At 38.0% G+C, this 119,734-nt stretch overlaps 6 protein-coding genes across 6 annotated transcripts in view; 3 read left to right on the forward strand and 3 right to left on the reverse strand.

Annotated features, from left to right (window-relative positions):
- The window catches only part of LOC139708861 (actin-5-like), a 6,975-nt gene extending 5,291 nt beyond the window's left edge, over nucleotides 1-1,684 (forward strand). Inside the window, exons 4-5 of the mRNA XM_071620819.1 lie at nucleotides 1-35; nucleotides 1,155-1,684. The exon at nucleotides 1-35 is cut by the window's left edge and continues 212 nt beyond it. Coding sequence (XP_071476920.1) covers nucleotides 1-35; nucleotides 1,155-1,684 — 565 coding nt within the window. The remainder of the gene's footprint in view (nucleotides 36-1,154) is intronic.
- A 1,619-nt stretch (nucleotides 1,685-3,303) lies between these two features.
- LOC139708867 (uncharacterized) lies at nucleotides 3,304-17,783 on the reverse strand. The gene is made up of 12 exons (XM_071620829.1): nucleotides 17,704-17,783; nucleotides 15,795-15,960; nucleotides 14,377-14,527; nucleotides 13,754-14,026; nucleotides 11,935-12,030; nucleotides 11,586-11,716; nucleotides 11,269-11,354; nucleotides 7,427-7,583; nucleotides 6,637-6,738; nucleotides 5,874-6,032; nucleotides 4,738-4,833; nucleotides 3,304-3,474 (listed from the first exon to the last, which is right to left on the reverse strand). Exons 1-12 carry the CDS (start codon nucleotides 17,781-17,783, stop codon nucleotides 3,304-3,306), a joined length of 1,668 nt encoding a protein of 555 aa, XP_071476930.1.
- Nucleotides 17,784-25,810: 8,027 nt separating this feature from the next.
- Nucleotides 25,811-36,860, forward strand: LOC139708874 (carbonyl reductase [NADPH] 1-like). The gene is made up of 6 exons (XM_071620837.1): nucleotides 25,811-25,872; nucleotides 31,388-31,654; nucleotides 33,020-33,126; nucleotides 33,811-33,936; nucleotides 35,869-36,013; nucleotides 36,654-36,860. Exons 1-6 carry the CDS (start codon nucleotides 25,852-25,854, stop codon nucleotides 36,858-36,860), a joined length of 873 nt encoding a protein of 290 aa, XP_071476938.1. The 5' UTR covers nucleotides 25,811-25,851.
- An 8,558-nt stretch (nucleotides 36,861-45,418) lies between these two features.
- Nucleotides 45,419-68,678, reverse strand: LOC139708868 (uncharacterized). Its single transcript, XM_071620830.1, has 12 exons — nucleotides 68,532-68,678; nucleotides 64,836-64,932; nucleotides 64,696-64,722; nucleotides 64,219-64,533; nucleotides 62,710-62,805; nucleotides 58,384-58,514; nucleotides 57,599-57,684; nucleotides 52,153-52,309; nucleotides 51,484-51,585; nucleotides 48,036-48,194; nucleotides 46,829-46,924; nucleotides 45,419-45,589 (listed from the first exon to the last, which is right to left on the reverse strand). Exons 1-12 carry the CDS (start codon nucleotides 68,676-68,678, stop codon nucleotides 45,419-45,421), a joined length of 1,584 nt encoding a protein of 527 aa, XP_071476931.1.
- An 814-nt stretch (nucleotides 68,679-69,492) lies between these two features.
- Nucleotides 69,493-99,314, reverse strand: LOC139708869 (uncharacterized). Its single transcript, XM_071620831.1, has 13 exons — nucleotides 99,220-99,314; nucleotides 96,349-96,517; nucleotides 95,321-95,471; nucleotides 94,782-95,054; nucleotides 94,180-94,275; nucleotides 93,405-93,535; nucleotides 92,556-92,641; nucleotides 90,193-90,349; nucleotides 89,386-89,487; nucleotides 88,543-88,701; nucleotides 87,749-87,844; nucleotides 86,250-86,337; nucleotides 69,493-69,692 (listed from the first exon to the last, which is right to left on the reverse strand). Exons 1-13 carry the CDS (start codon nucleotides 99,312-99,314, stop codon nucleotides 69,493-69,495), a joined length of 1,803 nt encoding a protein of 600 aa, XP_071476932.1.
- Nucleotides 99,315-102,285: 2,971 nt separating this feature from the next.
- Nucleotides 102,286-108,130, forward strand: LOC139708870 (carbonyl reductase [NADPH] 1-like). Its single transcript, XM_071620833.1, has 6 exons — nucleotides 102,286-102,306; nucleotides 102,836-103,102; nucleotides 103,831-103,937; nucleotides 105,709-105,834; nucleotides 107,322-107,466; nucleotides 107,918-108,130. Exons 1-6 carry the CDS (start codon nucleotides 102,286-102,288, stop codon nucleotides 108,128-108,130), a joined length of 879 nt encoding a protein of 292 aa, XP_071476934.1.
- Nucleotides 108,131-119,734: the final 11,604 nt, after the last annotated feature.

The following is a 119,734-nucleotide window of genomic DNA, read 5'->3' on the forward strand; positions in this document are numbered from 1 at the left end:
CCTGAACGAGAGGAGATATTCCTTTGCAACAACTGGTAAGCAAATACCATACGTCAATACATTTTACACCATATTGTGTAATACAAAGTCTTTTCTTAGTAAAACATTATGTATCATAAATGGTATAGAATTGACGCATATAAAATTACACCACATTGTTAGATATTATTCTGCAGTGTCGCAATGAAACGAAGAAATAAAACTTAACTGAACTGAAAATGAACCTCATTTAATAAAGTGTTAGTTTAATGAATTTGTGAACAATTTTGAAAGAGCATGTTCAAATGACTTCCGTCAAGTTAGTTCCCGTGCGATTATAATTGGTTATTCTGAAAATTTGCCATTCTGAAGGTCTCATTTTCAAAGGTTCATTTACCGAAGGTTTGTTATTCCGAACGTTCGTTATTCTAAAGGTTCGTTATTCCAAAGGTACGTGATTCAGAGAATGAAAGATGGGTTGTTATTCGGAAGAATGGTTGTTATGAATATGAAATAAGGTTCGTTATTCCCAAGGTTCATATAATCAGAAATAAAGTATAAAAAAGGTTAGTGATTCCGAAAAAATTCGTTAATTCGAAAACGAAATAAGGTGCATAATTCCAAAGGTTCTTTAGTAAAAAGCATTTTTTCTCTCTCTTTTTTTTTTCATTTTCGGACTATCGAACCATCGGAATCTATAGCACCACAAAATTGTTCGGAAGTATGAAGTCTTTTTCAATGTGGGATTATAGTGAATGTCTACACTGTAGTTATAAGGAATGTAAATATTTCGGAATAAAGAACCTTCGGAATAACGAACGTCATCCACCCGGATTAGTGCTCTTCCAGTACTTGCTTGGAATGGGTAGATGGTGGAAGGCTGACCTCGACGTAATTCCAGTAGCTAGTGTTGGAATCCATGTCGTTTGCTGAACCGAGGTCCACTTGTGTGTCGGCAGTTTTGTCCACGTTAGCTAACACCGACCGAAGGGATTGTCAAATTATTTCATTTCAGACATATACAGTATTTCCAGTAGATGCCTTTGTATCTGGGTTGATAAGTTCCACTTGTTGCCAATTCATTTGGTTTATATGTGCTGACATAAAGACAACGGTGGAAAAAATGGCTATTGATTAAAAAAAAAAACATTAACATCGTATTGTTTCCATGATAGGGGAACGAGAAATTGTGAGAGAAATCAAAGAGCGCCTTTGCTACGTCGCTCCCGACTTTGAGGCCGAGTCGTCGTCGAGTGCCAGCGCAGCCTCAGAGACCAGCTTCGAGCTTCCCGACGGACAACGGTTGACAATGGGGAAGGAATCGTTCACGTGTCTGGAAGCCATGTTCCGGCCGTCGCTGCTCCACAGCGATCACGAACTCGGCATCGCGGATATCGTTCACCGTGGTATCCAGACCTGCAACCACGATATACGGGCCCGCCTGTACCAGGAAGTCGTGTTGACTGGTGGTAATACGATGCATCGAGGATTCGGCGAGCGAATGACGAGAGAGCTCAAGGAGAGGATACCCGGAACCGATGTGAAGGTCATCGCGCCGCCGGAACGCAGAAGCTCGGTATGGATTGGCGGGTCCATCCTCGGATCCCTGTCGAACTACAAGGGCATGTGGATATCCAAATCGACTTACGAAGAGTATGGTCCCACTGCGGTACGACGGTTCGCTGTGTTTGATCCTGAGAGTTGAAGTGACTTCAACAGGGACTAAATAAGTGCGTTCAGATTGACTTACCGTACGTAAGCTGCGCTCATGTTTGACCCCAAGAGAAAATAGACAACGTGAATGAAAACATCTCGCGGAACTCGGTATGTGGATATCATCCAAAAAAAAAAAAAAATGAAACTTTTATTTACAAAGTCTTTCTTCTGACAATCATTGAAGAGAAATGAAGTTAACAAAACAGTAAAACACAGTTACGAGCTATGACGTTAGAAAGAGGTAGGTTTTGATGATCATGGTTACGTCCTGAGAAAATACTGCATTTATATATGCCAATGAAAAGTGTTCGTCACATTTTGAAATAAAACGAAAACTAAATTCCCAGAGAATTTCACATGCATGTTTTATTTTCATAAATTGTCTATATTTTTTTTCTTCATTACAATCATAAATCACATGTATGTATATAAATATTCAAGTGTAAACTTTTCCCGTTGAGGACGGACTGATTTTGCTACAACACGCATTTCCCATAGAGCCTTGCCCGAGTAAACTCGGGACTCAATATAAGCAAAAATTTACATATATTTTTTCATGATATGGATACTACATTGTATTATGACATTGTATCAACATAATGGATAGTAAAGGAATGTGCCTGACGTCACAACAAAAGCCAGATATAGAAGACTATACCCACTACTTGACCCTCCAACATCTGAACTATGTACAGAACGTACGTTATTAACCTCTCTATCACTCTGACAAGGCACGTTTTCACATTTCAGTCTAGTGCACTGAAAACAAGATATTTTACTTGCAAAGATTGATTCCGTAGCAATTCACCTATTTAAAGTTACCATTTTTTTTCAGAATGAATATACGCACGACTGTGTAACACTCATACACACACACACACACACACACTGTATTTATGTATGATCATAATTATAACAATACATATATATACATATATTACCAATAAAATTGTATACTCATGTATATGTCCATATGGCACGGTTACCATGTGCAGGGGCATAAGTTACATAGATGTACGTTGGATTTTCATTTTGAAATCCGTTTTGTTTCTTAAGAATGCACTTTTCAGCAGGATGGAGCGTTTTCACCCTATACTCTAGTTTATTATTATTATTATTATTATCATCATCATTATTGTTATTATTGTTATTGTTATTGTTATTATTATTATTATTATTATTATTACTATTATTGTTATTATTATATATATATATATATATATATATATGTGTGTGTGTGTGTGTGTGTAAATATTTTCAGTAACTTGTTGTCCACATGTTGGTCAAACTATCATCAATAATAGAACAGAACTCTGAAGGACATACTGCACTCTGCCCTTTGTCAAGTGATTTTGCCAAATCCCTTGACAAAGGGCAGGGAGCCCGATAATTTGTGTGTTTTTTAGACAAACTGTTGGTGTTGAAATCTAAGTATGATACATTTCTGGAGTTCTGTTCTATTATTGATGATATAGTATACGTATACAGTATATATGATAAGTATATATATATATATATATATATATATATATATATATATATATAAGATGATAACCAGCGCTTGCATCTATGTTTGTGCCAGTTTACATAAGTATACATTAAAACATATTAAACATGGCTGTTCATTTCACTGCTGGATTCAGCAATGACGGATATTTCACTCGCGCAGACTTCCCCGGCTCGGCGCTCACCCTTTTCTCTTCCCACACCCTTTCGAGGAGTGAGGCGTCCCTTCTCTTTCTGGTACGTCAGGAAAGCTCGCATGCCACGTCGTCCTTGCTGTGGTATTGATTATGAAAGACATTTCAGACACAAGAGTCATATCAACCACCATCTTTCCTTCATATATATTTCTATCTCTTCCTTGTACTTTATAGTATTGGTTGTAAGGTTTCAGCTTTTAACTTTTTTTTTTCTGCGAGATACCTAGAAATCACTACATGAAATGTTAAAGAGCATACAATACAGAGGAATTCAAAGTTTATTTTATGGAAATCAATTTGAAAATGGCTGAGATATCCAAAAACAAAGTAATACAAAGCGATCCTTATAAAGGGTGGGTCCCATTTTTTTATTAGGATCTCTTTGTTTTGGATATATCGGCCATTTCAAAAGCAATTTTCATCAAGTAAACTTTGAATTGTTCTAAGAATCGTATGCTCTTTCATATTTTACAGAAGATTTCTCATCATCTCTTAATAATCTTCATAAAAAGAATGTTGGAAACCTAATGCCCCGTCTCAACTAAATTTGTACCATATCTTTTATGTACAACATCATATACTTCTCTCTAATGTCCCTCTGCGTCTTAGAATAGGTTACTAGGTCGATTACAAGTGATGTTTTAATCTTCGCGATATATATATATATATATATATATATATATATATAAACCTGTGAAGTATTACAAGAAAGTAATAATTGTGTATTTTTGGCGGTATACAGTGTATAAAGTGCAATGTACTTCTCTAAGAAGAAGTAGCAATACCTTTGAAGTAAAATTGCATCGAATGAGGGTAGCCCTATATTATGCATTTAAAAGCGGCAAATGTCATCTCTTGGCAGGAAGCTTATTTTACAAACTTTTTTTTTTTTACCTGATCTAGCTTCTATTGTCTTTTTTCTCGACGTTTATGCTAGGATAAACCAACTTCGGAAAAAGATGGAAGACGAAACATATATACAATTTTGAAATACAATACAAATATTTTGACAAACGTGATATTTTGTTACGTGCATTTTCTTTCCATGATGCAAACAAACACACACGCACACAGATGCATACTCACACACAAAAACAAGTGAAAATACATAAGATATCAATGATTAGCCTTGTCTATACAATACAGTAAGCATAAAGTTTATATTATGCGCATGTAATTCTAATTTTGTCAGAATACCTGAACAGTCCTCTCCACTGTATCAAGTATAATATAGTATAAGAACAATAGCTTACTGTATCCTACATTATGTAATCATACGTGAAGTGCCTAATGAATAGAAATAAACGAAAAAAAAAACAAGGAAAATGTCAGAAATTACCTCAATTATGTAGTCCATATCTTCTTGTTCATTCCTAAAGTCAAGCGACTTGACGTACACCGTGTTGATGAGAACTGTTCGATCAGTGTCGTTGCCCTGTGGAAAGTAATCATCACTTACTCTGTATTTCACGGTGACAATCATGAACATCGAATGCAAGCAAAACGTAGACAAAGCTTTCCAATCAACCTCTATTATGTGACATACACTGATTTTTTTCTCTTCTTTTCATGAATGCGGCACGTACGTAAATCTCATCATAGTCATTTCCAACAAGTTGAAATGAAATATAATACGGAGTATACAGAGAATGACAGATACAGATAGAATACTGCATGGACGTGCATGGGACTTATGCCCAAGCATACCATAGTTTTTGATAACAAGAGAATAGTGTGATGTCACTAGTGAGCGAAATATTGTGTCGGCCAAAGTTTTTTTTTTAATATATATCGTATTATTGCTACATTTTTAATCATCAAGAAGCAAAGTCACACCTCAGAGAAAACAGTGCTGCTGGTTAACGTACAAAATGGTGTTATGATATAGCAACAGTGTTTTCTCTCTTGGCTGGTAAACCAAAATTGAGTGAAAAATCCCATATACTTATTTTTCTCTTCTTTTCTTTTCTTTTCTTTTCTTTTCTTTTCTTTTCTTTTCTTTTCTTTTCCAAACGGGTTTTCATCCCGAATTCTGGACTGAGCAATGTCGTGAAATATACCATACTTATTCATAAAGTAATTAACCATATTTTGTAGCATCACACATTAGTTTGTTTGTTTGTTTGTTTTAGTGTTATTCTGCATGGAGTTAATGGGTGCGTACATCTACAGAGTCATTCAAATCCAAACTTAAAACTTATCTGTTCCTGTCACACTGAGGACTGTATATAATTGCTGTATGTCATTAATGTTCGGAACGATATTGTATTTTTAATTGGTATATGTTTTTTTTTTTCTTTATTTGGTATGTATATTTCTTTTTTGTTTGCTATTTTCTTCTTTGTTGACATGTTTGAACATGTATATGCTTGTATATTTATATCTTTTCATTTTTGAAGCGCCATGAGCACTGAAAAGTGGGTCTGTGCGCTATACAAGTAGCCATTATTATTATTATACAGTTAGGAGCCCTACCGCAAGGAATGACCGCCTGACACTCGTGAGTAACGTCTGGAAGATCCCGCCAACAAACTGACTAGTTGACCTGATGTCGTTTCGCCCCGACCCGATGTACTGACTCTGTATTCCAATGCCTGCCTCTTGGGCAAAGGACATCAACTCTTCAAAGTGGATCTGAAGTAAAAGATCACGGGGGTGATTCAGATTAGTTTCTATAGGTCTATGATATGACATCGAAATTTTGTTTCCATTAACATTTTTACAATAACAATACAAAAACAAATCACATCACATCTACTCATTTAATTGACTGTCACAACAGACGTTTTAATTATATGAATCAGGAATACTATGGGAAGGACAGTTACGAGAAAAAAAAATATATGACCGTACACGAAATGTATCACAATGAATGAAACAATTATAGAGCTAAAGAAACAACATCAGGCGAATATGAAATAAGTGCAGTTACGTGTACCTTTTGAAAACATTAACTTCCAAATCCTTCCAGATTGTCAACTAGCATGATCTTTTATGTTAATATAGATTGTTATCATTATTGTTAAATGATAATGACCTCAGGAATAAAACCATTCTCCTTGTATGATATACTAACAATAACCGCCAGGTTGGAAAGAACGCTTGCAGCCAGAGGACGGACGTCGGACCGTCCCCGCAATCCGCTTGTTAGTTGCCGAACTTCTATTTTGTACGAACATGTATTTACGCTGCATCATTCCCAAAGACTCACTAATATTCTGGTAGATACTATACTCACACTGCCGTCATCATTGATGTCAAGACGTTTAAAGATCTCATCGATGGTGGCGCCCTCGCCGAATAAGACTTTCGCGTCCTCTGTGGAAAACTTGTCCCCGCTCTGATGGCAAATTGAGAAGTGGCGTATTTCTTTTTTTAACGCAAATTCTGTTCCAAACTATCCCCCTTAACCCTTTTCTAACACTCTGTCTGTATCTTATGTAGCTATATCGACTTAAAACACTCTTAAAGAAGAAATCCACTCCAAAATTGTACAATTTCATAAGAAAACAAATAAGAATCACTGCAGAGTAGTGCAAAAATGATCAAAAATCGGATCATGTATTGCTCTATATAGACAAAATGTGAATTGTTCCATTCTGATTTAATTCCAATCAAATCACCCCTACTTCTACTTTTCTTCTTTTTCTTTTGTGTCAAATGTTATGAATTGTTACTAAATCAAAGCTAAAGACACATTTTTTTTTGCCTCGTGATTGTACCATTTTAAAAGCATCAGGAGCCTTTGCTGCGCACTATATGCAGAATTTTATCGTATCTAGCATATCCATTTCATAGATTTATAATTGTATTATGACCGAATATTGAAAAACCCTCATTTTGCAAAAAGAATTTGAATTTATATGATTTCAAAATCATTCTTATGAAAATAAAGATAGACCTTTATTTTTTGTATTTGGGATAGAAATGTGAGCTATTTAAAATGTTTTGACCGTTTAAGCACAGTGAATATCGCTCCCATATTGATCATTTCTGTGTGTGGTTTGAGCTTCGTTATTTTTGTTTACCTTCTCAATAGCATTTTGCAATTCGTCGAGGCTGATCGTTTGATTCTCGTCGACGTCGTTTTCGCTGAGGACTTGCAGGAAACGATTCATAGCCGTCGTCATCCTGTGGTGATTACGCAGAGTCTGCTTCCGACTGGCCTCGAGTTCGACATGGGCCCTGCAATGGAGGCCGAGGCAAGTGAACCAGACATTAAAGGGGAAATCGAGTTCAAATCAGTTAGTCTGATAAAAAAAGTAAAATCTGACGAATTCAACGGAAAAAATTGACTGAAATCGGATGAAAAACAAGGAAGTTATGAAAATTTGAACTTTTGCTAATTTCTACAAAACAGTTCTTGTACAGTGCATATGAATAGGCCTATGAAAATGAGTGAGCTGACCATGTCATACCCTCACAATTTTTCATTGCTCGTGTACACACACACAAAAAAAAAAATTGACGAAAATTCAATTTTTCTGTCATTGAAGTCTAAAACATGATGTTATTCCTGCGATGGTTGAATAACTTCAGAATAGTGACCAGTTAGATATATCAGGATTTGAGCCTCGGGTATAATTGCATTTGAATGAAAAAGTGGAAATTCCAAAATTGTATGTACAAACTATATGGCAAGTTGTGTTGTAAGGGTATGACATGCTCACTTTGCCATTTGCATATATCCAAGAACTGTTTCGTGAAAAATTACCAACATTTCAAAATGATATAACTTCCTTATTTTTCACCCGATTTTGATCAAAAATTTACCATTGAACTCGTAATATTTAACTTTTTCTCATCAGACTAACTTATATTTGGACTGGATATTCCCTATAAGAGATATCTCTTCTGTAGCTTAGTTACTGCAATTACCCCCGGTTTAATACTGGTGGTTCATAGTCTGTTAGTGATAAGGTTTTAGAGTAAAGATTGGAGTTTTGGCTATAGGGTTAGGATTAGGTTCAGGCTTAGGATTGGGTTTAGGGTAAAGGGGAAGAGTCATGGGGTAATTGTCCAGGGGGTAATTACCCTATCAGAACCAAAATACCTTGTACGAACACAAACCCATCTAGCGAGCTTTCTAGACGAAGATGATCACACCAGCTTTTGAATGAATGTTATCCATTTGCATCATTGATCATTGTAATCACCTAATACATCGTCCTGTGTTCTAGGGAGGGGAGGAAGAGCTTTAATATCAACGAATGGAGTTACAGAGTAGCTCCATGGTATAGCCAAAGTTGATATCCCTGTTTCACTTCGTCCGGGTTCCGCCGCCCATGCCGTCCACCAGTCCTTATAGACATGAAAGAGATTGACTGTACATAATGTGACATTGTATGTCACTTCACGTTTTTTTCAGCCCCCCCCCCCCCCCCCCCTTCTCAGCGTTTAGGAGTAAGTTACATTTACACGACGTTCTTAAACTTAAAGATTGCCTCGAAGTCTTAATCTTCGGTGATTATTAGCTCGTAGTTTCGTCAAATTCAAAGTTTATTTGATGAAAATTGATTTTGAAATGGCTTAAAGGGATCGTACAGTTTTGGTTGAGACCTAATGTCAGATTTCCATTATTTTGGGGTGAGATATTGAGAAACCTCTTATGAATTATGAAAGAGCATGTAATTCTATGAGGGATTCAACGTTTATTTGATAAAAATTGGTTTTGAAATGGCTGAGATATCCAAAAAAGAGACATTCTAATAAAGTGTGGGACCCACACTTTATTACGATCGCTTTGTTTTACTTTGTTTTTGGATGTGTCAGTCATTCCAAAAACGATTTTCATCAAATAGACTTTGAATTACTCTTAAAATGGTATGCTCTGTGCTATATATCATAAGTGTTTTCTTGGTATCTCGCAAAAAGTTAAAAGCCCAATTTTCATCTCCACCAATACTGTACCATCCCTTTAAACATCCACAACAAAGCAGTCCTAATAAAAGGTGGGACCCATCTTTTATTAGGATCGCTTTGTTTTACTGTGTTTTTTAATACATCAGCCATTTAGAATACAATCTTTCATCAAATAAAGGTTGAATTCTCTTAGAATTGCATGCTCTTTAACATTTCATAAAGTAATTTCTAAGTATCTCGCAAAGATGTTAAAATTTGAATCCAATTTTGAAACCAATACTATACCATCCCTTATGCCGTGCCGATTGAGTATTAGTGTTGTATCATCCCAATATATCTAACGCTATGGCCTAATTTTGGCTGAGATCTATAGGCTTGTGAAGGATTCTCGTTCAGAAAATTGAATACTCAGTACAGTGGTCCTGTATAGGTCACGCACAAGTGAACGCAGTATTGACCCAGAGCTCACCTCGGACTCATAATTATTGTGCTGTAGGTATTCAACCCCGTGGGAGAATCACACAAAATATCGGAGGTCACAAGTTCTATAAGCAGAAACGTTGATAACCGTAAAAATAAGATACCAGTATACAAAATATCTCTATGCTGACAACATTTATGATATCAAAAATCAAGTTAGGCTATATACATTCATTCTTGGGTATAAGTTAGCTCGGAATTAAGATATTTTACCCTGGAATCGTATTCTTATCAGTGGCTTTCTCTTTGTTCTTTTTTTTTTTTGGGGGGGGGGGGACGTGGTGTAAATATCGCCTGTGAATATACACTTCCAGACTTTTTATTCGTATGAAAACACTGAATTTGAGAAAAAGGCACCAATCACATACAAAAACAAATTCACAAACCAAACAACATACGCACACAATAAACATTAATTGCATAAAAGTACGATTACACTGTAATGTATAGTGTTTGACAACTTTTTGATGAGTGTCTTTTTTCTTTCATTAAGGAAAAAAAAACATATCAGAAAGAGATAACTGAGAAGGTCTTAGAACATATGAGCTTTGCCAAAACAATTTCATTTGTGTATTTCATAAATTCATAACCCGTAACAGAAACATAGTTAAAATCAAGAATACGAAATTTTACGAAATTATGCACAACATGTCAAGACGCAATTTGTAACATTCGGGTTGGAACAAAATCAAACATGGACATGGATTGGATGACCGTTAAACAATCACTAGTATAGTATACATTAAAAGTGTGTAACATATGATATCGCGGTTAATGTGGAAGCTGTTGTATTAGAAGACCGACAGAGGATTAGCTGTGGTCCTGTGGATAAGACCAAAGACTCTGAATCATGAGGTCCTGGTTCGAGCCCCAGCTAGCAACAGCGGTTGTGCGAGGCAATTCTGAAGGCACTTTATCCCCATTGCCTCGTCCATTTTGATCGGAGGGGATTCAGAGTCATTGGTCCTGCCGTGACTTGCTCATTAGCGTTTAAAGGGGAATTCCAGATTAGTCGAAAGTTCTTCTGATAAGAGAGGAAAAAATCTTTTAAGTGAAATTAAACATTGAAAATGTGATCAAAATCGGATTAAAGTCAAGGAAGTTGTGACATTGTGGAGTTTTGCTAGTTTTCATATTACAGTTCTTGAACAGGCAATATGTAAATGCAAGTGATTAAGTTAATGATGTCATCGCCTCACAACTTTCTCTACAGTTAATACACAATATATTAAAGTTTCCAGGGCACACAATTTCATAACTTCCCTATTCAAGTTTTTATCCGATTTTGATCAAATTTTCACTGTAGTGCCCCTAGCGTTGTGCTTATAATTTTTTTTTTTGCTTCATTCTCAGACTCACTTCAGACTAGTCATGAATCCCCTTTTACTGTAAGTGACTTCGTAGTCACGTTAATAAATGCAGACAGACGGACAGGCAGGTCACACACACACACACACATACACACACACACACACACACACACACACACACACCTACACTCAAGTGTATGGCGTTATTACTGTTGTACCTCGCGAGTTTTGTATTGGGTAGAGGAGCCGGCGTTGAGATCAGCTCGGGCTTGTTTGGAAGTGTGTGGGATTCATGTTCGCTGAACTGAGATAAGTACAGAAAAAAATGTGGCAAAGAGGAAAAGCAAATATCAAAAATTGATAACTTTCATCTAGTCTACAGCTTTGTTTTTGCTTCTTACACAAATACTCTGCTAACATTGTGACCACAATAATGATTGTAACAATAATGATAATGATGATGATAATGATAACAAGAAGAAGAGTAATAACAGTAATACATCACATACTTACTGTTAACTTACTGTTTACTTACTGTAATCATCCCAAACGTCTTCTCATTGAATGTTCCAAAGCGCTCCTCCTTCATTAGCAGCCTGGCAATCTTTTCAAGATCCTGCATTCTCCGGAAAAACGAGTCCTCTGGTTTCATGGATAGCCACCATCCTGGAATATCGAGACGTAAAGTGTAGGAATACAGAGTGAGTCAGAAAAAAGTCCCATCATTTTGAAGATGTCTTGTGTAGGTCCATGTTTCAACAAACAACTACAATAACATGAAAAAGTTCCCATCCCCGCGCCCGCACATACACACCCACACACAATTGTTTGTTTGGTTTTTTTTGTTGTTTTTTTTTTTTTGTTATTTATAGTTGTCGTCTTACCATCGAAGCAGTGGACTGGGTAGTTACAGATGACTCCGCCATCAACGTATAAGTCTGCTTGTCCGGTAAAAATCCTCTTGTACGGCTGAAACACACCTGTGGTCCCGATAAAACGCACAACTCATTCAGACCAATTTCTATTAGGCACAATAGTACAGATTTTTCCTGCATATATTCCGTTTTATACAACGTCCAAGTAGATCCTTGTAATTTGATTGGAGGATTGTTGGTGACGTGATATTCAATAAGTACTCCATTCAACGCGCCGTGCACTTTTGGTTCTATTTTTGCGTGCAACTTGGTTCGATTTTTTCGTTCTATTCCACGGTTCGAGAAATTGTACGGTACTGCGTCTACTGTGTGTTGCATATTGAAGATCGCATGCAGCTAGCGCAGTGTACGTGTGCGGTACATGCATGCGCTTACGTAGGCCTACGTAGTGCTAGTGTACGTGTGTATGAGCGCTAGTACTGGTATAGCTGTGACCTGTATCTACACTGATTGCACAAGCCAGACAGAGAATCGCAGTGGATCCACATGTAAGTATGGCTATATTTTTCATACATATAAGACTTCTAGGCCTACTTAGACCAAGAAGATCTACTTGGACGTTGTATAAATCAAATAGTGTATGGTCTTTACTCGTACCATTGCACTCGTGACCATTCACTATTTGTATAATATTCTCTATATCATTTTACCTGCTGGCGTGACAAGATTATGATAATAAATGATTTACAGTAAATTAAGTACAAAACAATGACAAAATACGCTCTCATTGCACACTCACATTATCGTCTATGTGATGGTTTCCATAACTGTGATTTTTTTTTTGTAGGAGCGTCGCTCTCTAAACTTCTTTAAAGTCTTAAACTTTGTATAATGCTCCCAAATCTGTTTTCATCGAGTTTCTTATACTTTTCTTTGTTTGCATATGCGTCTCGTCATGTCGGAGAATGTCTATCAACATTACAGAAATGAGAAAACATACCAATATTCTATCTGTTTAGAAAAAGAAATGCGTCCTTTTTTAACCTTGCGTATTAACTCATTATACTGTGGAGAGTTTACTTGAAAGGGATGGTACAGTTTTTGTTGAGATGGGGATTCAGAGTTTAACTTTTTGCGGGATAATTAGGAACCACATACATGAAATATTACATAGCATACAACTCTAAGAGGAATTAAAGGTTTATTTGATGAGAATCGGGTTTGAATTGGCTGAGATATTAAAAAACAAAGTGTTCCTAATAAAAGGTGGGACCCACCTTTTACTAGGAACACTTTGTTTTGCTTTGCTTTTCGATATCCTAGCCATTTCATAGCCAATTGTCATCGAACAAACTTTGAATTCCTCTTAAAATTGTCTGCTCAATATTTCATAAGTGACTTCTAAAATTATCTCGCAAAAATTTATAACCTGAACCCCCATCTCAACCAAAAATTATACCATCCCTTTAACCGTGACAAGAAGCTATTGTGCTATCAAATACCATCAGCTGGTCACTACGAGGGGCTGTATTTGTTCGAGTCTTTCGACAGCAGGTGACAAACGCTCAGTCAAGGTCTTTTATATTATAGGCCTATCCTCATGACCTTGTCCATCGGGATGACACGATTTTATTATCGTAACAATAGATCAGGTGTATCATGGCTTGTGTACAGTAGTTATTCAATGACCACGCGTAAAATAAATGCAGACTCATCATCTGAATTATCAGAATATGTATACAGGAGCTGTCTTTGTTTATGACGTCAGCGGAGGGAAGGGGGGGGGGGTGGTTGGAGGAGACAGAAAGAGGAACTTTTATCACGTTACCTGGGATTGCGGTCGACATTCGCACCGCCACGGCGATGGGCATGTTGGGCGTGGTTTTAACATGACAGTACTCCTCCATCATACTACTGATGTTGGTGACGACCACGCAGAGTTCTCGCCCCGTCTTATCGTAGAGATCCTTGAAGGTGGCCTTCCTATCGCCCAGCTTTTCTTCCACCATCCGGCACACCGTCTCGTACAACCGTCTTCCGGGATGCCAGCCGTAGGACCGGTAGACATTGGGGATCGCGCTCAGCACGCCGCACGAAGCATCTGATAGAACATACAGTGACATAAAAAAAGCACAAAAGTGCGGCCCGACTCTATACTGACATCCAGTTGACTTTAATAAGGAGATTTAGAAGCAAATAAGATAGTGACAGTTCATAATTGTTTGAGATTTGCTGCAATTCAACAGCAGATAAAACTGTTGCAGTTCATACTTGTTTCAAGATTGTTTAAGAAGTTCAAAGTATTTCTCCGGAACAGTAGTTTCATTCGAATATACATGCAGAATACATTTTCGTCACTATTTAAACTTAGTAAGATATGAACAAACTATTCTGTGATGTGTGTTTGTCCCTTCTAGTTCAGTTCCTGTGGAAGTGGTATTGAAATCTCACCCATGTAATCGAGAGCCTTAGAACCAGTCGCCGTCTCTTCGGCAATTCTCTTACAGTTGTGACCTACAGCAAGGAACGTTGCCATCATGGACCCCACGCTTGTCCCGGCAAAGCGATGGATCTTGTCCGCATAGCCCAGACGTTCCAGCTCCTGCAACGGCCGACGCAAAGTTTTTCATCAAGCCAAAAATGTTACTTATTTATACTGGATAAGTAATAGTCATGACGAAATAACCGAATAAACTAGATCATAGAATAGAATAGAATAGAATAGAATAGAATAGAATGGAATGGACTGGAATGGAATAGAATGGAATAGAATAGTCGAACAGAATAGAATGGAACAGGATAGAATAGAATAGTATAGAATAGAATAGAATGGAACAGCTTAGAAGAGAATAGAATAGAATAGAATAGAATAGAATAGAATAGAATAGAATAGAATAGAATATTATGATGTAGAAAAGAAAAAAGAATATAATCGAGTACAGTAATGATGAAGATGGTATTCATTACTTATATTTGTGATAAAGATAATGGGCCTAATCATTATGGACATTGCTCCATAAAACAACTTCTAAACCGTTCCTGAGATTTTGTCATAGATACGGAGCATCCTTTTCAGAATGGCTAACGTGTTAATAAAAGCGTATCATGCAGCTTGAGAACTGAAATGATTTCCAAGTCGGTGAGAGTATTTGAATAACGTTTCTCCAAAACATGTCCCCACCCCTCCCCCGAACCGCACCCCCAAAAATGCAACAATATAACAACAACAGCAACAATATGTAAATGCAATAATTACATTTGGCAATAGTAGTCTGAAGATTGCTTACAAATAAATAGATAAATAACACATAAATAAGTAAATAGATAAAAAGTTCTTTCAAAGTGTGCAACTATCAGGTATCGTACACTGTCACATGAGTGCATTGTGAGCCTGTTGCAAGACCGTAGGTTACACGCAATATGAAGAGAGTTAATCTCAGGAAAAAATACAACGTTTCACAATTTAAATTGAATATCTTAATTATTCTATGCAAGATATAAAGAGCGCAAAAAGAATCGGCAATCAATTAATCGGAAACCTTACACAAGACTACCAACATAATTATGGCTACGACCAATGACTGACTAAAAAAATAATACTGACGGTCATCTCGTGGGAACATACTTGTATTCATCAAGTTTCTGGTTAGTATATTTATCAAGTTTCTGGTTAGTATATAGGGCCCCATTTTTCTCCCTCTTCTTTCTTTCTTTCTTTAAAACAACAGCATTCAATTCAATTCATGATTTAAAAAATTGCATTCATGCATAAACACAAACTATATTGTAGCGCTACTTTCTGAATTGTAAACAAACAAAACTTAATTTCCATAATTTATCATACACAATACGAACAAAAGTGCACGCACCATGAAAGCCCCGACGTAAGCTGGCCCTTGGGTTCCACCTCCCTCCATCACTATATTCTCGTAGGGAAACTCCAGGTTCGCCAGGTCGTCATCCAAATCGGCAGTCGAAGGCGTGGTCGATGACGAGGGGGTTTGTTGTGGTTGGATTGGCATGTCATCAGGATTCCTGTAAAGTATAATCAACGGGGTGCACTCGTAAATAGAATGATGTGCGTAAATTTGGTAAAAGAAAAAGGTAACACAACTATTTATTATCAAATTTACCCCAATGTATTATGTATATACCTATGTATGTTTGAGTAGAAGATACTGCCTACGAAATGACGACATTTTAATCACAGCTCGTGCTTGGCGGGAATCTGCTCTCTCGGAGTTCTCTTGTTGGTATTAATGACGATTGCAATTGTAATTATCATTGTGTCATTACTGGAATTATACATTTCTGTAATCCTGCATTTCTTTTTTTTTTTGTACCATTTTGTTTATTTGATCATCACTTATATCACGTTTTATATAAGATCAACTCGAACATGCATAATAATATAAATATATGCATTGACTGTGATTGCTTAAAAATAAAACAATACCACCGTATAACCAGTCCCGGTGGTAATCCTGCATTTCTTTCCTTGCAAATCTTTATACAATATAAAATATTAAACTATCAAACAGAGAGAGAGAGATTAAAAAAAAATCTCCTGGTCTTTTTTTATCTCTGTGTAGTATTAAAAGGTTTCATTTGGTCAAACTCTGGTACTTTACCAACCCTCAGATATCATTCAAATCATTCTTGTCAATCAGTCGTAACAGCGTTTTGAATCTTCCTTTCTATCTACAGAAATAAAAATGGAGGTGGAGGAATCAAGTCAGCTAAAACAAACAAGCAAGTAAATAAACAAACAGGAAACCCTAAATGTGCGTTTGGGTCACCAAGCGTTTTCATAATCTGTGTCAGCTTGTTGTATTTTGCTGCTTTATCTAATCGGAAGAAAGTTCTGTAATTATAGTAATAACAATTGAATAATAATTTTATTTAAATTAAATTAATAATCAAATAATAATAATAATAATGCGTGTGTATATGCTACAATAATAATGATAATAATAAATAACATAATAACAATAATGATGATGATGATGATGATTGTTATTATTATTATTATTATTATCATTATCATCATCATCATCATCATTATAAGGTATTCTTTATCCAGAGTAGCCTCTTCAGTGTTACCACTGCTCTACCAGAGAGCCCTGCTATTATTACTGCATGGTGTATACCCTAGGTTTGGCAGGTATCCAGTATACAAATGGGACAAGGGGGTAAAAGCATCTTGTCCAACTTACGAAGATGTAAGCGTATCAGATGTACCTCTGATTGCAAATTGACAAGAATATCACCTAACAAATAAAAATGTTCCATAAGCAGAGCAGCAAGATAAGGGGAGAATGGTGTTTGCGTCCCGGTTTGCGTGTGTATATGCTATATATATATATATATATATATATATATATATATATATATATGTGTGTGTGTGTGTGTGTGTGTGTGCGCGCGCGTGTGTGTGTGTGTGTATTTCTCCTTTTAGGTACGTTTTTTCTCAGGAAATCTGAATAGTTTCGTGAGTTCTGCATTTAGTTATTTTCATGAGGGGACTGCAAAATACAAGTATTGCTTTCAAGCAGTTTCCTCCATTTCCAACAATTTTGAGTGGTATAGGGGACCTAATATTGTCATAACAGTTACAACTTTACGTCTCTCAGTTCACAGTATTCTTTTTAATTACATTGTGGTGCTGATTTTGTGCCATTACGTATATTCAAATGTTTCATTGTAGGGCTAGTAGCGTTTTTGTTTGAATTAGAATAAATGAAATGAATCGAATCGAAACGAAAAGAAAAGACCTACCTTGCCCTGTATGGTCCACGGCCCACTAGATGGCTTATTGTCTTCCGTGACGATTTTTCAGACGACCCGCTCGCACCCATGCCTGCCCTTATTCCACTGTTTAGGTGGCAATGTTGGCAAGTCAAAATCCTCCAAGATTCGTCAAGTGTCGTGATGAATCAGTATAAAGAGTTTCGCATTAGTTTAAACGTTTGATTTTTGGTAGAAAAGATATAAAAGAGAGACTTGCGGGAGATCAAGAAACGATGATGTTTGCTTTCATCCCCCAAAGAGTCGCCAAATGAACCATCAATGGACCAATATTCAAGCACGCGCGCACTTCGACAACGGACGCACACTTTATAATAGTGGCTTCTTGTATAGGGCACAGGTCCACCTTTCAGTGCTCATGGCGCTGAAAATAGGCCTATAGACATCTACACATCCATCACTTCTCTGAGATTATGTATTGATGCCAGTGATACAATGCGTTGCGTTCTCTTTTCCAAATAGGCAAAGAAATCTTCAATATAACCACTGTATTGTACCTCTTTCATAATGGACATTCTTTTGCGTATACTTTACTTTTGTTGTACTTAAACACTATTCCGTGCTAGAAATAAACTGAATAAATAAAAGAACATATTATCTACATGATGTGATGTTATACTTTAATTACAAAAGAATGCCCAAATGGCCGTCTTCAACAGAGATTATATAGAGTTTTATGTGACACGCGCAAAGCTGTTATTTTAAAATATGTGAGTCGAAGAGACATTGCATGCATCATGGCAGGCTGTTATGAGATGAGGTTAGTGCAATCAAGGAGGTTCAAGTTCAAGTTGACTTATTTCATTTCCAACAAACAAAATAATTATAAATACAATGAAACACTCGTATACACAGATGTCAGGAATTTTACCACAATGTGATGAACAGAATAACATTGTAAAAGAGATACAGGTAAATTATCAACAGAGATACAAATGAGTGTAACGTTACTGTGGTGAATGCATAAACAATATTGCTGGAAATGGAGGGGGCTGCTAAAAAGCAGGGCTTGTAGAATGCAGTCCCCTCATACAGAAAAAATATAATTGCAAAAAAACAAACAACAACAACAAGAACAATTTCACTAAGCGGTAGTAAAAAAAAAAGACAAACAGAGTAATATATACACATACATACCCACATACGAACGCACATTAACAAACACAAGGCGGCTCTCTTGTTAGGAAAGATTGATGAGAGGATAGGAAGATAGTGAGGAAGGTAGGAAGTCCGAGATGGACGGGGGGGGGGGGGGGTGGGAGAGGAGAGAAAAATGGTGGGTCATAACCAGGGCGCTGCAGGCACAGAAGCATGGGCTCGCTGATAAACAAAGAGTAGTGAGGTTACCGACGCAACAAAGATATATAAAAAAAGAATGAATTATTTTGCTTTAAGAGCTGGAGTTCCAACTGGCTGTAATTATTCAAACAGTGTTGTCAGATTTCTATTGATGCACACACACACACACACACACACACACACACACACACACACACACACACACACACAAATCCTCAGGTGCATTTGTGCCTTTGATGATTGATGTTCGATACCGCCGTCTTGCTGAGCAATCTGAAGATTCATTTTGAATGTTAACATAATATTGGCTATATTCTGCTTGTTTGTTTATTAAATGCAATGAAATCCCAAATAATGATGAAGCATACAAAACAAATTTAAAACTGTTCCACCCTGGTAATTTTATAACCATTCCACTTAATTCCCACAAATAAAACTGATATGGAATAATCTTCAAGTGTAATTTCTTATTGATAGATATATCAGATTAGTGCTCGGCCATCCCCAGTCGAGTAATTTTCATTTTTATTTCATCATTTTTGTCCAATTTTTATTCGCGCATCCCCGTGTCTTTGCCATTATAAATCATCTATCTTTTATAAGAAGGGATAGCGAAAAGTAAATATCATTACAAAGACATTATCGTCCCTGGAAAGTGGCTGGTGATAATGTAATGAGACAAGAGTCGATCGTCTTTACGTCTGCACGGCAGATCCAGTTTGGCACATGTTTTAAATATTTTCGAGTGGCGACATCGAACGTCTAGCAAAGGATATAATTGACGGCTGTGACTCCTTTCTCTTGAACCTCCTTGGTCCAATTATTGGTGTAATCATTTCCAATGGCCATCCCCTATATACAAGGCATTCGTACCAATCAGGTGTAGGACTATATTATGGTACAGTGCTCTATTCAACTAACTTCTCTCATGGGCAACGGCGTAAATCCGTACTGAGGAGTGGGGGGGATGGTCACCATCACCACGATTACAAGCCCATAACCGGACCGGCTTGGGGGGGGGGGGGGGGGGAGAGAAGCTTGGTGCCCCCCCCCCCCCACACACACACACACGGACACACTTTACAGGGATCGGATGTCCAACTCTTTTGCATGAAATATAAAGTGGGAGGAAAGTGGCAGCAAAAATATGAAGACTTTTTGTTCCTGTTGCTTTTTTTTTGCTTGTCAGATGACTTTCGGCGGAAAATCAGACCTTAAAAGTATGAAAACATTTTTTTTTTTTAAATACCTGTGAGAGGGAGCGGAACAACCGAACGGGGGGAGGGTATGTGGGGGGGGGGGGTATCCCTTTCCCACACGTGGAAGATTTTGCATTTTCAGACCTGAAATTCAGCGATCTGGTGCACACTTTTAGTGAAAATTTTGTTTTCTTTTCTTTAAAAAAATATTCACAATATATTATTGAATGACTAAATCGTGGTATTTCAGCTCTTGCTCCGCCTGTGCGACATCACTGTGAAAGCCTACTAAATAATGGGGCCTATCACCGGCGTAGACAGGATTTGATCTTAGGGGGAGCGGTTATGTGAGGGAGCGAAGCAAGCGAGGGGGGGGGGAGGGTACTCTCTAAAAAAATCGAGTGAAAATTTTCACTCTTGAAGGAGTGAATACAAAAAAGAGTGAATTTAGAGTGAAATTGGAGTGAATTTCGAGTGAAAATGTTCATTTTCACTCATTTTGGAGTGACGTCAGGGATCACTCGAAAATTTCGGAGTGATCCTGACGTCACTCTAAAACGAGTGAAAATGAACATTTTCACTCGAAATTCACTCCAATTTCACTCTAAATTCACTCTTTTTTGTTTTCACTCCTTCAAGAGTGAAAATTTTCAATCGATTTTTTTTCTAGAGAGATGGTAGGGGGATTTCCCCCTCCCACGGTGAAATCTTTTTGCATTGAAAATTTTGACATTTTACAGTCCAAAAACTGCCGTTTGTAACAATATTCTTCGCTTTGGAAATTAAGGGGGCGGGGGCGCACCGGGCGAAAACTGCTGGCAATTACTGGCAGCAACATCAGGAGAATGGCATAGCGATTAAATGCGAGCGAGCAAAGCGAGCGAGCTTGAAAATTTTGATATTTTACAGTTCCAAAACTGCCGTTCGTAGCTATATTTTTCGCTTTGGAAATTAAGGGGGGCGCACCGGGCGAAAACTGCTGGCAATTACTGGCAGCAACATCAGAAGAATGGAATAATGATTAAATGCGAGCGAGCGAAGCGAGCGAGCTTGAAAATGTTGACATTCTACAGTCCCAAAACTGCCGATTGAAGCTATATTTTTCGCTTTGGAAACTAAGGGGGCGCACCGGGCGAAAACTGCTGGCAATTACTGGCAGCAACATCAGGAGAATGGAATAATGATTAAATGCGAGCGAGCTGGAAAATTTTGACATTTTACAGTCCAAAAACTGCCGTTTGTAGCTATATTTTTCGCTTTGGAAATTAAGGGGGGCGCACCGGGCGAAAACTGCTGGCAATTACTGGCAGCAACATCAGGAGAATGGAATAATGATTAAATGCGAGCGAGCGAAGCGAGCGAGCTTGAAAATGTTGACATTCTACAGTCCCAAAGCTGCCGATTGAAGCTATATTTTTCGCTTTGGAAACTAAGGGGGGCGCACCGGGCGAAAACTGCTGGCAATTACTGGCAGCAACATCAGGAGAATGGAAGAATGATTAAATGCGAGCGAGCGAAGCGAGCGAGCTGGAAAATTTTGACATTTTACAGTCCCCAAACTGCCGTTTGTAGCTATATTTTTCGCTTTGGAAATTAAGGGGGGCGCACCGGGCGAAAACTGATGGCAATTACACTGGCAGCAACATCAGGAGAATGGAATAATGATTAAATGCGAGCGAGCGAAGCGAGCGAGCTTGAAAATGTTGACATTCTACAGTCCCCAAACTGCCGATTGAAGCTATATTTTTCGCTTTGGAAACTAAGGGGGCGCACCGGGCGAAAACTGCTGGCAATTACTGGCAGCAACATCAGGAGAATGGAATAATGATTAAATGTGAGCGAGCAAAGCGAGCGAGCTGGAAAATTTTGACATTTTACAATCCCCAAACTGCCGTTTGTAGCTATATTTTTCGCTTTGGAAATTAAGGGGGCGCATCGTGCGAAAACTGCTGGCAATTACTGGCAGCAACCTCAGGAGAATGGAATAATGATTAAATGCGAGCGAGCGAAGAGAGCGAGCTTGAAAATTTTGACATTTTACAGTCCCAAAACTGCCGTTTGTAGATAAATTTTTCGCTTTGGAAATTAAGGGGGGCGCACTGGGCGCAACTGCTGTCAGTCACTATCAGCAACATCAGGAGAATGGCATAGCCGTTAAATGCGAGCGAGCGGAGCGAGCGAGCTTGGAAATTTTGACATTAATTTTTACACTCCAAAAACTGCCGTTTGTAGATATATTTTTCGCTTTTGTCCGTCCCACTTTATCGGGGAACCATCCCCCCCCCCATCGACGCCTCTGCATATGAGGATGCTTTTGTTAAGTGAAAGATCTGCTGCACACTCTTTGATAAATTAGGGAAATATACGTCAATGTCAAAATATTGTACAAAGTTTATCGAAAGGGATCCTGTATAGCGGAGCTTTTGCATGTTTATGATTGCAATACAACGATCTGGTGCAGAGTTCTGGCGATTTTTCGACAATTTTCCATTAAGAAAGTTCGAGATTTGTCCTCATCTCGGGAATTGCTTGGGGGATTATTTGTCTGCCCAAACACTTCCGCAGGGGCGGGGCAATTGCCCCTTGCCCCCCCCCCCCCAATAGATTCGACGCCCCTGATCTTCCCTGGGTATGCCCATAGATGTATCCTGACTGAGTCATTAGTCACTGTCGTTTCTCAGGAATGATTCAGGAAATGGAGGGGGTTCAATTATTATGGCGATATAGTTTTTGTTATTGTTTGTTTGTTTGTTTGTTTTCGTACATATTTTGCAGATGGTCCCAGTTACTCGCGCATGTTTAGGCCTACATGTAGGCCTATATTGACGTTGTCAACGTCTGAGCCATACCTTACAGTGTATGTCAATGTTACTTTCTTCGCGAGCGAGCGAAGCGAGCGAGCGCTTGAGAAAATTATGTACAATTTGTATACATTTTCCTACAAGATAGAATACTGTTCAGCTCTGTTACCTGTCTGAAGGCCGGCGTACAAACGTCATGCAATATGCCAAAATTGCTACAGTCACATTTCTGCTTCCTCCATTTTTTCCCCTCAAAATTCAGGGGGGGATGATTGTACAGGCCATCCCCCCCTCCTCCTTTTCAGGGGGGGATATATCCCCCCCATCCCCCCCGGGATTTACGCCCATGCTCATGGGTGTATATTGTTCTCATCACAATAGTCCGTTGATCTTTCAACATGCTCAATATCAGCTTTCACGCGCTACTTTAATTCAATAAATTCGATTCGGGTCAGTAATTTCGCAAGAACCTGTTTTTTTTTCCTCTTTTTCGTTTTCAGCAATAACGATTTCATATTGAGCGACAAGTAAAGAAAGAGATAGCACGTTATGATGCTTTAATTTCCTAAGCATATCTATGCATTGGTGGAGCCAGAATGTGGGCATCGGGCGCGAGCCATCGCTTTATTTTTTGTTCAAACAAAAGAAAGAAAAAGAAAAAGAAATGGGGGGAGGCTTGCGCCTTCCTTTAATTTTGTAAAGGCGCCTCCTCTTTATTCCTGTTTTCCTGGATCCGCCCCTGATATGTTCCCGTTGTTAGTGATAATTATACAGATAATTATACGCCATGCACAGTATGCTTCGATTAAAGTTTACTCATAAATTCACATCTGTACAACGTCTTGTTGATACATTTCTATAAAAGACATTTTCTTGTCGTCCAGAAGCTTGCCTGAGGCTTGAGAAGAAGAAAAGATAAGAAGTTCACGGAAAGTGCTTTCCAAGTACTGAAATGCACTACCTATGCATCACTGGGTGGAATAGCTAGTTGATTATGATAGAATATAAAAACAGAGATTTTGAATCCATGAGTAAACTATTGACTTAGCAGTAAACCTGTCATAACTAATACTAACACATCGTATGCGATAGCGCGAATTATTTCTGGTCTACAATAATCTATCACAGGGTCGTGGTAGCTACTCAGCTGTCTACCTATTCTTGGAATGTAGGGCTTTGAAACATTCCCTTGCGTTTTAATTTTGTTTTAAAACACGGTTTTTGATTCCCGAGTTTAGCTTTGCAATGTTGTATGCAATGACCATCACGTCTCCTCCAGTGACAGGTAAAACACTCTGAACATAGAATGGAGGTCCCCTGTGTGAGAGAGTTACAACTCATGCACATATAAAAGGGCGTTTTAATAACCCGTTGAAGCAGTCCCACCTTACACCTACTACTAGAGCCAATGGAAGATAAACTATTGCAGCTGAATAATACGGGTTATCCTGTCATCTTCGCAGAATGAAAAGATAAAACAAACAAAATATATTCATAATAACTTAAGCCCCAGTTGTCGGGCGATGACATTGATTAGAAATCCCTTAATCTGGGTTTTTCTTTGAAATAAATTCTCTTGAAAACGGTAAGAACATGCTTACCGCAATGTTGGGAGTGGGTATAGGCCTAGGCCCTTTTCAGTCCATACACATACCAAATAGAATGTGTAATCTACCGCTAAATCCCTCTCCTGCTTTCCATATATAGATTTTGTTGTAAAAACCCAAGTCTGATATCATTTTGCGTTCGTTATAATTATGGCGAGGTAGAAAGAACTTTCTGGCTTCATGGGAAGATATTTTGTTCTGATTATGCATCGTTCATCCCTCAGGTCTTCACATAAAGCTACTGTTATAGATTTATCGTGCCTCTGAATAAATCATGTTTCGCTTTCAATTAATTTTGTTTTAGAAATGCTAAAATTACTAAAACATCAATATTAGCGGTGTTACTTGTGCAATGGTATTGTTTCTAAAGTCATCCATGTATTATTGAAGATGTGTTAAGTTATCAATTGTGTTGCAAATGTAACTTTTTCATAAATAATCAATTAGTTATCTTTTTATAACATTAGTATCAAAAACAATCATTAAAAGGAATCATCGGCCACACCCATTTTAACTCCTTATTGTCTTTTCTACCCATCCTTTATTCTCTCCAAATATCATCACCTACCTCTTTTTCAAGGCTTCCTTTCGCGGTAATACAATGACGTGGCCCCACAAAATGGCGGTTAGTATAGTAATCCCATTTTAAAAAGTAAATATCATATATCAAAGCATATCAGTATACATTATGTGTCGGGCCGTATGCATAAAAAGTATCGAGTGTTTACAAGCACTTGCTTATTTTTATGAACACCGATTCAAGCAAAAGGCTAGAACAAGCAATTTCTACTTATGCATATGGCTCTTTGATTGATCAGCCTGGTGTATATTGTAAAATAAAAGTGATTCTATTTAGTCATCGTTCTATAGACGGAGAAATTTGTATTTTTATAAGTGACCGACACCATGACGTGACAAACAGTGCACTGTAGAATGCAAGCTGCATTTGTGCAAGAGACGCCTAACATGAATGAGAGGTGGGCGTGTCCCACAGGTGAGGATGGGCGTGTCACACTAGATGTGTGCTACTTTGACAGCACGTGTGGTGTGCTCGCTAAAAACGCGATGGACAGTGCGTGATCATTCTGAACCATAGAGCTGCATTGTATAATACAGCTCTATGGGTGGTACAGTTCATGTACCAGTCACTGTAGTCCAGTACCAGTAATTTACCAGTACTACCTTAGCAAAGGGAACCACCGGGTACTCAAAATGACGATTCGTGTAGCTGTGGTAAGCATATTATGGCACAGTAACCATTTTACACTGGTAATTTGCTTGTAACTGTTTTTTTTTTTTTGATTATCGCATGCATTCCAGTTTTCAGAGACTTGGTCAAATTTGGTGTGTCCACGCAGTCCCAGGGCCCCAATTCTATGTAAGTGTACTGTAAGATTAGGAAGTTGTAACTACGACCAGCAGCCCCATGCGCATATATGCGTATGGGGCTGCTGGTCGTAGTTAAGGAAGTTGTAACCGCAGCAGCGATCCGCGCCGGGGTTGAATAATAAAAGGGACTGTACAGTAAAATTTACTGGTTGAGGTGGGGATTCATGTTCTGAACATTCCTAAGTGAGATAATGAGAAAACTCTTATGAAATATAAGTGAAAGGGAAAGAGTCCCTTATGACCGATGTCCCCCCCCCCCCCACTAAATTACTATTTTTTTTTTACTAAGGCCAAGTAAAAAAAGAAACCAGTTTCTCGTCCTCGCGTGCATCGATTTTGGCCGCCGCATCGATTTTTTTACTATTTACTATTTTCAAAATGGCGCTGAAAATACCAAGAAATTCATAATTCTCGTCCCAGCCCGCTCCCCGCCCGCATCGATTTTCAGTTGCCACATCGACTTTTTTGATATTTACTATTTTTTCGGCCGCCGAAAAAAAAAAGATCGACAATTCACCTACCAATTGTGACATCTCATTTCTAATTTTTACGCCTTGCGTCCTCTACTTAGCTGTAGACTGTAGTACAGCTGTAGCTTCTGTGTGTAGTGCGTATGTAATAACGCATGCGTTTCACACTGCGAGCTCGGCCGATCGGCAAGAAGGAATGACCCACAAAGCAGTCGAACTGCACTGTAGTTGGATGGGCGGCGCGGCGGGCCGGCCTACTGGGCTGTGATGTACAGCGCACTCGGTACGTCGTGAACGCGATAGCGGCAACATTTTTGCGAACAATCGCTGTTATTCCACGCATATTTTGCACGTTGTTCGTATTTTTCCCCGTTTCTGATATTTTAAGCGGATGAATTGTACTGTACAAATGCTTGTGAGGATTGTACGGTATCGAGTTTGTATACATTTTCATGTCATTGTGACTATGTGCATGTGTGTGCAGTGTCGGAAGGTACGGTGCCAGCAGGGAGGTCCACACCTCCCTGGTGCCAGTGCAGTGGCCGTGCCGCACCGTATATCGGCAAAGTGTGCGTGTTTTGTAGCTGTCCAGGGTCCCCATCCCCTGGTCTGTCACGGCGATACATTCTATTTTGCAGAGAAAATGAATGCGCTTTTCCAGCAAATGTAGAATTATTAAATGGGTGTATCTACAAAATAAATAACTTTTCCACGGATTCTGGTTTGTCTCGTATTTCTGCGGGATACTTTTCTTCACGATGTAAATTCACGGACACAGCCGTGAGTGGTATCATCTGTAGTGTGTACTGTTATACAATCATTCATCATCCAAATAATGAGTGATTATCAAATGTCTTTTTAGAACATGAAGAAACATCTTTAAACGTTTAATGCTAGAATGCCATATCAGTATCATTTTGACATCCATCTGCAATTGTACAAGCCAGTTTCCAGTTGAATGTGCTACAATTGTACTGTGAAGAACTGCAGATATACATACCAGCTGTGTGGACACAAAAAGTCACAAACACCAATAAATAAAGCTAGTGTTTTGAATATCATGGAATTTATTTCAGTCGTACATTTGTTGAAAGACATGTTTTATACCTGTTTCAATTAATAGCACAATACATCAGAATTGCAAGTACACTGGTATCAGAAAAGCCATTACAACACTAAATACCAGTATTAAGATGGTCATTTTCCCTTGACATCTGTAGTGGAAAGAAAAAGCAAATGTATTTCTGCATGCATGAAGTTTCATTTCAAGTATGGCACATATATCTATTTGTTTGAAAATGCACAGAGTGCAGGCAAGACGTACACTTGGGACCTGGTCTCATAACACAGCTACCAGAGTGATGTTTCATTTCATAAATTGAATATAGGAAATTGTAAAGCCCTCTCTCGTTACCTTTCTCAGAATTACCGGACGAGAAACACATATTACTTTCATTTTGACGGTCCTTGAAAAAATAGTAAGATATCAAATAGTAAGGACCTCCCTCATCGCCTTGCTCAAAAAACCCGGACGAGAAACTACTTTCTTTTTTTACTTGGCCTAATATTGATAATCTAAATAAAGGTTATGCCATTTATGGGAAGACTTCCTCTTGAAACATAACCCTAGCATAACCTTTATTTAGAACCTAGTTTATTATTAGTAAAAAAAAAAGTAATTTATTTATTTTGTGCAAATTAGTGGGGGGGGGGGGACATAAGGAACTCTTTCCCACAAAAAAGTGATAAAGTTTAATAATAAAAGGCTATACAGGCCCCGCCTTTTATTAGAATCTCTTTGTTTCACCTTGTTTTGGGATATTTCAGCCATTTCAAAACCATTTTTCACCAAATAAACTTTCGATACCCCTTAGAATTGTATGCTCGTTGACATCTCATAAAGTGATTTCTGAATATCTCGCAAAACGTTAAAAGCTAAGTCCTCACCTCAACCAGAACTGTACACACCCTTTAAGGAAGTTGGAGCCTAGCCGCATCGGCGACCTCAACATGTTCATAGTACATAAATTTACTGGTTACTGGTTGCAACATCCCGGGGTTAATTTGAGCCATGCGCAGGCAGGGGCCAGGGGAGGTGGTCTGCACATACTGGCAATGAGCTTGGATTGAGATATTGTTAATCTTATGCGTGTTCTTTTTCTTCTTTCAATAAAGTACAGCTACTACAGGCCACCTTGTGGTGTATCACTCAGCGTAAGCTACCTTAAGTAACACTATGAAACAATAACTGTTTTCTGTTGAGTTGAGCAGATTTTAAACACATCCACAGTCCACACCCCATGTCTGCCAACAAGACAATGATACACCAAAGGTGTAAAGCAAAGGTGGACTGTTACTAAAATTTTACTGAACAGGAAAAAGAAGAAGCGCTTGTGCCAATGCATTAATCTATAATGCAAGTCGCCAATAATTAGTCTACATTGCCATCCAATTTGACTGCTTGCTACAAGTAGAAACCTGTATGCTTTTGCGCATGGTCAACCCTAACCGCAGCAGCGACCCCATACGGACAAATACGTACCGTATACTATGTTACAGCGTCCCGCGACGGGGTTAGGTCAACCCTAACTATACATATCCCAGTCGCTGTAAAAAGCAACTGGGCTGTGTATAGTTAGGTCGAACATAGAAATACAGAATTGGCAAGGGAAGTCAAACTCTGGATTGGTGCGGGATCCCTGTGCTGACAATTTGATTTTACTCACTTTAGATATGGCCAGATGCCATACCACACTAATAAGACTAGTGCTGCATGGATATGGATCAAAACACAATGCTGAAGCCTGGACAGATAAAATTTGTAACATCATCAAAGGCACTACCCTCCACTATTTCAATGTGAGTCATTGGAACAAGAGAATAGTCCACCTCCATCTCAGAAACAATTAGAAATAATGACGTTTGCTTTGATTTTTCACTTGGCTTAGTTTAACCTAGATTTTTTTATTAGCTATACAGTTGGCAAGGCATGGACATAGGGATTTAACCAAATGAGATTAGGTCATCTCTGTATTCATTGCAGATCTATTTCTGGACATCTGTGATAATAGACAAAGAAAGAAATCAAACATACATACCAATCACTGAAGAAACACAGTTGATGTTAAGGGATGGGTGGGAAATGCACATCCCACAGAAACATAAATGAACATCCCACAGAAACATAAATGAACTCGGAGCTTAAAGCCCAAACAAAGTTCTGGTACGCCTGCAAAAGTTGTCAAATTTTGCCCCAAAATGTGAACGTATGCCTAGGAAATGTGCGGAAGAATGCTGTAATAGCAAGATATTCGATGGGTAACAACGAAAATGCGAAATATTAACCAAAAAGGTTCAGTCTCAGAACTTACCTGAACGGCGTCGGGCTAAACTCGGACTCGCGGATAACTCTGCCTCGCTGTGATGGCGGGTTGAGTTGTTTTGGGGTGCGTTTATCAACTCCTTTTCTCGGCAGAGACAGGTTTTCCAAACAGCTTTCAAGGAATTTTTACGAGTTGATAAACGCAAAGCTATTTTGAAAGCCCTTTCGGAAAGCCTTTTTGAAAGAGTGCGTTTATCAACTCTCCTTTTCTCGGCAGAAACAGGTTTTCCAAACAGCTTTCAAGGAATTTTTATGTGTTGATAAATGCAAAGCTGTTTTGAAAGCCCTTTCGGAAAGCCTTTTCGAAAGCCACAAATTTGTGGCTTTCCAAACAGGTTTCCTAAACAGGTTTTCAGAAACCTGTTTGTAAAAGCCTTTTGAAGTTGATAAACGTAAAGCTGTTTTGAAACGGCTTTGTAGTATTATACTGCAGTTACGAACAATGCACGCCTTATATGGCCTCTTCTCCTCGGGTCTAATTGCGCAATGCAGCTGTGCAGTGACAGGCCAGTTATCGTGTTCATGAAGAGTTGATAAACGCAACTATTTTGGAAGCCGTTTCTAAAGGGCTTTGGAAACGGCTTTTGAAAGCCGTTTAAACGCAGCCAAAGTCTCATGCTGCCACTCAGAAATATATGAAGTATGTGCTAAACTGAAGCTGCCTCACAGATAGGAAGACGATTGATTCATGTGGCATTGCATCATGACTCGTCACTCTCAAAGGAAGATATGTCTTTATGATGGTAATTGCTTTTCGCCATCCCTTCGTAGAAAACAAGCGGCACATTAATAGTACAGGGCTTTGGAAAGGGCTTTGGAAGGGGCTTTCGAAAGCTGTTTAAACAGGGGAAAGTTGATAAACGCAGCCTAAGTTGTCCCTCTGGATTGTACAGTGTTGTACTATGGGAGCAGCCTGTATAGCGCTTTGCGTTTTGGCTACTCGCAGTAATGGTCGGAGTTGTTACAATGCGCGCATCAAAAAACCTCTTTGGCGCGCATGCAAAATTAGTGTGCGCCTATCAAGCACCTCTAAAAACAATCAAAGATGCTTGATAAACAACAACAAAAACTTTAATGACAGCGCATCTGAGCAACTGAGGTGATGTGCGTATACGCTTGAGGACCGCGCGCTGTCCCTTTGTTTTGTACAGGATTAGCACGCACTTTCCTGTCTGTTCAGTTAGGCCTCGTTCGGTATTGGGTAATATACAGTAAAATAAGGCGATCACGAACTGCGTGTAAAATGTCCGAAATAGGGTCGAGTTTTCCCTGAGACCGAGTTAGTCTGGATCCTTCTGGAATAAAAGTTCGTTTTCCGACTTTTATTATTTTTCTCAAAATACTCCAAAACGACTCATCATCATGGCACATCGCGTCAGCCAGGTAAGTTTTTTTGTAGACGCTTTCGATATATTGCAAGCAAATAACTTTAACACGTTATCAGTGGACAGACTAAAATTGTTGAAAATTGAATGGTCTCCAAAATTACTAACCTCATCTGCCACAGGTTACAGGAGGCAACAAGGGCATCGGGTTGGAGATCGTTCGTGTTCTCTGCCGACAGTTGGGCGATGGTGGCATGGTTTACCTCACGGCCAGAAACGAAAGCCGGGGTCAACAGGCCGTTGAGCTGCTGGGCAAGGAGGGCCTCGCGCCCAAGTTTCATATTCTCGACGTCATGGACACAGGGACGATTTCTCGATTTCGTGACTACATCAAGAAAACACATGGTGGTCTTGATATTCTCGTCAACAATGCAGGCATAGGGACACCGGTACAACTTTTTTTTGTTTCATATTTGCAATTTTTGTCTCTTTTTGTAAAAAAAAGTGAAAAAAAAAGATTATTTGTTCAGGAAAATGTTATCCAAACTATATTTGGATCAATAGTCCACTAAATATAACCATTTCCCCTATAAGTCATCCTTGATAGATTCTGAAAACACAACAGGAATCTGATGCAACTCATCCTTTTCGACTTTGTATCCCAAAATAACTTTGAACAAAGTTTTTTGTCTTTTTTAACTCCATTCTATTTATTGAGGTTAAAATGAATATGCAAGGGGAAAATTTATACCTTGACACTCTTTTATTCAAAGATTGTAACCAAGGCCCAACTGTATCATTCCAATTTTATTTGGTACTGCCAACCCTAACAAGTAAAATTAATGTAATTTGTATTGTATTTCAGTACGGTAGTGGAGAATTTGAAAAGTTAAGGTAGAGAAGAACAAGAAGAGAAATGCAGATGGATGTCAAGGTTCAAGAGAAAACTGAGTTCTCACATGCCTGCAGATCAGTCAATATTTACTCAAATTAAGATTCTGTATAAGAAATGTGTGAAAGAATGCCATAATAACAAGATTGCACTTTGGTAGTAACGAAAGTGCAAAATGTTTATCCAAAGGGATCACTGAAAGTATTATTGTCTTTAAAAAATAATTGTCAGTTAAGATGTAATCGATGATCAAAAAATCAGGCCACAGCAGTGTCCATTGATCTTCCACCCAGGGGTGAATCATATACAGCTTGTTGGAAAATGTGATTGCTAGGGCAGGGTCAAACGTTCTACCAACCCAGTACTAAATGGGGAGGGCACTTCAGGAATAAAAATAATATGAATATGATTGAAATTGTTTTACACTTTTGAATTTTTAAATATTCCCATTTTCTTTGCAAATTGTGTCAGCTAGGCAAACTTTGTGATAGACTCTTTCGATATATTGTAAGCAAATTCCAAATGGTGGAGATAAATCTTGAGCCCCTCTGAGAACAATGGGATGTTTGGCTTTGATACGACTATCAATAGAATGGTTTATGTCAAGGGTCACAGTCCTTTTTTGTTCCTTGATGGCCCAATCGGGCCACCAATATCATTTTTTTTAGGGGGGCCCTGGGCCTCTGGGCCACTGCTGATGTCAAGCTCTTGAATTATACCATATACACAGGTAGATTAATAGAATGGTAGATGTATAGATAAATGGAAAACTGATACTTGTTGTGAGGGAGATGACTCTGCAAGCAGGCAGGTACCTGGTACGTAATTAAAGAGATAGTTGCTAAGAGAATTCATGAAAACATTGGATAATGAACATCAATTTTGAATCAGTCTTACGCCCTTTTGTTTCTGTCCTTGCCAGCCGGATCTTAGCTCCTATGACCAAGCCCAAACAGTCCTTGCCACCAACTTCACTGGTCTCCTGGAAGTGTCGCAATCACTCATCCCTCTTCTGCGATCCGGGGGAAGGTAAGAGCTACTTATTTTCCCCCTCCACTTCAGCACTGACACTAACCCCGTGTTCACATTGAACCCTGAGTAGCAGGGACAGTCACCAGAGATCTATTTTTTTTTTTTTTTTACGACTGACCGTCCACACTGCTATCTCATCTGTCCCCGAGCTGTGGGGGCATTTGGGGCTTGGAGCAAGCTCTGCCACTTGAAACCAGGCATAGCACATGCGCACATTTCATGAATACAGCTGGACGCCATCAATTTCGCCCTGAGGTCACTCTCCCCTCCAAATCTTGTCCCCGAACCCAACTTGCTTCGAGGGGACGAAGGGACAAGTCCCAGCGAGCGTTCACATAATGGTTTTTGAGGAGAAAGTCCCACGCTGTGCAACTTTTCCCGCGTCACAGGGACCAATGTGAACGCAGGGTAGACAACAACACTTCCAGACATGTTTGATTTTTGTTTTCTTTTTTTAAAGCAGGCAACAAATCATTAGACAAGTACTTTCTTACAACTCGTAAATCATGGAGGGAACTAGTATTCCTCTCTATCCAGTTCTTTGCTACTCTCATGATTAATGATGTGAGGCATCTTGATAATTGACAGATGTGGCCAATTGTCCAACTGATAGATCCCCAGATGGAAAATGTAATATAGTTTGAAACAAGTGTAACATGTATTTCTGTTCGACCCATACAGAGTTGTGCATTTGGCCAGTACCACGGCACACATGGCATTCCTGCAGCTTGGAGACAAAGTGAAAGCGAAGTTCCGGCAAGTTTCCTCAGAGCAGGATGTCATTGACCTCATGAGTGATTTCCTCAAGTAAGCAAAAGATTCACCAGGAGTAATCCTCGTTTGCTAGAGAGTGATATTTAGTCTCGCAAAGAAAGGAAGTTTTTATCACTTACTTCACTTTTAACAGTGTGAACGTGTATCCTACTATTCACTGAGGGGTGCAGCCCTCAAGTGAATAGTTCTTTCGGAGGTACCAAGGCCTATAGTTTAACCAGAAACTCGAAATTAGGTATGTTTTATATTTTGAATCAAAAATTTAAACAATAGAAAGGGGAAATGGAAAAAAAAAATGCTAGGCGAGAAGTCATGTGATGGATGCAATCTTATGAAGGGACCCTAAGAAGCAGCACACAATGTCAGAACTACTTTGTGACGTCACAATTGTTTTGTGAGAAACTGTTACATTTCACAGAGTGACGGTACAAACGCACTGTGCAATGTCAAAATGGCTTTGTGACGTCACGATTGTTTTGTGAGAAACTGTTACATTTCACAGAGTGACGGTACGAACGCACTGTGCAATGTCAAAATGGCTTTGTGACGTCACGATTGTTTTGTTAGAAATTGTTACATTTCACAGAGTGACGATGCAGAGCTGCACACAGTTTTAGAATCGCTTTGTGACATCATTTTTCAAATAGCACTTCATGGAGTGACAAACAACACTCTCATCGCTAAAAATACCTATAATCACGTGAGCTCTTTCAAGCAATCACTAGAGGAAGAATTTATTGCTTTCATTGATGGAGCCTTCCTGTGGCATGGTATATTGGTCTATGGCTGTGACAAGTTATATTGGTGTTGGGTATTCTTAAGGCTTAGGTAACAATCTCTGTCTCTCTCTTACCAAAGTATATTTTCAGTCCCATAGATATATTTTGCAGTTGTATTTAGAACATCTAATGCACCAGCATTTCAATGTTAAAGATATGTTTTGCCAAGGTATTGCAAATATGCCACAAGAAGGCTGTTCTTGTAAACATTGACGGCATGTGCACCAGATTATAAAGAGACTCTAAATCTCCTGCTTTTTGATGGGAGATCTCCCACCGAAAGCCCATATTCGCAAAACCTCCGCTCTCCAGGTTGAAATTCAGTTTCTCCCACCCTGGCTCTGTGTCTCCCGCTTAAGATTTATTTTCTCCCCCTTGAAATGATCTTTTTTCTGCCCAAACACCTTTCTAAAACCTTGAATTAAGTTTTCACATATCCAACGGGATACAAGGTCAAGCATCAATGCTGCAATGCTTATGATATATGGAAGGAGGTTTTATTAAAGGGTTTGTACAGTTCTGGTCAAGGTGAGGATTTAGCTTTTAACATTTTGCGAGATATTCAGAAACCACTCTATGAGATATCAAAGAGCATGCAATTCTTAGGGGTATCAAAAGTTTATTCGATGAAAATCAGTTTTGAAATGGCTGAGATATCCAAAAACAAGGTGAAACAAAGAGATCCAAATGAAAGGCATGACCTGTAGTCTCTTATTATTGTCACTTTTTTTTTGGATATCTCAGCCATTTGAAAACAAATTTTCACCTAATAAACATTGAATCCCTCTTACAATCACATGCTCATTCATATTTCATAAGAGGTTTCACATTATCTCACTTAGGACTGTAAAAAACATGAATCCCCACCTCAACCAGTACTGTACAGCCCCTTTAAGCCAAGATGTAGGACTTGAATTATTACTTACTTAGTGCCACTGTATGTTGAAAAATAAGCCTGAGACAGCACAAGAGAGCATGGAGAACCCTAGAGCTTCCTGGTCCCCTGCCGCAAGGGACTTTGCACACATGAAGTTGGAGTCTCCCGTTTGCTGGGAGTGTCAGGTGGAAGAATCTCCAGATCAGAAGGTGTTTAGGGTTGGAGTCTGTGGATTATATCGCCATCACAACCAAGCAAGATGACTTGGTAGTGCTGTAGGGTCCTAATTGATTTATTTTTTTTTTTCAGAGTGCAAAAGGCAGGAACAATTGCACAAGAAGGCTGGATGGAATGGAGCTATGGGATCAGCAAATTAGGGGTGGTTTCCTTGGCAATGATGCAAGCACAAGAGATCTCTAAGGATTCATCAAGGCAGGATATACTCATCAACTCGGTGAGTCTCTCATTGGCTCCAAGTACATGGATCATCATTGTAATTACTTTTAATGCCGAGCATTACGAGGGGAAGGGAAGAGGGGGTGGAGACCCAAGAGTACCCTAATTAGAGAATCTTTTGTAAATCACCTATAAAACCAGAGATGCTCTGAGTTTTTAATACATAAATGAGTGCACTTTCAAGGTTGTTTTTATAGGGGATCCACAGATGGCCTGTGGGGACCAGATGCCAAAATTGGGAGGCCAGTGCTCACATTTTTATCTTCTTTTTGAAGATTTCTGAATGTGGCTTGTGGGTCTTACTATCACCAGTGTGATAGAATTTTTGAAATAGACCCCATACCCAATTGTAGACCTCCCAAAGCCGCCCCCCCCCCCCCCCCGCCCAAAAAAAAAAAAAAAAAAAGAGAGAGAGAGAGAGAGAGAGAAATGCTTTGTTCTTCTTTGGTAAAGTTTGCAAGAATGCATGGAAGGTGAACTTGTGATCCCGTTTTTTTTTACCGATGTGCACCTAATGTCATTATGATAAAAATCGCTGTTTTTGTATTTGCTACTCTTATGCTACTTCACAGATGAAATTGGTATGTTGTATGAGAGTGACTCTGGAGACAGTATTTTTTTTTTTCTTCCATTGCCAGTGTTGCCCAGGGTTCGTTCATACGGACATGACGGCACACTTGAGCGATGACTTCTACGGTGGGAAGAAAGTATCGATTGTAGAGGGTGCTGACACGCCCGTCTATTTGGCCACACTACCTGCAGGCTCAACGGAACCACATGGAAAGTTTCTGCTGAGGCGGCAAGTTTACGATTTCATCAACAGTGATATGGAAATCCAGATTTAGAGTTTGTTTCATTTCTCAAGGATTGCCCTTGTCAATATGAATTTTAATTCACATTGTGGTGTTGGTCCATGTACAGTTCATTAACGAAAATGCTGAAATGGGTATAAAGACTTTTGCATGGATTGTGTGGTTGGTTCTGGGGTTATAAAAATGTCTGTGTGTGTTCATTTTTGTCTGTCTTTCTGTATGTCTGTCTCTCTGTTTGTGTGTTTTCTTTGGTTTCTGTGTGTGAGTGCACACAGAATTAAGCTTCATACAGCAACATCGTGAAACCTTCGCTGCAGATTGGACCTTACCAGTACTAGGTTCACATTTTTACCATAATAGAGTGTAGAAAGCTGGACTCAGACCCAGCTTTTTGCCATCATGTGAGTTGTGTGTGATCCTCAGAAAATGAGAAAGATGATAAAATCTAGCAGGGGTTAAGAGTTTTACTTTAATCTGCCTGCGATGGTTGGTCCCTAACTTATTATTGGAAGTGGAAAATGTGAGGTTTGGATGAAAACACAACATGGAGTCATAGATGGAATTAGTCTTGTAATTTGTATATGAAATGTTGAATTATTCATAGAGGACAGCATGATTTGTGGCAGAGAATCTGTAAAAAAGATAATAAAACATGATTGAAGTTGACATATTGATTGGCAGTAAGACATTGAAGTGTACCTACCTGCCAACAAATGGTGAGACTTCAACTTATTTTCCATGCAACTTGCCAGTACAAAGTCACTATTGTCATGATGGGATGGCTTCTGTTTGTGCACCATATAAAAAAAAAATCTACATGTCAGCATAAAAGCATTACTCCGTGCAATTTCAAAGCAATCTTACAGTAAGGAGGTTCAAGAGTCCAAGTTTCAATATGGCTGTAATTATTCAAACAGCTGTCAGTTTTGTATGGATGCACAGAAAATTTCCACAGAGGTGCATTTGTGCCCTATGATCATGGGGTTCTCTGCCATCTCTCTGAGCAGTTTGAAGATTCATTTTAAAGTCTGCTATAATTTGTGGTATGCATGCATTTTTCATGTTCATATATTAAATGATAAAGAATATATAACAAAAGTCAATCCCATCCAGAAATATGTGCAAAAGTGTAAATCTGAGCTGTATGTTTTGAAAGCATTTGAAATTTTATCCCAATGGAATACCAACTTTATCACTTTTCTGAATGTTTCAGACAAATGAGACTGATATGATATAAACTTCAAGTACAATGCTTTATCGATTGATGTTAATGTATAGATCCATTTCAAGACTTGTGTGGTTTACTTCCCTGCATGTGCAGTGTGCACTGTGTGATCCCCCACCCATCCACACACACACAAACACACTGTTAGTTTTGTTCTAGAAGACCCTTACTGGAAACAGTAAGGGTGTCCTCCGAGAAAATGATATGACTGAATTATCTACCTCATGTCAATGTACAAAATTGACATCATTATTGTGGTGTCCTTTCAGTTGGAACTCCGTTCTATTGGTATTACCAAAACTCACAGGATGAAAACCGAGTATTTGATGGCATCCACTAATTGTGAAGGTTGTGATGGTTACTATGAATGGCCACTTGCACTCGTTGCAACAGCAAATTTTGTGATATCAGTAATACTCTTATACTCTTATATTGCACATACGAACAATTGTGCCATGGCACATTATTACAAAGGGAATTAATCATTTGTGTTCAACCCATTAAAAAATTGGCTTTTGTGTCAATTCAGTGAGTTCAACTCGTGCATGGAATGTGAAATATATGGCTAAGATCGTGTTTGTGCAATGATAAAAGTAATAAATGTAACAGTTTACACAGGGCCAGAGCTAGTCTGGATTTTGCACAGAGTTTATATCTTTTGTTCTTCGTAATGGTGTTGTACAAGCAGTGTGATGGAATGATCCCGAGAATGTGTCCATCCCCTTTTTACAGATGGACAGCTGCTCTCGATCACAACATCACACATTTTGATGCATGTTGTGCATGTTGCACTGTTTAGAGTAGAGTCCAGAATCTACTCAACACCTAGGCCCCGTTTCATAAAACTTGTTATCAATAACAAGTCATGATAGTTGTTATAAGCTACTGAAATCCTTGCATCTGATTAGCTGAGATCGAATTTGTCATAGAAAAGTGGAAGTTGTTACTGATAACAAGTTTTATGAAACGCGACACGAACCAACTGATGTACATATTTGTACTATGTTCAGTTACTTGAACACCTTGTCTATCATAAGTGCCTGGCTGTTATGTGTTCAGCTGTATTCAATAACAAAGTGCAGTATCACATTGCTATTTTACTTGTTAAATGGAGAAATGCCTTAATTGTTGTATAATGAGTATCAATGTGATTCAGCGAGAAAATTTAGGCCTTTTTTGCACCACTGTATGCTTTATTTTGTGCATACTCCAACAATGATATCCATATCATATGAAGCCCAGTTTGTCCAATGTTTGCCCGAGTCGTGCCCAGTGAAAGATAATCCACACTGAAGTGATAATTCAATATGCTCTACGAAAAAGCCTTTCCTTTACAAACTGTGGGGCAAGATGTGATATAGGTCAAACCTGTGTCACGGCCTCACAGGTATATCTGAGGCTGATATTCGTCGTTTGATCACATCACTTTCTCTTCTCATAAAAAAAAGAAAGTTGAAATGACACTGCATCTGTATGAGATACCTTTGGTATAAGCCATGAGCTCTGAAAGAAAATAAAACAAAGACAAAAAACAACGCAAAACACTGTTGTGCCACGTTGGGGTGAACAGTTTGCTGTAACTTTAAAATCCTTCGTCTCAAAATGATGCAGTGTAGTTGTAGATCGTGACATAAGGCTAAATGAGATAATACAGAGAAAAGAATGAACCAAATCGCACACATTCCACAAATTTCTCCTTGTCCTTTTCTCTGCAGTGACATTGCAATCATTTCTTCTTAAAAGAGAGGGCTATACAGTATATTGTTGAAGCTGTATAAGGTACAAATGGAATCAAGATAACCAAATAATGGCCATGTTCTTTTTTTTTTTTTAATCGTCTTTGGCCGTTACAGACAGTGAACGCAAGAAATTCAATGCTTCCGAAGAACTGCTTCCCACATAAAAGCATGTAAAGTTCATTGAAAAACTCTACCTCTGCTTGCAAAACTTAAAAAGAAAGAAAATTATAGTTGTAAATACAACTGTATGATTAAAAGGTGTATGTCTAGTTATAATCATTGATCTGAATGGGTTGTACTGTATGGCATCTGGTGAATAAAGTATTTTTGTCAAAAATCCTTGTGCTGCTACTCACTTTGTATGTGTTTATTTGTATTGCATTGTGTGATGAGTGTGGACCACCCACTCTTGGCTGTAACAAACTTAGATGAGAATGGATTTTGGTTAAGTTTAAACTTTTGTACAATGAATTGTTTCCATGCCGGGCCAGTTCCAGTGAACTTCGACAGTCTTTGATTTTATGGACAAATTCTTTTGTTTCTTTGTACAGAATTCAGTTTTCCCAAAATTGTTTGCACATCATTACTTTTGCTGTATGAATCGACAGAGTAGGAGTAAAGTTCACCATTTTTTATTTCACACCACAAATTATTCACTCGAACATTCCACAGAGACAGAATATTTGACCTTGGCAACTTTTAAGAAGTGACTTTTTTGTTTGTAATGTGTGCTCACTCACGCATGACTCAACAGATAAGTCGAGTCAGTAAATGCAGGAATACCCTTGCCAAATTATTTTGTTCAAAGCGTATATTCATTCTAAAGTTACTCCATATTAAAAAAAGGGAATTACTGTTGTTTGTGTTATATAAATCCCTCAAAAAAGTTATGGAAATCTGAGTTTGATCAATCATTTCTCATTTTTCCTTAGAAATAAATTATTTTTGCTTAGTACCACACAGAGATTGTTTAATTCTCTTTAAAATGATACCGTACTTGTTATTATTATCGTATACATAGAGGTACAGCGATTACAAATACATAGTGTATGAGGTAAAGTCAGAATTTAAAAGCTGCAAAATGGCCCAATTTTTGACGTCCCTAATGGAGTTTCCTCGTTATGACTATGAGTGAGTTCCCCATTGTTTCTTTGGTGTTCATTTACTGTAACAGCATTTTTATGGAGTGAAACATGTATGCGTTCAACCAAACAGATAAACACACAGACAGACAGACACACACACACACACACACACGCACATACTAACGATCATGACTCAAACCATTTTGTCTCACAGAACCTCACCACATTAACCGCAACAAAGACATAAAGAAGTGAAATGGCATGGTCTTGGTTATATAGGAGTTTCACCTTTATTTTGTCTTCATTTGGCGTTATTTTGTCTTTACTTTATGTTTCTACTCTTCACGACCATTCTCATTCATAAGGACCGTTCTTGTTCATTTTGCAGCCTTTCAACGCAGACATTATCAGACACTTTTGAGTACAGCCCTTTACTTAATAGTATAATCATAATGAGTAGCATATCATTTCAAAGAGAATTGAATAATCTTTCCATTGATATCAAGCATGTATTTAATAGTGAGTACAAACTGGAGAAATTTACAACTAAAGATAGATTTTCAAACTTTTTTTGAGGAGTTTAGATGTCATACATTATTTTAATATGATGAAAAACAGGTGAGGGAGAACAAGACACAAACATTTTATTCAAATTCATGAAATTCTGTCGGTGAGATGTTTTTCATTGCAACTGATTGACAATTGCGTATGGCTTATTTACGTCGATGTAGGGCAATTGCCAATCAGTTGCAATGAAAAATATATATATTTTTTTGGTTCCCAGACACTTTAATACCACCATAGTTTGATCTGTTGCTTATTGCAAAGTGTACATTTCTTTGTTTGTGTGTTTGTTTGTTTTCAGTCTGTACATGCACATCAATAATGATCTTGTACTGCATAAAAGTATGATATCCCTTTAACACCAGTGAAAGTTAATAGGCAGAGTTAAACGTAGAGAGTTTTTTTTTTTCTTGCTTTCTCAGGAATACATAAGTATTACTTTCTCTAGCTGGTATAAATTACATTTACAATACTCTTTTTTTTTTTTTTTTTTAGGAAAGACATTTCTCTATCTATTTTTCGAAAACTTCTGATATGATGTTCTGTCAATCATTAAGACAGAAATTTGGTTTTAACTGGTGGCATATAAACAACGAAAAATATGATAAGATACAATTATTTCACATACAAACTCACATACAATATACATACACAATTATGCACATACATACAATCATACACACACATAATACATTCATACATATGATTACAACTATCATCATTACCATTATCAAATTATCAAAGTATCAAAGCATACTATTTAAACCAGTTCTATACTTAGAACCCATTTTTTTTATTTACCCTGTTAATAATACTTAACACATATTAAAGAACCACAATTTAATTAAAGTATTATCATGATACACATATAAACATAATATGTACATGTATATGATTCTATCTCTACAATCCAAGGTCCTAAAAATGCAATTTCAAAAATTATGAAATATTGTTATTGCATACAAAGAAAAAGTTTCAATAGTTTCCCCAAAATGTTTAAGTTCATCACCACGTCTGCTCGTAACTAAGGACAATGACATAAAATAAAATCATAGATTTTAACTTCTCTCAGTCCTCGAACAAATATAACAACTGGGATAATCTTGCAATGTTTCATCTTAGCTGCAAGTAAGCATGCTTGGTAAAAGACAAAATAAAACCTACAACATCACTACAAGAAATACATTACAATATTGATTAAACTTCCGTTTTGAAAAGTGCAAATGGTCAGTAAATGTTCAGCCAAATTCAATATTTAGTTGTCAATGACCTCCAATATGGATTCCACAGAAGCACAACTAAGAAAAGTTCATCCTGAAACACCATTTTTACTGCTAGAGAGAATGTGTGAACTCTTTATAATGCATGAATGGGGCTAGCAATTTCGTAAACCATATGTGTTATGTACAGTACATTTACCATCAAACTTGAAGTGCAAGCGCACATATGTCATGAAAAAAAAAAACAACAACAAGAGACCTGGGGGGTCTCGCGCTCACCTGAGTACCGCAAATTCACCTTCCATGCATTCTTACAGACTCTTACCTGAGAACACTGGAAACTTGTGGTGGGGGTAGCTTTGAGAGCTGAGGGCATGGTGTCCATTTTCATATTCCATCACACCAGTATAAAAAACACACACAAAAAAAACCTGTCAAGTACAATGTACACTGTACTTCATTGAATGTTGCACTATTCAGTTTAGGGGGAAAAAAGACTTAAAGCCCTATCACTTTTGATTCTAGAGAAGAATATTATTAAGTATTCCTTAATTAGGAGGTTTGGACCCCCTGGGGCCCCAAGAAAAGCATGTTGCCCATTCAAACACTGTGAGATCCTATCCCCCTAGGAATGCTACTTGCCAAGTTTGGTGAATATCCATTATGTTGTTCTCAGCAAGAAGATGAAAATTTAGGTCCGCATTAGGACCCCCACCCCTCCCGACCTGGGGGGGGGGGGTGAATTGAGATTCTATATCCCCATAGGGATGCTACCTGCTAAGTTTGGTGAAAATTCATCCCAACATTTTCAAGAAAAAGATGAAAATTACAATTTAGGTCGCAATTCACACCCCCTCCCCCCCCCCCCCCCCCCCAGTTGGGGCATGGTGCCCATTTAATGGGAATGAGATTTTCTTCCCCTATAGGGATGTTACCTGCCAAGTTTGGTGAAAATTCATCATGGCATTTTCAAGAAAAGATTAACATTTACAATTTAGGCCCCAATTTCCACCCCCTGGTTCCCCACAGTTGGGGCATGGTGTCCATTTGATGGGAATTAAATTCTTCCCCTTAGGGATGCTACCGGCCAAGTTTGGTGAAATTCAGTATGGCATTTTCAAGGAAAAGATAAAAATGTACAATTTGGGCCCCATTAGGACCCCCCAACCACCTCCCCTGGGACCCAAGGGGACCCCTGATTCCGCCATGAACAAACTTGAAACTACAGTTGTCAATGTACTAACCCATAGTATCAACTTAGCTCTAGCACTTCTGGTTCTAGAGAAGAAGATTTTTTTTAAGATTCCTTTGGGGGGGGGGGGGTGGGCATAGTGCCCATTTGAACAATTGAGATCCTATTCCCCTAGGGATGCTACCTGCCAAGTTTGGTGAAAATCGGTTATGGGGTTATGAGGTGAAAATGTTAAAAGTTTACGCATGACGCACGACGGACGCCGGACGAAGAGCGATCGCAATAGCTCACTTGAGCCTTTGGCTGGCATGGTGCCCATTTGAACAATACTGCCCTACTTTGGCAAAAGGAAGCAAGTGACAAAAGTGATATTTCTCGTAAAAGAGCAAAATGTGTCTGTCATTTACACTGACGTCAATGGACTATCATGATGATGTCTTATCTAACATATCTCTTAGTAAGATGAGTGTTTCTGCATGAAATTTGGCCTGGAAGAAGAGCTCATTATGTGAATTATGAAAACATCAATAACTCAAATTCGGATGGTATGTCACTTGCTTCCTTTTGCCAAAGTAGGGCAGAATAGAGATCCTATTCCCCTAGGGATGCTACCTGCCAAGTTTGGTGAAAATCGGTTATGGGGTTATGAGGTGGAAATGTTAAAAGTTTACGCATGACGCACGACGGACGACGGACGCCGGACGAAGAGCGATCGCAATAGCTCACTTGAGCCTTTGGCTCAGGTGAGTTAAAAAAAGGTGGGGCAGCCAACCTTCTTCCCAAAGTCCTTGTCATTATGCAACAATATGAGACAATGTTAAGTCAAAGCAGCACTTTCCATCCTGTTTGCACGCTCCCACGCGTGTGTATATTCAGAGTTGTAGTTTCAACCCTGTGTATTGTGTTGGACCCAACAAACAAAAATAATTCTCATTTTACCTTAGATGTAGAAGATTTAGATTTATCACGAGATTTTACAGCGTAATTTGTTCGAAATACATGTATTATGATCTTTTTCGGTGCAATACAGAAATTTGAGCCTCATTTGCCGCCTCAGTTTTCTTTTACGGATGTGCTGTGATTTGGGGTACGAATACTTATTCTTATGCATGAATAAGATGTGAAATCCGTCGATGATCCCATTACGAAAATCACGTTCAGAATAATATTATAAGGCGATTTTGCACCGCGGGAGGAGTTAACTTATGGTAGGCCTACATTTTTCAAAAAATATGGGGAAATATTCACATAATTGTGTGATATTTGTAATTCTCAAGACTTTGTGAATAACTCGTGCTATTTGTTGTTCGAATTCTTATCTTCTGAGGACGGAATTCAGAGCAATGGAAAATAAGTATAGGGTAACACAACATTATCCTTTATGTGTACGTTCACGTTCACATACGTGAATATATGATATTCGTTGTGTGTGTGTGTGTGTGTGTGTGTGTGTGTGTGTGTGTGTGTGTGTGTGTGTGTGTGTGTGTGTGTTGTGTGTGTCCCAAGATTATCGGCTTACAGGTATGTTACTTGCTTATTTGCATAAGACAAGTGTACATTAATGTATTAACCACGGTTATCCATCTCACTGCTGGATTCAGTGGTGACGGATAGTTCACTCGGGCAGACTTCCCCGACTCGGCGCTCACTTTTCTCTCTTCCTACACCCTTTCGAGGAGTGAGGCGTCCCTTCTCTTTCTGGTACGTCAGGAAAGCTCGCATGCCACGTCGTCCTTGCTGTAGTAGTAATATGAAATACATTTCAGGAACACAAGTCATGTCAACCACCACCTCTTGTTTATGTAGGCCCCTATATATTTCTATTTCTCCCTTCTCCTTTCTAATGCATGTAATATATAAAACTTTATATAATTCTCTCTAATATCCCTCTTTGTCACAGAATACTAGTAGGTTACCAGGTCGATCCGGATGGTGCATTAGTGCTGTATTTATAATTATCTTTCTGATATGTTATTATATTCATAACCCCCCCCCTCTCTCTCTCTCTCTCTCTCTATACATATACTGTATATATATATATATATATATATATATATATATATATAGGTTGTGGCAGATCTGCGGTAGATCTGCGGCAGATCTACGGCAAAGTTCCTACATGTATCTACAGGTTGTAGATCTACCACAACCTCTTCCTGAAATCGTACTTATGAATATTCATCATTAACAGTCTGCCGCAGATCTACCGCAGATCTGCCACAACCTCTAATTAAATATATATATATATATATATATATATATATATATATATACACACAATTGTATACATATAATGTATTGCATATAGTGTATATATAGTCTATAATCACACTAATATAGTATTAACATTGCATTTGAGAGCGGCAAATGTCATATCTGGCCACAAAGCTTATAAATCTCACAAACATTTGTAAAATGTTATCCAGTATATATTGTTCTTTACAATATGCTCGAAGTTTCCGCCAGGATTAACAAACTTTCGAAAAGAAGAAGAAGAAGAGACAACTATTATCATGACTTATTTCAATCCTTGCATTGGAATTGATTTGATTTTAGCGTACTTCTCAATGTACATTGGAAATAAAATTTACTACAGAATCAAGATGACATTTGATGCTTTTGACAGAAAAAATACATAAAATTTGGAAGAAAATACAAATATTTTGATGTTCTTTATGGGTACTTGCATTTTCTCTCCTTAACAAAAGTGATATGCAAACAAAAACACAGACACAAAGATGCACATACAAAACAATAGTGAAAATACATGAGATGAGGCATAAAGTATAATATAAATTATATGCATGTAAATCTAAATGCGCCATATACCAGAACAGTCTTCTCCACGGTATTAAGTATGATATGGTATAAGAGCGATAAGTTATTGCATCCATTAATATGTCATCATACGTGAAGTACCTATGAAAAGTACTGTAATAAAGAAAAAAAAAACCACACACGCTAATCAGAAATTACCTCAATTATGTAGTCTATGTCTTCTTGCTTACTCTCAAAGTCAAGCGACTTGACGTACACCGTGTTGATGAGAACTGTTCGATCACCGTCGTTGCCCTGTAATAGCAATGTAATGATGATGGTGATGATAATAATCATCATCATCATCATCATAAATAATTATAATCATAATTATAATAATTGTATTCCTTTTAGCGGACTGGTGCTATTTACAAGCGAAAACTAGTAAATACGATAACATACAAAACCAAACTAACAAATGACAAAAACAAACAATCGCTTACTCTGTATTTCTGAGATGATAATCATCGTAATACCATCGCAAGCAATAGATTGAAAGCTTTCCATGTAACCTGTTTTGACATTTTTCTTTTCATCGTTGTGAGAAATTACCATTTTCACTTACGTTTTTCTTTGCATGGGTGCGGCACTTTTCATACGTACAAGTTTAAAGGTAATTTCCAACGAGGTGAAATAAAATGTAATCGAGAGAATATTACACAGATAGAATACTACATGGAAGTGAACGAGCTTTTACAAAAACACAATAAGCTGGTATTTTAGTACTTGATTATTGCTTAAGTATATTATGTAATGTAAATTATTGTAGAGTTTCGTAGTTATGATGAATATAAGATTAAGTTTTGGTATGATTGTTATACAATATGTAAGGTGCTTAGAAACTGTGTATTACTAGTTATGCGCGATATAAATGCTAATTATTATTATTGTTATTATTATTATTATTATCATTGTTATAATTATTATTATTATTATTATATTATTATTAACATTATTATTATTATTATATTTAGAAGAGGGATGGTTTAATGTCACCAGTGAGTGAAATATTTTCGGCCAAAGTATTTTTTTTGTATTGTATTATTTCTACATATTTTGGTAAGTCCTCGCGAAGCAAAGTCATATCTTCCAGAAGCTTACATATGAATTAGACTGGGTTTAGAAATAAAAGCAATACTATTTTCTCTCTTCGCGGGAAAGCCAAATTTGAGTCGAAACTCCTATACTTTTTTTCTTTATTTCAAACGGGCTTTTTCATCCTAAATACTGGACGAAGCAATGATGTGAAATACCATTTATTCAAATTCTAATAAACCATAATTCATAGCATCACACATTTAGTGCTATACCGCGTGGACCAATAGGTGCGTCAATACAGTATATCAATGACTGAATAGAGCCTTACCGCCAAGAATGACCGCCTGACACTCTTGAGTAACGTCTGGAAGACCCCGCCAACAAACTGACCAGGTGAGTTGATGTCGTTTCGCCCCGACCCGATGTACTGACTCTGTATTCCAATGCCTGCCTCTTCGGCAAAGGACATCAACTCTTGAAAGTGGATCTGAGGTTAAAGGTCACGGGTATGATTGAGATTCATCTCTGTCGGTCTATGATATAGGTTATAGAAACTTTGTTTCTATTGACATTTTTAAAACACGTACAAAAACAAATCACATCACAGATAGTCATTTACACAAAAGCGTTATGACATAATAATGAATTAGAAATACTATGGTAAGGATAGTTACGAAAAAAATATATTAATAAGTGTACTTACAATAAATAGATAAATGAATAAATAAAATAGAGCTAGATAAATAGGTGAATACGAAACGTGGACCTGTGCTCTATACAAATAGCCACACGTATTATCATCATCATTATCATACAAAATTAATGCAGTTACGTGTAGATACGTTCCGAAAACAAAAAAATTTCAGAATCTTTCAGATTGTCAACTAGCATGATTATAATGTTAATATCACTATCTTGTTATCATTAATTGTTAAATGATAATAACCTTGGGATAAAAACATTCTCTTTGTAAAGTATGAATACATTGAGAACTAGAAATGTCGCTATGGCGACTGATGCCTCCGCCATAATGCATTATTCTCCCAATAGGTGTATAGTACAATGTCTTCACAATGTGTGATGACAGTTTCACATAACTGGCAGAAATATCTTGAATGTTCACTTTCCACGAACTGGGTTTGCTATAATTGTCTATTAAAGAGTGCAGGTATATACGCATATTTGGGGAAATGAAAATTTTTACTTGACTTCTGACCGATCTTATTATAAGTTTATGCATTGAGTATAATTTTCAAGGTATGAAGAAAGAGTGTAATTACAGAACAAAATATATCTTTTTTTTCATTTAAACCTGACCTTTGACCCTTAACGTTTGACCTTTGACCTTCTGGCTAGAAATTTCCAAGAGAATCTCCATTAAGTAGTACATGTACATATATTAAATTTTAAAACTAATAATGCAATCATTGCATATACTAGTATATGAGGAAAATAGTAACATTTTGAGGAGTTAACCTTGACCTTTGACCCCTGACTATTGACCCATGACCCCTAAATTCCCTAGATAATCCCTGCCAGTCAGTACATGCATATGTACCAAGTTCCATGAAGATACATTGAACAATTTGCGAGAAAAGTGATATTGCATCATTTTCACCTACCTTTGACCTTTTGATCTTTGACCTTATGACATGAAACTCTCTCTGGATAATTTTTACACAGTAGTACAATTTTGTACATGTCTACACAAAGTTTCAAATAAATAACTGCGGGCATTGCACAGTCATGGGGGAAATAACAACATTTTTAGCATTTGACCTTGACCTTTTGACCTTTGACCTCTTGCCAATGTCACTAAAATCTACTCAAATAATTGTCCCATCATACATCATCCTTGGACCAAGTTTGGTGAAAGCTGCTTCATCCAGTTTTGAGTTATCACGTAAACAGATCAATTTTAGGATTTGACCTTGATCTTTGACCTTTGACCTCTGTCCGATTTCACAGAAAAACTAATCAAGTAATTGTACTGTCATAAATCATCCTCCAAGAAAGTTTGGTGAAATTTGCTCCATCCAGTCTTGAGTTATCGCGTAAACGGATACAATTTCATGATTTGACCTTGACCTTTGACCTTTGACCTTTAGCCGATTTCACCCAAAATCTAATCAAATCATTGCCCCATCATACTTCATACTTTGGACCAAGTTTGGTAAAATTCCAGTAAATATTACTCAAGTTATCGCGTAAACGAAAGCGGACGGACGTACGTACGGACGTACGGACGGACGGACAATCCGAAAACATAATGCCTTAGGCACCACTTCGTGGCGGAGGCATAACAAAAACACCAGGTGGGAAAAATTCATACACCAAAACAATTTTTTTTTTAAATTGAAACTTGATGTATCAAAGAGAATATGCCGCCAACAACATCAAACATTTGCTTCAATAAGATGTCGGCCTTTTGCATTTTAAATACAACTTGATAACCACATAAGCATTTTTACCTATGCTGTTGCATAAAACAATACATGTATGATTACATTCCACAGTTCAGTGTTTATGAAATCAGTCATTATGAAATCATGAGAATATAACGAGGTTATTTAATTGGTTGATAATGCAGCAAATCAAATCAAAACCAGAAGAGCTGAGCTCAAGTTTATCAGCCAATCCTATTCGTACATGTCTCCAGCCAGGGGGAAGGACTGTGGAGAGTATGCCAACCAGCTTGAAGTTTCCCAACTTTGATTTTGTAAGAAAATGTACAATGTATTTACACTGCATCACTCCCAAGACTCAATAACATACCTGTGAATACACTCAGCAAAAAAAGAAAGTAAACACTTTTTCAAGTTTATCTTTCTCATAGACTATCTGGCTAAAGATGGTATTTTATATACCATGTTAAAGGTAATTTAATTAGCTATCAACCTTGTAGGTCAATGAAAATGTTAACTTTACGCATGAGTGAACACATTCGTTTTTCTCTTCCAAGGCACAAAAGTAAAAATTGCAAAATGGACAAGTTTTTATTCAAGCGTATTTGCTCTTCCATATGATAATGAGAACAAAAGACAAATTTAACACAAAAGAAATGCAAATTAATTAGCAAAAATCAACCTATGATCTCAATAATGTCTCTGTAACCCTCAAAAGATAAAGAAAGGCAAAAATGATGGAGGAAACTGAAGAATCTTCTGTCAAATCCGCAGTCAAAAGACTTATGGTAACAAAAAAAGTTAAATTTGAAACGTTATTTCAAATCAAGAAAATTTGAAATGATATTTGGATCTTGAATTTGTCTCGTGCATTCCTAAATTCCTTAATTAAAAAGTAAAACGAAGAAATTCTGTCCATTTTATCACCTTTACGGCTTACTCCCTATGTCAATTAAAGTTTGAATTGATGGAAAATGCTTATGTTCCACCTTCAGTTTCCCCACTATGTTTTTGTTTTGAATATAAAGGGAAACAAGAGAACGGAAACTAATTTCTGCTGTTTCCTTCATGTCTCTCATTGCTTTAAAGTGGTCTTTGGTTATCACTGCTATCTTGGAGGGCATTTGCAAATGATTTCAATATGTCCAATTCTGCAATTTTTACTTTTCTGCCTTGGAGGACAAAAACAAATGTGTTCACTCATGCGTAAAATTTCTCTTTGTATAAACCTACCAGGCTGATAGCCAATTAAATAATCTTTGATGTGGTATATGACACATTGATTTTTATCTAAATCTTCTATGCAAAATATTAACTGGAAAAAGAGTTTATTTTCTTTTTTTCCTGAGTGTATATACGTGCTATACTCACACTGCCGTCATCATTGATGTCGAGACGTTTAAAGATCTCATCGATGGTGGCGCCCTCGCCGAACAAGAGTTTGGCGTCCTCTGTGGAAAACTTGTCCCCAGACTGATGGCAAATTGAGAAGTGGCTCATTTTTCGAAGTACATGGTTTTCAAACCTATCCAATCTTTCGAACAGTCTGCCTGTATCTATTGCAGCTAAAACAACGTATAAGGACACTCTTAAAGACGTCCAAGCAGACACACATGTAATCTCTTTCCCGTTGTATTTTTTTCTGCCTTTGATATTGCTCTAGACAAATTTGAATCGTTCCATTCTGATTAATTCCAATCTAATCCCTATTACTTCCATATTTTCTTCTTTTCGTGTCACTTCAGAAATATCAGGAGCTCTTGCAGAGCACTACATAATTTCATTGTTTCTAGCGTTTTCATTTTATAGATTTATAATATTGTATAATTACATGTACTTTGAAAAAGCCTCATCTTGCAATTCAAACCATAGAGCTGTATCATACGTAAATGCAGCTCTATGTTTCAAACACATCTCCACGACAGAATGAATAACAATGGACTGCTACTTCCATATCTGATATAGGCATGTGTGATTTTCACTCGAATAATGATTGGTCCTATGTTTTGTTTGGGTTATTTTTTTTTTTTACTTATATACCTTCTCAATAGCATTTTGCAATTCGTCGAGGCTGATTTTTTGATTCTCGTCGACGTCGTTTTCCCTGAGGACTTGCAGGAAACGATTCATAGCCGTCGTCATCCTGTGGTGATTACGTAACGACTGCTTCCGACTGGCCTCGAGCTCGACATAGGCCCTGGAAGGGGGGGGGGCGCAGTTGAATTTGACGTTATGAGATCTCTCTTCAGTAGCTTAGTTTGGCTAAAATTGCAGTTTGGTTCACAATTTCTCTTGATTTTACAGCATTTCACATAATAATATACGTAGAAATCTACGTACAAAACAGCATGTTCTAAGAACACTAAATATTCACACAATCGATGTACACACAAATCACAACATGCAGGTAACTTCATCGTGAGAGAAAGAGCGCATGACGACATCGATGCGCTTCGATTGGAGTCAATCATATAACGGTATAGCTATCTTACGTTAATTCTAATTTTTAATTTATAGTATAGAGGAGTGACCATGCCATTTCACTACTAGGAATGCCAATAAGATCTCATGATGTCACAGATTAAGATATCAATATGAAAACAACAGTATACGAACACACCAAATGGAATCTTTAAAAACAAGTTCAGACATCGCACAGACTGCCTTTCGAGAGGATGATGATCATACCACCCATTTCCATCATTGATCACTGTATTCATTTTAATTTATACATCGTTTGTGTCAAAGAGAGAGGAGGGATCAGAGCGGTAAAAAACAACGCATTCCAATTAGATCATAGAGCTACATAGTAGCTCCATGGTTAAGTAGCTCCATTGTTAGATATAGTAGCTTCATGGTTAGATAATTATAGCTGATATCCATGTGTCACTTCTTCCGGGGTCCGCTGCTCCTGCATGCCGTCCATTAGTGCTAACAAATGGAGATTGACCGGGTGCTCATCACGAGACCGACACCCACGAGTCATACAGCCCATGAGTTCGACACTAGCAAAGCAAACAAAGCCCACGAGACCAACACATTAGACCCATGTTATACTAGTATTCGTGTCACCCCCCCCCCCCCCCCACACACACAAACACGTCACGTATAGGAGTCTGCATGCGCCAAGACTAATACACGCACCACTACACTGCACCCAACTGTTGGGAGAAGCTTCAACACAGGGCCTATGGGACAGTGCCAAAGTGGTGCATGTAGTAGTCTTGGCGCAGACTCCTTTACGACAACAAGGGTTTGTGCCTGCAAACTACACAAACACAGGGGCGGATCCAGGAATTCTGTAAAGGGGGGGGGGGCGTGACTAATATTTCTGGTGCCACTTACACAAAACAATACAAGCTTTAAGAGATACTTTAGACCATGGAGACTGACTTAAAATGTATTCTTAATTCGGCATAAACAAAATGTATTATTTTAAAAAAAACCCTGTGTAATAGAAATTACTGTAATGACACACCAAAAATATAAAACTGTGTTTAAAATACCATAATAGGGGTTAATGGAACCAAAGAAGAAAAATCATTAAAAAAAACCAATACAAACAGTTAAAAAAATACAAAATTGTTAAAACATTCAATAAATAACCATTATACCATAATCAATATTCATTTAAAACGTGTAACTCAATTGACGGCATAATTTTCTAAATCTTTCAAAAGAGGGGCAAGTTTGTAAGAATACTGGTAAGGTGTTGAATATTGCACTTCCCTGGTAAGAAAAGGATGTTCGCATGTATTCTGTCCGTGGTGTAGGCACAAAGAGGGGGCTGTTGACTGCGTATCTTGTGAGGTAGTACACTGGTCTAATGGCAATGAGTGGTTTTAGATAAGCCGGCACTCTGTCATTTAAAATCTTGTAAACCATTATACATTGTTGGTATTTAAGTCTTTGTTCGATTGATTGCCACCGAAGCGTTTTCAACAGAGGAGAAGAAGAGGAAAATTTGTCGGCATTTAAGGCCAGCCGAGCAAACTTATTCTGGCATCTCTGCAATCTTTGCGTACATGTTTTAGTCTTGTTGCCCCAGACCGTAGTTTTGCCCCTTATAGGAGTACTCGAAATAAAGTTAGCAAAGTCGTGACTGTTTTCCTCACTTTTGTCAAGCTCCACAACAGCTGAATAGTGATCTGTGAATATCATGGTATTCGATGCAACCGGGTGCTCTTACATTGTTGTTGTTGGTCGTTGCTCTATCGTGTTGAGCCAGAACAGGCCGAGGACAACGATGGAAATTCAAGTATATTCAGAAAAACGTGAAGAGTACTCTATCATCTAACCTGTAGCCTTGACCTGTCCTTCTTGCTATGGCAGCTGACATGGTAAGGGCAGTTGCAGCTATTGACGAGTGAAGAAGCAATTTTGCGCCTAGCGCAATGCTTATTATTACTTGACGGGGAAGGCTAAACCTTTAAAATCATGGTCTGAAACTTCTAACTATAACTAAGCCACTGGCTTGCTATAATGTAGATCAACTACAAAGTTTAATCTTAGCCCAACATTGATCTCGTGACAAGCCGGTTTTGGCATCTACGTTTTGTGTGTGTGTGTGTGTGTGCGCGCGCGTATATGTGTGTACTTTTTGTGTACTTTTTTTTGAGGGGGAGGGGGTGCCTAGAAGTCAACAGGAGAAAATTGCTCTAGCGAAAATAATTTGGCGCTAAAAATAGTATACCAGTCTTTGTTCATTTTACAGAACGCTTCCTCCATTCTTGACATTTTGAAAAGGCATGGTAGAAGATTATGAGAAATGGAACGAAACAAACCAAAAACTGAAAGAAACAAACAAACAAATCTAAGCAATGAACAGATGTGGGAACTTCACATAAAAATCCTTGAACGGATCTCGATTTGGTGTTCAAGACACCCTACATGTTTGTTTGTTTTGCCACCTTGTGACGAAGCATATTAAAGGAATATAGGGCCTATAATGAATATGACTATTAAAATAATGAATATGACTAATAACATATTCATTGCACATTATTGTGCTTGGACATAGAGCTGCAGATCGGTCCAGGCAGACCATCCAAAGTAGAAGAGAAGCCAAACTGCTGATGAGTGTCTTTCTCTAAAATGAGAAATGCTGAAATTGTTGAGAAGCTTCATTTTGGGAGACAATGTACATAATAACAAATTGTTTCTGGGAGACAATGTACATAATAACAAAGTGTTCCTGGTAGACAATGTACAGAATAAGAAAGTGTCTCAAAGTGCTGATATGACCCTTCTTTGCACGTTACATAAGGTATCCTGAATCCGATGAGAGGGATCACACTTGTTTTAATGGTCAGCTGTAGGCACCTGGAATCGAGACAAGGGAATACCGATAGTAAAGAAAATGTATAACTGGTGGAAGTCTGACACTGGTCAAAACAAGATGAGGAGTGACAGTTTTATCTGCCCCATGAGTACTAGCTTTAAGTTGACAAGGGGGTAATGTGCTGACATTAGTCCCTAGGTGCTGACACTAGTCTTTATTGTGCTGACACTAGTCTTTATTGTGTTGACACTAGTCTTTATTTTGCTGACAGTGCCTTATGGAGTGTCCACCTCATAATTATTCATCAGATGACCAATGGTCATCTATATGACTGGTTAATTGTGTCGGCAAGGGGAGGGACATCTATGTGTCATATTTAATGTTATATTTTAAATGGGTTTCCAAGAGGGGCGGACTCAGTGAAATAATCATATGCATGAAGCTTGAGAGCCTGAAACAAAACCAGGGTGCAAGACCCCAAAATAGTTAGTTACAACTCGACATCTTCAAGTAGCTCATTGAGTGAAGAATCATTTCACTCCAACTGTACACATCATTTTTCGGCTGAATAAAAGTCCAGCGGACACCAAGGTTCACATACGACTTGTGTGGAATGGGGGGCCTGTGGTGTAAATATTGTGTGTGTACTCTTCCAGACGTCTTGTATCTGCATGTATAAACATTGATTTTTTTTTCCTTTATAAAAAGAAGCAAATCTACGAACCAAACAACATACGCACACACACAAAAAAAAAATATAATATACTAATTGCATAAAAGTGCAACTAGTGTTTGTTAAAATTCACTTCCCTATCATTTGTGTTTTGATAAATGCATAAATCAGAAAGAAGACAACTGCGTAGGTTCTACTACGTAGGGGCTTTGTCAACGAAATAAAATGCATTCTTATATTTTATGAATTCATAACGCGTAACTGAAACATAACTCAAAACAGGAATACGCAACTTTACAAAAGTAGCCAACATGTAAAGACGCATTATTCAACACTCGGGTTTGACATGGACATTAAAGGACAAGTCCACCTTCATATGATACATGTGGGTTGAGTGAAGGCAACAATATTAGAAGAACATATCTGTGAAAGTTTGTAGAAAATCGGACAATCTGTTCAAAAGTTATTTACTGTTTAAAGTATCTGTGCAGTTACTGCTGGATGAGAAGACTACTACAGTGTGTGATGTCACATGCGTACAACAATATAAGGAAAATAAAAAGAGAATGTCACAAAACTTTACTTTTTTAATAAAGCGCACATTTCTTCGACTTGTTACTGACGTATGTTTAGGGTAATATTATTCTCCCTGCCTTCTGAAAGAGAGAAGTCGAGTGTTCTTTTGTTATTCGAGAAAAATGGAAATATGTTGAATTTTCTTTATTCTTTCTTTATATCGTTGTACTCATGTGACATCACAATCTATAGTAGTCTTCTCATCCAGCTGTGACTGAGTAGAAACTTCAGAAATTCATAACTTTTGAACGGATTATCCGATTTTCCTCAAACTCTCACTGTTGTGTTCTACTGATATTGCTGCACTCACTCAACCCATATGTCTATGAAGGTGAACTTATCCTTTAAATGACGGTTAAACAATCACTTATATAGTACATAGAATTGCGTGTATAATTTGATATGGGTAGTTCGTGTGAGTGCTGTAAATTAGTAAGAAGACTAATCAAAGAGCAGTAGTGGCTCAGTGGATAAAACCACAGACTTTTAAGTCATGAGGTTCTGGGGTTCGAGTTCGCTGGTAACAGTGGTTGTGCAAGACAAGGTCCATTGAAGGGGACGTCGGTATATATAGTACAGCTGTCTTCCTTTGGTAGCCGAGTAAAATAAAGGTTACAGTTCGTTGATACGAAAATTAAAATGGGGGTTCGCAATTCCGAAGATTCGTGGTACGAGTATACATTGACCTTCTTTTCATTTTCAGATTAATAAACTTGTGAAATATAACGAACCCCAGGAATAACGCCACAATGTTCGGATTAACGAATTCCCTACAATACTGAATTTCCGGACTAACGAGCATCGATAGGTATATAGGGCATGCATGACGTGTGTTTTGGAATAAAGAACTTTAAGTTATTTTCGGATTAGTGAACCTTCGGAATAACGAACACCACCCAAAATAAATCCGAGCACACACACACACAAACTAAAATATGGCGTTATAACTGTTGTACCTTGCGAGTTTTGTATTGGGCAGAGGAGCCGGCGTTGAGATCAGCTCGGGCTTGTTTGGAAGTGTGTGGGATTCATGCTCACTGAACTGAGACAAAAGCAGAAAGAGTATAATGTGTGAAATAGGAAAGGTAAATATTACAAATCATATTTCATCCAGTCCACAGTTTTGATTTTGTTTCTTACACAAACACTCCGCTAACATTGTGATCACATTAATACTATAGCAGGAATGATAGTTTGATAATAATGATGATGACGATGATGATGATAAATATAATACAAACAAGAAGAAGAATAACAATCATACAATGTTACTGATAAGAATGCTAATACTAAGAAATGCGTTAGTTGTGATGATTTATGTCAAAGTCGTAAACAATGTATATTTTTGAGATCTTTAAAATTTTTCAGCATGATTTCAAACAGATCAGTCACATAGACATTAATGAGAAGACGTCAGGTTCGAATTCTTGCTTGATGCAAAATTTTAGACAGGTTTAGCGAAATTATTATACGATAAAACAATAAATTTATTACTTTGTCATATCGCGATGCAGATCACACTTGTGTATGACATAATTCATATGCCTTCAAGAATATGTGATGCAGTGGAATTAGCAGAAGAAGTTAAACAGGAATAATATTAGTAAACGCTCAGAGTGAATTGTCAAGACTTTGTTACTTCCTAATACGTCATGGCCACCTACATTCATGTATGCTGTCACACTCTATTGATTCTCCCTATTTTTTTTTGCACTTTTTTATTTTCACCAATAATTCTTACTGTAATCATCCCAAACGTCTTGTCGTTGAATGTTCCAAAGCGCTCCTCCTTCGTAAGCATTCTGGCAATCTTTTCCAGATCTTGTACTTTCCGCAAAAACGAGTCCTCAGGTTTCATGGACAACCACCATCCTGAAGTATCGAGAGGGTTTCAGTATAAGATTATTGAGACTTTTGCATTATAAATACATACGTTTCAAACAAGGAGAAGACATTTCAGTATGAATACTAACATTTCCGTATAGATGATGATGATAATGAACAACATTTATATAGTGCCATTAATTTGTCTGGAAAGAACATTCAAAGGCGCCTGGCTCCCACGATAAAATCATGTCACACATTATTCACAATGTTGCTGGAAAAGATAGGTCTTTAGTTCAGATTTGAAGGTATGACGGTTGTTACAATCCCAAAGTTGGTTTGCTATATGTGGAGAGAACTCCACAGACGTGAAGCAACTGAAGAGAAGGCGGTATGAATACACATTTTTTTTTCAGCATAAATGAAGATATGCATTTACAGATGGCATCTTACAAATTGTACTTATATAAATTGCGTCAATTCTTAGAATTATTTTTTTCCTTTACTGCAACTACATCTTTCTAAGACAATTAGTATTTGGAAGGGATTTTTAAAGGCAGCCGATCGTCATCCCTAGTGGTACGTAAACTCCGAACGACCGAAGTTTGTGCAAGCAATTGCGCAATGCCAGACTCGGTGCTATATCCATAAACGTGTGGGACAATGCTGCCACTGAGACACGTGTGTGTATGTGCGTGTGTGTGTACGCATCATACACAAACGTGACCGCGAGCTGCGGTGATTGGAGGAGAGAGGCCAGAAGACGCGTGGCTCTTTTGGCCTCTCTTCATGCGCACGCGCACTGAGAATGTGCGTCCATTCGGAAGCTCTCATGGCTCGCTCGGACAGCCCAGTGCCGTATATTAAAGAGTCTGGCCAACTCGGTTTTTGGCTTATGTGTTTTGAAGCCTGTGATTGGTCAAAAGCTGGTCCCGTGATCTACAGGCGCCATGTCGTTACCAAAGTCAATCACGCGGGCGCGAGCAAAGCTCATACGCAGTGCCCATTGTTCATTACGCGCAGCTACGCGCTAATTTTGTTTGCCTTTGGGAAATCCCCAATATCAGTCACGGTGCAGTGGGGATAATGAATTGTCATTGCCGTTGTCTACTTTATTGAAGTAGAAGGTATATAATATATGATTTTAAAGTTATTTTGATATGTTTCTGCGAAAAAACTGAAGATTTGTCATGCCTAAATTCCTGCCCAGCATGTCGTTGCTTGAACCACCTGACTCATGTGTAATGATGCACCGCTTTCCGACAGATCCAAAAACGAAGGAAAAAAAAAAAAAAGATGAGAAATCAGTGTGCGACGGGAAAACTGTATGATATGTTTTCTTTGGATTCCTCACGGTGTCTTTCAGACTATCCAAGTTTTGATTTACAGTTGTATGCCACCGCCATAACGTACGAAGTGTAGCCTGAGGCATCTGTTTTGGTCGTCCGTCCGTCCTTCTGTCTGTCCTTCATTCCGTAATAATTTTTTGGACACCGTTTGTAATGAAACTGTTTGACATAAGATGTATAATTATGTGTGAGTGGACGAAGTTTTGTCTTTAGCTTATAAACTTTTGTGTGAAAGTGAAAGGTCAAAATCATGTACATAATGGTTAAATTCTTAAAACAATATTACTATTTCCCACATATCTACATGCAATTTTTGAAGGTGAGTATACATGTATTTCCAGACAAAACTTACTGCGGCGACTATGATTCTCTTGTGATTTATTTATTTATTTATTCATTTATTGGGGGGGGGGGTAGGGGTGGGGGTCATGGGAGGGGGCCAAAGGTCAAGGATCAATGTCAGGTAAAATGTTCAAATTCTAGTATCTATTGTTAGGATATTATTACCCAGTTCCTCCGTACCTTGGAGATTACCCAATGCAAAAACTTAAAACCAAACACGGTATTCGCATGCCATCATTACTACACAGTTACGCGTATATTTATAGGGAAAGATTGTGGCCATGATGGTCAGAGGTCAAGTGAAAATAGTAAAATGACAAGATTTTCCACATATTTTTAAAATAACCACTCAAGGTATTGCCATGAAGTATAGATAGGTCAACTGACGAGTAAAAAATTCTCAATATCCTTAATACTTGCTCTCTTAAACAATAAAAGTCATCCATTCACACTTAGTTCAAGGAAAGTAAACACTCGACGTATTATATCTTATGACAAACATGCCATTTTTTTTCTGTCAATTATATGAAACTGACGTGTAACATTGTCAAAACGTACTCTACCGTATGTACCAAAAAAAAAAAAAAAGAAATTACAACGGGACTCTCCGCATTGATATCTTTAAAAATAGTCAATCAATCTAAATACAAATTCATGGTATGAAACTATAACTCATTGCCCACATTATTTACAGAAAACCCCATTCGATTTGCTTCAGTGGTCAAAGAAAAATGAGGGGTTTTGTAGAAGATGTCAGAAATCTCTTCCCTCCAAGTTCTGTATATTGTATTCTCACACAAGAGCATCGTAAGAATCAGACTCATGACATGCTTTACAACAATCCACTTTTCTCTGTGACCGCTTTACCAAATTGAGAGCTAAGATATTGTATTTTAAGACTCTGAAGTAGCATTTAAACAGTTTAATCCTATTGGGTGTTATCAATGCGAAAATCTTATTGTAATTTTTTTTTTTTTTTTTGGTGGGGGGGGGGGGGATATACTGTACACCTGCTATGGCTGAGGTATACGCCGGTAGCCATTTGGACAATTTTATTTGTTTTTAAACTATATCTATGTTAAATGATCCTGAACGTGTAGTTTATATTTGGTACGGATGTCACTGAGGATATCCCTAATCATCATATGTTATCCAGGTATTTGTGCTTTCGTTCAATTACAGGTCTTTTTAAAAACTATTTCTAAACAATTTGAGATCATTTTACATACCTTTAAGGTATATGAAATGATCTCAAATAATAAGCACTTGCCGATGACGTTTCATGTTGTACATTGTACATAGGCGTTTTCCTTTTGGATTACCTAGAAGGCCTTCATGTCTGTTTCATACATAACTATATGGTACTAAATAGGATGGTAATTGAGGGTTATTTACGTGCTAAACAGTAATAAGTTAATAACTGTGGAATTCGTCTATTGCCTGTGCACTGCTAGAATTGTAAATTTATTTATCATGTTGTACAATATTCTTGTTCCCTGGACAGCTTGCTAATATATAGCATACAATCTAGTGAAAGTGTATGACACGGCATACTGTGAATTCTTCTTTTACTTTTACAGCAAAAAAAAAAATATTTATATTCAAGAATTATGTCCTTTAGACAGCTTCCCTATACCTGGGTGCTTGTGTCTGCAATGGTCTATTCAAATGTGTAAAATGATTGACGATTGTTGGCTTTGTTCGACATGGATGGAATGAAAGAATGTCCCTCCCCCAACCTACACCCTTTCTCTCTGTGTGTCTCTCCCTCTCTCTCTATAATAAAAAAAAAGTCAAGCAATACAGTGCCTTGCGCCTTTGGGACGCCTGCGCGTAACGCTAACCCCCAAGCGCACACGCTAAAACCTTAAGCGCACTGTACGCTGGGTAACGACATGGCGTCCAATTTATGAGTTGGCCAGACTCTCTTAATATACGGCACTGGGACAGCCATTTTGGGTCGGGAAATTTGTAGCACAGAACTCTTGTAGTCTAGAGTGTTGTTCGCTGACCCATTGAGCCAGCGCTATTCTCATTCGGGGTCACTACATTTGATACAGAAAGGGGAAGGCAGCGTGTTGCGTTCGTCTCCGTGCCGCACAAACCACTCGCCACGATTGTATGCCTTTAAGGCATAATGTTCGACGTTGGGATTTTTTTTTTTTTTTTTGTTTTTGTATTTCCTCAAATTTGTATTTCTTCTGGCCTGAGAACCAAAATACTAAGTTGTCATTTGAAATCGTTCAAAGAGTGATATGAAATCACCAATTGGCCCTAAATAATTATATTCACCGTTTAATTGCCAGTGCACTATCAAACCATCACTTCGCTGGCTTTTGGCAGACAGTATATAATGTTTACATAAATACGTGATAATAAACACTGGTTGAGCCCACTACCTACAATAGGCCTACCCTATGAAACATTTATGGAGCATAATCACACTGATACATAAAAATTGGCACTGATAAGTATTACGTAAACACACACACACACACACACACACACGCACGCACACACACGGCTTCCGTTGTTGAAAGTTGTCATCTTACCATCGAAGCAGTGGACCGGGTAGTTACAGATGACTCCGCCATCAACGTACACGTCTGTCTGTCCGGTAAAAATCCTCTTGTACGGCTGAAATACACCTAATGGTCACGATAAAACAAAGAATAACTTTAGACAAAAGTGTATTGATACTCGCAACAGTCCAAAGAAGATTATTTTCCCTGCATATTTCGTTATATTCTCTATCATATCACTCACTTGCGTAACAAAATTATGGTGATAAACATATAGAATCAAGCACAACTCTATGACAGAATACACTCTCATTGACTAAGGCATACTGGCATCACCATTTACTATGTGGCGGTTTCCATAACTGATTTTGTAAGAGCGTCACTCTCTATAACTTCTTTGTAGTCTTTGATTTTGCAAATGCTCCAAAATTGTTTTCATCTCGAGTTCCTCCCAATTGCCCTCGTCTACATCTGTGTGAATATCTATCAACGTATAAAGAAAACGAACCAATGTTCTACACATATACATGACGATTGTATGTGTGTAGAAAAAGAAACCTGTCATTTTTTTTTAGCTTGCGTATTAACCCATTTTCAGTCGAGGTTTTACTTTAACCGTGATTAAGGTTATTGTGCTATCAAATATTTACCGTCAACTGGTCTCCGCTAGGATTGTTGAGGCTCCGTGGGTTAAGCCCACAGATTGCTCTGTCTAAGTCTTTTGACAGTATAGGTGACAAACACTCAGTCAACGTCTTTTATGTGATTACAGGTTATTGTGATTAAAGGTTATGAACCGTGATTAAAGGTTATTGTGCTATCAAATACCATCAGCTGGTCTCTACGAGGATTGTTGAGGCTCAGTGGGTTAAGCCCACAAATTGCTTTGTCTAAGTGTTTTGACAGCAAGTGACAAACACTCAGTCAAGGTCTTTTATATATAATCCTCATGACTTTGTCCATCGGGAGGACATGTTCTAATTATCATCGTAACAATGGGTATTGTGATCCATGTTGTGTACAGTATTTGTTCAATGGCCACGTGTAAAATAAATGCAAACTCATCATCTGAATTACCAGTGATATGTATACAGGAGTTCTCTCTGTAATGGCGTCCGCGAAGGAAAGAGAGAATGAGGAGACAGAAAGAGGAACTTTTATTATATAAAATAATGGACAGGACAGAGTGGATCGGTGAGAATTGGATGTGCGAGCTTAACTCTGGAACTGTTTAACCCCACTCGCTGCACTCGTGAGTTTTAGACTTTTCCAAATTTAAACAAGAGCATACAATTATTCTCACTGATAAATGAAATAGGCCTGTGCATCATTTGTGTTATAAAGCGGGTCCGTAAATTCATGAAATACAGCCATTTTCCTCATCATGCATCCGGTACATCAACTACACTGTACAAGACTTGAGCCATGCGTTCGGATTTTACCGGACGCATGGCACAGTGTGGATCAGTTAAAATCATTGCATGACAATTGACTAATCAGATTGCAGAGAATCTAAAGCCCATTCAATAGCATGAATACCTGGGATAGCGGTCGACATTCGCACCGCCAGTGCGATGGGCATGTTGGGCGTGGTTTTAACATGACAGTACTCCTCCATCATACTACTGATGTTGGTGACGACCACGCAGAGCTCCCGCCCCGTCTGGTCGTAGAGATCCTTGAAGGTGGCCGTGCCATCGCCCAGTTTTTCCTCCACCATTCGGCACACCATCTCATACAACCGTCTCCCGGGATGCCAGCCGTAAGACCGGACGACATTTGGGATCGCGCTCAGCACGCCGCACGAAGCATCTGATAGAACAATGGCATTATTAGCGTTAAAGTGAGGCCCTACTTTTTGCTGATACCCAGGTGACTTTGATAAGAGATTTAAAAGCAAACAAAATGGCGGAATATCATAATGTATGATAAGAAATGTTTAAGATTTTGAAGTTCAAAATGTTTCCACGGAACAGCAATATTATATAAGCACTTGCACCTACATGCACTTTTCACCATTTATCTTAGAAAGATATGAACTTACTATTTTGTATTTGTCCCCTCTTAGTTAAATTCATGTGGAAGTGATATCAAAATCTCACCCAAGTAATCGCGGCCTTTAGCACTAATCGCCATCTCCTCGGCAATCCTCTTACAGTCGTGACCTACAGCAAGGAATGTGGCCATCATGGACCCCACGCTCGACCCGGCAAAGCGATGGATCTTGTCCGTATAGCCCAGTCGTTCCAGTTCCTGCAAACGCCGACGCAACATTTTCATTAGGCCAAATTTTGTACTTATTACAACCAGATAGATTATAGTCGTGACGGAATAATAGGATAAATTGAAATGGAATGGAATAGAATACAGAATAGAATAGAAAATAGAATACAATACAATATTAGAAAAGACTGGGTAAACCGACGAGTGAAGGAATGTGGCCACCCTGCCTTATACCACAAGTTCACAAGTTCGGAGAGATGCTTGATGACTATGGTCTAATCCAACGAGTAGAGGAGCCTACAAGACAGCAGAACATCCTTGACTTTTACCTTGTCAACAATCCAACTCTTGTTCACAATGTTTTGGTGGTACCTGGAATCTCAGATCACAAATGTCCCCTCCTCACTCTTGACATGAACCCATCTCAGAGAAGGCAGAACCCCCAGGAAAGTTCCAGTCTACAGCAAAGCTGACTGGGAAGCTTTCCAAACCAGCATGGCCAATGTATCGGATGAGATAGCATCGAAGTATGATGACGCTACCACCAGCGAACTGTGGGAGATATTCAAGACTGGACTCCAGGAAGGTATAGAGAGGCACACATTCCCCAGACAATGTTGAAGCACAGGAACTTACTACGGGTATCTGCTAAGATCAGGAACTCATCAAGAGGGGGAGCAGGCTTACTAAGAGATGCAAAATCCTCTCAAAGACCAAGAGACTCATCCCACATGATCTTGAAGAGCAAAATAAATGCCTCAAAAGGAAAATCCAGGCAGAGATGAGAAGAGAATATTGAAAATACCTTGAGTCGATCTTTGAAACAGATGATGAGGAAGGCAATCAGTATGGGGCCATGAAGAGATTCTGGAGCTTCATTAAACCCAAATCGGAGTGACAGTGCATGGAGGAATCTCAGGGCTGAGTTCAAAGGGAAGAAATCTAACAGACCCCACAGAGAAAGCAGATGCTCTCAACCACCGGTTCCAAACAGTGTTCACGAAAGAAAGCTCCATTTCAATGCGATCTGCTCCCCCAAACTCGCCATATGAAACCATACGTGACATCAACATCTCAACGGCAGGTGTCAAGAAGTCACTTGACAATCTCAATCCAAAGAAGGCGCGTGGTCCTGATGGGATTACTCCACTAGTACTGAAGGAGCTGTCTACTACCAATTTAAAGCACCTTGTCTGTGTAAAACCTTCAGGACGTCATACAACTCTGGAGAGATCCCAGATGATTGGAGACATGCAAACATATTGACAGTCTTCAAGAAAGGAGATAGAGCGGACCCAAGCAACTGCAGGCCCATCTCCCTTCCATGCATTTCCTGTAAGCTGATGGAACACATACTAGCAAGCAACATCATGGCACATGAAAACCACCAAGATATCCTGTACCCACTTCAGCACGGCTTCAGACAACATAGATCATGTGCACTCCAGTTGTTGGGATCGGTGAGTGACCTGATGAACAATCTACAAGATGGAAAGCAGACAGATATTCTGGTGCTGGATTTCAGCAACACTTTTGACGTCGGTCACCAACGCCTCCTTCAGAAGCTTGACTATGGAGTTAGAAAGCGCAGCCACAGTTGGATCACCAGCTTCCTGAAGAACCTTAAGCATTAAGTACTACTTGATGGCTGTAGATCATCACATGTTGACGTAGATTTTGGAGTGCCGCAGGGGTCCGTACTCGGTCCGTGTCTCTTCCTGTACTTCATAAATAACCTGCCAGACCAACTTAGATCAATGGTCCGAATGTTTGCTGACAATACCATTGTCAATCTTACCATCCACTCGGATGCTGACACCAAACAGCTACAACAAGATCTTGACATGCCCGGTGAATGGACAGACAAATGGACGATGGAGCTGAACACCAATAAGTGTGAAGTGATATTAATCATTATGAAGAGGAATCATATAGAACATCAGTACAAACTCTCTAACTCAATCCATGATCTCTGTGGAAGTCACAAAGTATCTTCAATCACAATGGTGTCTGACCTAAACTGGAACAAGCACGTTGACAATGTCTGCCAAAAGACTGATAACACCTTGGCCTTCCTGAGAAGAAATCTACACCTCAACTCACCGATACTCATAACCACAGCATACAGAACACTGGTCAGACCCCTAGTGGAGTATGCCTCCTCCGTATGGGATCCATCAACTGTAAGGAATATCTGCAAGATTGAGATGATCCAGGGCATGAAGTCAGGGCACTAGTCGGCATAAACTGGTTAGAAAATAATCTTTTTGATAAGGAAATGACATCCCTGCAATTATTTCGAAGGATTTACTTATCATTTTAGACATCAATACACCGACAATAGAAATATTTCAGCCAGATTTTTCCCGTGTGATAAAACGGTTCATGATTCCGATTACGCGGTGGAAATAATACGTGAAAACTTTGTACGTCTAGATTGGGTTCCCGCTAAAGCGGGTCCCGATTAACGGGGAGCACTGGAATGTTATGATCAAGATAATAGGCCTGTAATCATTGTGACATTATCGACGATGATGAAAGGAAATGATTTTCCCGTAGGCCTATTTGCAGGATGCAATACAGATAACATCTTCAAAGGAGCTTCAGCTCATCCTCAGTTCACTAACAAAATTAGACACCATATAAAACAATTTCAAAACCGTCCTTAGATTTTGTCCTAGATATGGCACACTTTTTTTCAGAATGGCTTCTGTGTTTATAAACACCTATCATGAAACTTGAAAGATAAAATGATTTCCAAGTGTGTGAGCAAATTTGAATAATGTTTCTCTAAAACATGTCCTCCCCCCCCCCCCCCCAAAAAAAAATACGATAAAGACATTATCATGTAAATGCACAAATCCCTTTTGGTAATAGTGGTCTAAAGATCGTTTACATTTAAGTTCTTTCAAAGGTGTGAAATTATCAGGTTTCGTACACTCTGATACATGAGTGCATCGATCATAGGCATGTTCCAAGAACGCATGCTATTTGCAATGTGAAGAGAGTAACATCTTTGAGAAACACCGGTTTACTATCCAAACGCATGTCTGAATTATTCTAAGCAATACATAAATAGCGCAGAACGAATCAGAAAACTTGATCGAGACTGGCAACTTGGTACATAGCTACAACCAAGAGTACACTGCAAAATGTTGAAGTAGACCTACATCTCGTCGCAACATGTGTATCAAGTTTTCAGTTACTATTCAATTCAATTCAATTCATGATTTTAAAAAAAATGCGTTATATATTATGCATGAACACAGATTATTACACACCTACCTTGCACACTGTTTTGTAGCTTTTTGTAGACCCACGTAGTCAATTGTAAACAAACAAAAAACAAACAAACAAACAAACAAACAAAATATCCATGATTACACACAATGGTCATGAAGGCAATTGGCCAATATCAAGTTTGCGGTTCCTTTTTTTGTACAAAATAATTATAAACTATGATAAAGAAATATGTCGGAACCTATAGGCCATAAAAGCAAGCTTGTGTAATCTGAGCCCCAAATATTCGTGGTATAAGGGAAACAAGGAGAGTGAGTAAAAAAAACAACAACTTTAGGCTAGACCGAGTAATATTGAATAATAATATTGATTTAAAAAACTGCACTTACCATGAGAGCCCCGACGTAAGCTGCCCCCTGGGTCCCACCTCCCTCCATCACTATATTCTCGTAGGGAAACTCCAGGTTCGCCAGGTCGTCATCCAAATCGACAGGCGCGGTCGATGACGAGGGGAATTGGTGCGATATGACGGGCATGTCATCGGAATTCCTGTGACATAATTATAACGCGATGCATTCGTATATGAAAATTATGTGTGTAAATTCGGTAGTAGAAAAAGGATTCGTAATAATTATGTGTCAAAATTTCAAGATCCCAAACAGTTTGTAATCCTCCCATCTACAATCTAATAGATTGTAATTGGTTTTACATTGAACGTTTATTATATCTGTCCGTTTCCCATCAAACAAAGGCGTTTAATGCTTTAGCTCTCATCAAATCGTCAAATCTTTTCTGTGTACAAATATGACTCTGTGAAATGTCGTTACATTGTCACTGTTTATAGTGTAAGCTAAAGGAGTTTTGCACTTTTTTTCAAATAGATGAGATGCAATATCTATTGTTTATGTTTGCGTCTTTTCACGTTTTTTTCCTATCTTCCTACATTAGTTTCTTTTGCAATCGATAATCAATTTCAGTCATAAAGTAAAATCGTGATTATGCAGTTCGTTCGCAAGGCATAGACATTACATTGTTTTGTCCAGGGAGTCTGTACACATTTTTTTGTGCATCGAATAAGCAAACTAGAGAAGCACTCTGAGAGCGCAGACCTCCGCCAAGCATGCAGCTCATATTCACCACTGATCTTGTTCACGAACGAGACAAACACGATCAGTCATTACACGATACCCCTCCGTCTGTGCATGGAGCTACCATGGAGCTACTAAATTTGTTAGTAGCTCCATGGTCTGCGCGAACCATGGACGCTAGCGTCATGAACGGGTTAAGAATCACATGCAAATCTGACGACATCTCTCCTCACGAAGGGATAAGTACCACTACTTCAGCGGGTCAGCCCAGCCCTACGCGATGGTGGAGAGCATGCGCGTAGCGTGACCCCTTGGCGGTCTTCCCGACTAAACTCCCAGCAACACCATCAGTTGGCCAAAAATTTCCAAATGCGTGTCGCCGGCATACGGGCAAGACCGCTCTTCGCACAATACTTCTTTGGTCAACTCGGGTCTCCCAAAATTCGAAGCAAACCTCTTTTCCTGTTTATCACATAAGGGAACAGAAGAACAATAAAATTTATCGTACTAGTTAACCTTAACAAAGTTCTGTGTGTATCGGCGATTAGGCGTCAAAATTGGTAAATTCCGCCAAAAGAGATGTGGAACATCTCTCCGCTAAATCGCCTTAGCTGCTACACAATAGGAATAAACTGCTATGTTTATATATTTTCCCTATGAAAAATGAATACTGAAGAGGACGAAAAATTACCAAAATCAGTCATGAAAGTAGAAAGAGAACACTTGATAGAAATGATAAAGGTTTACACATGTGAAAACTACACCTATAGTAGAGCAGAGAAGACGAAAAATTGTGCAAAATTTGACTAAAGCATGAAACTTTCACCAGTGTTAGTAGGCACCTACATGCTATAATTAAGATTCATTTTAAGATCGGGAGGTAAGTCTGAATTGACCTCTGATGACCTCCAAAGGTCAATGACCTCAAAATTTCAGAAAATTAATATTTTGCGTCATTGATTAATGTTAAACATGGTACTGATGTACTAAAAACTCATTTTTGTTACAGGGGAATTGTCTTCATGTTCCACAGAGCCCTGACAGGTTTCTGCCTTTGACCTCTGATGACCTCCAGAGGTCAATGACCTCAGAATTTCAGAAAATTGATATTTGATGCAATTGGTTGATGATAAACATAACGATGCCCTATAAATTCATTTGTGTTACAACTGAATCGTTTTCCTATTCCTCAGATCAAGGGAATTATTTACATGTCTCTGCCTTTGACCTCTGAGGACTGTGACAGGTCAATGACCTCAAAATATCAGAATACTGATATTTGATGTATATTCATTGGTTAACTGTATACCTGGTGTGCAATCATGCATTATGCTATTAGCATTTATGCTACAATAGAAGTGTCTTCTCATTCCACTGAGCATTGGTCATTATCCTGTGTATATCCAACTTTGACGTCAAAGGACAATGTGAGGTCAGACTTTTAGAATATCAGAATTTGTGTAGGATTACATTGATGTTTGGCTTCATTGGTTTAATCCTAAATGTTTAGTTATGTACAAATCACGCCTTGACGTTATAATCAAAGCATGCCTGCATATTCCACAGAGCATTGGTTCATATAGTACCAGGTCTCAGGAATGTGAGCGGTTAATTACTTCAGAAATGAAGCTTACGTGTCTTCAGTGATGGCAGTGACCTCAAATATGATATTTATGTTTGGGTTAGTTATGCAGACTAGCTTGCCGTTTTTGCACGCTTAAATATGGAAGGTGGGGAGAGGGGCACCATGTTTTGGGTTGATGCTTAATAGTTTGTGAACAGGCATGTGGCAAAGTCCCTTGAACTGGATGAAAGTGTGAAAAATGCTAACCAGAAAACAACAGGCCCACCTCATCGGGTGTATGTCACAAGTCAAACAACCCAAGAGTCGTACAGCCCATGAGTTACGCAGCCTACGAGTCATACATCCTGTGACCTAAACACTAAATGAACAAGGTCCATGAGCTCGACATCAAATATAATAGGCCCACAAACTGCGCGGTCCGCAAGCTCGACCCTCGAGGAAAACAAGGACCATGAGATTAATATAACATCAGGGAGCTTAATCTATTCAGTGTAGATCTCGTGGACCCCCCCCCCCCCCCCCCGTGTGTCGGACTCTTATGGACTTGGTTTGCCTATAGTGTCAAGCTCATGGGCAATATCATCTAAATTAGTTTCGAGCTGGTGGGCCTGTGTTGGCCAGTGTCAAGCTCGTGGGCTGTATGACTCCGATGAATGACTCATGGTCCTGGAGCATACAGTGACGTGATGGACCATCTGGAAAACTACATACTGTGAGGCCTAACATGCATTCCACATGAAGCAATCTTGTGTTTTCCAACTTGCCTTTGTCATCCACTTAAGTTTGGCGCATTTTGTTAATGACCTCTTTAGGTACCTCACTTCCAAATAGGAGTGGAACTCCTATTTGCTCTAATTGTCTTCTTTTTATTCTATACTCCTTAACAATTGGGCCAGGCCAAGAGTGGAGTCCCCATGCCCAAATATTGCTTGTTTCCAATATGGTCGCTATCCAGTTTGCATCAAATGTGTGAATCAGGGTACGTTGGCAGCGGGTAATATCACCTGCATGATCCGGTTAAAACTCTCTGCTACCAAGTGATTATTCAGTGTAACCTCCTGCTGAAATTGGTCGAGATCTATACCCTAGATCTCTTTCAAGACAGGGCAGCATCTGCGTCCTCAGTGAAGCACGTGATGGAGCTTACATTGCAGAGATCGGCACACAGATCTTCTCCACAACAAAACTGGATAGACATCCTGAGGTCAGACCAGCGTTCTCATAGGTGCACAGCCACTGTCATCAGTCTTCCAATGGCAATATCTAAACAGTTTAGGTGAAGACAAGCTTGTCGCTATGATTGGTGCATTGCACGTAGAGTACAGGATGCACGAGATGATAAGAAAGCTTCTCTTTGACTCGAGCGGTCACCATCCTTTCTCAGGCAGAGATTCTGAATTATCGGGTCGTGCTCAGTCTGCACACAGTGAGCTGAACACCATATCAAGTATACGCGGTATGCCCAGCTGTAGGTCCTGTATGTCCTACAGTGTTAGCTCTACAGGAAAATATACGAGACCATCCCATGAGACCGACACCCAAGAGTCATACAGCCAACGAGTTCGACATTGAAAAAAAAAAACGTCCACGGAGTCATACAGCCCATGAATTCGACACTATATAGGTAAAAACAGCCCACGAGTTCGACATTACAGCAAGGGGCTTAATGTGTCGGTCTTGTGGGGCTTGTTTGCTTAGTGTCGAACTCACGGGCTGTATGACTCGTGGGCTGTATGATTCGTGGGTCGGTCTCGTGACGTGCACCCAAATATACTCCCCAGCTAGGTCCAAGAACCTCAGAATGTTAATGGACCCTGAATGTCGTCATGAATGACGTATGACGGCATACCCAATACATGTAATCATGTATGTACCGTCTTAATTAAATGACGTTATACCTGTAAAACATACCCTTATGGCGTCACCAAGGGATATGTTACCAAGTACAACAGTACACCCTCAATGGTATTTTAAATGAATATTTCTTACACTAGTCGGAAAATATCAACAAAATGATACTGTCCCGATTTACAATAAGGAATTCACTTAAATAATTAAAGTCAGATTTCATTGTATTTAGTAGTGATCTCTGTATATTGTACTGCCGAATTTACATCCCTCAATTTTGAAAATCTATAACAAACTAGATAAATTGAAAGCACATAAATTCAACAAAACAAAAATTCGGAAAATAAATTATTTGGTTTTGGTGGTATTAACAATTCGGCATTGAATTGTATTACCATGCTTGTGAGATATGAAATTTATGTTTGTAAAATAAGAAAAATAATACCTCGTTTTGATTTATGTAAATATAGTATAAGGGAATATTATTGCAACCCCTACACCCCTAATCGTCTCAAGGGGGCGACCAATGTTGTACAGAGGCGGATAAATTTTGGTCTGGTCTGTTAGCTTCTCTCTGTACTGGTCGGGGGTTAGCTAATCACATAAACACCAATCATCAACAAATTTCCAAAAGTTAGGAAGAAACTAAATATTGCTTCACAACAATAGTGAATATAAAATGCGGGAGATTGAATTTACATAGAAAATGTCAATGCTGCTAATAGCATCTTTATTCACCGACCTGCCTTCTCGTAGGTCTGAACCAAATAACTTGTTCACAAACACAAATTACTTTCCTTACAACACAATTGAACACATCACTCATCAGTTAACTCTTCTGTTCTACACCTTTGGAGACCGTTCATATCCTACTATCTTAATCTATGGGAAAGGGAGGGGTTTGGTTAACAGGGAAAATGATGTTAATGGGTGTGGCCACTTATCTCGACATCGGCATGGTCGCGGGATGAGGTTCTCGTCTGCATATCGAGCTCGTCCACGGGGCTGGGGCGTCTGTTAACCGGTCTGCTTTCACTGCTTCCTTAAACAGTTCGTCACCATTGCCGTCCACGTTGTGTCAATCTGACAGGACGCTTCACCATCGCTGATGACACGTACCAGTCGACTATTTGCAGTTCATTACACCCCAGATTGGTGTAAACGAAAGTTCTGCATTTTGTTGTGGTGTACAGATTCTCGACTTGTTGTTGTCCACCGGTTGACTCGTTAACTCTTGGGCAGTCCAACCAAGATCCTCGTCACATTCACAGCGTCGAAAGAGTTTAGTTAATTAATATGGAGGGGAGCATGATGTACAAGGAAAGGGGATCTCCTAACTCTATCTCAGATGTGGTCTCCAACTATTCAAAGTTCTTCAAAGTTCCAGAATATTCTGCAGCCTTTGCTTCACTATAGTGTGAAGCCGCTCCCATGATGCTTGCCACGCTTCTCTATCACTCTATTTGCTCAAACTTGGTCTTTTATAACAAATTTACTATTGGTATCCTTTCCCTAAAAGTATTTAATTGGCTAAATCTTATTTTGGGGTGTGATCTTCACTGGAAATTAATTTCTTATTGGTCAGATCTTCCATTAGCTCCTCCCATTTGTTTCTGTGGAACTCCGTTTTCTTGGATTCATCTCAATTTCTGATTAACTCGCCCACTGTCTTTTAGTTTCTTTACTTCCTTCTTCTCTGTAACCACTGGTCAAGACTTTATTGTTTCTTGGATAATAAAATCATGAAACAAATGAATGTTAGTGTCCTTATGACGTCCAACGCCATCGTCATCATTTTTCTTGGTTGTTGTCCCTGAATTTGTCTTTGGAATTCCTGTCTGACCTACTGCACTAAAGTACATCAAAATAAAGGAGAGGTTCTGGCAGGAGAACGACCTTCCAGCTCAGAGGGTCATTCATGTTTAGGGATCAGAGGGCAAAAACACGTCATTCCCGTAAATTGGACAGGGGGCTTTGGGATGGAGAGTGCGGAGAACTGACCACTAGCTGGAGAAAGTAGCCAATGTCAAACTCATAAATTCCTAGGACCAATAACTTTTCCTGGGAGAGGAGAATTGACCAAAAAAAAAAGGAAGTCTAGCTGGAAGCAAAATAAAGGGTTTCATAAACTCCAAGAAGGGAAAAGACTGATTCATATTGACGTCACAGGGTGACTTGGAAAACAACTGTAATGCTTCTGTTTTCTTTAACTTTCTATTCTATTCTTTTCTTTATTATATGTGCTAGTAGCCATCTGGGCTACATCATGATAGAGAGAAATTTATCGCAAGAAATAATCATAAGTTGCAAGTGTTTCAGAAAAAATGGTGTCTTTTTAGACACCTTTTTTCTTTATGTATATTGTATTGAATTCGAAAAAAAGTATGATGTTATTTGAAATATGTTGTAATATGTGTATAGATGAAAGAGAATAATAAATATCCCAGTGAGGGGAGAAAATACAAAAAAAAAACAAAAATTCTACATCCAATTAATTTCCAAACTTTCTTCAATCCCAATATACTTCAAGAGATTGACAGTTTATATCGGGGTGATTTTTAGCGTTTCCCACATTTTCCACTTATTGACACTGCTTTGTGTTTAATGACATAGGAAAATGCATGGAAAAATCAAAATACATGTTTATGTATTTTACGTGGAAACAGTTCCCGTCTGTTGTCTTGCCAGAAATGCATCAATCTTGCAGTGTTGTGTTTTATTATTTTCCCTCTCCATCACGAGTATATGTGGAACGTGTTGATCAAAGTTGTTGTGATGTCGGAAAATGTGAGGCTGTATTGCAGGTGGCCTTTAATTTGTTTTTCACATTATTTTGACATGTTTAACAGACTGTAACTAATCAAGATGCCTCTTGAAATGCTTTGAAAACTACTGCTTGATTTCACATGAGCGGATGACTATCAGTTGTCTTTCTGCTATCATCTTTGTGAAACAAAGTATTGTTTCTCCTCAAGATTGCGTGTCAATCAATCTGCACTTACGGTTGGTGCTCTATAAAAGACATTCCAACCCACCTCCAGCCTAGACATCCGTGGGTGTTAGTGGTGTAGGGCGGGATCTGAACATCTCTTATGAAAAGAGACTTCTCTTTTCTTTCCTTTTCACCACTAACAATGTGAAACAAAGTATTGTTTCTCTTCAAAAGATAGCGTGTTACGGTTGGTGCTCTATACGAGACATTCCAACCCACCTCCAGCTTAAATACCCGTAGGCGTTGTGGTGTAGAGCGGGATCTTAACATCTCTCATCAAGTGAGACTTCTCTTTTCTTTTCTTTTCCCCACTAAAAAATAAATTCAGTAGGAAACATAGAAGCATTCGCACATACTGCTTACATTTCCCATCACATGCTTTTAACATCGGATTTTTCATGTACACATTTTGCCTGCAAAATGATTACCAAGAACTTTTCAACACAATACATGTTCAAGAGAAACCATTTTGTTCGTACATAATTTACTCGACAGAGTGATTTATACTTAACACCATCCACGTATAATACTCGAACAGTTTTCGCTAAAGATACAAGTATGTTTACAAGACTGCAAACAGTAGAGTGATTTGCCCCTTAAGAAATCAGACTACACCTCTTGAAATGTCTTCAAACCTAAGTTAAAGTAATTCCTCTTAAATGATTACTCTCTTGTACATATACACGTACTGTCCTACTTTAGCGGAGGGGGGGGGGTTCGACAAACCCTCTGTCAGCTTGGATTGGTCTGTCAGCTTCTCTCTGTACTGGTCGGGGGTTAGGTATTCACATAGACAACAATCATCACCAAAATTCCAAAAGTAGAAGAAACTAAATAATTTATTGTTCCACAACACCAAATGCAAAATGCAAAAGAATGATAAAATTTACATGGATAACACAAATGCTACTAACGGCATATTTATTCAACGACTTGCATACCTGTAGGTCTGAAACAAAGACTTAATCACAAACAAGTTTCTTTCCTCACAACTTAGTTGAGCATTCCACTCATCACTTATGTAAGTCTTTACAGTGTTTGAGACCATTTCATATACCGTCTTATTCTATGGGAAAGGGAGGGATTTGGTTAGTAGGTAGAAATGATGTTAGTGGGTGTGGCCACTTATCTCGACATCGGTACGGTCGACGAATGAGGTCCTCATCTGCATGTTATTGTCGATCTCGTCAGTGTGGCTTGGCCGTCCGTTGAGCGGTCTGCTGCCACGCCCTCATTAAATTCTTCGTCACCATCACTGTCCACTTTGTATCAGTCTGACAGGGCGCTTTAACATCTCCGATGACACCAGTTGACTATTTGGAGTTTGTAATTGCACTCCAATTGCCGTGAACCAAAGTTCTGTCTTATTGTGACGCACACTTTCTCCTCATGTGCTGCTGCTCGCCGATTCAGTCATGACAGTCGGATCCTCATCACATTCACAGCGTAGGTCGATGGTGCATTCAGCGTCGACAAAGATTAGTTGATTGACTTGGAGGGGGCATGATGTATCAGGAAAGGGGAGCTCCTGACTTTATCTCAGTGGTCTTCAACTATTCTCAAAGTTCCTCACACTTCCAAAATACTCTGCAGCCTTATTTGCTTCATTATGCATAGTGTGAAGCCGCTCCCATTCTCGTGCTGTTTTCTTTTACTCTCTATTCTATTCTATTCTATTCTATTCTATTCTATTCTATTCTATTCTTTATTATGTATGTGCTAGTAGCCATCTGGGCTACAATATCGTAAAACAGATATGTTTGTTTTATACATCTTAACCATGTTTATCATTAAATAATGACATCACAGATTAATACTGTGATATTTTGCGGTAATTGACCTCTATAAAAGGTCAGCAGAGGTCAAAGGTAGAAACCTGTCTGCGCTCTTTGGAATATGACGGCAATTTCATTGTAAAACAGATATGCTTGTTTTGTACATATTAACCATGTTTATCATAGAGCGTGTTTGTACAGAGAAGCAAAATACGCGCTCATGCCGGCTCATGCGAGAGGACCTCTCGAATTTTGCTCTGTATAAACACGGCGTATGCCGGCATACGCCGCCAAATGCAGGCTCATGCATTTATTTTATCAGGATTGCATTGTTTTACTTTGTTTTTAGATGTCACAGCCATTTGTAAACCAATTTTCATCTAATAAGCTTTGAATTCCTCTCAGAATGATATACTCTGTATTATTTTGTGGTATCTTGCAAAAAGTTAAAATCCCAATCGTCATCTCCACCTATAATACTATACCATCCATTTAATCTGGGATATACCTTGCGGGGACGGGATTTGTGGAAACGTCTCGCCGGATTCGTAAAAACGCCGAGAAATGTAAAAATATATCGCTGGGAAATGTAAAAATCTCGAAAATTGCATCATCTGGAAATGTAAAAACGCCTCCCCGGGAAATGCAAAAAAGTTCAATTTTGCCGGGAAATGTAAAAACGCTGCCTGGAAATGTCAAAATCATGTACATGTACTTCCGGTATTACGTACCGACGACGGTAGGCCTATAGATGAACTCGATGCTTAACGAAATTGCTCACGGATCTGTACCGCTTTATTTTCTTGTAAACCCCAAAACGGATTTTGCAATGATCTTAATTTGTTTGATGATCCCCCTCCCCCCCCCCCCCCCCACCGCCAAAGGAGTATAGGGAGGGGGAACGAGTTGAGGCCTCAGAGTCCATAAACTCTGGAATTTGTTATCTATTTCTGTCGAACCGATATACGATCATGTATAAGGTGCTATATGAAGACATTAATGACTGAAATTTCATGTTTGAATATGGCGGATTCAGGGGTGCCCTGATCGGGGAGGGGGGGGGGGGGTGGTAAGGGGAGAAGGGGGATTTTCCATATCTTCTGCATCTTCTTGGAAATCTATGACGGATTTCCACTAAACTTTGCAGATAGCAGCTTTATAGTGATACGCTCTTAATTTGTTGAAATGAGCCTCACCCCCCCCCCCCCAAAAAAAAAAAGTGTGGCGGAGGCTCAAAGCGCCTTAGCTCTGTTCTTTTTTTTTAACTTTCTTCTGTCAAACCGAAAAAGATAGAGCTAAGTAAGTGCTATGAGAACATTAATGACTGAAATTTCATCTTTGATTATGGTGGATCCGTGGGTGTACTGATGGGGGGGGGGGGGAGGGGGAGGGGTGAGAGGGAGGACGGAGGATTTTCCACTATTATATCTGAATCTTCTTGAAAATCTATGACGGATTTTCACCAAATTTGGCAGATAGCATCTTTACGATTTATATGGTGATATATGAATTGACAGACCTGTCTGTGAGCAAATATTTAATGTACAAAATTAGCACTTGGATATAAATCAAATATAAATTGCTGCCATCATACAGCTCTTTCCTTTATTTCTGGTATAAATAATTTCATATCATGTCCTAAGACTTACAGGGAGATCATTAAAGAGTTTAGAAGTTGAGTACCGGTAAAGTGCACTTTTTCTTAGAAAATTGGTTCAGTGGTTTTGAGAGAACGACAGTGGCGTTATCGGTGCCGAGATTGTAATAAGACTGAAATCTGTGAATGAATTAGTGTCGGTGGTTGGGGGTGCTTAATATAACAAACTAAGATCGTCACCATAAAGATGCTATCTGGCAAGTTTGGTGGAAATCCGTCATAGAATTTCAAGAAGATACAGAAAATGTGATAAATCCCCCTTCCCCTCACTCTCACCCTCCCCCTCCCAATCACGCCTGGATCCGCCAAAATCAATCATGACATTTTAGTCATTTATAGTGAACTAAGCTCTATCTTTTTCGGTTCGACAGAAGAAGATAACAAATTCCAGATCGAGTTTAGGGACTTTTGAGGCTTCGACTCCCTCCCCCCCCCCTTCCTTTGGTGGTGGGAGGGGTGGGGCTCATAAGCAAAGTAAAATCATGTCCCCTCAGAGACTTGGTGAAAATCCGTTGTGGGGCTTACAAGAAAATGAAAACGGTAAAGGTTCATGAGCAGTTTTGTTAGACATTGAGTTAATCTATAAACCGTCTGTACGTATTACCATGATGTTAACATTTCCCGGGGAGACGTTGTTACATTTCCCGTTGATCAAATTTTTGAGATTTGTACATTTCCCAACGAGACATCACTACATTTCCCTGCGTTTTTACAAATCCCGACCCCACAAGGTATCTCCCAGATACTCATTGGCGATTTACATGGTCAGGGAGGTGGGCCACTTGCTCCATACTGAGTAGTGTGGGGAACATTTTGGCACTTGCACCGTGATACGTCACTAAGCAAATAACGAACGATTTCATTGGTTGATTGGTCGTTGAGCAGTAATTCGGAATTACGTCGTGTAGTAATCATTTACAACACAAAACGTAATTCTTTGCGTCGTGTAGTAATTCGAATTACGACACGACGTAATTATTTACGTCGTGTAGCATTAGGAATTGCAACACGACACCTAATCATTCAATGTCGGGGCGTTAAGTCGTTGAGCAGTAATTCGGAATTACGTCGTGTAGTAATTCGAATTGCTACATGACGCAAATGATTTCGTCCCGTAGTAATTCGAATTACGTCACAGCGTAATTATTCACGTCGTGTAGCATTATGAATTACAACACTACCTTAATTCATTTAATGTCAGGGTGTGAAGTCGCTGAGCAGTAATTCGGAATTACGTCGTGTAGTAATTCGAATTACGACGCGTAGTAATTCGAATAACGACGCGACGTAATTATTTACGTCGCGTAGCAATTCGAATTACTACGCGACGTATATCCGTGTTTTTGACGGGCTCCTGCTTCCATACGAAACACTCCCTGAGTAGTGTGGGGAACATTTTGGCACTTGCACCGTGATACGTCACTAAGCAAATAACGAACGATTTCATTGGTTGATTGGTCGTTGAGCAGTAATTCGGAATTACGTCGTGTAGTAATCATTTACAACACAAAACGTAATTCTTTGCGTCGTGTAGTAATTCGAATTACGACACGACGTAATTATTTACGTCGTGTAGCATTAGGAATTGCAACACGACACCTAATCATTCAATGTCGGGGCGTTAAGTCGTTGAGCAGTAATTCGGAATTACGTCGTGTAGTAATTCGAATTGCTACATGACGCAAATGATTTCGTCCCGTAGTAATTCGAATTACGTCACAGCGTAATTATTCACGTCGTGTAGCATTATGAATTACAACACTACCTTAATTCATTTAATGTCAGGGTGTGAAGTCGCTGAGCAGTAATTCGGAATTACGTCGTGTAGTAATTCGAATTGCTACACGACGCAAATAATTACGTCGCGTAGTAATTCGAATTGCTATACGACGTGGCGTAGGGGGTCAAAAAAGTTTTTCTTCCGAAATTGTACAGTTCCTAGCAGACCGCATTCCCTATTTTAATCAAATATGTATAACGTATGGTTGATTTATTACCCTGTTATCATTACACCGGTCTTAAATCAACAGTTTGTGGTATTTGGTTTGGGGCAACCTGCTGTGAAACACAAATTCCTTACTCTGTTTAAAGACCACGGGAAAAATATTTTGGACAACCACGAAGATGATGCCATCAAAGCCCCTAAAAGCTGACAAGCATAAGGCTGCTGGCCTCTTGCCGACGCATGAAGTTTATGGGCCCTGGGCTGGTCGACGAGGTCTCCCAGCGACCTCGTCTCGGCGGTCAGCCCAGACATGCTAATACATGTAGTAGTCTTGTCTCGGGAATAAATTATTTTAACTTTCCCGATTTTCAATGTACGTTAAAACCTTATATATATATATATATATATATATATATATATATATATATATATGTATATATATATATATATTGTGTGTGTGTGTTTCCTTGTCTTTTTCGATCTCTTTGAAACATCAACACTATTCATTTCGGATCAAACTTTTGCACTTTACCAGCCATCAGATATTCAAACCATTCTTGTCGATCAGCCTTCCGAGTGTTTTGAATCTTCCTTTTATTATATCTAGAGAAATAAGAATAGGGACGATCAAGTCAGATAAAAAGAAAAAAAAAAAAAAAAAAAAAACCCTCCCCCACCCCTCCCCCAAAACAACAACAGTAAACCCTAGAAAATGTGTGTTTAGGTCAGCAAAGCATTGAACATAATCTGTATTATAGATACATGTTTATTTTGTTTTATTCCGCTGCTTTATATAATCGGAAGACAATTCAATTCTGTCGTGACATACATGCATGTATTATTACGCCTCATGAAATTATTGGAAAATAAGTGCTCTTAGGAAGATTACGGAAATGTCTTAAAGTTTAAATTCATATTTTCAGCATCAGTTCAAGCATCAGGTGTTAATCTAAAACATCATAAGTATGATATGTACCACTGACTGCAAACAGACAGGTAAATGAAAAGATTCTGAGCTAGATAGATGGAGGAAGATGTTTGTTTGTTTGTTTGTGTGTGTGTGTGTGTGTGTGTAGGTCCTATGTGTGTTTCTTTGTTGTTCTTTTTTCTCAGGAAATCTGCGTAGTTTTGTTAGTTTTTCATCTCCTATTCTTTTCTGAGGGGTCTGCAAACTACAAGCCTCCATTTCCAACAACTTTGATTCGGAAGTTGTCATAAAAGCTACTACCTTCATTGTCTCTCAGTTCATGATATTTTTATTACTTTGTTGTACTAATCTTGTGCCATTACGTGTATTCAAATGTTTTATTGTAATTACATATTTGTTGAAAATGAAGTAAACGAAACGATTCGAAACGAAACGAAATGAAACGAAAAGACCTACCCTGCGCTATATGATCCATGACCCACACTATGGCTCATTTTCTGCCACGACGATTTTTTAGATGACTCACTCGCACCCATCTTGTCTTATTCCAATGTAGGTGGCGATGTTCGGGAATCAAATCCTCTAAGATTCGTCAGATCTTATGATGAATCCGGAAAGAGTTCCGCAGTAGTTTGAAAGTGCTTGGTTTTTGGTAGAAAAAAAGTTACCATTTAACGAGATCGAGAAACAACGATGTTTGCTTTCATCCACCAGAGCCGCTAAATGGGCAAATGGACCTACTGTATAGTATAATATTCAAGCACGCGCGCGGTTGGACGACGGACACACACTTTACTTAGACATCTTTATAGGCCTACATGTACGGACTTCTCCACGAATATGTTTTGATGCCAGTGATAATATGTCGCGTGCCCAATTCTCTTACACTTAAACATACAAAAGAAATTGTCAATATAAGCAGTCGGAGAATGAACACCACTGTCTTGTACCTCTTTCATGATGATCACAACTTTTATGTATTTCACATTTTATCATATTCAAACAACACTCCATGCTAGAAATAAACAGAATAAAAGAATGGCTGAATTATGTGATGTTAATAAGTTACAAAAGAATGCACAATGGCCTCCTTCAACAGAGATTAGAGTTCTGTATGATTCAAAGAGGCCATGTATGTATCATGGCATGCTGTTATGAGATGAGCTTAGTTCGATTGCTATATAATTTCCTATACATGTTCATCCCCTACCAGGCATACGTACCAAGCAGGTGTACAATGTGATAATATAGTGCCCTATTAACCGACTTCTCTCATAGGTGTATATTGTTCTCATCACAATAGTCCCTTGACTTCTCAATGTCGGCTTTCACGCGCTACTTCAATTCAATAAATTCGATTCGGGTCAGTAATTTCGCGAGAACCTTCTTTTTTTTTTCCTAAACTTATCTCAACAGATAAGTTGAGTCATGTGTTATGGAAATTAATGCAGTATTCTTGCTCTTATCTATCATTACTAGCCAACATGGCCAATGCAAGTGGAAGTGCGAGTATACCCATTCCAAATTATTTTGTTCAAAACGTATTAATTCAAAAGTTACTTCATATCAATAGGAGGAATTGTTATTATTATTATTGTTATTCTTATTCTTCTTCTTCTTGTTATTATTATCATTATTATTATTATTATTATTATCATTATTAACAACCACAAACAGAAGAAAACTGACCAGAAATGAACATTTTTTTTCCATTTTTAGCGGAAAAAATGAGCAATAAGTGTGTCACACATAAACACACTGTCTGAGAATTTAAGGCATCTGGGACGAACACTGCATTATAGGACTTTCTAGAGCTCAATCGGAAGAGCACCGGGCTAGCAATCCGGAGGTCTCGGTTTCGAATCCCGATAGAATCCCATTTTCTTTGCTCATTTTCCACTCATATATATTGATATTGATATTAACATTAATATTAATATTAATATTAATAATAATATTAATATTAATGTTAATATTAATATTAATATTAATGTTAATATTATTTTATTATTGTCATCATTATTGATATTATCATTATTATCATTATCATCATCATCATAATCACCATCATCATCGTCATCACCATTATTATCTTAATGTCTGTATACATTTAATGTGATGACAAACAAGGAGAACGAGACACAAACATTTCATTGTTCCCAGACATTTTAATACCACCAGAGTTTGATCTTTTGCTCCTGCAGAGTGTATATATTTATATTTGTTTGCTTGTTTGTATGTGTGTTTTTTTAAGTCTTTACATGCACATCAATAATGATCCTGTTCACAGTATACAATGTATTAAGTATGATAACCCCTTACACTACATATAGTGAAGGTTAATAGGCAGAGTTAATCGATGACAGTTTTTCTTGCTTTCTCATGTATAGTGTTCTTTAACCTTGAAACTTCTTTCTTCAGCTTGTATAAATTTGCATATGTATTCAATTACAATGAAAGGAAAGACATTTCTTTATTCATTTTTTTTCATAAACATAACGACATGAGTAGTTATTGTCTGTTTATTCATTGAAAAAGAAATTTGATTTTCACTGATGACATATAAACACCGAAAATAATAATACTAAGATACAATCATTTATACAAACTTACATATACATATAAATATACACATAATAAATTCATACATTATGATTACAACCATCATCATTACTATCATTATCAAATTTCAAAAACATACTATCTAAACCTATACTTACAACCCAATTTCTTAATATACCCTGTTTATAAAACTTGACGCATAAATAAACACAGTTAGATAAAGATATTATCATATTCACATATTGCAAATATAACTAATACATTTTCTATCTCTGCAATCTAACATCCTAATTTCCTGACTTTAAAAAAAAAAATGTTATTCCAAAAATATAAAATTCTCTTATTGAATACAAGGAACAAAATATCAATTTTCCCAAAATGCTGAAGCAATTCTTCCCAGCGTCTGCTCGTAACTACATGACAATGATATAAAATCGTAGATTTTAACTTATCGCAGTCCTCGAACAAAATAGCAACTGGGATAATCTTGCAATGTTTCAGCTTAACCGCAAGTAAACATGCTTGGCAAAGACAAAATAAAACCTATAACATCATTCCAAGGAGTACTATATTGATACAACTTCCACTTTGAAGAGTGCAAATGGTCATGCAGTTGCAGTCAAAGATAGTATTTAATTAATGACCTCCAATAAGGATTCCAATAACCACAAATAAAGCAGAGTTCATCCTGGAACACCATTTTTGACTGTTGCAGAGAATATGAACGCTCATTATAAATGCATGAATGGGACTATGATGGAACTAAACAGATGAAGCAATTTCGTAAAGCACATGGTGTTACATCACCAAACTTTAAGTGCAAACGCACACATGTCACAAAAAGAACGACAACAACAACAAAGAGAGAGGGGAGAGAGAGAGAGAGAGAGAAAGAAACAGCCAACCCTCTTCCCAATGTGCATGTTATTTTGCAACAATAGGAAACAGTGTTAATTATTATAACGCAGCATTTTTAATCCTTGCACGCTCCCCGTGTGTATGTGCAGAGTTGCCATTTCATCCAAGTATTGCGCTGGACCCAACACAAAAATGTAGAAATGCTAAGTAATTAGCATTTTACCTCGGATTTAGAAGATTTAGATTTCTCACGAGATTTCACAGCGTAAATTGTTCGAAATGTCCAGGTTTGATCGTTTTTTCAGTACAATGCGAAATTTGAGCCTCAACGGCAGCTCAGTACGAAAGTTTACGGTGAATTGTGGGTATCAAAAGTTATTGTGATGCATGAATAAGATGTGAAATATGTCGATAACCCCATTACGAAAAACCTGTTCGGAATTAGGAGCACATGTGATTTTGCTTCGCGCGAAAAGAAAACTTTTTTCTAGAGGGGTTAACTTGTGGAACATATTTCCAAAATCAGGGAAAATAAATCATGAAATCGTGCGATATTTGTAATTTTCTGGAGGTAAATAACTCGTGATATTTTTGTTCGAATTTTCATCTTCTGAGGACGGAATTCAGATCAACAAAAAATAAGTGTACGACAATAAAATAGACTCTCCATGTGTATGTAATGCACATGCGTGAATATAATTATATGTGTGTGTGTGTTGCAAGATGATACCAGCTTAAAGCTATATTAAGTTTTTATTTGCATAAGCAGTATTATACATTTACATTATATCCATGATTATCCGTCTCAAAACTGGATTCAGTGATGACGGATAATTCACTCTGGCAGACTTCCCCGACTCGTCGCTCACTTTTCTCTCTTCCCACACCCTTTCGAGGAGTGAGGCGTCCCTTCTCTTTCTGGTACGTCAGGAAAGCTCGCATGCCACGTCGTCCTTGCTGTGATATTGATATAATAATGATACGACAGCTACTAGTGCTACTATTACTCAGGGCGGATTCAAGAATTCCGTAAGGGGGGGGGGGGCACGCGCCCCTAGTTTTCTTTTTTATTTCACTGCTACTGCTGCTACTACTTCTACTACTACTGCTACTATAGTTAGAAGAATATTATTGTTATTATTACTATTATTATTATTAGTAGTAGTAATAATAATAATAATAATAATAATAATAATAATGATACAAATAATAGGAATAAGAATAAGAATAATAAGAAATATATTATAATATGTTTTTATAGCACATATTTTTCGGTTTCAAGATACTCGATGAGATTAACAATGATATGAAGTACACGTAAACACAAATTCAGCTACCTTGCTCTTATACTTACATAAACATATCTAGCAATAGCAATGGTAACATGACGGATAATAATTTTCAGAATAAAATCTGTAATTTCAGTGCCAATAAGTAGATTTTTAGGATATTTTTTCAAGAACTGACAGAATAATGGCATGACATTGCAATGATCATATCGCAACAACGCATTTCCACGCACGTTATCGATTTTGTTGTCGATTTTTTTTCTTGCAAAACAGCTTCGTTTTGACTTGGACTTATTTTAAAGACGGGTTATTGGCCACACAAGTTTGGACATGATCAGCCAAAAGCCTGCAAAGTATTATTCCTGTTATAGTTCGTACAAGAAAATAACTGTATTTTTGATTGTATATACAAAGTAATACTTCGTTGAAAAGGAGGAACAATACGTTTGAATTAAAATCGTATCGGAATGAGAGTTAACTTATATCTTTAAAAGTGGCAAATGTCATATCTTGCCACCAAGACTTACAAACATTTTGTAAAATCTGATTTAGCATTTATTGTTCATTTTCTCGACGCTTCGGCCGCGATTAATAAACTTTAAAAAAACAGGAGAAGTGATATCAAGACCTAATTTGAACAATTTCATTGGAATTGGTGTGATTTTAGTTTAGATCTCCATGTACATTGGAGATAGATTGACTTCAGAATCGACATAAATTTTGATGCTTTTGACAAAAGAAAACATAAATTTGGAAGAAAATACACACTGTGACATTCTGTATGGGTACGTGCATCTTTTTCCCACAATAAAAATTATATGCAAACAAACAAACATATAAACACACAAGCACACAGACGCATATTCAAATACAAAAACTATTGGAAATACGTAAGAAACATGTATCAATGATTAACAAGTAAATAGATGTTAAATATACATATGCTGGCAAATCTATAAATGTGTCAAAATACCTGGACGGTCCTCTCCATCGTATCAAGTATGATGAGAGCGACAACTCATTGCATCCACTAATATTTCATCATATAAAAACCAACCATTTAAAAAGGCAAAAAGTACCTCAATCATGTAGTCCATATCTTCTTGCTCATTCTTAAAGTCAAGCGACTTGACGTAAACCGTGTTGATGAGAACTGTTCGATCACTGTCGTGGCCCTGTATATAGGAATTAAACATCACTTACTCTGTATTTCTCGAGGATAATCATAAACATTGCAAGCAAATTACAGAACGCTTTCTACCATTCAACCTTTTTAATGCGACAGTATCTTTATTCCACATATTTGAGGAAAGATGTTTCTCGTGTATTTTTTCTTTGTATTGGTTCGGCACTCGCGTATACCATGTCAAATCATTATAGATAATTTTGAACAAAACAGAGGGAGAATACGTTTACAGTAGAATATTGGAAGTGTAGGAACATTCAAAAACACAAGATGGTATTACTTGAGATTTACACGAGGATATTCGGCAGATGTGATGTCGTAATGAGCAAAAGATTTTTGGTTAAAGCAGTTTTTTTTTCGTATCTTACGGTAGCATTATTGTTTCTATCGTAGCTTATCACGATTTAAAATCATACCTCTGAGGAAACATTGTCGCTTTATTTCCATGGAAATCTAAATTGACGCTTCTACAAAGCAAATGTTTTCTTCTTAATGGGTATGCCGAAACTGAGTCGAAACTCCATAATTATTTTCTTGTTCTTTTTTTTTTTCGATCCTGAATATTTGACTCAGAAATGCCGTTAAATACAGCGTTTGTTCAGAACATAAATAGCCATAATTCATAGCATCACGTCCATCTACATGAAATGATGGATACGTACAGTATGAGATGATAGGCAGCCTTACCGCCAAAAATGACCGCCTGACACTGGTGAGTAACGTCTGGAAGATCCCGCCAACAAACTGACTAGTCGACCTGATATCGTTTCGTCCAGACCCGATGTACTGACTCTGTATTCCAATGCCTGCCTCTTCGGCAAAGGACATCAACTCTTGGAAGTGGATCTGAGGTAAAAGGTCACGAAAATGATATTGTGTTGACCTCGGAAATAGAATTCTCCTCCTGAGTGACGAATGACCACCAACAGGGAAGTATTGCAACAAAGACTATATTTTATACATTTTAGTAATTAAGACCCCTTTGGTTTTATATGGTTATCTATCGCTATGATGATGATGATGATGATGATGATGATGATGATTGTCTTTTTAACTGACAACTCGTATCATGATAATAACAGGTGTGTTATTCAATATCAAAATTTCTTTAAGAATTAAAAAAACAACGGGGAAAGTATGCCTAAATCCAGTTTGTCCCTAATTCAGCGAATGATAGTGACCACGTTCGTCGTTCTAATGTCATTTCTCTACCATCAATGACAGAGCTGCCATTAGTAAAACACTAATCATTTACATTTGCCTTCAATCTCTTGGTTAGCTAGAATTAGCGTTTTGTTTATGGACTGACTACAACAATGTATAAAGGAAGGAATTTATTTCATTTTATTTCACGTATTAAAAACAAAGGCACACTACTGCACATCACAATGTCTTAAGACTGCATTATTTCCAATGCTAAACCGTATTATATTGCTTTGGACCACGTTAAGCATTCAATTCTGATCTCGATTCTTACTTCCAATCTGATCAAACTGATACTTCCATATCATTTCTTTACTGTGTACTCACATTGCCGTCATTATTGGTGTCAAGACGCTTAAAGATTTCATCGATGGTGGCGCCCTCGCCGAACAAGACTTTGGCGTCCTCTGTTGAAAACTTGTCCCCAGACTACATGTTTGTGACAGCAAATAATTGAGAAGTGGCGCATTTTCCTGGGTAAGTGGTGTTCAAGCCTACCCAACCTTTCAGCCTGTCTGTACATCTTACACAATTATACTGACGCAGGGACACTGCCTAAAGACAGCCAGGCTCCACACACACATACACACACGCACGCACACATTTAATTCCTTTCCCGATGTGATTTTTCTTCCCTTGACAATAATATTGCCATTGATAATGTGAAACATTCCATTCTAATTGAATTCCAAACCAATCACCTCTCATCCACATTAATTTTCTTTCTCTTTTTCTTTTTCTTCTCCTCGGTATCAAATGCTGTGAAGCAGTTTCAAGTAAAAATTCAAGACATATTAATTCCCCCCCCCCCCTAGTGATTATGGCCACTTCAACAATATCGGGAGCCATTGCAGGGCAGTATATACATAGAATCATATTGTAGGCAGCATTTCCATTTTATAAATTCATTATTCTATAGACATTAATATAGCCTCGTCTTGCGGGATGAATTTGAATTTATATGATTCAAACGTTATTCTTATGACAATAGAAATAGACCTTTACTTTTTTATATTTGGGATAAAAACGTGAGCTCTTAAAATGTTTTGACCGTTTAGGCACAGGGAATTTTGTTCCCATATTGATTGTTCTTGTGTGTGGTTTGTACTTCGGGTGTTTTTTTTTTTTTTTTACCTTCTCAATAGCATTTTGCAATTCATCGAGGCTGATCGTTTGATTCTCGTCGACGTCGTTTTCGCTGAGGACTTGCAGGAAACGATTCATAGCCGTCGCCATCCTGTGGTGATTACGTAGCGTCTGCTTCCGACTGGCCTCGAGCTTGACATGGGGCCTGGAGGGGGTATTTTATTCAGACATTAAGAGATATCTCTTCTGTATAGCTTAGTTTGGTTAAAATTGCAGTTTGGTCGACAGAGAAATTCAGCTTCTCTCGATTTTACCACATTTCACACGATCGATAGGCCCTACGTAACTAGAAATATGACTGGAAAGGCGACTGGTATGCCCTCGCCGTGTGGGGGACCAATAGGTCTAGAGCAGGCCTACATTAATTTTTTTTTACAGTGTGAGCCGACAGTTTCACATAATTGGCAAAAAAAAAACAAAAACAAAAACACCCAAAAGGTGAGATGGCATGTTTCTCATAAATGTGTTAGGTGTATATTTCCTTGCATGAATCGTTTTTAATGGAAGACTAGTTATTGTTTCAGAAGGCAAGTATTAAACGCTTTCTCTTGCCCTTTTTTGACGATTGCCCTTTGACATTATGGCGCAAATTTCTTCAAATAATCACTGATTGTTGACATCCCTTTCTATGACAATTAGTACTTTGAGCTATTTCAAAATATGGGGAAAATTGTGACATTTTTACCCGATTCTTATTTCTTTTAATACCGTTGTTGTGTTCCAAAGAGAGGAAGTGGAGAAGCTGTAAAAACGATGCATTCACGTTACGGAATAGTTGATTTATACGTGTTCTACTTCTGCTGGTTTTTGCCGCCCACCAGTCTTCGGACAAATACGTTATGGAGATTGACTGCATACATTCACTGGCAGGAAACTCTCAATGTCACTTCACGTTCTGCCCCGCTCCCCACACTTCTTCTTAACGTTAAAGGGGCATTCCGCACGATTTTCATAATTTCACATCATGTAATACATAAATCGACAGCCCCATGTATAGATTTGTGGAATTTATTGTGGTCCTTGAGCAGAGAAACCAATAAATTAAAAACCTTAAACAAATTACACTGAACAGTGTTGATGACATCACAGCCTCATATATTTCAGAAATGTAGCAGTGTAATTCCATTACAATACCGCTTGCTCAACGGTTCACCTGTGAAAAATTTATGCATGCCTTCTTCTTTTGTTCTGCTTCCTTGAGCCCCAGCTCACGCATTCCTTTGGTGAGGCTGCTATGTCATCATCCTTGTTCATTGCAATTTGTTATAGATTTTAAAAACATTCTCATTCCTCATCCCAATCACTAACAATTCTGAAACTCTGTACTCAGTTTAAGTAATTTATAGTTATTCAAATGTAAAAGTCTGAAAATCATCCGGAGGTCCCCTTTAAGGAGATTAAAGTTACGTTCACCCGACGTTCTTAAACTTAAAGATTATCTCTAAGTCTGAATCTTCGATGATTGTATAGGTCGTATTCATAATACTAAAGTAATCTTGCCCGTGTGTAGACGTATTCGACATAAAGTTAGCAAAGTTGCTGCAGTGGTCTGTGAATATCATGGCATTTGATACAACCGAAATATCCCTTTGTTATTATCGTCGTTGTTGGAACTTCAAACTAACCCCTGGCTTGTCATATTGAAGATCAACTACAAAGTCTAAGCTTAGATCAAAAGTGGCAGCTCGTGACAAGCAGGTTTTGCCATCTTTATCAACTGTGTGCGTGTACGTGTCCGTGTGTATTTGTGTAAGTGGCAGAAAACTAATTCCAAACAAGAATACGAAATGTTACGAAATACACAACATGAATACGCATTTTGCAACATATGGGTTGAAACTATGGGTTGAAAATAAAATAGTATGGACATAGACATGGATTAGGTGACGGCTAATCATCTCCTAATAATAGTATATAAAAAGCCGTAATATCAAAAAAAAAAAAAACGTCCGTTCTTTGGAGGGGAATCAAAGTCAATTGGTGCAGCGGTCTTCCTTGGAAGCCGCGTAAAACAAATGTGACAATTCGTTATTCCAAAGGTTCGTTATTCCGAAGTTTTGTTACCCCGAAAATAAAATAAGAATTGTTATTCCAAGGGTTCGTTAATGCGAAAATGAAATAAGGTTAGTTATGTGTCATAACATTAATTCTGAAGGTCCGATTTTATAGCGTGCACCTTCTCATTTTCGGATTAACAAACGTCGATAGGTCTAGGGAATGCACATATTTCGGAATACCGAACCCTAGTTTATTTTCGGATTAGTGAACCTTCGGAATAACGAACACCACCCAAAATAAATCCGAGCACACACACACACACAAACTAAAATATGGCGTTATAACTGTTGTACCTTGCGAGTTTTGTATTGGGCAGAGGAGCCGGTGTTGAGATCAGCTCGGGCTTGTTTGGAAGTGTGTGGGATTCATGCTCACTGAACTGAGACAAAAGCAGAAAGAGTATAATATGTGAAATACGAAAAGTAAATACTAAAAATTGATAACTTTTATCCCGTCCAGAGCTTTTTTTTTTGTTTGTTTCGTACATATCTCACTAAATCTGTGACCACAATTATTAAAAGAATTATGGTAATAATGATGATAGTCGTAATAACGATAATAACAATAATGATAATGACAATATTGATTATATAAGAAGAAAACAGGACAACAAGAAGTATAAGAATAACAATCGCACTAATGATATAATACTAATGGAATGATTAAAATACTACAGGGAATCCATTAGCTGTGAGTTGATGCTGAATGTAATCATGTGTCGCAGTCATAGAAAATGGAGCTTTGGGATCTTTAAGATTTCTCGGCAAGATTTCAAACAAATCAGTCCGATATAGTCGATAATAAAACGACGACGGCTTTGAAAGTTTGTTTGCTCGATATAAATGTTTTGACAGGTTTACTGTATCATCAGACAATGAAAGCATAAAGTGTTCATTTACTTGTCATACGAATCAGATCACACTAGTTTACAACAGAGTTCTTGTGAATATGCCTTCAGGAATCAAAGATGCAACGTAATTAGCAGAGAAAATTGGACAGGAATAAAATTGATAAAGACTCAGAGTGAATTGTCAGATTTTGTAAATTCTTGAAATATTATGTCCTCGTAAATTCATGTTAGCAGATAGACTATTGGTTATTCCTATTTTTAGGGAAATTTTGTTTTCATCAATCATCCTTACTGTAATCATCCCAAACGTCTTGTCGTTGAATGTTCCAAAGCGCTCCTCCTTCATTAGCAACCTGGCAATCTTTTCAAGATCCTGCATTCTCCGCAAAAACGAGTCCTCTGGTTTCATGGACAGCCACCATCCTGAAGTATAGAGAAAGTTTCAGCACGAAAAATAATTAAATACAGACTTTTCAGCACGAATATATACATTTATGCATTAAACAAAATAATGAAGATATTTCCGTATATGAATACATACATTTCAGCATAAATGAAGACACTTCAGTTTATACGAAAGCAGACATTTAAGTACAAATGAAGATATGCCTATGCAGACAGCATTTTGCAAATTGTATCTAATAGACGGTGTCAATTCCAACGATTATTATTTTTTGTTTGACAGCAAGTATATATAATTCAACACATTTTTCGTTTTGTTGGAAAGGATTTTCAGTACTTATGCATATTATCCTGGGTTGGTTTTTTCTTTTGTCTTGATCAAAGCGTGCTAAATAAATTTAGCGTCTAAATGCCACTATCAAAGCCATTCCTTACTGGCAGTTGGCATTAAAATTTTGGCAGACAATGACGTGTTTATCAAGGGATAAAAATTGTGATTGAGTCCACTACCTACAAGACATTACTAGTATCCTATGAAACAGTTATCAAACATTATCACATCAATGCACGAGAAATGGCACTGATAAGTATAACTTAATCACACACACACACACACACACACACACACACCCAATGGTTTTTGTTATTTATAGTTGTCGTCTTACCATCGAAGCAGTGGACAGGGTAGTTACAGATGACTCCGCCATCGACATACAAGTCTGCTTGTCCGGTAAAAATCCTCTTGTACGGCTGAAACACACCTATGGTCACGATAAAATCATTTGAATTGAATTGAATTGAATTGAATTGAAATTAATTGAAATTAATTGAATTGAATTGAAAACAAAGAACTCATTCAGACCAATTTCTTTTACGCACAATAGTCAATAGAATATTATTTTCAAGCATTTACACCTACAACCAGCAGATACACCTATCATGTTGGTTGCTTTCGTAACAATGTTATGATGATAAACAGATTGAACTGGAATCAAAATAGATCGATCATGACATGGGTTCGCTTTTGTGAATGATAATCCAAATCCACTTTACAAAGATCCTATCAACGAAAAGGGATGATTTCCATACTGCAGTTCTTAAGGGCAAGGATTTCTGTTATACATCTTTGTAGTATTTGACATTGTAAATGTCATATTATCTCTCTCTGTTATGGCGTTCGCAGAGGTTAGAGGAAGCGGGAGGGGGGTTGGGAGGGGATAGGGCTGGGACAGATTGACGTAGGCCTGATGTACTCTGATCACGTTACCCGGGATAGCGGTCGACATTCGCACCGCCACGGCGATGGGCATGTTGGGCGTGGTTTTAACATGACAGTACTCCTCCATCATACTACTGATGTTGGTGACGACCACGCAGAGCTCCCGCCCCGTCTGTTCGTAGAGATCCTTGAAGGTGGCCTTCCTATCACCAAGTTTTTCCTCCACCATCCGGCACACCATCTCGTACAACCGTCTCCCGGGATGCCAGCCGTAGGACCGGGAGACATTAGGGATCGCGCTCAGCACGCCGCACGAAGCATCTGATATAAACAATAACATCATTATTAAAGTGAGGCCCCACTCCAGTTGACTTTGATAAGGACATTTAAAAGCAAACAAAATGATGGAAGTTCATAAGTAGGAAAATAAATTTTTACGATTTTGACATTCAAAATATTTCCCAAGAACAGCAGTATTATGTGAGTACATTAACTTTCTTCGTTTAACTTAGAAAGATATGAACTTACTATTTTGTGTATATGCCCCCTCTAGTTGAGTTCCTACGGAAGTGAAATTGAAACCTCACCCATGTAATCGAGGCCTTTAGAACCAATCGCCATCTCCTCGGCAACCCTTTTAGAGTCGTGACCTACAGCAAGGAACGTGGCCATCATGGACCCCACGCTCGTCCCGGCAAAGCGATGGATCTTGTCCGCATAGCCCAGACGTTCCAGCTCCTACAACCGTCGACGCAAAATTTTCATTGGGCCAAATGTTGTATAAGCGTATAAATACTGAATAAGTAATGGTCATGACGATATCATGACAATAGAATACATTCATGGTGACTATAGTAATCATTATTGAATTAAAAAAAGAAGAAAAATTACTTATCTACGATTATAGAAACTTTCAGGATGCATCAAATAAAGCAAGCTTAAACCATCCTCATATCACTCACAAAATTACACCCTATACATTTCTAAACCGTGGCTTATATACTGACATTGTGTTCTATATAGACATGGTAAACCTCTTTACAGAATGGCTAATATTATATTTACAAACACGTGTCATGCAATTTGAGAAATGGAATAACAGGATTTCTAAATCTGAGAGCAAATTTAAGTAACGCTTCCCCAAAGCATGTCTCCCCCTCAAAAAAAAATCCCATTTGGCAATTAGTGGTCTGAAGATCGTTTGTAATTGAGTTCTTTCTAAGGTTTGAAACTACTTAGCTTTGTATATTGTCCTGTGATTGCATTTTAGTCCTATTCCATAAACATATATAATATCAAATTCAATAATTTTTTCTTTAAAAAAATTAATGTAGAAAATGTACAGTATGAACAGAAATTGTTGTAGATCTACTTATTCATTATAAACAGACAAGCAAAATATGCACATCTACACACAGTATACTCACACTGGTAATTAGTCAATTTAAAAAAAAATGTTCAGGTTGCACAAATATTACAGAAATATGACTTTAAGGAAGAAGCTTGTGTGACTGTAATCGCCGAATAATCGTACATGGTTGTGGCACATGGAGAGCAGATAAAAATTCTTAGACGAGAACAAATAATAATATCAAATGAATAAAAATGCACGAACCATAAAAGCCCCGACGTAAGCTGTCCCCTGGGTTCCTCCGCCCTCCATCACTATATTCTCGTAGGGAAACTCCAGGTTCGCCAGGTCGTCATCCAAATCGGCAGTCGAAGGCGTGGTCGATGACGAGGAGGACTGACGTGATATGATGGGCACGTCATCGGACTTCCTGCTATGTATACAATATAATAATGTGCATTCGTAAATGAAATGAAGTTTGTAAATTTAGTAATAGAAAAGGTGATTTGTATTGTGTCAGAATTCAATGATTCAAATACATGTCATAATTCTCCCATTTAAAGTCTAAAACATCATCGGTTTCTGCATTCAACTCTTACACTTCGTATGCAGGATTTCATTTGTCCTTTCCCTTTTCTGTCCATTTCCATCAACAAAAGCATCCCAATACTTCACTACATAGCCCTAATCAATTCGTCAAATCTTTTCAGCGTGTGTATTATATCTAAGCAAAACCGGCACGACCCTCTGTGAAATGTTGTTACACTTTTTGCAGTAGTTTTGTCATGCCCTCGTGCAATGGAGTCTGCATCTCCTTGTTCAGAGGGATGGAATCCAATGTATATTTCATATATACGTTTGCTTCTTTTAACTCCCCTTTTCAATCTTCCTTTCTTCCTTTTTTGTTTAATTGTTCCTTTCCATGCATACGACAATCAATTTCAGGGATAATGTAAAAGTAACTCATTTATTTAAAAACTTTGTCTGTTTGTTTGTGTGTGTATTTGTTGGTATGTAGGACTTCACATTCTTATGCATTGACTTGTAAGCAAATTAGCTGCGTTACACACACACACACACATTTTCACACACACATTTACACACACACTTACACACATACATATACACGCACATAAGCCAGTTCTCTTACATAATAACACAGCTCTGATGCACCCGTCCACACAGCTTTTCAGCACGTCTCCTCTATTTCCTACAACTTTCAGTTTCATCTGCTTGTATAATATCATGTGATGAGTATATGGTATTGTTAATTTCACATATTCTACTTTGTTTCTTATACTTGTTGATTGTTATTGTGTTATTTTGTGTATGTTAATGTTTTGATTTGGTGGAAATGAAATAAACTAGTTAGCCACAGAAATCCGCAACGATACCCGCGTCACTCACCAAAGCCGTAACAACAATATTGTAGTTCTTCATTTAAAGTACAAATGACCTTTACAAGACGCCGGGATGAGGGCAGTATGTCCATCATGCGTCGGAACTATTCGAAGTCAATTACGTAATACTGATAGTATTCTCAATGAACCAAAGGATCGGAATACATCCACCCGCTCTTATTAAGAAGTATACGCAAGCTTTCATATCTGATAGATTTATTTACAATGGGTCGAACTTGTTTTACCATGCCAAAATTATACATACAAGGACACACACACACACACACACACACACACACACACAGATACATATATACATATGTATGTATGATATATATATATATATATATATATATATACAGACATACATATAGAGAGATAGAAAAATCTTATAGACGTATAGATGCAAGCGCAAAGATCACAAAACTCTGCCATCAGAACTGCATCTATAGGACAATACCATGTAAAAGGGACATTATACACCCACATTATATACTCATCTTGAAAAGCTTTACTTGGCTACCAAAGATCGTATGGGATACAAAATTCTTCTCACTACTCGAAAACCAATGAATGATTTTGTTTCCTCGTATATTGACGATCCTATTTTGGAATACGTACGAGGTCGTATAGCCTCGGTTATGCTGGTAAGATCTTACTTGTAAATCTAAGAACTAATTCATCATTTGGTGACCGAGCATTTCCAGCTCTTCCACCGTGATGTCTGTGGAATCAGCTACCTGTTCATATCCGTCCTGTGCAAACGTCTTATTCTTTCAAACCTGAAAATGTAGCTCACACAAATCTTTCATTGTTCATGGCGTATTGTATTCTTCTCCCCCCCCCCCGCTTCACAATACGATTCGATATAATTTAGATAGATTGAGAAATAAGAATCCGTTGTTATATTGTTGGTTTTTTTTGCCATCATTATCATCATAATAATTATATGCATAATCCTGGTATATAATTTTCCTAATTATTATAATCCATTTCTAATGAGTAGCATATATTTGATATTATCATTTGCATTATTGGTACTATAGGTGCTATGAATTATTAGTATTCCTGATCTTGGACTACTTGTCATTATTCAAATTTACGTGCACTTTTCTTATTTCTTCATTTCTCTTCGTGCAAATTTCTATAATATCTTTCTATACAAATCCTTATTCTCTTTTCGATCTCTATGATAAACATCAACTATTTATTCGTCCAAATTCTTCACTTACCACTTTACTAACAATCAGATATTCAAATATTTCTTGTCAATCAGCCTTATAGGAGTGTTTTGAAACTTCCTTCATCATGTTGAGAAATCGAAATTGGAGGAGTGATCAGGTCAGCTTAAAAGCAAACAAATAAACAAACAAGCAAACAATAAACCCCAGAAAATGTACGTTTAGGTCATTAAACGTTTATGCTGCCAGGCTAATCATACTATATATCAATGTGTATTGTCTTGTTTTGTTCGCTGCTTTAACTAATATTGGAAGACAATTCTATTGCGATGACTTCTCAAATGGACAATTAGTGTTCATTGAACAATGACGGAAATTATCTTAAAGTATATCGTTTCATCTTTCCAGCATAACAGTTCATTAAGGATTAATTCAAAACATTGTAGTATGAGGTGTACGACCAGCAACAGCTGCAAGGTGGCATGAAAATGAATCAGATGAAAAAGGTTCTGAGCAAGGTAGATTGATGGTGACTAAGAAAAAAAAAGACATACCTTGGACTGTATGGTCCATGGCCCACAATGTGGCTTATTTTCTTCTGTGACGTGGTGACTGACGACGATCTTTCAGCAGACCCGCTCGCACCCATCCTGCCTTATTCCACTGCCTGGTACGCGGCAATGTTCGCGAATCAAAATCCTCCAAGATTCGTCAAAACTTTGCGATAAATCAGTGAAGAGTTCCTCAAAGGTTTATAAATCCAATATCAGTTTCGGCAGGATGTGTGAAAGTAAAAGCACTTAGTTTTGAAAGAAAAACGATTAACCCTTGACCGAGATCGAGAAGCTGCGGAGGTGTGCTTGAATCCTCTATAGCTGCCAAATGAACCAAGAGACCTAATTCAAGCACGCGCGATCTTGTAAGACGGACACACACTATTTTACTCATAGACACCATTACGGACTTTTTTAGAATATGCGTTGATGCTAGTAATACCACTGTGTCACAATATCTTTTGTATTTAAACAACGAAATCTTCAATATAACTAATTAGAGAAAATGTTTAATGAATATACTGTCTTGTACCTCTTTCATGATGATGGTCACTACTTTTATAATGTCTTACCTTTTATTATATTCATACACTATTCTGAGGTAGATATAAACTGAATGAAAGAATATACTGAATGATGAAATGCTACATTTGAATTACGAAGGAATGCATATAATGCCCTCCTTCAACAGAGATGAAAGTTCTATGTGACACGCGCAGAGTTGTTTGGAGAGTCGAAGAGACCATTATACATAATCCTCATGGCATGTTGTTGTGAGATGAGCGTGGTGCAATTGATATTATTATTTCCAATGTTTATACCCTACCAGGCATTTGTACCCAACAACTGCATGTGACATCCTAGTCCAGTTCTCACGTGTCCATGTTAATAAAGGTGTGAGTCGTCCTCGTCAAAACGTGCCGTTGACCCCAAAACCGGTTTCACGCGCGACTTAGATCAGTAATCCCAAAAGAAGCTTCTTTTTTTCCGGCAATGAAAATTTATTGAGCGTGCACTAGCGACAAGCCAGGACAAAATATCCTTCCCTCTTTTCTTGTTCTTTTTTTTCTTTATTTCTTCTTCTTTATCCTATCTCTTCGCTGTCTTTTACATTTTCTTTCATTGTTTCAGCTTGACCGCCTTTGAAAGTTAATATATTGGAAACAGCGTTATTGAAGATGGAAATTAGAAAAATGAGTATAATAAAATATGTATATATAAACTCCTAAAAAAAGTTCTGCAAGTCCAATTTGATGTATCATATTTCTCTTAAAATTACATCATTTCATTCAAATGAAACATCATAAGAAAACCTGATTAATTTATTCTCTTACAACAGCTCACTTGTTTACATTATGCATTCCTGGAATGCACATTATGACTGAGTATGAGGAAAGGTCAAATGTGAAAAATTTGCAAAATAGAGCAAACATGTTATGTCAAAAATATGTCAAACAGTGTAGTTCCCATTTGCTTTGTCGTTTCAGGGAAGGTAAGTGCTTGAAGAAAAGAATGCATTGTGAGATTATCAATAGATTCCAGACTTCATCCATGAATTAGAAACTGTGGTAATATCTGCAGATTAAAATTAAACATAAAGGTTGACCAAAAAGTCATCTAATGTCTAGGAAATAGGAGTTTTTGAAAGTGCTCTCATTTCAGCATTGCTTATTCCTGTGGCCTTTTTTCATCAAAACTGTTTGTTATCAATAGCAGAATTGTTGCGACTTTACACCTTTGATCTGCCCCCATACTGAACTGTTTAGCACATTCCAAGAACACCAAATCATATAGCAAGTGAGATGCCATTTTAAAGATAATTAATCAGGCTTTCTCATGATGTCATATTTAATGAAGATAATGCAGGTTTAAGAGAAATATGATATATTAAACTTTGATCGCAGAACTTATTTTGAGGAGTTTATATATAAACAGGTGGACTGATTATTGTTTGCTTAGTCCCGGCAACGAAAAAACAAATATGTTCATAGAATCTGTGACATGCAGGCCCTACATATTAATCAAGTCACATATTATTGCACTTGCTTGTATTTGAGTCAATATAGTTTATACCAATTTACCATTCACATTTTGCACTGTCTTATTGGTACATTTATAACAAAATACTTTTTCTTGGTATCGAGAAAGATTGCCTGAGGTTTGAGGAGAAGAGAGGACAAGACATTCATGAAATTTTTATTTTGATGGGTGGAATAGCTTGATTCTTTGATGATGGCAACCAGCGGTATGTCTCTAGAATCACCACGCATTCTTTATAATCACGATAGTAATAATAATTTTCTGTTTGTACTTAGCATTTTATGTTGAAATGCCAAATGAATGAATAGATTAATAAATAGATAGATAGATAGATAGATAGATAGATAGATATAGATGAATAAATAGATAAATAAATGAATAGATAATAGTGATAATGCCTATTATAAGTTGAACGCATCAGTATAAGCTAGTCTATTTCTCTTGACTGCATCTACTGTTTGATAGTGCGAATTATTTATGGTCTATCAAAAATTCATTACAATACAATATCAGGGTGGTTACATAACGTGTATACCTGTTTTAGAAATGCACGTGAGAGCTTTGAAACATTCCTTTGCACTTTATTTTATTTATTTATTTTACACCGTTGCAGTGTCTCATTCTCAAGTTTCATATTCCCGAATTTTGATTCCCGAGTCATTGTGTGTAATCATACCAGCCCCTTCCAGAAAGCGGCAAACCACTATCTCTGTCTCTCGGATAGGACATACAATGGAGGTCCCTAGTGTAAAAAGAGAGTAACAACCGGATAGAACCATTTTGGTCACAACTCATGCATGTAAACGATCCCAGGAAACGACCCTCTTTCATTAATTCGACGCAGAGAGCAGGGTGCATAACCCGGGATAACGGTCCCACCTCACACTAAATGGCCTCTATCATGGACATGATGGAAAACCAGATACTATAGTATAGCTGAATATGGACTAGCCTAGTTATACCAGTAGCCTGCATGACGTGCAGCGTATCAACCCTTCGAACTGGATCACTGAGCAGATACTTAAAATGGCGATTCGGGTAGCTGTGGTAAGCTGATTAACCGTTTCACACTGGTAACTTAAATTGCTTGTAACTTTCTTGAAATTATCGCATGCAGGAAAGGCATGCAGCTTCCAGAGACCTTGTCCTTGCAGTCCATAGGCGAGCCCTGGTTCTCGGTAAGATTAGGAAGTTAAAACCGTGCAGGGTGCGTGGTCTGCCTGGTATCACCCCTATAAAAAAAATGCATGTAATAACAACGCTAAAAACTGTAATAACAAACCTAAATGTAATATCGACCCTTAGTGTAATATCATTCCTAAATGTAATACTTTTAATCCTGAATGTAATATGAACTGTAAATGTAATACATTTTTATTCTTCAATGTAATATCGATGCTAAATAAATGCAAAATTCACCTTAACACTAAATGTAATACGTTTTCACCCTAAATGTCATATCGACCCCAAATGTGATACACTTAAACGATCAATAGATCTGATAGATAGACTTAAATCTTTGGAAGTTATATGATCTCCATAACCATAGTTTCTAACCTCATCGCATCCGCCACAGGTTACTGGAGGCAACAAGGGCATCGGATTGGAGATCGTTCGTGTTCTCTGCCGACAGTTGGGTGATGGCGGCGTGGTTTACCTCACGGCCAGAGACGAAAGCCGGGGGCAACAGGCCGTTGAGCTGCTCCGCAAGGAGGGCCTCACACCCAAATTTCACATCCTGGACGTCACGGACGCAGGAACCATCTCTCGATATCGTGACTACATCGAGAAGACACACGGTGGTCTCGATATTCTCGTCAACAATGCAGGCATAGGGACACCGGTACAAAATAATTATTGGGATCATTGTTTGCAAATATTGTCTGTTTTCCTACAGATTCCCCACAACTCGCCTATTGATTTGCTCATAAAAATGTTAAAAAAATATTATGTTTTGATCAATAATCGAGCAACTAACCCTTTCCCGCATCATCATTGATATGTTCTGAAAAACAGGAATTTGATGCAACTTAAATATTCTTCTTTGATTTTGGATCGAAAAATAACTTTTAGATAAAGTTTTTTTTTTTTTTTAAACTCTATTCTATCTACTGAATGGAAGGGGGAAATTTATACTCTTTTATTCGAAGGTTGTAATCAAGACCCAACTTGATTAGGGTCTATAGCAATTACCACACACCCTTTCCCTTACCCTAACCCTACTCCTAATCCTGAACCAATAATCTTAACCCTAACTCAAACTCGACTTAACCTAACCCTAACCTTATCTTTACTCTAACCTTGTCACTAACCTTAGCAGTGGGCAATTGCTCTCGGGAGGTAATTGCCCTGATACGGTTATATCATATAGAGTTATTCATATAGGATGATAGATACGTAGATACGTGGATGATCAGACACCCATTTTGAGGGAGATTAATATACAGGCAGACAGGCAGGTGTGTAAGAAGAAAGATGGTTCAGAAGAGAGGTCGTGAAAACGTAACATTATGGCATTATGGACATCAATGTGAAATCAATCTTACGCCCATTCATTTCTGTCCTCGCCAGCAGGACCTAAGCTCCTATGACCAAGCCCAAACAGTCATTGCCACCAATTTCACTGGTCTTCTGGAAGTTTCGCGATCACTCATCCCTCTTCTACGATCCGGGGGAAGGTAAGGGATACTTTTTCTTTTCCTCCCCCCCCCCCCTCCCACTGACTTTAAACGACAACACTTCCAGACATGTTTGATTATTAGTATAAGTATTAGCATCATGACTATTATTATCATCATTAAGCGTTTGTTTTTAGAAGGCAACGAATAATCAAATCTTTCCCCACAACTCATAAATCATGTGGCGAGTCAGTTATCTACTCTAGCCAGCATTATCTACTCTAGCCAGCATTCCACTTCTCTCATGCTTGATGATATGATAAGTAACAGAAAGGTGTTAATTCCGCCAGTGCCATTGGGTCGTCATCAGCAACACACCAGGGATCACCAGTGTTTCGGCTTAAGTCCTGGACGCCTCCCCTTGGCTGGCCGGCGCTGCGTTGGGATTCCCTAGACAGCAGCCCCACCGGATACCCGAGCACCCCGATACCCTCCCACTCTTTCCCTCCAAAATACCAACGTTCCCCCCCCCCCTATATTTCCACCATCACACCATGCCTTAACAACGATCCACGCAGATCCTGTCTCTGCTGCTCCACAAGTTAATCCTCTTTACCCACCTTTCCCCCTCTCTACCCATACTCGATCCCTTCGTTCCGACCCGCCTCCTCACCGATCGTCAAGCGAATCCCCTGCACCCAACCTCCCACAGTATGCCCCTCTACTCTCCACCCCTTTTCTCACCCTCCTCCCTCAACTCAGCATACCTATCTAACTGTCTTTCCCTTACCTCATCCATCGTCATTTCTCACGGCACAGTCAGTTCCATCACTGCCACCCTGTGCACAGACCTAGCCACCAACATCCCATGTCCGGCCGCAGGGCAGTCACCGTCACCTCCTCTGGCACTGTATGATTCCCCTTTATCCACCCCACCTTACAATCATCCCCCGCTACTAACATTCCTCCAACATTATTCCCTTGGCCCTGCTTTCTCTTACTGCATCTGACTCCTCCTTTACAAAATAGATTCCTCTCACCTAGGGGGTACATTCTTCTTTCTCGTCTCCACTGCCACCCTTGCCACTCCCTCCATTTCCTTCAGCACCTGGCTATGCCTCCATGTATAGGCCTGCAATAAGCCTCCACACGCTGACACTATCATGTGCTCCAGCAACCCCCTCGCTTTCTTGCAAACCCTTCATCTATCAAATTGATGCCCCACCTCATCAGATTCACTGGTGAAGGCAAAACATCGAAGGCGGAGCTGATCATGAAGCACACAGCTCCACGAGAGGACATTCCACGACACCTTCCTGTGCTCCACCCCTTCCCACCAAGTCCACACCCCCTGTTGTGCAGCTTTTGCAAACTGGTACTCCTCCTCCTTCTCCTTAACCGCCTCCACTGCCAAATCCCTTCTACCCTTCATGCCTTGCTTGCTGTACCATCACACACCCTGACGAAACCCGACCCCGCTCCGCCCCACCTGAATAGCACCTCGCATCTCCTTCCACCTTGCCATTGCTATTGCCTCATCCCCATCCTCCTCCGCCCTCCTCTTCTTGTGAGGATCTGTGGCCTAACTCATGCTGTTGTCTGGTCCTTTGACTCCCTCATCATCATTACCAGCCTTGCTTGCCTTGCCCGCTTTATACTCCTCAACCACTGATGTCATAGGAAATTGCAGTCAGGTACGAGTCATCAAATATTTGACACTTTACAGATTTCTGCCCAGATGATCGTCAGTTCTCCAACTAATGAATAATAAACAGAAAACATAATTGAGTTTGAAACAACTTAGAACATTATTTCTGTTTGACCCGTACAGAGTTGTGCATTTGGCCAGTACCATGGCACACATGGCATTCACGCAGGTGGGAGACAGAGTGAGAGCGAAGTTCCGGCAAGTTTCTTCTGAGCAGGATGTCATTGACCTCATGAGTGACTTCCTCAAGTAAGCAAAAGATTCAGCAGGAGTGATCCTCGTTTGCTAAGCTAGAGAGTGATATTAAGTCTCACAAAGAAAGGAAGTTTTTTTTGTTTTCAGTTGTTAATTCTTTCTTTATTATTGACATACTTGCGAACCTGTATCCAACAAGATTTTTCTTTTTAAACATTACTATGGACTGACTTTACACCACATTCATCATGGTACAATACGTAGGCCTATAAAGGGGTGAACATAATTATGCTCGATTACTATATTTATAGCGCTAAGTCCAAGAAGGCGACACATGAACGAGAAATTCAAGTAAATGAAAATATACAGGTTGGGTGATTTCAAGTTTATCACCATGTACTGCTGTACTGCTGCAATTGTCCCTCGTGGAAATCACACAAACACTCTTGACATGACTTTACAAATCTATGCCTTTGAGCAAAATTATGATCATTGTATTTTGGGGATGTTAGGATGTTTCTAGCAGTTCATTTTTTTTTCTAAATCACCGTTGTTATACAAAGCATTCATGGCTGCATCTTTTTATTTGACTTGCACCAAGCACACTTTTGTCACGATATCGACTTTGTAGTGGTGTGAAGTTTGGGGATTGATGATTGTAATTGGCATATTGCTAGTGCAAATCTGACCGACTGGTATTGGAGCTCAGTTATGGAGCTAAACTTCGTAGGATATCCAGCACCAGCACTGGCACCTAACATGAAGTAGCTCACCTTATGCGGAGATTAATTCCATCAATTCAATCATAAATCAAATACACGGTTCGACCTGTGATAACTAGCCATGTCGAAACCGGCATCCGTCCGGATAAGCTACCAGTATTTGGCAAAATATGGGGAAAATGTCTGTGCATGTATATGCAACTTGTAGCTGCCGACCAATTGGTAGCGTAATTAGTAGCCTATACATCACAACGGTGCATGGTGTAATCTATTAAAGTCCGTTTTTCAAAGGTAAATTGTGTGAGTTTTGTAGGAGTTTCCATTGAGTTTGAAATCATTCGATGTTGTTTTGTTTTCTTTCTTTTTTTCGTCTTCACTGTGTGAACATGTCCAGATGATAGCGAAGTCCGGATAAGAGATAACCGGATAATTGAAGACGGACTATATGACTGTGTATTCAAATTTACAGATATCATTGATGGAACCTTCTTGTAGCCTGGTATTTATATACATTGCTTTTACAACTTATATCGGTGGCATGTATACTGAAGTCTTACGCAACAACCTCTCTGTTACCAAATTATTTTCTCAGTCCCATATCTATATTTTCCAGTTTATCACATTGTATTTAGAAATCTGATACACCAGCATTACTTACGCTTAATATAGTTTGGCAAGGTACTGCAAGTATGCTACAAGGGGTAGTTACGTTCTGGTGAACGTCATCAATAATAATGTACACCAAATTATATCGCCATAATAACAAAGGAAGGTAACTTGGTAGTGCTGTAATTTGTTAATTTTTTTTTTTTCACACAGAGCGCATAAGGCGAGAACAATTGTGGAAGAAGGCTGGACGGAGTGGAGCTATGGGATCAGCAAATTAGGGGTGGTTTCCTTGGCAACGATGCAAGCACAAGAGATTTCCAAGGATGCATCAAGGCAGGATATACTCATCAACTCGGTGAGTCTCTCATTGGCTCCAAGTACGTGGATCTTCATTGTAATTAGTTACCATGTGTGGCAATACATTTTAATAATGTCCGGGGGGGGGGGGGGGGGGGGACCGGAGAGCCCCTTATTACAGAAATGCTCTGAGTAAAAACCTAAAACAATTTGAAAGGAAAAATCATTACAATGCAAAGTATATAAGAGTATATTGCAAAATATGTGTACAAATTATAATGGAGCGAAAAAAGAATAATGCACGCCTTCCAATATGTAGCAATATTTATCAAAAAAAAATATGGCAATGGAAAAGAGTGAACCACTGAAAAGCATAATTATAAAAGAAAAAATCGCTACTTTTGTAGTTGATACAGCACTCTAATGCTTCTTCATCTGATGAAATCGGTATGTTTGAGAATGTTTCTCCGGATGCAGTACATGTAAAAACTTCTCGTTCACACTGCCAGTGTTGCCCAGGGTTTGTACAGACGGACATGATGACGGCAAACTTGAGCGAGGACAACTGCTTCGGTCGACAGAAAATATCGACTTTAGAGGGCGCCGATACCCCCGTTTATTTGGCCACACTACCCGCGGGATCGACCGAACCGCATGGAAAGTTTCTGCTACGGCGACAGGTTTACGAGTTCATCAACAATGATAGGGAAATTCAGTTTTAAGAGTTTGTTTTCTTTTTCAAGGATTGCCCCTTGCAAATATGGGTTTCATTTCACGTTGTGGTATTGGTGGGAAGACTTCCTTTTGTGACAGCCACCCAATTTGAAAAAAAAGGAAAAAGAAGAAATATTTTATGTACATGTATATCATACAATCAGCTGGGAAAGATATAGATAGCAATAATATACTATATCTATATGAATTAAGATATAGAGTTTCTTTATGCTATAATGGATCAATTATTCTAGAAATCTTTTCTTGTTGGTCCATGTACATTTCATCAACAATGACATTGGAATGCCTGTAAAGAGTTTTGCATGGATTTGGGATCGCTATGTGTCTGTTTGTTCATTTTGTGTGTCTTTCTGCTTGTATGTCTCTCTGACTGTGTGTTTTCTTTGACTTCTGTGACTTCTGCACACACTCAGAAGCTTCGTAGAGCAACATCGCCGGCAGAACTGCCCCCACTTTTTTTTTGCACCATACAAAGGAATACATAAGGTGTCATCACTTTGGGCTCCCTTACTTTTTTTTTTTAAATCCCGGAAGTGCCTAAGTGGCACTGGAAAGAAATAGACAGAGACATGCTTTCTTTCTTTCTTTGCTGGTCAGCTGAAGAAACCAGGAAGTGCCCCCCCCCCCAACACTTTTGAATAAGCTTCGCTGGCCCTTAGCAACACCATGAAACAACTTTGCTAGTCTAGAGCTAGTCCCGATGCAATTTTTTTTCAAAATTGCTATGATTTACAATCCAAGTATTATGATATTGATGATTTTGTTAGTCATTTTAAGGATGCTAATGCTAGTCAAGCTTTTTTCTCTTCAATACATTTCAATTCTAGAAGTGTTCAGAAGAATTTTGATCAAATTTTAAACTTCATAAACTTGCTTAAACTTGACTTTGATGTTATTGGTTTATCTGAAACCTGGCTCAAAGATGCCGACAAACTGCCTAATATACCAGGTTACAACTCTGTGTGTTATAATAGACGTGGGAAATTAGGTGGCGGAGTTGGTTTGTACATAAAGGACTCTTACTCCTATTTTGAGAGACCTGATCTGGTTAGTGATGATGGTATGTGTGAATCTATTTTTATTGAGATTTGTCAATCAGTAGGAAAAAATATTGTGATAGGCACTATGTATAAGCCCCCAGGTATAAATACGCATAACTTTAATGTTACTTTTGATTCAAAGATCTCACCGCTACTGAAAGAAAACAAATTAGTTTATATTATGGGTGATTTTAATATTGATTTATTAAAATATAGCACGGATAATGATGTAACTGATTTTGTTAACACACTTTTTAGTAACTATTGTCTCCCTCTTATAACGAGGCCTACACGCATTACCAATGCCACTACTACTCTGTTGGACAATATTATTACCAACCAGTTCAATAAGCCTATTCAAAGTGGACTGTTGTATTGTGATATTACTGATCATTTACCTGTCTTCCAGCTAACTGATCTAAATCAAATAAAAAGTGACAGACCAAGAAGTGATATTTATGTGAGAACTGTAAACAAAGACAGTATTGACGCTTTCAGGACTGAACTTGGTTCACACTGTTGGGATAATTTGTATACTATGGAAAATGTTAACGAAGCTTATGATTATTTTGAGTCTGTTCTGTCAGGGTTATATAATAAACACTTTCCCCTAAAGAAAAAAAGTCGGTGTGCAAGAAAGCTTAATCCCTGGATGACTGACAGTATTTTACGTTCTATCAAATATAAAAATTTGTTATATAAGAAATATATGCGTAAACCAAGCAACTTTAATGAATTAAAGTATAAACGTTTTAGAAATACTCTGAATGCTACAATAAGAAATGTGAAGAAACAATATTTTGAAAGGAAATTTGTTGCATATAGAAGTAATATTAAAGCAACTTGGAATCTTATAAATACACTTTTGAATAGAGGTGGTAAATGTGTTACTGATATGCAAATGAAATGTAATGGTGAATTAACTACTGACTCTCACAAAATTGCAAATGCTTTTAATTCATATTTTACTCAGGTTGGTCCAAATCTTGATAAGTTGATACCACAAAATAATTCTAACTTTATGAGTTATCTGGTGAACCCTTGTTTGAATACCATTTATTTTCATGCAACATTTGAAGCAGAAATATGTAGCATTGTCAACTCTTTTCGGAATAATACTGCCTCTGGAATTGATGATTTCAGTCCTCGTATAATCAAACATACAATAAAAGAAATCAGCAAACCGTTATGTCATATATTCAATTTATCTTTATCATCAGGAGTCTTTCCAGATAAATTGAAAATTGCTCGTGTAACCCCTGTGTTTAAAAATGGGGACAAATGTGAATTGTCAAATTACAGACCAATTTCAGTGCTTCCTTGTTTTTCGAAAATTTTGGAAAGGATTGTCTACAACCGTGCTGTTAAGTTTCTTGATCAAAATAATATTGTGGGTAGTTATCAGTACGGCTTTCGCAGCAACTATTCAACTTCCATGGCCCTAACTGACATTGCGAATAAGATTGTTGATACGTTTGAGGAAAATTCCTTTCTTATTGGTGTTTTTGTTGACTTGTCAAAGGCCTTTGACACAATTAATCATAATATTATGTTAGCTAAACTTAAGCACTATGGTTTTAGAGGTGTAGCATACAATTGGTTTAAAAGCTACCTCTCCAATCGATACCAATGTACAAAATATAACAGTTGTATATCAGACTTAAAGAAAATATTATGTGGAGTTCCACAAGGGTCTTTATTAGGACCACTGTTGTTTATATTATACATAAATGACATTGGAAATGTTTCTAATTCCGATACCTCATCGTACATATTATATGCTGATGACACTAATATATTGTTCAGTGGTAAGGATCTTCCTTCTTTGCAAGATCAAGTAAATAGTAGCCTTTCAAAATTGTGTACATGGTTTCAGGCAAATCGATTATCTGTTAACCCCCGCAAATGTAACTTTATTGTTTTTAGTAATCGTAACAAATCATACGACACTGATTTTGTTAAAGTGGAATTGAATGATGTTCAAATTCCCAGGGTAGAGAAAACTAAATTTCTTGGTGTTATTTTAGATTCCAAATTAACATGGAAGCCTCATATACAAGAGACAGAGAAAAAAATATCAAAGAGCATTGGTATTATATCCAGACTAAGCTACATGTTACCTACTGATGTATTACGGATGTTATACTCCACTCTTGTTCTGCCCTATTTGTCTTATTGCAACATGGTGTGGGGAAGTACTTTTCAGTCCAGTCTAAAGAAATTGACTTCAAAGCAAAATAAAATAGTAAGAGTTATACATGGAGCGAACCCGAAATCTAAAGCAGGCCCGTTATACTCAAAACTAAAATTGCTTACTTTGAAAAATATCACCACCTATCAGCAATGTATTTTTGTATATCAGTGTGTCAACAAACTTATGCCTGACCATTTTGTTCAATTGTTTGATATCAATCAGAATGTGCATAATTACAATACACGCTCCTCGTCATTAATGCATTTGCCCAGACCCAGAACCATGTCTTACCAACATAATATTCGTTTTGTGGGCCCCAAGAAATGGAACAATTTATCTAAAGACATAAGAAATGCACCATCTCAAAATTGTTTTAAGATAAGACTCAAGAGAAAGTTGTATTCATCCATATAAGGTAGTCTATAGTGAGGGCTGCTAAATTTCTCTTGATTATACTAAAATGAAATACATGTACATGTATGTACAATGTTGCCTTGTTTGTTATAGTATTACAAGTGTGTGTTTTAGGTTCTCTTTACCTCTCCTTAATGTATTTTTTTCTTTCTTCTCTTTTCTTTTCTTTCTTTTTTTCCTTCTTCCTATCTGTTTTCCCTCCTGCATCCCTAGCTTTAGTCTCTTGTGTATCTGTACTTCGTCTTGTAAATATGTGTATTTTAAACAAAAATGTCTTTTTAGCTATGTTTCAATCAGATTCAACTACATTTTCAAATGTTAAAGGTGCACTCACTTCAAGCTGTGCTTACTGAGTTGTCACCTCCAGTTTGTCATTACTGAATTGTTACTGCTGTTTATACACGAATTGATCTGGAAATAAATGTTCTATTGAAATTGAAATTGAAATTGAAATTGATATGGAGGATTTACATTTGAAGAGTTTTATTGCAAAATTTTCCAAAATTTTCAAACTTGTCAAAGTAAGTCCATCGTCAGATAGAGCAAAATCAAACCTTTCCAGCAACATCTCACTTGTGACATAACAAGGAATATTCTAGAAGATATGATTAGAAATATCCTGTATTTTGTTATCATTTTCTTTGTTTTTTAGCAGCCTTAATGATTAATCACAAATATCTGAACTTAACAAAAATTGAGTTAGCTCGTTTTGCAATAAAACTCTTCGTTTCGTTTTTTGTAAAAGCACTTCAACACAACATGACCAGCATCAGGCCATGTGACGAAATGATCCCGAGAATGTACCTATCTATATTTTGTAGATGGACAGCTGTTCACAATCACAACATTGCAGCTTTTGATTCATGTTGTGCATATTGTGGCTATTCAGAGAAGAGCCCAGGATCTGTACTACGTCTGAAATAACTGATGGTAAATATCAATTATACTGTTTTACTTACGGATGTTTTGTCCGTCAAATTTGCCCCGCTGTTATGTGTTTACTTGTACAGTATTTAATGACCACAAATTACATTGCTAGTTTGATATTGAATATGCTGCATGGATAAATCTTTAGATTGCCTTGTGATGAGCATCGATGTGAACCAGCCAGAAAATTTAGGTCCCGTTGACACCACTTTATGCATTTATTTTGTGCATACTCTACCGAAATTTACATTTTGGTAGAGATTTTGGTGACAGGGCATTCCTGTATGCTGCACCGAAATTATGGAATAATCTCCCTTTGTTTGTAAGGCAAGCAGCTACAATTAAAAAGTAATCTTTTGAACAATGCATTCTATGTTTGAATTATGTATGTTGTGATTATTACTTTGTAATGCGCAGTAGAGTATATTTTTATAGTAGCTGCACAATATAAATGTCCTTTATCATTATTATTATTATCATTATTACGAAAATGTTATCCATGTCATGTGAGTAATGCCCAAGTCTTGCCCATTACGAAGTACATTTAATACAAAGTCATGTTCATCCTCCATGCAAAATGGTTTTCCCTTCAGACTGAGTGGCAAATTGCAGGTAAAACCTGTGTCATGGGGATATTGAAGGAAGATACAATATTAGCATTTAATGTTTGATCACATTACTTTCTCTCTTTGTAACAAAGTATCCAAATAACATTAATACATCCTGCTGTTAAAAACCGTTGCTCTTACCGAATATCAAACAAAAATCACAACAAATGGTTTAATATGCCTCATTGAGTTGTTATAACTTCAAAATCCTTTGTTTCAAAATGATGCAGTGTAGTTGTTGAATGTGACGTGGGGCTGAAAGGGATAATACAGAGAAAAGAATGAACCAAATCACACACATTGCACAGATTTTTCCTAGTCTTTATCTCTCTGCATTGACACTGCAATCATTCCTGCTTGCAAGAGAGTGTCTACGCATTGTTGGCGGTGTATGAAGTATGAAAGGAGTGTAGCCATGAAATGATGGCCACCATACCACAATGTTCATTTTTTTTAAAATTGTCTTCAGCTGCAAAAGACAGTGGATGCAAGAATTTGATGCTTCCCACATAAGAACCAGGCAAAATCAACTGAAATATGCTACCTCTGCTTACACAATTCTTATTTTCATTTTCTTGAACTGTATAGGTCTATATGGTTGTGTGTCATTTGTATTGATCTCAGAGGGTTGTATTGTACGTTATCCCGTTAATAAAATGTTTTTTCTCAACAATTCCTTTGCTGCTATTCATTTTGTATGTGTTTATTTGTATTACATTGTATGATGAGTGTCAACTACTCACTCCTGGCTCAAAGGAGGGAATTACTTGTTGTTGTTATTGTTGTTGTTGTTGTGTGTAGATGTCAGGATACAATATTTTATATATAATGGGTTCAAGAATGTAGCCAATTGGAAGTGCTGAAATGAGTCATGTGTGCGTGCATTAATTTCTTACTAACATGCATGGCCTGACGTCACAATGTTTACACTAGCAGTGCGCACTCAATCAGTTGTTACAAGTGCCTCGCGCGCTACTATACGCGCTGTCAATCCTGTAAACAACTTCTAGTTCGGGCTGCTGGCCGGCCTTTCTTGTGCATAACATGTGGCGTACGTATACTCTTATACGTACAGTACTTATATGTGCGGGATTTCCGAGTGCGACGTGCGTAAATGTTTGGGACAAACATCTTCAGACATCTTGACTTTTTGACTTGAGCAAGTGCTACATGTAGCTGACTGGTATTGACCCACAAAGGTACATGAAAAATGCTGTTAGTTTTTGACCCACTTTATAAAACAAATAATACACAGGATTATTTCGTGGCGTTAGTGGAGATGCAGCTCACTCTCGGGTATTTACAATGTAGTGCAACATGCACACGGCTTCACCTCGTGCATGTTTCACAATTGTGAATACCCTCGAGTGCGCTACATCTCCACTAACGCACTCTATCCTGTGCATCATTTGTATATTAATAGGATGAAAAACAGAAGATAAAGAACAAGACACAAACATTTTATTGTACCCAGACACTTTAATACCACCGTATGTGATCTTCTGCTCCTGCAAAGTGTACATTTCTTTTTTCTTTTTTTTCGTTTTTAAAAAAGGTCTTTACATGCAGTAATAATCCTGTACACAGTATAAGTATATATGCAATGTCCCCTTACACCAGTGAAAGTTAATAGGCAAAGTTAAACGTAGACAGTTCTTTCTTGTTTTCTCAGGAATATATAAATATTTAACCATCTTCATTACTTTCTCTAGCTTGTATAAATTTCATTTACAATGCTTATTTTATGAAAAAAGGAAAGACATTTCTTTATCTATTTTTCTAAAACTTATTGCGTACAAATAACAATGTTTCAATAGTTTCCCCCAAATGCTGAACTCCTTCACCATGTATGCTCATAACTGAAGGACAATAACATAAAATCATAGATTTGTACTTCTCTCAATCCTAAAACAAATATAACTGGGATTATCTTGCAATGTTTCATCTTTACTGCAAGTAAACATGCTTGGTAGAGACAAAAGAAAACCTCAACATCATTAATACAAGAATACAACATTGACAAAACTTCTGTTTTGAAAAGTGCAAAAGGTTGGTTGAAGTCATACTCAGTATTTAGATAATGACCTCCAACTTGGATTCCACAGAATCACAACTTAAGCGGAGTTAAAGCTGGAACACCATTCCTGACTGCCGGCGTGAATGCGTACAATCTTTATAATGCATGAAGGGGGCTACGATTTAACGTAACAGATGAAGAAATTTTGTAAACCACATGTGTAATATCACCAAACCTGAAATGCTAACACATGTCAAGAAAAAAAGGCAGCCAATTTTCTTTCTTTGCCATTTACAACAATTATGAAACAATATTAAATCAAAGCAGCACTTTTAATCCTCCTTGCACGCTCCCCGTGTGTATGTGCCAGAGTTGTTACTTCGTCCCTGTATCGGGCTGGACCTTCCTTAAAGGTCAGCAGTGGACACATGACTTGCTTCTCGCAGGAATTGTATGTTGGCCCCCCATAGTTTGCCTTCAAATAATGCTTTTAATCAAGAGACATCAATTACAACAGGCTTATGAGTCTCACATCTCCAGTATAAATGGAGGTTCATATCTTAAGCCAGTGGGATCAGTTGAATATGTATCACACTTATAGCAGAAATTTTCACCTTAATTCATTTCTTTTCTTTTTTTCTTTTTTTTTGGGGGGGGGGGGGTACTAGTGTGAGGATCAATGAACATGTTTTTCTTTATTGTTTAGTTTAGTTTATTATAATTATTATTATTAATATCATTATTTACCAGCTGACATGGACTGTAATAATAAAACATCTTAAAACACAATCAAAGGGAAACTGACCAGAAATTCTCAGGTTTGAATCCCTATGGAATCCCATTTTCTTTGCTCAATTGTTCAGTAATAAATATATCTTATCTACAAATTTACCTTTTCCCCAAACGATACTTCACAACTAGGTAACATAATTTGAATATGGGAAGTCTCAACTGCCCAAACATTTCAATACTTTTTATACTGCCAAACATTCCCATACCACAGGGGAAAAAAATATCATATCCTATAATGTCTCGATGGGGGAGAATGGAAAAACAGCCATGAAGGGATTTGTAAAAAATAAATATGATAATGCAGTAATATTTCAAAATTATGATTAAGTAATGCTACATTCAATGAGGATGAATACAATTTTGGTCCATTTCCAAATGTGAACACCAAATCATTCATTAAGCAGACTGCCAATTCATCAGCAAAGTTCATTGCAATTTTGCAAGCACTATGGGAGGGTGAGACACAGAATGACAATTCTTTAATTAACATTTTAAAACATCAAGAGCATTTGTAAGACGCACAAACAGAAACGTGAATTACAGTAGGTAATTGCATGAAAGCCAGCTTGGGAAAAAAGACCAAAACAGATCGTCCATCTTAAGCTGGACATCCAGTCACAAGTATAACAGAGAAAAAGAAAAAAAAAGATGCCACACTGTCTCTGCTATAAAGCTGTCCAGGGGCCCGTTTCATAAAACTTGTCATCAGTGACAAGTTGTCATAGATGTGACAAGCTACTGAAATCCTTGCATCTGATTGGCTGAGAGCAAATTTGTCAATGAAATGTGGCAGTTGTCACTGATGACAAGTTTCATGAAACGGGCTCCAGGTGTTGTGAGTTCTGCTGAAAACATATCCCATAACTCTAATCCCCAATACTGTTACAGGGGAGGGGAATATAGCCACATGAGGAGCGCCCTCTGTTGACCACACATGAACAGACTTGCTGGCATACAAAGATTTACCACTGATCTTACCCATAATATTCAGTGACATTTTGAGTTGATAGATAAAATTCAACAAGTACGGTCCTGCCACCATAACTGCCTGCAAATAAATAACCCATCATGATGGTAAACCTACAAGTTACATACCAAACTAAATTGACCATGCTACCGCAAGATCATTCTTACTGTTTTGTGATAGAATTTCAATTAAAAAGAACAACAAAAAAAATCAACTGGAAACACTTATTAAATGCATGACAACAGCCCAGGATCAGCCAAGTGACTATGGAATGCAGGCGGTATATGAATGCATAAAACAGCACAAAGAAATGATGACCACACTGCTAAATTCAAGATAAGGCTATCGAGTCCAAGGAAGCATAAAAATTTGAAATTCTGAGACACACACAGACACATCAGTAAGCATTTTTCTTTTTTTTATCTCAACTGTTTTATGTTGGTCAGAGTTTTCACTTTTCTAAGATGTCGACTTCTCTCTATTTGTAGCCTCAACAAGATCTTTCCCATTAACAGCTGTGACTCCGTGGTGTGTAATGGTGTTGAATTACCCACCACTGATCTACAAATAGGAATACCCCAAGACAGCGTGAATGCGAACCTCATTACAAAGAGGACCAAATATAGAGGACCAGTAAAAGTGGATATTATTACGTGAGTAATTTTTTTTAAATGTTCGGTTGGGTAAGGATGAATTTTGCGTTTTTTTTTATTCTGAGGAATCGAGTCACTTAATAGTGGCGCATACATCAGGCAAAAATATTTGCATATTTCATTTTTTGCGCTAGTTTCAGGTCACGCGAAATGCGTGAAAATGTCCACACTGCAAACATTTCCACTTTTACAGTAACTACACACAAACCTAATTCAACCCCCTGCTCTGTTATGAGAGAAAACCACAACTTAAGTGTGATGGTGATGCATGTGACAGTTGGAGAGAGAGTGAAATGCCACTTTGCATCAATTTTTTTCGTACCTGTGACCCCTACACAGGCAAAATTTCAACATGCAAATGAAACAGAACGTCAAAAAAAAGAAAGGAGTGAAATTGACACACATAAAGAATTAAGCACAAGATTGAGATAAAAAAATAAAAATAGCGTATACACATATATATGCATATATATGTATATATATTTTTTCATTGATATAATATAATCTTTTTGACACATGAAGGAGTATGGTACAGCTTCAACACTCATCATCTGGTCTCCTTAAACTTCAAAATTGCAAAAAACAATCAAAGCATTGAGCCATCATTTGGCAATGCGCTCCATGTCCAACCTTTCGTGCATTGCTGGCCTCAATAATACAACTGAAAGACTTGAAAAAAAGCATTATTGTATGATGAAGCCCATTGGAAGCATTTCCTTGGTTTACAAAAAAAAAAAAAATGCAACACAAATATGTAATCATACATGAATTGAACTGAGTAATAAAATGAACATACACACGTGGTTAAGGCATGTTTTTCAGTGGCGTCTCACAAATATTTGCCCCCATGAAGACGAGCAACACACTGCAATATACAGAGCGGGATTGGTATCCAACCCCATTCTCCTTGCATCAACTAATGGTCCACAGCAGGGTTGGGACCATAGTGGAACTTGCAATTGGAAGCATAATCTTCTTCTCTGCTCGATCAACTTCTACGAGATTATCTAAAGGGAATGTGCAGATGCCATATATTATGCTTCAGATTGAGCAGTAGTGGAATCGATATTTTCCGTGTAGAGTAAGGGAAACGGAGGATGACTTGTCGAGGAATCTCATTTTACTTCCAGCATACAGAAATTTACTGAAGAGAGGTTATCATTGCATCATCTCACGTGCCTCGCAAAAATCTTGAATGCACGGTCATACCAACATGAACACTGTTCCTCATCAAATGGTGCACAATTCTAACTCAATGACATCCTGCTAAGTACAATTTGCTTTGCTGTGAACAATTGAAACAACATTCGTTATAGTAAAGTGCGGCTGCAGTAAGGAGTTGGAGCTGACATCAAACTTTACTTCTTGCTGCATCGATCCAGCGACAAGGTTTCCATGATGGAATGGCTTTTGGCACTGCTATCTTCTTTGCTGACAAGCCATCGTTCCACACTGGGTTTTTTGACATGACGATGTGTTAAGAGATATCAAGTCATTCCCAGCCTTGTATATTAAGTCGTACCTCTCAGTCGCTTTAAAATAACATTGGGGATAATGCTGTGATTGGTTGAATTTAATGATGATGTCACAAGGTGACAAGTTCGGTAATGTAATATGGTGATATTGCCTTCTGGATAAGATTGGAACAAAAGAATGATGAGAAATCACGTAGATCAAATAGATCTTTATGCTTCAGCTTTTGAAGTTGCAGTTTGAGCTGTGCTAATGAAATTTATATTGAAATTGTACTACATATCTGATTCAAAGCAAGATCTGGTAATTTTGAGTATGATTTGAGGGCATAAGTTTCTCTCTGATTTTCAGATCAGAATGAACTCAATAGAACCTGACACTGAAACAATTGCTGCAAAATATGAGTATTCTAAAGGACTACCCTTTGGTACACAACCACACTATTCAAAGGCTCCAGCACAGTTTGCTTCAGTTCAGTTTTTGTTTTGACAGACATGAGCAGAAAA

Source organism: Diadema antillarum, unplaced genomic scaffold (genome assembly GCF_040938485.1).
Source record: "Diadema antillarum isolate AM-2024a unplaced genomic scaffold, OU_Dant_1.0 seq00001379_RagTag, whole genome shotgun sequence".
NCBI classification, from domain to species: Eukaryota; Metazoa; Echinodermata; class Echinoidea; order Diadematoida; family Diadematidae; genus Diadema; species Diadema antillarum.

What these genes read in the sequence shown, in the direction of transcription:
- LOC139708867 (XM_071620829.1), bottom strand. Translation starts at nt 17,783, where the DNA reads ATGGGTGCGAGCGGGTCGTCTGAAAAATCGTCACGGAAGACAATAAGC. An exon ending in CGTGGACCATACAGGGCAAG is followed by an intron (nt 15,961 to 17,703) that starts GTAGGTCTTTTC and finishes TATACTTTACAG; the next exon opens with GAATCCTGATGACATGCCAA. An exon ending in CTTACGTCGGGGCTTTCATG is followed by an intron (nt 14,528 to 15,794) that starts GTGCGTGCACTT and finishes CGGCCGTTGCAG; the next exon opens with GAGCTGGAACGTCTGGGCTA.
- LOC139708874 (XM_071620837.1), top strand. Translation starts at nt 25,852, where the DNA reads ATGACGATTCGTGTAGCTGTG. An exon ending in TGACGATTCGTGTAGCTGTG is followed by an intron (nt 25,873 to 31,387) that starts GTAAGCATATTA and finishes CATCTGCCACAG; the next exon opens with GTTACAGGAGGCAACAAGGG. An exon ending in CTCATGAGTGATTTCCTCAA is followed by an intron (nt 33,937 to 35,868) that starts GTAAGCAAAAGA and finishes TTTTTTTTTCAG; the next exon opens with AGTGCAAAAGGCAGGAACAA.
- LOC139708868 (XM_071620830.1), bottom strand. Translation starts at nt 68,678, where the DNA reads ATGCCCGTCATATCGCACCAATTCCCCTCGTCATCGACCGCGCCTGTC. An exon ending in CTTACGTCGGGGCTCTCATG is followed by an intron (nt 64,933 to 68,531) that starts GTAAGTGCAGTT and finishes CGGCGTTTGCAG; the next exon opens with GAACTGGAACGACTGGGCTA. An exon ending in AATGTCGACCGCTATCCCAG is followed by an intron (nt 62,806 to 64,218) that starts GTATTCATGCTA and finishes CGTGACCATTAG; the next exon opens with GTGTATTTCAGCCGTACAAG.
- LOC139708869 (XM_071620831.1), bottom strand. Translation starts at nt 99,314, where the DNA reads ATGGGTGCGAGCGGGTCTGCTGAAAGATCGTCGTCAGTCACCACGTCA. An exon ending in AATGTCGACCGCTATCCCGG is followed by an intron (nt 94,276 to 94,781) that starts GTAACGTGATCA and finishes TCGTGACCATAG; the next exon opens with GTGTGTTTCAGCCGTACAAG. An exon ending in GGGTGTGGGAAGAGAGAAAA is followed by an intron (nt 69,693 to 86,249) that starts GTGAGCGACGAG and finishes TGTGATAAACAG; the next exon opens with GAAAAGAGGTTTGCTTCGAA.
- LOC139708870 (XM_071620833.1), top strand. Translation starts at nt 102,286, where the DNA reads ATGGCGATTCGGGTAGCTGTG. An exon ending in TGGCGATTCGGGTAGCTGTG is followed by an intron (nt 102,307 to 102,835) that starts GTAAGCTGATTA and finishes CATCCGCCACAG; the next exon opens with GTTACTGGAGGCAACAAGGG. An exon ending in CTCATGAGTGACTTCCTCAA is followed by an intron (nt 105,835 to 107,321) that starts GTAAGCAAAAGA and finishes TTTTTCACACAG; the next exon opens with AGCGCATAAGGCGAGAACAA.